Raw genomic sequence first — 117754 nt, forward strand, 5'->3', positions numbered from 1 at the left:
ACCGTGACCATAGTACAGAATTAGCTCTCCATGATTATTTACGTAACAACAGACTTCAATTTGTTGGCAGATACATTGGATTTGATTGCTATGGAAATTAATTGAATATACTATTAATTTCAGAATGAAGATTTGAACATTGTTAAAGTTATTCTTTGAAAAAACGTTTGCCAATGTTAAAGAAATGAATCAAATTTGGTATTGTCTTTATCCCGCGTAAGAAATATGTGTATACACCTAGGAGATGAAAGTGTCCATTTCAATTTGTATCACACTGTAACAGATAATGAGCCCTGATTAGGGTCTAGTTTTATTACAGTCAAAGCGAAGTTTAAAAGATAAAAATGAGAAGATGAAAGGTTGGATTTAAAGTTTTGAAATCAATACACAAACATAGTTGACTTTCTTCGACTCCGAAACTCCCGTAAATAAAGTGAAAGGAAATTCTGCGTAATTGCGTGATTTTGTTATCAGCGAGCGCAATTTAAAATTTACAAACACACTCTGCCAAGGTAAATAATGGAGAAACGAAACAATTGTATACCTCGATTTGTATCGTCAGCTCTAGAAATGAAAATCTCCTAGTTTGTCGTTTTGGTAAATGAGATTGCAATGAAGCCTTTTCTTCCATCTGCCACCCAATCACTGATCCACTAGTATCAGATAAGCGTTCGTGTCCAGCTGAAAAAAAGGTCTATTGACTCTTTAATCGCTACGTGTGAATTTTGATGCCACGGTTTGCTACGGGATGACCGCATCGAAAAATTCTCCAAACGTTGGTACTATTTTGATACCGTGGTGAGTTTATTGTTAGCTGTCAATTTCATTTTTTTTATTCAATGTGAAGAGAAAAATCACTCATTTTGTTGGAAAGAAAATTAATGTTGGATAAATTATCAACATTGTTTGTAAGACGGGTGTGCAGGTACATATTTGATCAAATATTATTCATACAGATAATGAAACAGCTTTGTTGAAAATGTTTAAAAGCAAAAAGTTAAAAGACTACTCTAAATGACTTTTTTTTAATTTAAAGGGTTAGAACACAATGTTAAATGTAGGTGTAAATGCATTGTCACTTTTTGCACTGGGGGAAAAAAGCTTTTAAATCAAGCCTGTTGAAAAATATGACCAATCGTATTGACATTTTTGATTTGTCCAGGTATATTTAAAATATTTCAAACATATAATTTGCCTATAAGACGATATGAAGAGGAAAATATGGCATGGAATATTTACTTTGAAACTATCAAATCTAATATTGCTAGTAATTTATAACGGAAACCTCATAACTTGCCCCAATAAACTTACTTTCTTGTACTTGAAAGAAATGAAGTTAACCTTTTCCCGAAGTAATTTGACTTTCGAGGACAAAAATCAGAAGCCCTTAAGGCGTCCCAGAATTCGGACGTCGCTGCCTGGTTATCTTGAATGACTTTAGTCGTAAATAATAAATGTGAGTATTTTTGTGGACATTTTGTAGAACTTTTGTTTTAATTGTCTGTCATATTGAAATAGTGTTAAAATTTTAAATCTTAATGTATGTATTGCTTAAACAGTATACCCGGTTAATGTAATATCTATGCATTTAAGTTTGAATGTTTAAAAATTATTATTTAAAAAATAAAATCACGATATGGTACACGGATTGTACGATTGGTTTTATTCCGGTTTATGACAGTTTTTCACTTTACATTTGTTCTAAATAATTTCACGATCGTCATAAAAATGGATGTCCTCCTAAAAACCCAACCAGTGAAAACTTACGATTTTATTCATACTTCATTCATTTACGTCACAAATATGCAGGTGCTTTTTTCCTCGTGTATTTATTTAAAGCTCTGTGATTCATGCTGATTAAGACACAAAAGAAACAAAAAATCATGGAAACACAGTTCAGTTTTATTTGATAACCCAAGGTCTTAAACCTGATTACATACAGCGCTGAACTAAAAAACGAAATTTTTTGTAATTGTCTACCTATATTTCACTTTTGTAAGGTGTATAAATATTCAATCCTACAATTCAACAGATGGATTGAATGGCAGACTTGGAAACACGGTACATGTATTATAAAACTGTATGTACGTTGTAACTTGCACTTTTCACTAATATTAGGGTATCTATCAGTTTTCTTTTGATTTGATTTTACAGAAATCAGATTGCAATAGTGTTAGAGACAACATTAAAAAATGTCGAACCCAGTCAAGAAAAAGAAGAGACCTCCCAAGTACCTTGAGAAGATGCTGCTCGTGAATCACAAAGAGGACCAACTACTGCAGGAGAGGCTGGACCATATCCACATCCGGTCGCGCACGCGTGAAATGGAATTAGAGCGAGAACGTATCAAAGTTAGAGATGAGTGGAAAGAAAGTAGAAGGAGACAAATTCCCAAAGACTCTTTACCAGCACTTTCGCCTTCACAAAATTCCCCGTTATCATTTCTACCACAAAGGAAATTAGGGACTGTAGAAAAACCGAAATTTAACCGAGCGACATCATTACCGGATGGACGAGATTCGGACAATGTGAATTCGTATTTGTTGGGGGAATATCGACGCATGTCGGAGGTTATTCCATCTATCCTCTTAGCATTATCAAAGAAAGACGAGAAAAAGACAAAACTGGCACCGCCATTTCCATTACGGAAAATAGAGGAGATTGAACACAGGGAACAGGAGCCCGATCTTCATAGAATCACGAAGCTAGCACGTTCTGTGAAGAAAATGAGGGAGAACATGTCTTTCCAGAAGAAAATTGACATGAATAGACCCAGGTTGTCCTTGTCAAAAATGTTTAAAGATATGCATGATCATCGTAATGAAATTGACCAATATACTGATGGGACTTGTGTTTTATTGAAAAGAAAACTGGAAAAACGCCGGAGAGAGTCAATGCCGGAACTGGACGTTAATGTTTTACCCATGCGCAAACTGTCAGACACAGGGGAAGCTTCCGCTTTTCACAAATCACAGTCTGCTCCCGTGTTTAGCGTCTCCAGCGATTCGACCGATCCCACAACTAATGAAGAAGCCGAGGAAACGGATGTCTTTGAAACCAACCTGCTAGAAAACTTGCCATCTCAGTGTGAACGGTCCAAGAGTCTGCAGTTTACTCCCTCCCTTCACAGACACCACACTAGTCTGGAAAAAAGAGGTACCTCAAGTGTAAGACCTCACGGCTACGTAGATAAACGGAGTTCCATCTCCGCTGGACTTACCCGGGCTCCTAGCTCGCAGATGCATCCTAAAAGACACTCCATTCCCGCAGATTTCAATCCAATACCTACACGACTTCCTAGGTTTAACCCACAGAACCCCATACACCGTCCAAGTGTATCCCAGAGGCGATTCGATTCTCATACAAACACCGAATTCATTGACGAGGACGAACTCCGATCTAAACAGAGAGTGGCCATCGAACTTAAAAAATTTGAAAGGATTCAGCGAAAAGTAGATCGCTTTTTGATATTTGATAAAACTGAAAAACTTGGCTTAAAACGAGGATATACACTTTTAACGTAGTTTCCCCCCTGAAGAATGATTAAGACAATTAATCGTGAACATTTTATGAATTTTCTGTAACCTGTAAACGACTGAAAGAATTTTCATGATAAGGCCTTCCATCTGTCACGTCGATGTAGTGTCAGTCCAGGATCACCGTGGTGACTCACCGAAGTTCAAGGCCGACAGAATGTGTCACAAAAGCCGCCACATAATTTTAAAATATTTCGTCATACTTCCAAACAACAGTGCACAAACATAAGAAATTAGTACATTTCAACACTTGGTTAATTTTAATGACGCGGCGGTAATTGTTGCATTTTTTTTTGCCAACTGTGGAATTTAGCAAGACACCAGTAACCCTGGAATGGTTCTATTTGTATGAATATATTTTTGATACATTACATGTACTGTAAATACTTAATCAATAAAATGAGGGTCACGAGATCTTGCTAGTGGTGATTAATTTATAGATCATGCAGGTGTATGGAATCGATTGATTGATTGATCAGTCGATGATTTTGAAAAATATGACTAAATTCCTAAACTACTGGAAATTCATCTAAAATAAACTATTTCACAGAAATTGAAATAACTATTTTACTTCTTACATGTGTGTAATTTTTCATATTTCCTTCATGCTACATACACGTACATGTACATGTACTTTGACATATCCAGAACACTCTTCTGTTCTTTTGTGGTTTTCTTTTTTCATTATACTAAATTAACAATTTGTTGAAAAATCTTTTATTTCAAAACTAGAGTAACAGACTTGTTGTCGTACTTATAAGATTAGTTTTATAACACCCCCCCCAACAATTTTTTTTTTATAGATTGACGAAATTTACCATATACCACCATTATACTTAAACAATAAAATGCTTTTTAAAACAACAAAGGCATACATTTTTATTGTTTATATTTGTATTTTATGTATTGTTTTTATAATCATAAGGGACCGATCAATATCTATTGGGGAGTTGTGACCGGTGCACATATTTCATTTTACCAGTTTTAAAAAACCCAATGTCCTGTATTCTAAGATTACAAAAAAAAATGTTGTTGTCCTGTATCACATGTATAATAAAACGTGTGTGTCCTATAAATAAATATATAATGTATGATTAAACAACTTTTACTTCATTATCCCTGTTACAGATCACATGTGATAGTCCTTCAATTTGTCTAGAACCTTTAATCTTCACCTCCTTGAAGATGGTATATAAATAATGAACTCTATAGAAATTTTAAAAATGATAATAAAAGTCATCATTTGAAAAATCTCTGGAGTTCTTCATAATCATCACTTAAAATTTGACTCCATTGTTATATCAACTGAGGGATTCAAGCTCCTGAAAAAAAACCCCAAACCAACTTAAGTTTACTTTGTCATGTTTGTTGGCATAAGCTAATTAAGAGTGGGATTTATGGGAAGTGTTTCAATTACATTAAAAATATGTATATAGGAATCAAATATATTATATGCTTAAACGGTACAACTACAGATTATTTTAACTGTAATGTCAGGGTACGCCAAGGTGAAAAGTTATCACCCTTTTTATTTTCTTTATACATTAATGACCTAGAGGAGTTTCTACTGGATAGAAATATCATTGGTTTACAAAGTATAACAGATGCTAAAGAAGATGAATTGTACATGTATTTAAAGCTTTTTATGCTGTTATATGCAGACGACACTGTTATCAGGTCTGAGACAGATGTTGATTTCCAAAATGCCTTGAATGCTTTTTATTTGTATTGTTCAGAATGAAAACTTAATGTAAATATTAGATCGGTAAAGTTGGCTACTAGTAACCAGCTACTAGTAACTGGCTACTTAAAAAGAGAAAAGTTGGCTACTAGTAGCCAGCTACTTGAACCAGGAAAAGTTAGCTACTAGTAGCCAGTTACTAGTAGCCAGCTACTAAAAGTATGAAAAGTTAGCTACTCGTAGCCAGCTACTACAAAATATAAAAGTTATAATTACTGATAGCTCGCTACCAGATAAAAGTTAATGAGTTTGAAAATTATTATCTATCAGATTTATTTCTAAAAAGGACGAGGAGTCGTATGAAATTTCATGCTCAATTATCCCCAATTACATAGCATTGCAATGCAAAATACGAATAAACTTTTTCAACTGAGTGTTTACTTTAAAAGTGATACGGATTGAATTCAGACCTTCAATCATTTGATATACCATCCATTTTGAGATATCTGCTACTTTTACAATTTGATTCGAGTTACCCTGAAATTTCAACATAAGTGTGAATACCGTAAGAAACTTTATGTTTGACTTTATGTTTGTATTAGATATCTGACGAATTTACGACTATACATATGGCAAGAAGTGATAGATGGTGTTTTGGTACTCCACGAATTTTCAGATATCGCTCTTTAGGAAATCAGTTACTTATACATTTTGATTATCGGTACAATGAAATTTCAAGATCCGTGTGAATACCTTAAGGAACTCCGTGTTTATATCATAAATTTAACTAACTTACAACGATACGTATGGCAAGTAGTGATATTGGGTATCGTGATATGTCATCAATTTTCAGATATCACGCTTAAGGAAGTCAGCTACTTATACCTTTTGATGGCAGGTAAACTGAAATTTCAAGTTTTTCGCAAATATCTTAAGGAACTCTGAGTTTGTATTAGATATCTGACGAATTTACAATTATCAAAGTGAAGAAGAGTGATATTAGGTATCTTGACATGCCATAAATTTCCAGATATCACGCTTAAGGAAGTCAGCTACTTATACCTTTTGATTCCTGGTATCCTGAAATTTCACGTTTTTCATAAATATCTTAAAGAACCCTGTGCTTGTATTAGATATCTGACGAGTTTACAACTATCCATGTGAAGTGGAGTGGTACTAGGTATCTTGATATGCCATTAATTTTGAGATACCACGCTTAAGGAAGTCAACTACTTATACCTTTTGATTGCAGGTAACCTGAAAATTAAAGTTTTTAGAAAATATATTAAGGAACTCCGTCTTTGTTTGAAATATCTGATTAATTTACCAATGCACATATGACAAAATCTGATACTAGGTATCTTGATATGCCATCATTTTTCAGATATCACTCTTAAGGAAGTCAGCTACATATACCTTTTGATGGCAGGTAAACTGAAATTTCAAGTTTTTCGCAAATATCTTAAGGAACTCTGTATTTGTATTAGATATCTGACTAATTTACAACTACCCACGTGAAGTGGTGTGATATTAGATATCTTGATATGCCAACAATTTTCGGATATCATACTTAACGAAGTCAGCTACTTATACCTTTTGATTCCTGGTAACCTGAAATTTCAAGTTTTCCGTAGATATCTTAAAGAACGCCTTGTTTGTATTAGATATCTGACTAATTTACAACTATCCATGTTAAGTGGAAGGGTATTAGGTATCTTGATATGCCAACAATTTTCAGATATCACTCTTAAGGAAGTCAGCTACTTATACCTTTTGATTGCAGGTAACATGAAATTTCAAGTTTTCTATCAATATTTTAAGGAACTCTGAGTTTGTATTAGATATCTGACGAATTTACAATTATCAAAGTGAAGAAGAATGATATTAGGTATCTTGACATGCCATAAATTTCCAGATATCACGCTTAAGGAAGTCAGCTACTTATACCTTTTGATTCCTGGTATCCTGAAATTTCACGTTTTTCATAAATATCTTAAAGAACTCTGTGTTTGTTTTAGATATCTGACTAGTTTACAACTGTCCATGTGAAGTGGAGTGGTACTAGGTATCTTGATATGCCATCAATTTCTAGATATCACGCTTAAGGAAGTCAGCTACTTATACCTTTTGATTCCTGGTAACCTGAAATTTCAAGTTTTTCATAAATATCTTAAAGAACTCCTTGTTTGTATTAGATATCTGACAAATTTACAACTATCCATGTGAAGTGGAAGGATATTAGATATCTTGATATGCCATCAATTTTCAGATATCACCCTTAAGGAAGTCAGCTACTTATACCTTTTGATTCCTGGTATCCTGAAATTTCAAGTTTTTCATAAATATCTTAAAGAACCCTGTGCTTGTATTAGATATCTGACGAGTTTACAACTATCCATGTGAAGTGGAGTGGTACTAGGTATCTTGATATGCCATCAATTTTCAGATATCACTCTTAAGGAAGTCAACTACATATACCTTTTGATGGCAGGTAAACTGAAATTTCAAGTTTTCGCAAATATCTGAAGGAACTCTGTATTTGTATTAGATATCTGACTAATTTACAACTACCCAAGTGAAGTGGTGTGATATTAGATATCTTGATATGCCAACAATTTTCGGATATCATACTTAACGAAGTCAGCTACTTATACCTTTTGATTACAGGTAACCTGAAATTTCAAGTTTTCTACCAATATTTTAATGAACTCTGAGTTTGTATTAGATATCTGACGAATTTACAATTATCAAAGTGAAGAAGAGTGATATTAGGTATCTTGACATGCCATAAATTTCCAGATATCACGCTTAAGGAAGTCAGCTACTTATACCTTTTGATTCCTGGTATCCTGAAATTTCACGTTTTTCATAAATATCTTATAGAACTATGTGCTTGTATTAGATATCTGACGAGTTTACAACTATCCATGTGAAGTGGAGTGATATTTAGTATCTTAATATGCCATCAAATTTTAGATATCACGCTTAAGGAAGTCAGCTACTTATACCTTTTGATTGCAGGTAAACTCAAATTTAAAGTTGTTAGAAGATAGTTTAAGGAGCTCCTTGTTTGTTTTAGATATCTGATTAATTTACCAATGCACACATGACAAGATGTGATATTAGGTATCTTGATATGCCATCAATTTTCAGATATCAGGTTTAACGAAGTCAGCTACTTATACCTTTTGACTCTAGGTAGCCTGAAATTTCAAGTTTTTCATAAATATCTTAAAGAACTCTGTGCTTGTATTAGATATCTGACTAGTTTACAACTATCCATGTGAAGTGGAGTGGTACTAGGTATCTTGATATGCCATCAATTTTCAAATATCACCCTTAAGGAAGTGGGCTACTTATACCTTTTGATTGCAGGTAACCTGAAATTTCAAGTTTTTCATAAATTTCTCAAGGAACTCTGTGTTTGTACTAGAAATCTGACTAATTTACAATTAACCACGTGAAGAAGACTGATATTAGGTGTCTTGATATACCATCAATTTTTAGATATCACGCTTAAGGAAGTCAGCTACTTATACCTTTTGATTGCAGGTAAACTCAAATTTCAAGTTTTTCATAAATATCTTAAAGAACTCTGTATTTGTATTAGATATCTGACTAATTTACAACTATACACGTGAAGAGGTGTGATATTAGGTATCTTCATATGCCAACAATTTTGAGATATCACGCTTAATGAAGTCAGCTACTTGTACATTTTGATTGCAGGTAACCTGAAATTTCAAGTTTTTAGAAAATATTTTAAGGAGCTCCGTGTTTGTTTTAGATATTTGATTAATTTACCAATGCACACATGACAAGATGTGATATTAGGTATTTTGATATGCCATCAATTTTCTAATATCACGTTTAAGGAAGTCAGCTACTTATACCATTTGATTCTAGGTAGACTGAAATTTCAAGTTTTCCGTACATATCTTAAGGAACTCTGCGTTTGTATTAGATATATCACTAATTTACCATCTCACATATGACAAGGAGTGATATTAAGTATCTTATTATGATATCAATTTTCAGATATCACGCTTAAGGAAGTTAGCTACTTAGACCTTTTGATTCCTGGTTACCTGAAATTTCAAACGTTTTGTAGATATCTTTTAAGGAACTGTGTGTTTGTATTAGATATCAGACTAATTATCTACTTTCAACCTGAAGAGGAGTGGTATTAGGTATCTTGAAATGCCATCAATTGTCAGATAGATATGTTAGATACTTGACTAATTTATCTTTGCCGATATTACAGAGCTTTATATGAACTGTCTTGATATGCAATCAATTTTGAGATATCACGTTCGACGAAGTCAGCTACTTATACCTTTTGATTCCAGACATCTTGAAATTTAAAGTGTTTTGTATATAGCTTAAGGAACTGTTAGATATCCGACTGTAAACTACTATCCACGTGAAGAGGTATGATAATAGGTATCAAGATACCTAATATCACTCTTCTTCACGTGGGTGGTTGTAAGTTAGTCAGATATCTAATACAAACGAAGAGATCCTCAAGATATTTACGGAAAACTTCAAATTTCAGGTTACTTAGAATCAAAAAGTATAAGTAGCTAACTTCCTCAAGGGTGATATTTGAAAATTGATGACATATCAAGATACCTAATACCACTCCACTTCATATGGATAGTTGTAAATTAGTCAGATATCTAATACAAACTCAGAGTTCCTTAAATTATTGTTGAAAACTTGAAATTTCAGGTTACCTGTAATCAAAAGGTATAAGTAGCTGACTTCCTTAAGGGTGATATCTGAAAATTGATGGCATATCAAGATATCTAATACCATTCCACTTTACATGGATAGTTGTAAATTAGTCAGATATCTAATACAAACAAGGCGTTCTTTAAGATATCTACGGAAAACTTGAAATTTCAGGTTACCAGGAATCAAAAGGTATAAGTAGCTGACTTCCTTAAGCGTGATATCTAGAAATTGATGGCATATCAAGATACCTAGTACCACTCCACTTCACATGGATAGTTGTAAACTCGTCAGATATCTAATACAAGCACAGGGTTCTTTAAAATATTTATGAAAAACGTGAAATTTCAGGATACCAGGAATCAAAAGGTATAAGTAGCTGACTTCCTTAAGCGTGATATCTGGAAATTTATGGCATGTCAAGATACCTAATATCACTCTTCTTCACTTTGATAATTGTAAATTCGTCAGATATCTAATACAAACTCAGAGTTCCTTAAAATATTGGTAGAAAACTTGAAATTTCATGTTACCTGCAATCAAAAGGTATAAGTAGCTGACTTCCTTAAGGGTGATATCTGAAAATTGATGGCATATCAAGATACCTAATACCATTCCACTTCACATGGATAGTTATAAATTAGTCAGATATCTAATACAAACAAGGCGTTCTTTAAGATAGCTACGGAAAACTCGAAATTTCAGGTTACCTGGAATCAAAAGGTATAAGTAGCTGACTTCGTTAAGTATGATATCCGAAAATTGTTGGCATATCAAGATATCTAATATCACACCACTTCACGTTGGTAGTTGTAAATTAGTCAGATATCTAATACAAATACAGAGTTCCTTAAGATATTTGCGAAAAACTTGAAATTTCAGTTTACCTGCCATCAAAAGGTATATGTAGCTGACTTCCTTAAGAGTGATATCTGAAAATTGATGGCATATCAAGATACCTAATATCACATCTTGTCATGTGTGCATTGGTAAATTAATCAGATATCTAAAACAAAAAAGGAGCTCCTTAAACTATCTTCTAACAACTTTAAATTTGAGTTTACCTGCAATCAAAAGGTATAAGTAGCTGACTTCCTTAAGCGTGATATCTAAAATTTGATGGCATATTAAGATACTAAATATCACTCCACTTCACATGGATAGTTGTAAACTCGTCAGATATCTAAAACAAACACAGAGTTCTTTAAGATATTTATGAAAAACGTGAAATTTCAGGTTACCAGGAATCAAAAGGTATAAGTAGCTGACTTCCTTAAGCGTGATATCTGGAAATTTATGGCATGTCAAGATACCTAATATCATTCTTCTTCACTTTGATAATTGTAAATTCGTCAGATATCTAATACAAACTCAGAGTTCCTTAAAATATTGATAGAAAACTTGAAATTTCATGTTACCTGCAATCAAAAGGTATAAGTAGCTGACTTCCTTAAGGGTGATATCTGAAAATTGATGGCATATCAAGATATCTAATACCCTTCCACTTAACATGGATAGTTGTAAATTAGTCAGATATCTAATACAAACAAGGCGTTCTTTAAGATATCTACGGAAAACTTGAAATTTCAGGTTACCAGGAATCAAAAGGTATAAGTAGCTGACTTCGTTAAGTATGATATCCGAAAATTGTTGGCATATCAAGATATCTAATATCACACCACTTCACGTGGGTAGTTGTAAATTAGTCAGATATCTAATACAAATACAGAGTTCCTTAAGATATTTGCGAAAAACTTGAAATTTCAGTTTACCTGCCATCAAAAGGTATATGTAGCTGACTTCCTTAAGAGTGACATCTGAAAATTGATGGCATATCAAGATACCTAGTACCACTCCACTTCACATGGATAGTTGTAAACTAGTCAGATATCTAATACAAGCACAGAGTTCTTTAAGATATTTATGAAAAACTTGAAATTTCAGGCTACCTAGAGTCAAAAGGTATAAGTAGCTGACTTCGTTAAACCTGATATCTGAAAATTGATGGCATATCAAGATACCTAATATCACATCTTGTCATGTGTGCATTGGTAAATTAATCAGATATCTAAAACAAACAAGGAGCTCCTTAAACTATCTTCTAACAACTTTAAATTTGAGTTTACCTGCAATCAAAAGGTATAAGTAGCTGACTTCCTTAAGCGTGATATCTAAAATTTGATGGCATATTAAGATACTAAATATCACTCCACTTCACATGGATAGTTGTAAACTCGTCAGATATCTAAAACAAACACAGAGTTCTTTAAGATATTTATGAAAAACGTGAAATTTCAGGTTACCAGGAATCAAAAGGTATAAGTAGCTGACTTCCTTAAGCGTGATATCTGGAAATTTATGGCATGTCAAGATACCTAATATCATTCTTCTTCACTTTGATAATTGTAAATTCGTCAGATATCTAATACAAACTCAGAGTTCCTTAAAATATTGATAGAAAACTTGAAATTTCATGTTACCTGCAATCAAAAGGTATAAGTAGCTGACTTCCTTAAGGGTGATATCTGAAAATTGATGGCATATCAAGATATCTAATACCCTTCCACTTAACATGGATAGTTGTAAATTAGTCAGATATCTAATACAAACAAGGCGTTCTTTAAGATATCTACGGAAAACTTGAAATTTCAGGTTACCAGGAATCAAAAGGTATAAGTAGCTGACTTCGTTAAGTATGATATCCGAAAATTGTTGGCATATCAAGATATCTAATATCACACCACTTCACGTGGGTAGTTGTAAATTAGTCAGATATCTAATACAAATACAGAGTTCCTTAAGATATTTGCGAAAAACTTGAAATTTCAGTTTACCTGCCATCAAAAGGTATATGTAGCTGACTTCCTTAAGAGTGATATCTGAAAAATGATGGCATATCAAGATACCTAGTATCAGATTTTGTCATATGTGCATTGGTAAATTAATCAGATATTTCAAACAAAGACGGAGTTCCTTAATATATTTTCTAAAAACTTTAATTTTCAGGTTACCTGCAATCAAAAGGTATAAGTAGTTGACTTCCTTAAGCGTGGTATCTCAAAATTAATGGCATATCAAGATACCTAGTACCACTCCACTTCACATGGATAGTTGTAAACTCGTCAGATATCTAATACAAGCACAGGGTTCTTTAAGATATTTATGAAAAACGTGAAATTTCAGGATACCAGGAATCAAAAGGTATAAGTAGCTGACTTCCTTAAGCGTGATATCTGGAAATTTATGGCATGTCAAGATACCTAATATCACTCTTCTTCACTTTGATAATTGTAAATTCGTCAGATATCTAATACAAACTCAGAGTTCCTTAAGATATTTGCGAAAAACTTGAAATTTCAGTTTACCTGCCATCAAAAGGTATATGTAGCTGACTTCCTTAAGCGTGATATCTGAAAATTGATGACATATCACGATACCCAATATCACTACTTGCCATACGTATCGTTGTAAGTTAGTTAAATTTATGATATAAACACGGAGTTCCTTAAGGTATTCACACGGATCTTGAAATTTCATTGTACCGATAATCAAAATGTATAAGTAACTGATTTCCTAAAGAGCGATATCTGAAAATTCGTGGAGTACCAAAACACCATCTATCACTTCTTGCCATATGTATAGTCGTAAATTCGTCAGATATCTAATACAAACATAAAGTCAAACATAAAGTTTCTTACGGTATTCACACTTATGTTGAAATTTCAGGGTAACTCGAATCAAATTGTAAAAGTAGCAGATATCTCAAAATGGATGGTATATCAAATGATTGAAGGTCTGAATTCAATCCGTATCACTTTTAAAGTAAACACTCAGTTGAAAAAGTTTATTCATATTTTGCATTGCAATGTTATGTAATTGGGGATAATTGAGCATGAAATTTCATACGACTCCTCGTCCTCTTTAGAAATAAATCTGATAGATAATAATTTTCAAACTCATTAACTTTTATCTGGTAGCGAGCTATCAGTAATTATAACTTTTATATTTTGTAGTAGCTGGCTACGAGTAGCTAACTTTTCATACTTTTAGTAGCTGGCTACTAGTAACTGGCTACTAGTAGCTAACTTTTCCTGGTTCAAGTAGCTGGCTACTAGTAGCCAACTTTTCTCTTTTTAAGTAGCCAGTTACTAGTAGCTGGTTACTAGTAGCCAACTTTACCGATCTGTAAATATTAGTAAGACAAAGATTTTAGTTTTTTCTAAAGACCCTCTGCCAAAAAAGGTGTTTTATTATAACAGTGTTGTTGAAAATGTGAAAGAGTTTAAATACTTAGGGATAATATTTTCCCGTTCCGGTTCTTTTTGTAAGGCTAAAAAAAAACCCAAACAAACCAAAAACACTTATGTGAACAGGCAGAAAAGGCAATGTATGGAGTAATAAGGAAGATAAGACAATTTAATCTACCAATAGTCTCAGCTGGATCTTTTTGATAAAGTCGTTGTACCAATTTTGACATATGATTATTTATACTACTACCCGGTAGTAAAAATAAACAATATATTTACTACAATTATAAGAATGAATGAGTGGCCATTCTACCCACAATTATCTATTTATATACTACCAGTAAAAATAAAACACTGGCCAAAGCTACCCACAATTAATTATTTATACCAGTAGTAAAAATGATTTTACTCGTAGTACAATTAATTCTACTGGTAGTATAATTATTTATACTACTAGTAAAAATGAATGATATTTTTACTACAACTATAAGAATTTATGAGTGGCCATTCTACCCACAATTATTTATTTATACTACCAGTTAAATTAATTTTACTACCAGTAAAACTAAAACACTGGTCAAAGCTACCCACAATTAAATATTTATACCAGTAGTAAAAACAATTTCACTGCAGTACAAAATCGCCTAATCACAGATAATGTAAGAAAAAGTGGAAATGGTATGTTAGTATTAATTAATTTTTAAATATCAAGACATATACTCGACATCACCAAGAGACAGAAAATGCCAAAGAAAAATTTCTTAGACGAACCAAAAACGGCATTAACGAAAGTCAAAAATTAAATTTATTTCTTTAATGCATATATTTACCAAGTATAAACTTCAACAGATTGTGTCAACCATTTATAGAATTCTAGCAAAAAATAACGGAGTGTTGAAAAAAAGAAGAAGCATGCACTAGGCAAATTGTTTGCAAACCAATTAAAATTGTGAATAAACGATAACCTTGAGGTGAGCGCCAACTAGAATATTTGAAGAAGAAATATTTCATATTGATAATTAATTGATTAATCGATTATCTCTGTTGACCCAAACCACATGTGGCGTTAGTCAATACGCATACATGTAGATGACACATGGTTGCAAAGATGAAACATTTTGACGCCATTGAATCAGAGACATATATTACAATCAAACCAAAATAAATCTAAACGAGAATTTACATATCAATAAATCCAAAAACACTTTATACATATGCGCCTGAAAACAAATAACATAATGTGGGGAAACTATTCAAATTTTTGAAATTGATAATACAGGGAACGAATTGGAATTTTAAGAATCAAACATTCTTTTTGAAGAATTATCGATGCGTAAACTCTGGACATTTTACTCATTTTGTGAGTAAAATGTCCAAAGTAATTATGTCTATGATTGAATCCAATCTTGAAATGTTAATTCACAAACGAATTGTATCTATGCTAGTTCAGTCGGATTGAGAACAACACAAGACTACGTATTTGCATCCTTACTTTCAGATGAATATTTCAATCCATTCGTATTACGGTAATACGATACGCACTCACAATAAGCATTATAAGCTCTAACTGGGTAAATTCAGATTAGCCTGTACCAGAAATCTCCAGATAGCTGTACGTATTTCTAATGTATGGAAACTGAATATCAAAGTGGATGTCCGTTTAATGTTAACCCAGTAGTGTTCCCGGTTTTATTTTCGTCTCTATTCGTTTCAACCACTAGATCCACGCATGATAAATAGAGTTATCTTTCTTTCCTTTCATATAGCAAACGGGAATCCCCTTTTCTATTTTTAACAGCTATAACGAAAAAGACGCCGCATAATGTTATTATGATAAAATAATTACGACTGATTCAATGGCACACGGTCAGCATACGTCAAGAGTTAAACACATAGCATATGCTAGTGTTAAAACTCGAATTTTATCGTTTGACAGTGCACCCGAGGGACTGAAAATACTAAAAGACAAGTTAGCTTCTGCAGGATATTTCTATCAAGGTAAGGAATTGACGTTATCATACCAAATTCATTTACCATATTTTCCTTGAATGCAAATGCTATACAAAACAACTATAGGCCTTCTTGAATTATCCCAAGTGCATGCACTTCGTTTTAAAACATACGTGACAATATTTAATAATGCTGCCAAAATGATTATAGAAATAAAAAAAAATTAAAGATTGAAAATATTGTTTTAACGGGTGCATATTTCATGACAGTGCATGCATATATATAACCTACTTGTAAGAAAGATGCATTGTGCAGCTAGTATATAGACACTCAGATTTATACGATTATTCATTTACATGTACTAAAGATATAAACTTTTCCAGGAACCAACACTCGGTTTGTCTTACAGTGATTTTCCTTTTCAGATAATCCCGTGGAGATCCGGGTTAGAATAGGTCCTTACTGTCCTTTGTTTGTCGTAAGAGGCGACTAAATGGGGCGCTCCTTCGGATGAGACCGCAAAATCCGAGGCCCCGTGTCACAGCAAGTGTGACACGACAAAGATCCCTCCCTGATCAAAGGCAATAAGCGCCGAGCATGTACAAACCGATGGCTATAGTATATATCACGGTCATCAAAAAAATGACAGCTGACCTCATCGGTAAGAATTTTATAATCACGATTTCAAACGATTGATTGTTCACTTGCATCATTTTACGATAATTATCAGTATCCAGTGGAGTTAATGTTAGTCACTGTGGTTTTCTCCGAAGCAAGCTTATTTATTGATAAAAACGACCTCCAAGTTTTGTACTATGATGACCGTAACAATGTTCATCGTTTATCGTTTTACGGGACGTAAATTATGAATTTGATGACCGTATACTATATGTCGAATTTACTTGTTGTGTATCAAATCAATTTAAATGCATTTTGAAGAGGTCAAAATAGCCTTGGTTTTGCGTCATGACTACCCCGCGAAGTAACCCAGCAACGACACCTTTGTCGTACGGGTTATCACGACAGCTGCTTTCACTTCTTGAATCCTAAGGTAACAGGGGACAGTTTCACACTATAGGCAACTTTTTCAAAAAATGGAATTACCCCGTATTTGAAGTGATATTACATGTGTAAAAATGTATACAATAATTTTAGGATGCATGTCAAATGTAGCTGAGTGCTTAGTAAAAATGTTGATATACAACATGTAGGTGTCACCATGATTCCTAGCATATAGATGGGTACAAATACGAAACTAAGACACGTGGTCAGTTGCTGAAGAAATTCCGGTGAAAACATGCAGGGTCTAGCAAAAGGTCTGTAGCTGTGAGGGAAGGTGGATGGCCCCATATGAGAGGTAGATTTTTGAGAAGGGCAGATAGGGTTCTTGATTGTGCACAGTGTCTAAATCCCCATGTTTGGTACTGTGATGGTGTGGGGGTGGTGCGGATTAGCCCAAATGAGGGAAAATCAAAGCAAAAAAGGGGAACCTGCTCAGAGCATGTTTTGTGCACCAGCACCAGTATTTATAGATTACATGTAATTTAGGGTCATAATTTATTAACTACACTAATATGAAATACAAGTATTGACATAAAAGGGAAATATGATTTTTCATTAGTCTGTCATAATTTGACTTTGGTGTATACCCCCTATCCACATGTTTCAAAACCAAAGAAACTGTCCCCTGCCACCTAATTCATAATCGCAGTATACGGTCATCATACTCCAAATCTTGTAAGTCGTTGATAAATATGCTTGCTTTGGAGAAAACCACAGTGACTAACATTAACTCCACTGGATACTGATAATTATCGTAAATTGATGCAAATGAACAATCAATCGTTTGAAATCGTGATTATAAAATTCTTGCCGATGAGGTCAGTTGCCATTTTTTGATGACCGTAATATATACTACGCGGCCGTCGGCTTGTACACAGTGCATATGTAGAGTGAAAAATCCTCGAGCAATATACAACCAATCAACTATATTTTTAGATTCTTTTATTCTGTAAGACATAAGATGTAGCTGCAATAATATAGCCCTCTACGATATTTTTGAGGGGAGAGGGCTACAACTCCTTAGGATCTCCGTAATGGTGCAAATGCGGGAGTGATTCACTCCCGCAACATTTTCGGTCATTCTTAACATTTGCTGACTTTATTTACGTAAATTAAATGGTATTCTATGTTTCTTGGTCATTATATACATCCTGCAACTTTGCGATATGCGAGACTCTATTTTACCGTGTTTAACAATTTCGATATATTCCAATTTCTCGATTCATATTTGTGCTTCATGTTTGATGTACAATCTCTACCCAGAGTTATCGTTCCCGCTACGCTCCACTAATATTGTTGTAGCGCAGCGTAATACACCCTCTGGTGAGAGATTGGTTTGATGTACTGAAGTTTCAACTTCCGATTGCATGTCAAGTTATTTGCATATGTCCATATAAGGTAGTGTTTACATCAATGGACGAGTACAGGAGAGAAAACGATTTCGTCGGTATTGAAAAGGTTTAAATTTGATATCAAGTTAAAAAACTAACAGCAAGATGTAAATTTTTATGCCTCAATATGATTTTCCTTTCTTTGTCGGAATCACAGGGGCTAAGCCCTGTGGTCGAAATGGCGCGAGTAACTACATTTTTGCGCTGATTGTCAATGTTTAGGTTTTTCAGTAGATCTACCTACGAGATCTCGCGATAACAAGCATGGCGGAGCAGACGAAGAATTTTTCATCATGTTGTACATGATATATCAATATATTTAATGAATAACACCTTTATTAGACATGCCCAGGCACAAAGTTGGTACTCGTTTTGGTGTAAACAGAATTGGAGACAAATACACAGAGTTTATTACGGGTTATTCATAAAAATATTTTGCACCATTTAGCCCAGAAGGAATAGAGAAATTTTCTATAAAATGGGAACTAATTGCAACAACAGTTTCTTTTTATTCTTTAGTACTTTGATATGTCCCTAAGTACATGTACAAAGGTTAAGAAAATAATGAGGGTAAAGTTGTTTTTTTTAAAGGCTGAAACACAATTTATTGATGAAAAATCGTTGGAAATTTTGCTTAAAATCTGTGTTTCAATTGAAACCCGTTGATTTGTATCATATTTGAAAATAAATAATGTATCCTTTAACAAATATGACAAGTTTAGAAAAAATATACTAGTATTGAAAGGAAAGCTGTTTTTATAGGCTGAAACACAATTCATTGTGTCAAGAAATATCGATGACAAACCATGTTTCAATGGAAACCCGTTGATATGTATCATATTTGAATACATTAATGTAATTTGTTATAGATATGCCAAGTTTAGAGGACAATATTGAAGGGGAAGCTTTATGATGAGTCCAAAACATCCTTTATTTGATGAAAAATTGGAAATCCCAATTAAAATCCGTTTCACTTAAAGCTCTTTGATAATTCACCATGTCTTGTAACAAAGATAAAAGAAGAAGAAGAAAGATTAGTGAAAATAGGAATACTTGTTTGAAAGCTATAACTTGGAGTCCAAAATGTCACTCTTTTGTGAAAAACCTACAGAACATGTGAACCTCCATTCAAAATCCTTTTTTGCATATTTTTCAAAATATTGTGATGGTTAGGTTAACCTCTACTTTGATAAATCGGATGTGTTTAGAGGGTGGGGGTGGGGGGCTTGTATGTCCATCGAACAACTGGTGCCTTTTGCAAGTTTTCTTATTTATGCAGAACATTTCAACGTGTATACCAGGGTATAAATATTGTCAGGATTTTTATTTCTAAAAAAGTTGTAGGTTTTGAACTTTTAGTTTCATTTTTTCGTATCCTTTCATGTATGTAGAACTCCTCTAACATACGTATGTATCATTCAAAAGTGGAACCTACTTATTTTACGAATATAATAGTATATATCTACACTTGAAAGTGAATGACCACTCAGTGTCTACATACAGTACACGACACGAATTTTATACACCCCACCGTGGAAAGACCACAGTGGAAAATCCACGGAGATACACCGTGTCCTCCGTGTTCCACGGTGTGTGTTATTTGCGAATACACACAGCTGCTAAAAGCTTTGTTCTGGCCACGGACGCCTTGCGGGAGATGTGAAAATGTGCCGCAGGCCAAATAATCAAGATAAGGGTGGAATTTTAAGAAAAGAAAAAATGTCAATATTCCCCCCCCCCCCCCCCCCTGATACTTATATTGTTTTTCAGCATATTGAGCCGATTCCAACGATACCAAACACTATATATTATGTTTTTAAGAAAACCTGGTTTTGACTTTTTTTCTTTTAGTCTTCTTTCTTCATTAAAAAATTCTTAAATTCTATGTTTAAATAATGCGTACTTGCAGGCAATTCCTGTTTTTCATGTACAACATGTGATAGGGATATTTAATAATTACCGATGTGCTCTCTCTCTCTCTCTCTCTCTCTCTCTCTCTGTGTGTGTGTGTGTGTGACAAATGCGCTGTTTAACATAATTACCTCCATCATATTGTGTTGATATGCATCTTGACAAATATAACTTGATCCAATATAGAAATTAGAGCATTGTCGATGATTAACAAATTGGAATTAATTTATTACGTAATTAATAGAAGCAAAAATACAAACCATCGAATGATTTATTTTTAAAATCCCGAGTTAATTACATTTGACCGAGACTTATGTTCGATGTACTTTGATAGAGGTTTACATAAAAAAAATGTTCATCGGGAGTGTCTGGATAATGCAATGATTTTTGTATAATAAGTATATACCATGCAAATTCCTAGGGTCTTTCTCACAGTATAACTAAATTACGGTTAGCTAGTTTGTGTTTTGACTTCTCATGAAAAGTGTGAAATATATTGGATCGGTGAGATATCAGATCTAGTCTAAGATCACGGGTATCTTACGCCGACCCAATATATTTCACACTTTCCGCAAGAAGCTAAGCACTTCTGTTGATTTCAAATACACGGATTAGCTGACCCCCATTGTTCTACTGAGGCGAAAACCCCTTCGAATTTGCATGGAATGTACAAGTTATACACAGGTCATTGTTATAGTCATACATCATAGTACCGCTAATCCGACAAACATTTTTTTTTTATTTTGAATAAGTTATTGAATGACGACGTATGACCAAACTGCAGGTTGAACTTTATAGAGCCCCGTGCTAACATTACTTATATTTTTCAATGTATCAGAAGGGGTATGTTGCCGGTTAAGTTGTATAAATTTCTTGACAAGCAATAAAATAACAACAAAAATGGTGCTTAAATTTTCCGATTACGAAAACCTTTCAAGTTTTCAAAGTACACCCTCTCCGATTCTACGTGCTTGTAATCAATATTTAAGGATGTAAATCCTCGGTGTCAAATGCAACTAGTTCATGAAAAAAAACTAATATAAATATAAACAGAAATGACTTAATGATTATTTGCTTTTATTCATATACGCTATCGATTATTAAAATCTTTAATTTAATCTTTAGATGCATTAGATAATGAAAGCAAGAGAGAGAGAGAGAGAGAGAGAGAGAGAGAGAGAATTGGTAATCATTGATTATAATATTCATGAATGTATGCAGATAGGGAAGTTTAATACGTTCAGTATAAATCTTGAAAGTACAATTTCTTTCTGATTAATTATCCATCCCCTTTCATTCTGATATTTTTTTTAATTTCCCATTTTGTTTTCTTTACATGTTAATTTTTTCGGCTGGTCCGGGTTAGGACTAATGAATGAGCCCCCCCCCCTAAAACGATGTTACGTGCTTAGCTGTCCATCTCCCTCTCAGTCAAAAATAAAATAAATACATGCTATATATACTGCAACATCATTGGATTTACTGGATAATTCTTCGATTGCACCTTCATAATACATGTTAATGCAAGCGGACTATCTAGACTTCTTTTTTTTCATCTTCGTTAGCCGAGATTATTCGTGCACGAAGGCACAGCTGACTCAAAACCCATTGCTAGCGGATATTAGATGAATTTTACCCCCGTATTATGTTATAACTGACCAAAACCTAGTACGTTTGTTTTACAATTTTCATTCAGAAGACGCGCAAGTTATTGAGTTACTGAATAAACGAGAAAACGTCTGCATTTTTATTTCAATCGTTGTCAACTCTTTACTTTGTGATATTTCAAGACTACATGTATTCAATTCAATTTATTGGATCTCATCACCATTATGCAATGGTATACAAAAATATAAAGACAAAAAGCTGTTATATATACATTTAGTAAATAATACATGCGTGTAATAAAGTATTTATCAAGTTAGAAAAAACCCTTAAAAAACCGTGTTATTATTAATGTGAAGTATGGGCATTCTAATGAAATTTTCTTAATGAAAGTACGGAGTTTTCTAAAGGTTTGTTTAAAAGTAAAGATAGTTTTAATATTTATTTGTTTAAGTGATAAAAATTTGATTCTTTGCTCACATTGCTTCACAGTTGAGTACATAATGAAATTCATATCCAATGTAAACATGTACATGTATATAGCTGACCTTAATCACATATTCCTAATTACAATGAAAACTTTACGTAAAAATAAACTATTGCTTATGGTACACATTTCTTTGAACTGCTGTTTATCAAATTGAAATTACTGGCATGTGATTGTCGTTGTTCATGACCCTTCTTTTATTTGGTGAAATTGTGCTGTACGTGCCGTGAAACAATGTACCGACGAGTGGTAGGAATAACACAGGTGTTTATATACAGGATGTCGAGAATTTGGGTGTTTCATAAAAAGGTGTGAACGTCTGCAGGGAAGTCTACATACGGATATGAACCGAAAACACCAACGTATCATTAAACAACAATTACTGTACAAGAATTGAATGATTTATAGCTAATTTCTAAATAAGTAATGGGGTGAGGGCATGTATGCTGGCCAAACGAAGAGGTTTTTTGGGTGAATCATTTCGGAAATTATTTCTTTGTTTTATCACACGGAGGTACACGGTGGCATCGACGGAGGTACAGGTGACATCCACGGAGATGCACGGTGGCATCCACGGAGATCCTCCGTGGACTTCAATGTCTAGCTCGCGCGGAAAAATAGGACTTCAAAGGTGCCGACAATTTTAACGGTCCACCGTGTTTGGGGCAAATTTGTTCCACCGCGTTGCGTGGAACACGCATAAAACTCGTGTCGTGTACTGTATGCATGTGATACTCTAAAGTGTAATGGTCGCTCCAAAGTGCAATGGTTTGTTAACGTTACGGACGCCAAGATGCGATAGTCACGCCAAAGTGTAATGATCTGCACCAAAATACGATAGTCACGCCAAAGTGCGGCGGCTCCTCTCCTAAAGGCACGCTACACCAAAGTGTGATGTTGAGGATTGTGAGAACAGCAAAGTATATTTGTTGTCGAAATATCTACTTAGCCCAAACGTGCTTTAATTCATGATCATCTATTATCATTTTGCATTGATATTTTGGTGAAACAACACACGGTTGGTACAGTCTGTACCAAAACAAGTTTTGAAAACCAACGGACTTCGGCGTGTCACTCCATCGCACTTTGATGCATTCGTCTTGCACCATCAAACTTTGGCGTGTCACACCATCGCACTTTGGCGCATGAGTGTGGATCCTCGCACTTTGGCGTGTCACACCATCGCGGTTTGGTGCAGGCCATCGCAAGTTGGAGCCCCATTGCACTTTGATGTCACGGTTGTTAACTAGTATGCACAAAGGTCTAGAGTGTGATGGGACATTATATCATGATTCATTTTAAATCAACTTCTATCAATTTTCCATGATATTTTTGAATTTTTGCGGTAGTTATATACCACTGAAAATTCTAAAATTTTAGTTTATATTCTTACTAAAAAATGCTGACTACGAAAGAGAAAACAATAAATGAAGTAGGAGTTTATTTCAAAACGGACTTGACATATACATGTATGTGTTTGGCAGACATCATAATTCTTGGCAATACATGTAACACATGTACCATAAAAAAGTTACAGTCACCAAGATAACCCCACTTAGAATCAGAGCTAATCCATTCATACATTTTCGATAATTTGACCAAAGTTCGATGACTCGATGTCAAAGCCATCAACAGTGGCACCGTGGGTTGGTTAATTGTAAATTGTTAAACGTCCCACTCGAGAATCTTTCACTCCATAGAAACGTCACCATTGCCTGTGAAGGGCTACAAAATTTAGGCCTATGATCGGCGCTTACGGCATATCCTGCTACACCTGCTGTGACACGGGGCCTCGGGTTTTGCGGTTTCCTCCGAAGAACCGCCCCATTTAGTCCCCCCTTACGACAAGTAAGTGGTACTGAGGACCTATTCTAATCCGGTTCCCCATGGGAAGGTACCGTTGGAGAGGCCTAATGTCAAGGTTATAATATCGTCAAATGTGGCACTGCTGGAGTGATTTAATGTTACAAGAATTACACAAAACAAATATCAAGAAGACAGAGACATCAATGGTGATGCTGTTGGGAATGATTGTACTTAGATAGATAAACAAAATTTGTTAACATCATCCCATAAACACTGGGACCATCCATGTCACGAAAACTGTCAAATCTGCCCATTTGACAAGAACATCCAATTACTTTCACAAGGATTGGTCTCGTGATCCATTCTCGTGGTGTGTTGGTGCTCTTTTTATTTCTTTAAGTTGATAACTTTGATCGAAACTTTACTGTTGTCCACTCGTGAGAATATTCTTCAATTCTAATGTTAAGACGTTGGTTTTCAGTTTTGACTTTGTTTTGATTTAAAACTAATCAGAAATAATAATTTTAGATCTAGAATAAACGAAGAAACAGAATTACTCAAATGAAATAAAAGCGATTTATAATTACTTTTAAGATACATCAAATGAAAATAGAACAATTAAAATGAAATGAATTCAAAATGGTTTATGTCTCTTGCCGTAGAGAGTACATATCTTCAGATAGAAAAATAATACAAACAGAAGAAAAGCTTATCTGACTGAAAATTATTCTCCTGTGTGGTCCTCGTCTCTGTGGAAATTCAAAATAAAATGTCCACCCATATTTGAAAATAAACTGATCAAACAAAATGAAAAAGACCATTATACAGTTTATTAAATTTTACTCCATATGAAAAATTTAATGTGAAGTGTATTACAACGTAAGCGTGAAATATTAACTGATATCGGCATATATGAATAAGATAAAGTAACATGTATGTTCGTGACATAGATATAGACCTATCTGTCATTTTTGGGTGATATACATGTAGGTGAATTTTATGGTGAAATCTACCCCGTAAAGCATGATTTAAGACAGTGGAAAATAATGTTCAACTTTATATATCTACATTTGTCAATGTATTTATGACAATACTAATGAAATTGACGTTCAATTTCCTATAACATGAAATTGGTCACGTGGTCAGTCTTTTCTTGCGTATGAATACAACTACCGGTTCAACAGACCGGTACTTTCATCTGGCTTCTTGCTTATGTAATGAGACCCTCCCCCTTTAACGTCCAGATTGGCACCCAAATTGCCCGAGTATTTTGGCCAATATTCTAATTTCACATGCTCTTTCCCCTCTCGGAAATCCTGGATCCACCACTGCAATGACATCATAACAGAAACAAAACTTTTAAAAACGCCTCAGAATATTTATACAGAGTTTATTTTGTAAACAGACAAGAATTTCATCAATTGATAAAACAGAAACTTTAAACAAACCGTTCACTTGTTTCATTTTAAATACTGTCTTCAGGGACAAATCCAGGAATTGTGGTTACGTAGGGCGCCACTTTATGAGGCAGGAGGTCTGGGGAAGCTCCTGGATTTTACAGATTTTATAGGGCTTGAAATACGTCTCCTATTTAGTCATTTGTACTATTTTCTATCATTTATAATAAAGGGAAATTAATAAAATGACGCAAATTTTAAGGGTGTTTGGAAAAAATTAAGTTCTCCCAATAAAAAGTAATTCAAGAAATCAAAAGATTTTGTCATTTGTTTCTCCGGAAGTGGAAGAAATTATTGCTTCTTTTATCGTTGAGAACATTTTTGTGAAAAAGATACCACGATGATTTACCTTAAATTTGAAAATCTTGAAAGGGGGGGGGGGGCAATATGGCAAATTCATACGATGACATTGATATTGGAAGCGAAGAAATGGAGTTTAATCTATGACTTTATGATGATAACTTGTTGTTTCCAGGCAACAACCGTTAAGGACCATGACTCGGCATGAGCGAGGCTGATTTTGAGGCTTAAAAATTATGTTTACTCGCATTTCAGGGCACCGCTGCGAGTCTTCATTAAAATCCTACAACAGAAATCTCTCAAGTGAACAGAAAATATCTGTCAGTTTGTATTTTCTAAATCTCTTACACACCCTGGAGGGAAATATAGCAACACACCTATATATACACTTCGTATAAATCTGTCCTACATGGCTATAACCACGAGTCCTAACCTGACCAAGAGCTTAACGTTAACTTGATCCAACTATCCTCCGTCAATTTTCTCAAATCCTCCGAATTTCTGTCGAAATCTATGTTCAACAATTGCGTTTTCAACGTGAAGTAGGTTAACGAAACGGTTTCTCCATCGCTGATCGCGACCAAATCACATCACGGATGTATTTTACTCCGCTCTTCTTATCTTCAATTCAGTTAACGTTACGCTCTAAATTACCTTTATTTTACACCTGTTTCGTGTTTTATAACCTTCTAAATTAAATATCTATATCTTATATTGTACAAATGTATATTCTCTTAGATATTGTTCCTAATTATTTATTCGTTAAAAATCTAACGAACTATTTTTCGTTGTACGATCGTTATTTCGTTCAGCTGCTACATAGGCATCTGTAAAATATAGGAGTTTTTGGGGACTTCGCCCACTGGGGGCCTCGAGGCGGCCCCCACCCCCTGCCTCATAAAGTGGCGCCCCCGTAACCGCAATTCCTGGATCCGCCCCTGATTCCAGTATGTTATTTCGGATGAGAACTATCAATGGAAAAATTTTGCATTGCATGGTAATAATTTAATTTTCATTTATTCAACACAAACGCGTATCGCCGAAGCTAAACATGAGGGTTTGACAACTTCGTGCAAACTATTTTCAAGATTTTTGACCTGAATGTTATATGCAAATTGTAAAGTATGGTATATATAGGTATAATCAAGTACCACAATGCAATCGATATTGTCATAAACACGACTCATTTGTTGATATAAAACAAAAAAACCAATGTACCTGATTTATACCGCTTCAAATCTCCGTCCCCGCTACAGCACATTTCCGTCCCAGCTACATCACATTTCCGACCCCGCTACAACACACCTCCGTCCCCACTACAACACATCTCCGTCCCCACTACAACACATCTCCGTCCCCGCTACATCACATCTCTGTCCCCGCTACAACACATCTCTGTCCCCGCTCCAACAAATCGCTAAAGCACATCTCCGTTCCCGCTATAACACATCTCCGTCCCCGCTACAACACATCTCCGTCCCCGCTACAACACATCTCTGTCCCCGCTACAACACATCTCTGTCCCCGCTCCAACAAATCGCTAAAGCACATCTCCGTTCCCGCTATAACACATCTCCGTCCCCGCTATAACACATCTCCGTCCCCGCTATAACACATCTCCGTCCCCACATGTTACTTGTAGATTGGACGCGGTGAACATGCCAAATTGTTATTATCTGAAAACACATTGGCGTTAAGCTGTAAAAAAGTATTCTATACTTATATTATTTTCTAAAATATTATTAAATGCGCCAATTTTCCCCAGAACCGTGCATGTGATCTTAATCTGCCTTTAACTTCATCAGAACATGAAATTTTATTCTGATATTGATCAAGTACACTTTACCTACTCATCTTTCACAAACTCTAATCCCTCAGACTGTACTTTGCTTTGTGTCTTGTTGTCCATCACCAAGACGAAAGGGAATTGTCCCCAACTCTGTAGCAAATGTTACCGAGGCACAGGACGAACAGGATAGGAACCCCCAGGCACATGTGTAACGAAGTCTGATAACGGAGTTGATGTGGTGGACGAAGACTTGCTTTTTCCATTTTCTCGGTTATTCTTTTCCGTTCTTTTCGATATCTTCCGCTTCTTTATTCTCTGCTTTTTGCTCTCACCTTCAGAATGACAAGCTATAGGATTAGAAACGGATTCACCGTCTCCCGCCCTCCTGTTCTCACCTTCAGAATGACAAGCTATAGGATTAGAAACGTACTGAATCACCATCCCCCACCCTCCTGAGTCTGCTATTCTAATATATTTATCTCTGTCCTTAACTTAAACACTTATCTCCTGGATTAACTCTTTCGCGTAATCTACTTTCCCGTTGTCAATAGACCAGTTGATAGAACCCAAAGCCTCCTGGACCGCCGCATTAAAGTTGTACGGGATTATGTCCCTTTTGGACTTCCAAGTTATCTCACTTTCGCTCTTGAATTGCTTCTGACGTGTTTCATACCGATTGTTAGACCGTTCTTGGCAGAATGATTTTGACTTCGGACAAGTCCGTTTACCTGATCAAGATATAGGGTTCACGGCGAGTGTGACCGGTCGACAAGGGATGCTTACTTTTCCTAGGCACCTTATCCCACCTCTGATATATGCCCAACTCTCTATTTTGTCTTGCTTATATGAGTTATGAGATTGATCACTGTTCGTTATCTTCACCTTTCATTAAACTCTTAAAAGTTCTCACATGTTCATATAATTTTTATCTATCTTAATAATTAAAATGTTTATCATATTCATAAATTTGTAAATAATTTTCAGATGTTCAAATATTTCTCAAATTGTTTTAATTTGTTCAATAATTTTCATTGCAAAGTCCCTTGTTATAGAGAAACCCCAAAACTGCTAAAAATCGAATAATCTTAAACATAAAGGTAATGGAATGTTCAAGTTCTCAAGATATTTCGACTCTAAGTATATTGTATTGTAATCGTGCATGTTCCTGGCTTCCTGCATTTTTAAATCTTAATTTCTCTCGTTTCTAAATCATTTGCTATTCTTACCTTTCAATAGTATACAATTAATCTTAAAATTTATCAATCAGATTCTTAAACATGTGTTTAAACTACTTTAATATATTGCGTTTTTCATTAATTTTCCGAAGTCTTATAATTTTCACTAATTCTCAAAATAATAGAATGTTGGGAGTTACCAAAAAGATATCTAGAGTTAACTCGATCAAAATCAAAACGAATTTACAAAATTAGAGAAAAAAAATCTACTAACTGCAGGAAGAACAGTTACAGGATGAACTTTTTTAGCATCGAGAGAATCTACGTGTATCTATTTGGAAACAAGTCAGGAACCGGCTCACATTAGGCGAAAAACAACTCGAATAAAAAACAATTCGAATAAAAACAATTCAATAAAAACAATTCGAATAAAAACAATTCGAATAAAAACGATGCACAAATAGAGTGAACAAGAATTAGACTCCAAACTATTTTTAATGACATTTTTCTGGTAAAAGTGCAACACAAGAAACACTCTACCTATATTAAACGTCAAATCTATAAAAATTCATGTGTACTGGCAACTGTTATAAATGAGTGGAATTTCCCTCCTGTTGAAATCAAATGAAGTGAATCTTTGGAGATCTGTATGAATAAAAGAAAGAACTTCCCACGTGGCAACCAGCTGAAATTTGATGCCAGCACAAAGCAATTGTCTTTATGTCGTTAACCGATTGATTCCCTTTTGATTTGAACTATCCACGCACGATTTATAAATATGTTTTGCTGACGGAAACTCGTCGCGTTGCGTAATGTGTACAATGAAGCTGAAATTCACTAGGTGAAGGAATAATCGTTATAAAATAAGCCACATAATATTAATATTCTCAAATAAACAAACCAATAAACAAATCAGGACTATCGTACTAAGACTGACGACAATTAATATCAAAATGAATTACTCCACCAATTAGAAAGAACTTGAATATTAACAATAGTTGGAACACGAACTCTGACACCTCATTCAAACAATTTAAAATGTCCAAGGAAAATAGATCTTTGTAATTTAGATAATCAATCTTTTAATAGTATTTTGCAAGAAAATGTACGGTACATTATATTCAGAGAATACAATTTTATACTCCGAATAACTTGGAGGGCTTTCAAAGGCCAACGCTGAAACCGCAACGGCGCCTACTACTAGTATTATGTAGGCCTATGATTGGAATTTCGGTCCACGTGTCCCGTGTTTTTAAGGAAATACCTGTGGCCCATACTTTATCTTGATATGAATAAGCGCTCAAATGTAAATGTTATTTTCGTCAGCTCTAAAAACCTTTCTTGATTACATTAAGAAACATCTTCATATTTCACTCTTACAGTTTCCCCCCTATAATCAAATCCTCTATGTACAATCATTTTAATACTTTTATTCTAAGTATTCTTGATTACTTACTCAGTTTCACTAACGAAATCATGTTGAATATCGCATTCATAATCGGCAGAAAAAATGCTAAATGTAACTGTTACATCAATCTGGATGAATCATCCAATGCATGTGCGGTATTCTTATTGATGACAACGCCGTTATCTTATGAATATGTACATTGTATGAGTCGAGGAATGTAACTTATCAGTAATTGGGGATTATCTTCGCGCATATAGCACAAAATGTTATTGAAAAGGCTTAACAATCTGTTTACAATCATACACATTTAATTTTGATAATAAAAACAACTCAAATTTCTTGATTTTCTGCCTGCAAATATACAAGAACGCCCATTGAAGCAGCAGCACAAGACACAATGGCTAGAAATAGCCACCGTCTAAAAAAGTATTTTATACAGTTATTTACTGACACTGTTTTTAAAAACTTCAAGCGTATGCGGCAAGCTTTGTTGAAAAAGCTATACTTCTTGCTTGCCTTAAATGGACTGATTCACGATCCCCGGAATTTTGTTTTACACTTTTTAATTATTGAAATGTACTTTCTGATGTGTTCAAAGTGTTTCACAAAAATAAATCAAGGTTATACATCATAAGACACGCTCACTCTGGAGAGTTGATTATCTGTTTTGTAAACAAAGGCTGAGGATCGATATCACAAAGTTTTGAAAAAGTATACAGCGATCTAAGTTTACCATAGGGGTAGCTTTGGTTCGAATATTACCGCAGCCCCCCAGAAGCTATCGACATTTTAACAACGTAAAAGGTGTTTTTTTTTTTTTTTTTTTACCGAGGCAGCTGCCTCGGTTGCCTCAATGGAAACTACGCCACTGTTTACGATATATTTCACATTTCAAGTATTTAGGTAAAATGTGCCAATCAAATATATTGAAGTTGTGTCTGTACAAAATTAGGATGCTTTGAATTACAAAATTGTTTAGTAAGTTATATTCTTAATGTTTAACATTAACATCAGTCCCTTTAAATAGGAAAATTGAAAATTTTCAGTATTCTAAATATAGATTTGTAAATTTACATCAGAATATAAACAAAAAAGTACGTACATAGCAAGCATGCATCTTAATGGTGGCGTCAGTTTGGATATTTCTATAAAATATTCCCCAGGAACAGGGCCCCCATCAGGTGCCCGGTACCCCGCGTACAAGAATGTTAAAACTCGGATTATGTCATACGATGATGCGCCTAAGAGCTTACAGAAAATGGCGAAACCGTTGTCCGACGTGGGTTATTTTTATGAAGGTTTGTGCTGTATAGAAATTTTTTTTCTTTCGAAAGCCAATTTTGGGATTGATTATGAAGGCATGTTTAAAATATGAAATTGTGTTAAACAATTACAAAACGAAAGTACATTGATTCAGTAATACCTTGGGCCTTTGTCAATACGTAAGAATATCACGAGTTAAATGGATATACCACGAAAACAGTGCTGTCTTAATGTTCCTTGTTGGTTTTGAATTATTCGTATTTGTAAATTTATTTTTCTGATCTCATATATCTTGTTTGACATCATCCATTTTTATTTACAGATCATGCGATTGTATGACCTATATCGATACAATATAATTTGAGCCCACCCTTATCTTCTCAGAAGTAATAATCATTCGGTTTGTACAGGAAGGATATAAACTGGAGAATATATTGTCTTACAGTGAAAATGTGTTAGGCATATGAAGCGTATTTGCTTGATCAGATCTGCCAGAACAATGCTAGACCAGGGTCATAATTTTGAATTGCTGGTCCATAGTCATATCATGACATTTTTACTATATACTTATTCTGCGATGTCGGAATGATTGGGTAAGACTACTGACTGTGTTTCCGATACATGCATATTGTACTACATACTTTTTTCTTTCTCTCAAAATCCATGAAATGACAGATTCATATGTTCTTACCCGTACTTTACCATCAGTTACATCGATCTTTACACACTAGTTTTGACTACGGATTATTCCTTTTACCTCATCAAGATATAGGGTTCACGGCGGATGTGACCGGTCGACAGGGGATGCTTACTCCTCATAGACACCCGATCCCACATCTGGTATATCCAAGGATCCGTGCTTGCCCAACTCTTACTTTTGTATTCTTCATAGGAGTTATAGCATTGATCACTGTTCGTTATCTTCACATTTCTTTTACTTTCAGGATACAACACTAAAACATCCTGCTTCGCTTGTGGAGCTGATCATGAGAACTGGTCAGAGTCGGACGATCCAGTTCAAGAACATTTCAAGGATAACCCTAATTGTAGCCATGTTTTAATGATGAAACATAAATCTGAATTACGAAACCGATCTCAGGAACCTAATTATACACCTCCAAAAACAGTATCAACAGCAAGGTACCCGGAGTTTTCATCTCTTTCAATACGTACGGCGTCCTTTAACGAAGCGGATGGTCATCTCAAGCTAAATGCGTCACGAATTGCATTATGTGGACTGTACTATAAAGGTATGTTAATGAGGAATGAAAAGGAGATGCATCATTGCAATGATAGAAAAGGCAGATTGAATATATATATATATATATATATATATATATATATATATATATAGATACATTTGTGTATGTGTGTAGTCAAAGAAAAAAATGACTGTAGAATACAAGATAAGCAGTTTGAAGATGTTTAGTATTCATGTACAATGTATATATATATATAAATATGTAACTGATTAAAACCAAACAACTTGTATAAATGTGATGTTCCCCGTCCCTCTTTTATCAGGTTTGGTGTTTTCCGTTAAGTCGGGGACATGATTCCTTGATACGTTTTCTGTTCTATGCACATTCTTTACGATGCGTGTATTTAATAGAGGATAAGGAAGACTTTTCAGAGACAACGGTTGCAGTTTGTTTAAATATTTCGCCGAATTTCCTCGGTTTTAAGGCATGCTATAATGACATTTTCCGTTTCCTATATTGTTCACAATGCGGTACTTCGCTGTGATTGTTTTATGCCTGTGTTTTAGGGTACGAAGACAGAGTGCAATGCTATCACTGTGGAACTGAGATGTCTATTACATCCCACGATGATCCGACTGAAAAACACGCTCGCTTGTCGCGAGACTGCGAGCTTCTTCGCCACGAAATACAAACTCTCAATGAAGATGTTGATAGAATAAGAAATCAGTTACAATGTAAAGTGTGCCTTAACGCTCAGGTGATGATGACTTTTCGACCGTGTGGTCACCTGGCAACTTGCCAGGCCTGTGCCGATCAATTGTCAGTTTGTCCTATTTGTAGGAGTGATATTTCTGATAGAGTGAAGACATATTTCTAGACACCTCTATGTGAAAGACGTTTAAAAGATAAAACAAAAATAAATACTTTTATATATATACTGCTTGTTTGCTTTTAAATCCCTTCGAGAATATTTCACTCAAATTTAGAAATCACCAAATGTAGGTGACATATCACAAATCTAGACCCATGCCTAGCACCCAGGGCTGTGTTAGTGATGGGTCTTTAACGTACCAACGCCTGCCGCGACAGGAAACTTTCATTTGCAAGATCTCATCAGAAAGACCAGCAAATCTACTTCAAGTTAATGGAGAAGGACAAACTCTAGTCTTGAGTTTGAAGCAACCAAGACGCAAACAGGGCTCTAATGCCGATAATGAAATGGAAGTTTTAACCGCTATGTCACTGTGACCGGTGGTTAGGTATATACAACTGAGAAACCTTTCGAAAACGGTAGCAATGTGATTAAATCAATTGGTGTCTAAAATAGTAAGTGCATTTCATCATTGTAAGCGATCAGGTGCTGTCATCTCTTTTACCTATGCTATTATGATACTGATGGTCCACACTCTGTTCCATTTTGTACTTGTAGACAAAATACTAAATTACATGTATGTATGATTTTGAGACTACATTAGACAATCATTTACCTTTCTATTGGGGTAGACGTCTCCGTATGAGTGAAATATTCTTGAGAGGGACGTTAAACTATATACATTCAATTAATCAATTCTATCAGAGTCTGTGTTTCTCCCAGCCGTTACAGCACCTCGTAATGGTAGCTATGCGAAGTGAGAGCGGCTAGGTTCGTGACAAAAACTACAACACCAACCGTAGTGTCACAGCGGTGATAAGCAGGCTAGAGTGGGAGGGCTTAAGAGCCTGAACAATGGCCATCATAATGTACCGGGTCGTCCATTCCCTTGTTGCCAAGGAACTGTCTCCCCAATTCAGCCAAACAGGAGCAGCCACAAGGGGACACCAACACCGATACAGGACCCCATTCCACCGTACCATATAATCAAGGAATCATTCTATCCTACTACCATCACGATATGGAAGCAGCTGCCACAAGATACATGTATCATCATGGTCACGACCCTGGAGTCCTTCAAAACCAGGATCCAGGGATTTGAGACACAATAAAGTAGCAGTGCATGATTGTACGAGCTTTTAAACTTGCACATACTTTTTAACTTAAGTGAGACAATGCCATAGCAGCGGTCTATCAATTAATGGAAGAAGACTCGGAAAAAGATCATGTGAGAAGAATTTTGAATGCCACAATTTTGGCTATGCCTTTAGAACTGTGAAGCTTTGAATATATTGTGTTATATAATGTTAAAAATGTAAAGATGAATTTAGAGCTGTGGTGTGTTTCTCTCTCTCTCTCTCTCTCTCTCTCTCTCTCTCTCTCTCTCAGAAACTAGGTATATTCTAAATGGGATGAGAGTACAGACATACTAACGTAGATTAAGTTTGGGACCGATTGAATGTCGGGCAGGATCAGTTGCGACCTGCTGTAATTTCAAACGTCTCCGTCATTCAGAACTGACAGTGTGGTTCGAAACTGACCAATGATCTCAGTTATGAAAAACGCAAAGACCGATGATATTTACAACGATTTTCAGATAATTGGATTACTCTTCGTTAGAGTAACTTAGAACTGATCTTCTCACAAGAAGATTGAACTCTAAATTATCTTCGTGGAATATACCGTCAGTAATCGTTAATGAAAATGTGATCCGGAACTGGGCCAAAGACTGTATATACATGTGTATATAATATGTATATGTGTTCGTCCTTGTAGTGTCTGTATGTCTTTAACTCACTATTATAACGCTATAAACGTATTGAAAATATTTATAAATGGATGAATGTATACACAAGGCTCATTGTAAAACACTTTTGTTCACAAGTATTTAGAATTAGATTTTTTAAATTACTTTAAACTCCACTAATTCTATAATTACATTAGTTTTTTTTTCTCTCAAACAAGCCAATTTTTAACTTCCAGTAAATCCCGACATTTACGTAACAAAACGATTAAATTGACAAACACAGATTTGGCAACAGTTTTAAGTGCTTTACCTCGTGACCAGCTGCAGTAACCTATGGTGCTTTCACCGACGTCCGTAACTTGGGTAAAAAATGTCGTTTACAGATTTTCTCGTCGTATTGCCGCAATGCAGCTAGTCGGATTACGTCTCTTCGAATTATTTCTTGGATTTAATTTTTTAGTCTCTTAAAATGTTTAAACATATTGAAAAAGTTCAAGGTTAATAACCTTTTTTCTTAGAAACAATGCGATTTTTTTTTTTAATACATATTCATCATCTACTTGCCAACTCCCTAAGCTTTCTTAAAATGCTAACTTGTCATTCATTTATGTCTGTGGTTATGACAGAAATCTTTGAATGCGGCCTCACAAAATATCAGCGACCCGCTTTCCAACGTTGCATAAAACACAGGCAAATGTATCTCGCGTGAAATTCACATGAGAAAAAAAAACCACCTCATTAAATTTACATGCTACCGTATCTTCAATGTGAAATACAAGTAATCCAATTATTAGGCAATTTATATATAATGTTTTGAATTTAGCTGTAGAGAAATTGATATGATATAGGGCTCACGGCGGGTGTGACCGGTCGACAGGGGATGCTTACTCCTCCTAGACACCTGGTCATACCTCTGTTGTTTCCAGTGATCCATGTTTTCCCAACTCCCTCTTTTGTATCCCTTATGTTAGTTATGAGATTGGTCACTATTCTTCACCTTTCATGAATGTCAGCCAATTTATGAATTTACCCAATATATAGTTCTCGGTACTCACTTGTGTCTGTATTTTTATTTAATTTTCATTTTATTCAGGTATAAAGTATCACAGGATGTCATGATTATAAATCTAAAATAACAAATTGAAACCTGGCATAATCTATATCACTATGCAGTTATAACAGTTAAAAAATGAGTAACTGCATGTATAACATGACAAATGATTATATCTTAACCTAAGGATAACCCATAAAAGCTTAAATTAACTTATTTCCAATGGGGTCCTTACATTTATATAATAGATATGATCAACAGAGATTTTTTTTTTTTAAAATTACATGATTAATATTTGGAATTTGGCAGGTTTTAATCAATAATTGTATAATGCGTTGACAAATGACAAGCTCCAGACATATTTTATAATAGAATACTAAAGTGTTAAAAAATACTAGTAAGTATTAAACAAAATTTGACATGTTATCTGGTTATGCCCCTTGCCTTGCTGGCTAATAAGGACTTCACAGTTTTTTAAAAACTAGGCTTAGTTGCCAACTCTTTTGTATCTAAACGTAAATTATTTCAATCCTTGACAGCATTGTAAAAACAAAAAACCAAATTAAAAAAAAAACCAAAAAAAAAAAAACCAAAAAAAAAAAAAAAAACCCAAGAAGGTTCTTTGCCTTTTATCTTGCGTATACCGTATGATAAAATTGTTGTTGGTAGCACTTCTAGTATTATTATTGTTTAGAACAAACTGATCACAGAGATAATGTGGGACTTTACCATGAAAAATATTAAATACATGGTTCAATCTTAGTTGAGTAGCACTGTCATCCACTCTTAACATGCCCAAAGAATCTAGAAAGTCACAAAAATGCTGGCTCTAGGACCTAGATTTAAAATAAATCTGACAACTTTGTTTTGGGTAACTTGCAATTTTTTAAAAGTTGTTTGCCAATACCGCAATACCAAGAAGAACATGCATAATCAAAATAGCTTAAAGCAGAACATAAGGTCTTTCTTGATTGTAAAATAGGCAAGATGCATTTCTGTGCAAACAAATGAAGTCTAGCTATTACCTTTTATATGATGCTTGTAACAATATTTTCATATGAGGAAAACTTATCTATTAATACATTTACCTAGATATTTAACACTATCAGATCCTTTGATTTGATGACCATTACATAGAATTTTAAAACTTGTAACATTTTTAAAAGTTTTTGTGGAATTGTTTTGTTTTGTTTACCCTCATGGAATAAAGACCCAGTCCCCCCACCTCTTCAACGTCGCAGATCCTGTGCACTCTTTTCCAGCTTCCTGCAGGTGTTGCCGATCTACTGTCAGCCTTCAGGTTCCTTCCCCGGGAGTACTTTGATCTTCTGGCTTTTCTTTTCCCCATGGGATTTCAGGGCAGGGCCTGGCCAGTGACATTGTTGGGTGATTTTCGCAGCGTGTGCCTGATTCACCTCCATCATCTTCAGATCTCCACTATTGCGATGGGAGTTGGTTGTCTGTCACAGATCTGTGTTGCTGATGACATCTGGTCAGTGAATCTGGAGGCCTTTCTTGAAACTGAATGTCTGGATTTATATTTTTCTTCCCGTCACAGGCACGTAGCATAGTTTTTCTAAGTTGGGGTTGGAGGGCGGCCAGATCAAACAAACAAAAATCCCCTCGTATTCTTGTCAGCGTGCCACAACCCTGGTTTTGTGATCTCTCGCCCATTGTATTATTTTACAAGGAAGTACACATATCATAGGGAAAGATAGGTTAACACCCTCTAGTTTTACATGACTCTTTTATGAACTAGCTACCACTATCTTTCATTTTTAGATCAACACTGCTTACAATTCTATTCTTCCTTGTTTGTGTGAATTATTAGTAACAGGAATTTGCAATAAAAACCCAGCCTTGGAAAATATATTACCTGGTTGTCAATTCGTAGTGCTTAAATATTCGTTGAGCTAATGAGTATATTTGAGTTACTAAGCATTTAAACTTACACCTCAAAGTCGATAAAACAGCAGAGGGATCTCCCATGTGTGCACTGGTAAGACTTGAATATTTGTTATATCGTATGTAAACTTTCACGAAATGCACTAATGCCTCAGATGATCTTTCCGTTTATCATAGCTGCAAGTAAATAAATATGTAGTCTTTGATGTAAGTTTCGTTTTCAGTGGCGTAGCTTCCATTGAGGCAACCGAGGCAGCTGCCTCGGTAAAAAAAAACAACAAAAAAACAACAACCAAAAACACCTTTTACGTTGTTAAAATGTCGATAGCCCCCTGCCTTGATAATATTCGAACCCAAGCTACGCCTATGGTTTTGTTTATATTTCTACTTCCTTAGTTTATCGGGCTATGTTATCTCTTCTACATGTAACAGTAGATATTTGTTGATACATGCTTTAAACCCAGTAGAAGGACTTAATTTTATACATATTACATGTACAACTACATTCTAATTTAATGATTACTTACATGCGCTATGCGCATTCTGCATTATGGATTTGGTATAGTAAGATAAAATGGTTAGAAATTACAAATGTAGACGTGTATCGGATGTGTATGATTGTGATTTATATATAGCTGAAAATTTCCAGTTCCACTTTACTCGATGGTGAAGTAGGCGCTTTAAATGAAATATAAATATACAGTACAAACCTGATATAGCGAATTTCTGCGGACATTCTATAAAAATTCGCTATAAACGTAAATTGCGATACGTTTATAGCGAATTCGTGATTCAATTATAACGGATTCGTTAAAAAACGTGATTTGTTCTACATGAGAATTCGATATGCATGCGTTGGTATTATCTCTAAGAGAAATTAAAGCCTCTAGTTTTGAGAAAAAAAAATTTCATACAAGAAATATACACACTAATTTATTTTGATGGATTATGAACCCCTGGACATACCAGCGGTGAGATCAGGCGCCTAGGATGTGTACGCATCCCCTGTCGATCGGTCACATCCACCATGAGCCTTATATCTTGATCAAGTAAACTGAGTTATCCGTATGACCATTGTTGAGAATAAAGATAGGTACAATCCATTTACACTTTGATTATTTGTTTTTATCGTAATAAGTAAAGATGTCAATTGTACTCGGATAGCCTAGTCGAATACTCGGAGGCTTTAGTGGAGCGATAGTTGAGTATTCGGTAAAAAAGAACCGCAAAAAACAAACAAACAAAAAACAAAAAAAACAAAAGAAAAAAATACCCCCCCCCCCCCAAATGTTTGCTTGTTTCTTATCACGCCTAAATTGCATGTAGGCGTGATAAGAAACAAGTAAACATTTCTTAAAGGTCTGTACAATGTATGTACACAATATACGATGTACAACATTGTCGTCCTTCTACAGAATGTAAGTTCAGTTTCACGTGAGGTACATTTCACGTAATATACTGTGATATCATTGCACGTAAACGAGTTAAAGCCAGCCTTTGACTTTACCCTTACATAATTTTTACAAACAAAAATACTGAAGCGTTTAGAATTTATGCACATTACTAAAACAGCTATTTTTAACGAGTAATCTACTATGAAATATTTAGTCGATGATCGGTATGACCGAGCGATAGTCGAGTACTTGACTGCTCGTTCAGATCCCTAGTACATGTAATAAGGTCGGCATGCACGCTGAGGCGTTGGAAACACTACTACCTGTACCGGTGCCATGTTGTTTTACCGAGGTATGTTTTTCACACCTTGTAGTAGAAGTATAGAACTTTTTCATCCCAGCTAGATCTTTTCCCCTATATTTTGATTGAAATACAAAATTTATATATGCCTCAAAATCCTTGGTCCATAGGTGGGTTTTTATTGGTTTACCGAATGAAAATATGATGAACAGATTACGAAATATCGGCGTCTATTCAATTCGGACTCCTTATATCTTAAGGAGGTACTCTACATCGTCACAATGGCCGACTTCGTTTTAAAAGATGGATGAAAATATAAATGTCAGCAATATTTGTCTATTCGTTTCCAAAAAGAACTGCGTAGCCGAGTAGCTCAGTAGGTTAGCACGTCGACAGCTGAACTGTAGATCGCGGGTTCAAGACCAGCAGGGGGTTTTAAAATTGTTTTCCCCCAGATTGTTTTCTACTAAAAGTGCATTTTTTGACTAAATAAAGTTTTGAAAGGTTTCAATTTCAAGATATTAAATTTTATAACTTTGTTCATATTTCATCAATTTTTTTTTCATTTTTAACATTGGCTTATAAAAAAGAATTTAAAGAAAATGTTTGTCACCCGAAATTTGATCCGGGATCGCTCGGGCGAAAATCAGACGAACATACCACACAACTATCCCAGACGATTTTAACCGAGCGTTTTAAATAAGTACCAATAAAGAGCGTACGATAAGATAAATACAATCAACATTCAAATTTAATCATCAAGAATAGTAAACAATACAATATATTTCCTAAACAGAATATAATTATAAGCATAAGGAATTTGGAGGGGAAATCGGTTTCACTTCGCTATAATCGTAAATTTGCTGTTTCTGTATTCGTTATATTCGAGTTTTACTGTGCATGTACTCGTTCCATAGGATATATTTTATTTTAGTTTCACGAAACAAAACTACTTTTGTTTTAGATATCTATGGTGAGATTGGATTATTTTTAGTAACCAATTATTGAACAATTCTAGGAAACTGAAAAGATTGGATCTGTAATGTATCATTCAGAAAATTCGTCGAGGAAAAAAATACCAACAGCATAGTTTATGTCGTTTTACAAATTCTCATGAATCAAGATGTTGGATACTTATAGAATCAAGATAACATAGAAGAGGAATGGCAATTCTCAAAGTATATGGAAAATGGATGGAATTTACTTCGCTCACGCGTGAATTCTGTGAAGATGGGTCAAGCGGAAAATTAGTAGCGAAATTCCTGTTACCGAGCTATTGTGAAATGTTTTATTATGTGTGGATCATTGTCCGTACACATCATTCATCCACAGGAGGAAAAGGAAACTATATCAATAAAGCTAGATTTCAGAATGACGTTGATAGGAATCTTACTTGTGGTTCAAAATCAGTGATCCATAGTATTAATAGAAACAAAGACCAAACACGAAAAACAAAATCCAACGAATATAGAACTATGGAAGAAGTGAAAATCTATATACGTCGGAAAATCTGTGTGAAAATAGGTGTTCTCGATTCATCATTTACTTCATCAAGTTTCCCTAATCCGTGTTCATTATTTCTTCCATCAAATTTCCCTAATCTATCATTTCTTCTATCAAGTTTCCATACAACACTTTCATGTAATCCAGTTCATGGAGAAGTGCATATTGAATGTATGTGTGAATTCTCATCACTGAATGCGATATTAATCTGCAGGACAATGTGGAGTAGTAAACCCTCAAAACTGTCACTACAACACAGGACGCTAAGACAACTATCAGTAATCTTGTTACCTTTAGCCAGTTGGACGCTATTTCTAGAGTTTATTTTGAAATTCCACCCGTCACGAGAAGATCACAGAACACAACTGAGGAGACAAATCATGAAACTTACATATCATGAAATCATAATCAAAAACACTTGTAGACCTCAAGTTTCAGAAAATAGCCTGGAATCTAATATGAAAACACGTAAAGATGAAAATGGAAAGCTTTACCTACCAATAGGTGCGACATTGAAAGCTTCAATTATGACGAAAACTACAGAGTTCTTTCGTGATGAATATAGGAGTGTTTACGATATGAAAACAGCGCATGACGGGAAGAACAAAGAATGGCATTTTCCCTGCAATTTTTATAAGTTTTCAGAAATGTTCGTATTCCCCGTGTTTCGGAGAAACGATCTCGAATATTCATTTATGCAAATGTTAGAAGGAGTTCCACAATTTTCCAGTGATATAATGAGGTTTGAACACCATCGCTTGAGTTCTTTTGCTAATTATAGCAATGACAATGCACCCAGTTCACTGTTGATGGCAAAGTCAGGGTGGTATGCAACCGGAAATGGAAACGAAACCAAAACGTTTTGTTGCTTGATTGTATATTCCGTTTGGAATGGTCGAGATAATCCTTATAATGTTCACAGAGATCTGAACCCTGACTGTGCGTTTTTCATTGGATCAAGGGATTTAGGTCAAGTGACCATTCAGGAAAACATGGAGGGTCGCAGCTATTCTCCTGATGGTACCTATGCGTCTAATGTGTCTGAAATATCAACAAACTTACGGAACACGCATACTACAACATCAAATTTAGAAAATACTTCTACACAACCGAGAATGAGTGTCTTTGATTCTATGGTAATTCAATCTAAAGTCGACGAACTCGCACAGTTGTCGTCAAAAGCTGATCGGAATGCATGCTCTTCGTGGAGCATCGATTGTCCTTCTCGTTCACTAATAGAAACGAGCCGACCGCAGACTGTTCCGATACACACACATAGTTCAAATATCAATAACATGTCTCCCGAAACGAATACAAATCAAACGAAACCAAATCTGGAGAAAGAAAGTTCTACCAAGAATGAGTGTGACAACACTGCGCAGGCGTCTGAGCAGAACTTCCGGGAATTCTTTCTACCGCCCTTGATGTCAGTGGAACCAAAACATAGAGAATATTCCACTGTGAGTGTAAGAACTTCTTCGTTCAGTGGGTTTCCCACTGCTAGTAGAAAAACACCGAAAGAATTTGCTATCGGGGGATTCTACTACAGAGGTTTTGGGGATCGAACTACTTGCTTCCACTGTGGAATCAGCCTCCAGGGATGGAGTACTGAAGATGATGTGTTCGTGGAACATGTCCGTAACAACCCCTTGTGTCAATACATGCGCGGATTGAAGGGGGATGACTTTGTGAAACTGGTCATGTCCGTTACCCCAAATCAGCAGGTACACACCCTGTACAATACATACGATGATTTAAATGGTTCTGTACATTGTTTTAAAAATAAAAAAATATGAAATTTGACATGCGAATCAAACATATACATGTACACTGTCTTTTCTTTAGATGACACCCCTCCGTTCCGAAGATCAAACAGGTATTCGTTTATTTTCTATAGGTTCATAAAGAAATGTGCTTTATACGGATTTGTGTTTTAAATCTTAAATTGCGAATTTGTATGTTTTGAAGGTGGGAATCTGGGTATTTATGTATCAAAGAAATCTTCTAAAGATGTAGCTAACAAACTTGAAGAAATGGGCTTTGGTGAAAATGCGATATCTGCAGCAATAGGAAGACTTACAAGAAATAACGGTATATATATGCTCGAGTGAATATAATCGGATCAACATAATTATTTTCTTCTCAGTTTTTGCGCACAATAAACGTATATTTTACCATATTAAAACAAAGTTGGCATATCTTTAAGACACGCTACAGCTCATTTTCCGCTCAAATCATGAAATGGCAATTTTAATTCAATTTTCTCCATGGTCAGTTCAAGGTAACAAAAGAAAACACCTATAGGGGAGAACAATTTTCCGGGAAAAGTCACATTGTTATATCAAGTTTCTTTTGGTATTTTCTGTCGTTCATATTTTTAAGTTTCATATTTTCATTTCGAACCTGTAATTTATTATCTAAAACCTTCAAGGCACCTTTTTTCATACTTTGATAGGTTACAATCTTTTGAACAATTTACCCTCATAAAATAGCATTAATTTTTTTTAAAGGACACCTCCGCCTTGGGTTCAAAAGTCACCAAAATCCACAAAAAAAACCCAAAAAACAAAAAAACAAAAAAACAAAAATTAGGAGAGTTAGCTGTTTTTGAAATCCTGGTTCTATTTACACCAGTATTACTTGTGATTAGAATAGCTCAGTCAACTGCACCGTTGCTAGTGAATGCTACTATTGATTTTTGCCGTGGTTCGAATCCGCCTCGCGCCTAAATCTATGCGTTTTCAACACCTTTTCCCTATCTTATATAATTATGTGTAAATTTTACTTCAATCATCTAGTTTCAATGCATATCCCTTCTTTGTATAAATAGCATCGAAAGGGATTAAACAAACGCAGTTAAAAAGTCGAAGCCGTGGTCGATTTTATTCCAAAAGTAACCTCTGGTCGGCGCGGGTTCGAATCCTGCTCGCGCCGGTAAGTGAGAAAGTTTCCCATTTTACTTTCGGAAGGTCGGTGGTCTCTTCCCAGGTACATTGTATTTGGGTTCTCTCTTCCACCAATAAAATCTGGGCGCCACCAGATTGCTGAAAATTTGTTGAGTGTGGCGGAAAACAGCAAAACAATCAATCAATATTCCAAAAGTCAATAATAATTCATTTTTGAAGCACAAGTGCGCCGAAAACAAAACACGTCATACAGAAATATTTCACATTCTTGCTGAGCGTTGACATTTGCAATTCTTATAGGGATGTAGGTCTGGCGTCCCTATAGGCTGTACTTATCGTTCTGTTCGTTTTTAATTTCATAATGGCAACGTCGAAACGACCCAACTACACTATGACTAGAAACGCAATAGAAATGAAAATAAGATTAACAACACTTTAAGAGTTTATCACCGGTATTATTCATGACAAATATACACTCTTAAAGCCAAGGATTCAGCCTTCAACTACACTGTATAATGAAAATTCTTCCAATTCAAATATGATATAATTTAGTAATTAAAAAACAAAATAAATGGACAAAACAGACGAACAAAACGTAACTCCAGTACAGGAATGAGAAGTGTAGCTAGCACGGACAGCTGTCTCGCTTCGACGAATTGTTCACTGCAACTGGAACGAAAGAATATTGGCCGAAAGATAATGTGGGCGTGGTCAAATACAACGGGTGAATAATTTACAATGAAATTTAGAAATAAAAGTAGAAGTTCAACCGAAACTAGCACATCCCTCTTTAAAGACGAATGTTATACATTTGACTAAATTTCCTATGAAAACAATGATATACATTGAACAAAATATATAAATTTTCAGTATACATGTGCGTAACGCGTAATATGCAAAAGAGATAGTTTATTTGATGAAAAGTTCATTACAAAGGCGGGTAACGTAGCAGTTCATCTCGGACAATATTGACGCATTGACTTCACCAGGAACGTGAAAACATGAATAGTCTACAACACTGTCCCATCAAGTTCATGTCACTTCGGTTCTAATGTACTCTGAAGATCAGGAATTAATGAAATCCCACAGAGTTGAAAACCACGCGCTCCGTAACTGTCATCCACATCCAACCAGAAACTAAAAAACGAAACTAAAAACTCATCTGAAAAGTGATTGCTCGTTTGTTTTACGTCCTGTCGAGAAATTTTCACTCATACTGATACGTCACCAGCTTTATGTGAAGTACCACATATTAAACCTATGCTTAGCGTTCAGGACCATAGCAGTTACTGGTAAATGAAAAAACTTAATGATAAAATATGTTTATCAACGCCTACCGCGACACGGGACTTCCGTTTTAAGGTAATATCCAAAAGACCCGTGATTCTCACTTCTAAATACCGAGTGTTTGGGCGAAGGAACAATCACAACCAATGTTAACATCTTAGGTTTGACGCGGTTTTGGCACGATCGGAGCTCAAACTCATGACCTCCAGGTTTTGAAGCGAACGCTCTACTACTAAGCTACCGCGAATGGTTTCATCTGAAATCATCTTTCGCAAAAGTACTAGGTCTATCAAGAAGGCTTTATGAAAACGTAAACATAAGCAATGCCATTATTACTGGTAAATGAAAAACGTTATGATAAAATACGTTTATCAACACTTTCACACACAAGTTTTCATCAAATTATACAAAATCTGTTTAATAGACTAATTTTACTCGGTTGATAGCAATTGCATATTCCGGACTTATCACACAGAAATTATTGGCCTAGTCTTGCCAAGTTTACATGTTTTCAAAACTTAGATAATTTGTTTAAACAAAAAGAATACTCAAACTGTATGTACAAACACAAATTACACATAACGTATTAAGTATGATTAACCAGGTCACCGACAGACACTACTCATGACTACTACAATCCGTTAAATCCGTAGGGATCCCGGATTATAATAGGTCCTTAGTATCTCTTGCTTGCCGTAAGAGGCAACTAAATGGGGCGGTCCTTCGAATGAGACTACAAAAACCGATGCCCCGTGTCATAGCAGGTGTGGAACGATAAAGATCCCTCCCTGGACAAAGACCGTAAGCGGAAAGCATAGGACGAAATTTTGCAGCCCTTCACCGGCAATGCTGACATCTCCATATGTGAAAAGTTCTCGTACTAATCGTAAAACAATATACAACCAACCAACCCTTTGGAAATTCCGGTCTATGGTAAGGATACAACACCAGCGACTCCACTGCATAACCGACCGACTGAGTGCTTGTGCACTGGTTCGTTAACAAGGAAAAAACTTGACTAGGGGGAATAATCATCCCATAAGTTTAAATTCCAAAACAGGACGCATGAACAACTGGAGGTTCTAAACAAAATTCCAATCTAGGAATTCAATGAAATCTTTTACCTCAGGATTTAAAGAAATCGCATCGCTTGACTTTAACTTATATGACTTGAACACTGACTTGCAAACATTGATAAATTTATGAATATCATTGGAGTTACTAATATCAACTTCAGATCAGAATGTAATGGTTCTTTATTTATAGAGTTTCCGGAGAGTTCGTTTTGTGCGTTACTCGTTGAAATTTCTGGTGGCCTACTCTGTTCGGTAATGTTCAAACGGTCTAGATCTGATGCCACCGCCTCAACATCAGACCTTGTGAGTTAAGCAATATCTTGGTTTGTTTTGACGCACAATCAGGGTCATTCTTAGTTTGAGATATAACTTTAGATTCAGTGCTTTGTTTTATTCATCGACAGTTTACAACTGGTATATTGGAACTGCATGTAATGTTCTTCTGAGCGTGCAAATTTAGTTCAACAAAATCTTCGAACCCGACAGCAGATGCAATCGCTTTATCTAAAGATGCAGGACGACTAAAGTAAACATGTTTCATAAAGTCGGCATCTCTTAAGCCAAATACAAACTGGTCAACAACGTGAGTTTCTATCGAGCTATAAGAACAAGAATACGCTTTAAATGAATTCTGTAAACATCCTACGTCTCCAGTTAGGTGAAAAATCCTCGAGCGAGACGTTAAGCTAGATACAATCAAACAATCTGATGAACAAAAACCATTTCTTAAATTTTTTTTCAACGTATGAAAATCGTGGGATACGGCTAAAGGAATTTTAGGCAGAATGTGTCTTGCCGAGCCATGTAAAGACATAAGAAGCTGACTTGCACAAACTCTCTCACTCACACCATTTCACATAGCAGCATGGTCAAACTGAATGAAAATTTATCGAATTTCATAATTTCTATCAAACAATAATGGATTCAATTCTTTTACAATTATGACTGATTCATGCAAGAACCTTTTCTCTTGAAAACGATTCCCAGTCTGTTATAACTTATTTCTAAGTTTGATTTGTCTTTCTAAAAAATATCTTTTGCCTTTAACAAATCTAATCTACTGTCTAAATCTGATAAACTTGATTTGAAACCCCTTTTCATAACTGCATGGTGAGTTACTGTTGGATATATAAACAAAATATATAAAGACAAATGTAAATAAAATAAGCTTTTACTAAATTATTGATATAATTCAGCAAAGTCCGTATCGCTGAATAGGACTCACTCATGAAGCACGTGTCGATAACAGTCACTGCCTCATGACTGAAAATCCTATCCTAGGTCTGGTGTTCGTATATTCTGTACTTTGCGTTTAGTTTTTCCCCTTCATTTTATAGTGGCGACTTCGATACGACTAATTAACAATCCCCGTGGAATTCCAGGTTAGAATAGGTCCTCAGTACCCCTTGCTTGTCGTAAGAGGCGACTAAATGGGTCGTTATTTGCCGAAAAATAAAGTGGGCGTGGTCAAGTACAACGGGTGAATAATTTATATTGAAATCGAAATTCAGAAATATATCATAACCGAAACCACGAAAGGGAAATAAACCCAAGCTTTTATACCATTATTCATCCTTATTATCGCAATAAACACAAGCTTTTATACCATTCATCCTTATTATTGCAATAAACACATAATTCTCATTAGTGCTCTATTGATTACCAACAGGAAATGAAATCCAGAAATTGTACGTTCCTGCTTCAGGCTTATTGTTTCCGGGAACAAATCTGATTCCTTAACACGTGACACCTACTGCAACACGACACTCTATGATGATGGTCATATCCGAATTAAAGATGCGTGACTTTCACATTTAAGGTGGAATGATGCACCTGGTGATTTTTTCTGTACCAATTCCTCATATATTTATAGAAACATTTGTAATAACCCAAGATCACAAGCATTTGTCGTTCATGTTTAAAGAAGATTGAATTTCATAAATTTTCAATTTTATACCCCAAAACTTCTCATTTTGTCTTTTGAGATATTCCTGTTTACGATATCTGAATTAAAACACCTTGTCAAACATAAGATGTAATCTTTTGGTAGTTAGATATTACTCCTTCACCAAATACCCCGCATTTAGAAGAGAGGGTCACGGGTCTTTTGGATATGAACGTAGGTCTCGTTTTACGACAGACATTGGCACGATAAAGAAACTTAGCACTATATAGCACTTCACGTTTTCCCTGTTCTTCTAACGTCATCGCTTTGTTTATGAACATGTTATTTAGCGCTCGTATCTCCGCTGGATATTTCCCATTCAATAAAGCGTTGAAAAGAACTTCAACTAAATTTACCTTCATGAAACGAAGAGTCCTGTTTGCGGGTTCCTAAGCTATTTAATACATGAGTAAATAAGTTTCTTTTACCGGAAGACAATGGAGTTTTGCCGGAATTACCGCCATAAGGGTTGCCGTGGAAGTAATAATGAATCATTACTTAATTATTAAAAACAGGAAATTATCCCATAATTGAAAAAGTGAATATTCTAACATCCCCCCTAAAGGGTATTCAAATAATTTTCTTTAAGGACCTAAGCCACGTTTCTGACAATTTCTGAAATCATTTTTTACCATCCTCCTGAAGCTCTTGCATGATTTCCGCAAATAGTTTCAACGTTTATATTGTAGTAATATTACAGTACTTTGTAAATCTGCCTGGATAGTTCAGTGGTTAGATCACCTAGATAGTAATGCAAATGTCCTGAGATCGATATCCGACTGTTCCAAAAAATATTTCTCTCGTTTTGTGCTGTAGTAAGTTTTATTCATACAACTTACTGTAATGCGTACGAGCTGTCTCAATGTATTTACTTGCCACAACCAAGAACTATTACATGTAAGATAATAGATATGGTGATATACTCTAAGATTGTTTATAAGAAAGGAGAAAGAAAGTGAATAATACCTGAAATAAATCTCTCTCTCTCTCTCTCTCTCTCTCTCTCTCTCTCTCTCGTCACAACGAAGACACTTAACATTTGAATATCGGATGACCTTCAAAGAGCAGATAATAGAAAATTATTGCAGTTGACATTGTTCAACGTTGATATGATTCCTACCATTTCTACGATAAGTGATTAAAAAGACCACAAATTAGGTTGTGGAGAATGAACTGTAGTGTTTCATTAAAATGCTATGCCCCAGAATACATTTGATTCAAAACCAATAGTACGAAGAATGATAAAATACAAATCAATGAAAGTACGCAAACATAGTTCTTTATTTACAGGGCCATTAACTGTCCAGAGTGTGCTGGATGAAATATTTGAAGATGCATCAAATGAACCAATCAATTCCGGTGTAATGAACGCGACATGGAATAGTACATGTACGTCAGAAGGAAGTGCACAAAACATAGACTCCGTGACACGCCTGCAGACCGCGAATCAGCGTGGCGGTGTTGCGCGTGGTATTGATCATGGGCCGTCAAATTATCCTTCCACGAATACGTTGGAATCGAAAGATCAATTCATTTGTAAAATTTGTATGGAAGAGAAGGTTGCAATAGTGTTTACACCTTGTGGACATATCGTCACGTGTTCAGAATGTTGCAGGTCTTTACGGAAATGCCCCATATGTCGAGAATTCATCAGAGATAAGATACCTACAGTTATAACAGACTGAATATTCTACTTCCGGTTCCCTTGTACTAAGAAACACAAGTCATTAACAAACTTCGCAAATCTGTAATATGAACTGGTAAGCCATCGTGTTGGTACAGTATAACATGGTCATAGCGAACCTTCAGGACCAGCGAAAACAGTTCGTTATAACCTAACTTCATTATACAGTAAAATATGGTTATAGCGAACCTCCAGAACCAGCAAAAACAGTTCGTTATTTCCAAAATTCGTTAAGTCCAATAAAATTTTCCGTTATCTCCCTCTCACAAGGGAATGAATATCACGTGTTTGCTGTAAGTGTGATTTACTGTAGTCTGTGTGTAAAAAGATTGAAATGTATGAGTAATTTAATCAACGCTACTAACGTTACGTTCATGATGAATTTTGAAAGGTTTTCTCAGTCTTTTGTATATGATCATCAAATAATCTATCGAATGAAGTCCGAGAAAACGTACCTTCAGATATCCATAACATTGATTTCAATTTGCATTTGTATTTGTATAATGTAGGTCACACGGAAGTCTTAAGTCAGGTTGTACATGTACGTTTCATTTCGAATTCATATGATACATTGTTCAAATTAGAAAAACGTAATGATGTATTTCCACGGCGTTTATACACTTGCACAGTAACATTCAACAGCGATTCCTCTGAGGAGTAAATTCAGACTAAATGCTATAGACAAGACATTCTGGATTTTTGTATTTTCTTAAATAAAATTCTCTTAAGCATTGATGTTTTTATATGCAGTCAGAAGAGTTGAAGTTTCAATCACCTTTTATAAAAGTAGATATTTCATTTTTCAAGGTAGATATGTCAATGAATGTCTATTTACAATGTAAGAGGCTTCTCCTAGAACATTGGATTATTGAAAACCAATATTGGTATTTGTTTACCTGGAAAAAACGTAGAAACATGTCTGCATGTAACAGAAACAGAAATGCACTTGACGAGTCTATCATGTGTGTTGAAAATGTCAAGAACCAATCACAATGTCCCGAATCAATTCCGTAATACAGAACAAATTTTTGTAAATGTTTATAAAGTTATATATATGTTAAAATATTTACTTTATGAACTTTAAAAGTGCATGGTGCCATGCTACTAAAATGTAGTGTTGTCCGCGCTGCAAATATTGTTAATTACTGACATTCAACATGACAGTAACATGTTCTGGAAAACAAATACCTATGTTTGTGATCATATTTACGTTTCAGTTCAAACCCTAACATATTTTAAAATTAAAATATATTTCAATTTTGTCTGAATTACCGGCTCCTAAAATAGACGTACTACTATATTTTGTAAATTTGTTTTTATACGGCATTGTTTACAACTGCAACGCGTTCACGAAGAAATACCCATCATTACAATCCCCCTCTCTCTATCAATCTAATATCTATCTATCTATCTATCTATCTATCGTCTCTCTCTCTCTCTCTCTCTCTCTCTCTCTCTCTCTCTCTCTCTCTCTCTCTCTCTCTCTAATAGATAGATAGATAGAGATAGATAGGTAGATAGAACATACATGTATACGAAATAAACCACAACAATGCATGTATCGAGATGAATTGTCGTGTCATACAAGAGTATAGGACTATCCTTATTCCAAATGTGTGGTATATGCAGTTTGAACACATAGTCTACTGCCTTTACCAATTATCTTGGGTCTTTACGAAAGAATAATGAAATATGCAGATCAAGATATGTTTTGAAGCATGCAGAACTATTTCGGTATACCCACTGAAATTATTGCACGTATTTCGGTCTATTTTAGCCTTGAAATAAGGAAAAAACATTCTGGTAATTCCTTTAAATCCTCTACTTCTCAGTGCGGAAGGAAACATACCACGATTTATGTTATCACTAAATATCAATCTCTCAAGGGTAAGTCAAGCATTGGTCATTGAATAAATCGTGTTTTCAATTTAGAGAGTGAAACCCCTTCCCCGCAAAAAGAAGAGAGTCGATAAATTGTTTCATTTCTTGTGTCACTTTACAGGATTGGCACATAGCTGGTTGGGGGATACTATTCAAGTTCTTATAGAAAATAATAAAGCTTAAAAAAGTACATTTCAAATCTGGTACATTCCAGATTATTTTTCGTAATGAAAACGTAAATATAGTGATCAATGTCATTCCCATATAGAATACAAAATTAATGAATAAAGGAATTCCTCTGAAGAATACAAAATGAAGAGTAGGGTAAACACGGACCCTGGACATACCAGCGGTGGTATCCAGCACGCAGTCAAAATCAGTTTGTAAAGAACGGCTTAACACGTCAAACACGATTTAACCCAATGGCAGGCTCTAAATGTAAATCAATCGTTACAACGACCATGCAATTTGCGAAATGTTGACTTTAGACGAAACCATTAAATCCCCTGTAACATCAATTTATTTGTCAGCAGCCTATATTGTACATCGATTTAACAATTGATCATGAAAAGGTGAAAATAACAAACAGTGATCAATCTCATTATTCCTATTAAGAATTCAAAATTCAGGAAGGCAAACACATACCTCTGGACACACCAGAGGTGTGATCAGTTGTCTAGAAGGAGTAAGCATTCCCTGTTGACCCGTTACACTCGTCATAAGCCTTGTATCCTGATCAGGTAAGCGGAGTAATACACAGTCAAAACCAGTGTGTAAAGAGCGGGGTAACAATGAACATGAATCACGTCAGAAAGCGTTTAACCAATGGACATATTGTATTGGTAAATACGATCGTTATTAAGACCAAACAATTTTCGAAATGCTGACTTTAAACGAGACTGTTGAGACCCTTGTAACATCAATTTATTTATCAGTAGTCTATTTCGATTGAAATACGGATCAAACACAGAATATGATCGTTGTCGATATATCTAAATGTTGAGGTGAAGGCCACGGCAAGATAGCTTTTCTTCTCTTGTAGAAACTCTAAATAATTCTGCCTCTTAAGAAAATAAAAACATCTAATAAAGGAGCACAATTCGTTCTCATAAGGATCCCAGCAGACTATTGAAAAACCTGATCATCAAAGACTATGTCGATACTGTCAATGAGGAACTCCAACATGTTTTTAATATGAGCTTTAGAGTACTCGTGTTTAGAATCAGTGGTGTTTAAATTTTTAAATGACTGATCGCAAAATATGAATATTTCCAAGTTCCATTTTAAGCAGCTGTCTTTTATTTATTGTGTGGAATGGTCGTGTAAAGCATCGAAACTTTGAATGTTTTGATGTTGATTCTGGAAAAGTTTTGTGATTTCAAAGTTACTAAAAGTTCTTTGACATTTTTAGATTCTACGTTTGATGTAAACCAGTTCCGTCATGTGTTGTGTCAGAATACATATGTAGTTTCTCTTTCAACTCAGTTAATATTCTAGAGAGGAGCATAGATAAAGGAACGGCAGAACATTTACTGGATCCAACACTGTATCTGTTTGTAAGGGGTTACATGAGTTTTGGAATCCAATATAGTTACAGTAACTCAATATTCATTCGTCCCATTGACTGGGGTATTAAGTGTGTTTAAAACGAAAGCATGATTTGAAGAATTTCATCTATTAAAAGGGAATTTTATGTACAAGTTGATTGAACAAATGTTGAATTGAGGCCAAGTTCATTTAGTGGTGAGATCAAAAGATCGATGTCGGATAAAAATCTTAATTCAAATAGTTAGGGGGAGAGGGGTAAATCTTCCGTAAGATTTTGTCATCCAAGATCGATTACACTTTCGTGGAAAAAGAAAAAAAGACAAGCGACTGTTAAAAACCAGATAGTAATATTAAATTTTAATGAGCATTTAATAGTTTTAATGTACCCTTTCATTTGTGAATAAACAGCAGAAAAGGTATGCAGTGTTATTCATAATCGTATGTTTTTACTTGTTAATCAATTAAGTTCAACATTAATCATATCCGCTTTTAAAGGGGAAGGGGGTCTTGATGAAAGCTATGTGAATTTAGTTTTTTGTCAGACATTGAGCTTTTGATCTCGCCCCTTAAAATATAGTCGTGATAATGAACCTTACAAAGATGATGTTACAAATTCTCAATGGTGCGGTTAGAGAAAGGCGTATTGGTGTCTGCGAGTTATATCTAGTGATCCAGTCTGTCATCTGTCTGTTATAATCCCTATATACACGAATTGTGATCCTTCGTTAGACGACTTGTTTTTATATTTTTAGACAGAATTTATAAGAAAAACGTGGCAACAAAAATCTTTTGTAGTGGTCATTAACTCAACATTTAGATATATCGACAACATATCATCTATTAACAATATTCATTTTCATTCATATATCAATTCGAAATATATCGTGAACTCGATATAAAAGTTACCATATAGCCTTCCATATCTGCTTCGTATTTCATATTTAATTCAACATACAGTCTACTCCGGATATAAGGAAATTCAGAGGACCGACCTGAATTGTTCATTATATCCAAAGTTCAATATAACCAATGCTGAACTACACAAATATTGCTACTGGGGGATTTATTTTACCTTCAATATAACAGATAGTTCAATATAACAGATTTCAATATACGTGGAGTGGACTGTAGATGTAAACGGCAAAATGATACCTCAACTTTATGACAAACGGGATGAGTTCAGGTTCTCCATTTTCAACTTCCCATATTTATGCAGCAATGATCATTTATCACCTGCATATGGTGTTTATATTTCTCAACTGATTCGATACGCAAGAGCATGTTCCGTGTATGATATATTCTTAATGGAGGCGAGCTACATTGGGTTTCAACAGTCTCGTCTGGAGTCCGCAGTTCGGAAATGTGATGGTATTTTAATGATCTTATTTGCAAATGCAATTTGAATGCTCGCTGACGGTTTCGCACCAGTTGTTAGCTCTTTTTTTTTTACATACTGATTTTGAATATGGAATACAGTGCTCACGGCTGGTGTGGCCGGTCAACACGGGATGCTGACTCCTCCTAGGCACCTTATCACACCCCTGAAGTGTTCAGGGTCCGTGCTTAGCCAACTGTAAATTTTGAATTCTTTATGGGATTTATGAGATTGATTATTGCTCGTTATCTTCACTTATCATATGTACATGATACATGTATATATACTTTTTCTTTTTGGTCTTCAAATATATTTGTTTTTTATAGCATCACTTTTATGTATTTTGAAAGAAAATTCGAAGGACTGATGATAGGGTTATATTTAGATGGAAACGTGCAAAATACACAAAGCAAATACGCAATGTGCTGAGTCATTTACTTTAAAATTCGCCTTTATGGAGACCACGCATTGACGGAAACGATTACTATGACCTTTCATAGTGTTCAAATTAAATTTTATTATTAGTTACTTGATGAATCTAAAATAATTCGGACACTTAAGAAAAACGGGACAATTTGTCACTAGAGGAATATTTAGAATCATGGTATTCTCCACTTATAATATCATACATGAAACACTTATGTTAAGGAAACACAAATCACGTCTTGAGATGAATTTGATTTAAAAAAGAAAAACAGGGAATACAAATATCGGAGCACCTGCTTTTCCTCCTCTTAACCTAAGTACGATAGTTAATTTCATACTATCAGACGAATTAGTTTTCATGTTTGACTTAGCATTAATACATGTAGCATCACTTGATATCTAGAAACGTCAAGACACCATCAGTTGATATGTTTACTGTCATTCTCTTTTCAAAGATATAACGATGTGATATTTTGAGGAAACTTTACAGTAAATATATATGCCTCTATGTATTGGTTTAAATGTGTATCATAAAGTGGTCGCGGGGGCTCAGTGGTGCAGCGTTCGCGTCGTAACCGAAAAATCTAGAGTTCGAGTTCCCCTATTATCATAGACGCGTCAAACCTAAGACGTAAATATAGGTAGTGATTCCCCCTTCTTCAAATGCTCGGCATTTAGAACTGAGAATCATGAGTCTTTCAAATACGACCTCTGAAACGGAGGTCCCCTGTCGTGGCAGGCTTTGACATGTTTACCGTAAGAACCTTTACTGCTCCGGCCCTTGGCACTAAGCATGGCTCTAAATATTGTGGTATTTCACCGACGTGTGATGACGTCTCTATGTTAGTAAAACATTCTCAAAGTAAAACAAACCAACAAACACAGTGTCTATTATGATTTCTGTTCGCCACATGACAAGGGATATATTGCTACATGTATGTAACTGGGATCTATCGCTTACAGCTATACACATGCCGTATTCTTTGGATATCAACGTAGGAATGCAAGGTGAAGATAACGAACAGTGATCAATCTCATAACTCCTACAAGCAATACAAAATAGATAGTTGGGCAAACACGGACCCCTGGATACACCAGAGGTGGGATCAGGTGCCTAGGAGGAGTAAACATCCCCTGTTGACCGGTCACATCCGCCGTGAGCCCCATATCCTGATCAGGTAAACGGAGTTATCCGCAGTCAAATCAGTGTGCCAACAACGGCTTAACAATCGGTATGAAACACGTCAGACAGCATTTGACGCAATGCGAGGTTGTATTGACGAACTAGATCGTTATAACGACCATAGAATTTACGAAATGCTGACTTCAATCGAGACTGTTGAAATCCCTGCACCATCAACTTGTTTGTCAGTAGCTTACCTCGATTTAAAAACTGACTATACCCAGAACAAGCTCTTGCATATCGAATCAGTTGAGATATATAAACACCATATGCCGGTGATAATGGAATATTGCTACATAAATGTGGGAAGTTGACGATGGAGAAGCTGAAATCATCCCGTTTGTCATACAGTTGAGTTGTCAATTTGCCGTTAATGATGTCTACTTTCAATAAAATATCTAAGTATGAAGCAGAAGTGGACGACTCTGTGGTGTCCTTTATTTCGAGCTCACAGGGATATATCAAATCGACATATGAATGAAAGCTATCATTGTTAATAGACAAAACGTCATCGATAGATCTAAAAGTCGAATTGAAGGTCACAGCGAGAGATTTTTTCTTCTCACGTAGAAGTTTTTGAATAAATTCTGCTTCATATGAATATAAAAATAGGTCAGCTAACAAAGGAGCACAATTCGTGCCCATGGGAATTCCAACAGACTGTTGGAAGACCTGATCACCAAAGACCACGAAGATATTGTCAATGAGGAACTCTAGCATATTTATAATTTCAATTTCAGAGTACTTGTGCGTGGAATCAGAGTGGTGTTTAACAAAGTAAGTTTTTGAATGACTGATCACTAGGTATGAATATTTCCGTTTTCCGTTTTTGTTGAAGAAGCAACTGTCTATGATGTCAAAAAGTCTAGTCTTTAATTTATCGTGAGGAATGGTCGTGTATAGTGTTGAAAAGTCATAGGTTTTAATGCTATTGATTTGGGAAAAATTCTGTGATTTCAAGTTTACTAAAAGTTCTTTAGAATTTTTTAGAATCCACATTTGATTAACACCACTTCTGGCATATGTAGTCGCACAGTAAGTTTGAAGTTTCTCCTTCACAGCTGTTAACATTTTCGTGAGGAGCAAAGATAGGGGCTTGGTAGAGCACTTACTGGATCCAGCAATGTATCTTTGTTTGTAAGGGTTTTTATGTAGTTTAGGAATCCAGTATAGGTACGGTAACTCATATTCATTCGACCCATAGACTGGAATATTAAATGTGTCTAAAATTGAAGCATGGTTTTGAAGAATTTCGTCTTTTGAAAGGTCAGTTGGACTAAAAGTATGATTACCAAAAGTGGAATTAATGCCAAGTTCGTTTAAAATACAGTTGTAATAATGAGCCTTACAAACAAAGACAATGTTGTTACTAGCTTTGTCAGCTGGAACCAAAGCATATTCCTCATGTAACCTATCTAATTCTTTTATCACTTCTGGTTTACTAAACATGTTTTATATCGTGTTTTATATCAAACAATAAATGTTGTATACTTTATGCAAACTATGCAATTTAACTCAATCGGATTAAAAATGAATCAAACTAATTTTCTATTTAATGATAAATATAAATAGTTAACACTTTATGATCATATGACATAGTACGCGGAATTTCGAAAGTAAAAAATTTTGATCTCGTTTTTAACGTACAAAAATTCTGTTTAGTTTGGCACATAGAGAAACTATATGTCGGTGAAATATAATAGATATACTATGTCCATTGGCCTAGATACGTGCTGTTCCCAACATTTTGTAAATGAACCGGTTAAAATGACACCTCTTGTATCTTGGCAGGATCCTAAATATGACGTATATATAGGAGGTGATTTCTCCTAACCAATGTTCAGAACTAAAAAAGCGTGAACGCGTGTTGTGGCAGGCATTTGTACGAAATGGAACTATCACTGCTTCGGCTCCGAGTCTCACGAATATTAGATGAAACTTTGTGGCACGTCGGTATTTGCCGGTGGAATCTCAACATGTATGAAGCAATTTCAAAGATTTTTACTATAGATAAACACATTTTTGGAATGATGAAAAAAAAAATCGTCACCAGTTTTAAGAATTCAAAATATATATGCTAATCTGGACATCGCAGAATTGCATATACAGTAACACTTTTCTAATGGATGTATTTTTAGACGGAAAAATAGTCATTATATTTTCCTATTGTCGAGGAAAATGTCAAACGTGCCAAATTCTGTAACGTCATAGGCGATAAGAATCTACTTAACGTAATTTCAATTTGTTTTTCGTTTCACATTACTTCAACATAAAAATTAGTAAAGTTTTGACACCCAGTAATTTAGGTTATAAAGAAAACGTGTTACTAATTATATGTAATAATCAAATCTTTGTCTCACTTTCAAGATCCTATATAAACAATGCGTTGCACGATACGTATACATATTTAAATTTGTGATGCCTAAATACCATGCACAGAAGCAACATGTCTGTTTGCATGAAGAACCATGTGGAAATAGCACTCGAGAATTTGTCATACCTCTCAATGATTTGTCTAACGTTTCAATAAGCAATCTAGATATGTATGCTATTCGTTCAATATAATTGGTCACTAAGAACAAAAGAAAACGAGTTTCATTGAAATCTACCAGAAGCCTCGTCCAAAACTTTACACGCTCTGGCGATCAAATGAGATAACATGCTGCTATTGAAGTGATGGTGTTCATGAATACCAATTTATATCCAAACAAGAATTGCTTTACTATTCAAAAAATGATATCCTACGTGGAATGTTACTTTTGTCTTGTGAAAGGCATTAGTAACACATGCATGTACCGCATTGCAAACTGACAATATGGGTGTTTGGTCTCCTGAATCATGGTTCTATAGAAATAAGAAATTTTAATGTATATGAACATTTCGTTCCCATTTTTTTTTTTTTTACAAAATCTCGTCTTCCGTCTCATAACAGAAAGTAAAAAATTATATCTAATTACACTACAAAACATAATATCATAATATCAGCTTTCATGTTGAAACGGATGCAAGGAAAAAGTGAAGATAACGAACTGTGATCTATTTCATAAAGAATAAAAAATATAGGAGTAGGGCAAACACGGACCCCTAGACACACCAGAGGTGGGATCAGGTGTCTAGAAACCTTTGAACCAGTATTACCAGCCTTAAACCCTTTATCTTGATTAAGTAAGCGAAGTAATCCATAGTCAAAATCAGTGCGTAAATAAAGGTCTAACAATTGGTACGAAACATTTCAGACACCATTCAACCTAGCGACAAGTTATACCTGTAGATATGATCATTATAGCGACCATAGAATTTGCAAAATGCTGACTTTAAACGAGACAGTTGAAACCCCTGTAACATTAACTTATTTGACACAAGCTTGCCTCGGTTGAAAAAATTGATGATACACATAACATGCTCTCATATATGACTATATCTGCGTATAGTCAGTTTTTAAATCGAGGTAAGTTACTGACAAACAAGTTGATGGTACAGGGATTTCAGCAGTCTCGATTGAAGTCAGCATTTCGTAAATTCTATGGTCGTTATAACGATCTAGCTCGTCAATACAACCTTGCATTGGGTTAAATGCTGTCTGACGTGTTTCATACCGATTGTTAAGCCGTTGTTGGCACACTGATTTTGACTGCGGATAACTCCGTTTACTTGATCAGGATATAGGGCTCACGGCGGGTGTGACCGGTCAATAGGGGGTGCTTACTCCTCCCAGGCACCTGATCCCACCTCTGGTGTGTCCAGGGGTCCGTGTTTGCCCAACTATCTACTTTGTATTGCTTATAGGAGTTATGAGATTGATCACTGTTTGTTATCTTCACCTTGCATATGCATCACATTTGCAATATCATCATAGTCGCCTTCATGTGGAGGTAATGACGATTTCCAAGAACCACCTGAAGAGTCACAATCATTATGATGTGGAATGTCATAAATACGAATATCATTAAGATTCTCATATACAGGCATTTCTGTCGTATCCATGTAGTTATTACCATACTCCAAACGGTTCTCTGCGACTTCTACCTTTGATTTACAGGAATAGAATATTTTGGCTCGAATATAGCAACATAGCAGACCAAACACCAATACAAGGAATGAAATAGCGAAACTAGGTATCAATTTGTTTGATATGATATTCTTTTCTGTTTTTGATAAACTTGTAGTGCCCTCCAGTGTCGTTAGCTCTGCAGTATTTTCAAGTTCCTCTGTTGCATTTGTCATTGTTGTTGATTTCCTTGTCGTTTTTGCTGTTGTTGTCTTTGTTCTTGTTATCGACATTTCACTCGGCTTGGTTTCTTTGATCTTCTTATCTTCAACAAAACATTATAAATCTAAAAATTCAAAACGAAGTAAATCGATGATAATAAATGTGTGCAATAATAGTTGAATAGGAAGTGAAATAGCAAATTAAGACATTTTGATGATATTGTCATATAAAACCCACATCCGTGTAAAGACTGTAGAGACAATTTTGCTTCCCCTATCCCCTTTAATACTTCCTACCTTTCACGTTTGAACAGGCGCTTGATATATTGCAGCTAATTCTATTGCAAGAACATTTTCCTGTAGAACAACGATATCCATAATATGGAATGTCACATTCTAGACTGCAGTTTTCTCCGTACCAACCCCGAGGGCACTCTAAATTAGAAATTATATCATTATTCAGCAAGTAAAATGATTTAAAGTGTGACAAAGGAGCATTTCCAAACCATTCTTCATATAGGTATATGTAGAAATGTACTTTATTATATCGTTATATGCTGTAATTCAATATTACGCTAACATATAAAACTATATGATTAAAAGATAATGCATTAACAATAATGATATAATAATACAAATGATATATGTAATGGCGATAAGATTTGGTTGATAAAAATTTCTCTCTCTCTCTCTCTCTCTCTCTCTCTCTCTCTCTCTGGCATCAATATAATTTGTGATCAACATCAATGTCATAATCGCTATCATCATCGATCATCATCATTCATTAGCAACAGCGTCAACATCATGATTGATTTTTTAATTCTTATCTAAACATCTGTATTGTAAAACTTATACGGTACCAATTTTGATGCACCAGATGCGCATTTCGACAAATAATGTCTCTTCAGTGATGCTCAAGCCGAAATTTTGTAAATTCGAAATAATGATTATTGTAAGAGCTAAAGACGGAAAACTAAAATGCCAGAAACTGGAGTCAAATTCGTCCAAGGATAGAGCTATGCATGAGGGAGATAATCCTTAATTTTGAAATTAATTTCTAAATTTTATCTCAGCAATTAAATATACATCGGTATTTTCAAGCTGGTAACGAAGTACTTAGTTACTGGGCTGTAGAGACCCTCGGGGACTAACAATTCACCAGCAGAGACCTCGACCCAGGGGTCATAATGTAAAACTTATACGGTACCAATGTTGATGCACCAGATGCGCATTTCGACAAAAATTGTCTCTTCAGTGATGCTCAACCGAAATTGGGGAAATTCGAAATAATGATAAGAAAATCATAATGACACTTGATCCAAAAGTTATGAACCTAACTTTGTTTCAATATATTTGATAAAGGATTTCGTGGACCATTTTCATCCCAAAAGTTTTAGTACTTATTGTAGACACATTAAATTATCGAGACAGATCAGCGTATCGAGACTCTCAATAATTGTCTCATTTAGACAATTGACCTACTGTTGTTGATATACATATTAGAGAGTGTATGTTTATCAATATTCATTACATTCAGGGAATGAATTCAAATGATGATGTAACTTACTCGCACATCGTTGAAGAGATTCGTCCCACTTTTCCCCAACGCAGCACGGCTTGAAGCTGTAGATCCTGTAATCATAAGCATACACTGTTTTAAAATAAAGTTATCTCGCATGACGATTTGAAGATATCTACAAGATTATCATGATGCAAATTATCAAAGAGGCCGCTAAAATTTTAAGTATTCTAAGATAATTGCATGTATACTAATGAAGTAAACATGGGTATTCTTAGATTTTGAGTTCCAATAGATTGCAAAACATACCAAACATTCTCCGGAAATGAGGTAAATCTATCTTATAGTTTTTATAGAATAGATTGACTAGAAAATAGATAAGTGTATATTGTGCTGATAGCCCGGGTCGATGTCACTTGATCATGCCAATTAGAGTTGTATTTGCTAGATGTCTGCAATTCTGATTTGCATGTAAACCAAAGTATAGTTGGAAATATTAGCGACTGTATCATATTCAACCACAAACGGTAAACTCATAACCTGTTGCTGATATATCTTACAGATTGCTACTCCGAAGAGTTCTAGCATACAATTTGTATGAAATCGTGAATTAATAATATATTATAAATTATAGATGCAAAGTGAAGTTATCTACCGCGACACCAATCGAGTGGAACTTACTTCGTAAAAATATATGCAACTTTTTCATCGTAAAACGTTGACATAAGGTAAAACATATGTATCAATCTGCAAGTTGTTTATTTGAATTTGGATGGATGACTCGTATGATCTCTCTCCCCTAGTTCTAAAACTGGGAAGAAGAGTGTAATATTATTTTAAAACAAGCTTACCCATCACATTCCGAGCATACAAATGGACATTTCTTAATGAAAGCATCCCAGCATATAAGAATGATAATCATGTTAATCGCAGTCATTTTAAAAAAAAATGTTCCTTTCAGAAGGCCATTCATTATCATTATCGTTACTTCCTTTATAAAAAACAGAACTAAAAATGTGTAATTGTAAAAGCATGGACACAATAATTTCCTTGATACAAGTATGTTTGTATGTAACTCAGAAATAGCAGATCAATGCACGATATTTCTCAACAAAGCGTTTACAAATAAAGTAACATGCATATCTACATGTATAAATATTTAGATGCATCTGGTGCATCAAAATTGGTACCGTATAAGTTTTACATTATGACTCCTGGGTCGAGGCCTCTGCTGGTGGACTGTTAGACCCCGAGGGTCTCTACAGCCCAGTAGCTAAGTACTTCGTAACTAGCTCGAAAATACGGATGTATATTTAATTGCTGTTATAAAATTTAGAAAATCATTTCAAAATTAAGGATTATCTCCCGCACGCATATCTCTTATCCTTAGACGAATTTGACTCCACTTATTTGGCACACTGTTTTCCCCTATGATAGCTCTAAAACTTTGTTATTTCGGATTTCAAACATTTCGGTCGAGCATTACTGAAGAGACATAATTTGTCGAAATGCGCATTTGGTGCATCAAAACTGGTACCGTATAAGATTTACATTATGACCCCTGGGTCGAGGCCTCTGCTGGTGGACTGTTAGTCTCCGAGGGTCTCTACAGCCCAGTAGCGAAGTACTTCGTAACTAGCTCGACGTCTCCAGGATGAATTCGGGCTAATCGTTTAATAGATTATGAGTCTTATCTACGCCTTCTCGTTTGATCATCTCTCTAACATTAGTACTATAGCCATATTTTTCAATTTATTGCTAGGTTAGATCTAAGTTTACAAAATCTCCCCCACCTTTTTGACACTGACCGTTATCTGACATATCCAGCTGACTATGTGTAAAACCCATTTATAATTTTCGTTGATTCTATGTTCATTTTTTTTTATTTGTTTATTTTTGCACATCTAGATAAGACATGAACAATAACGGGGATGTCTGATATTGATTTAATTCTCTGTTGTTGTTTTTTTGAGTTGGTCCACATTGTTTATGTATTCATTTATGTTTTTGTTCTTTGTAAAATGTTGCTTTACTATTTATTAGATAATTCATGTGTATATATGTGTGCACATGTGAATATATTTGTATGTGGGACGTGCATATATGTGTGTATGTGTATATATATGTATATGTAATTATGTATACATGAGTGTATATATATATATATATATATATATATATATATATATATATGTATATATATATATGATTATATATCTTTGAAATATATATTTCTTTTATTATTTATATAATATTTTAAATTATTTATAAATTATCTATCAATTCTTAATGCATAATAACTATTGAATCTCACAGGGTACGATAGTACGAGTTCACTTTACTACTTATTTACTTCAGGTATCACACCGGTAATTGTCCAATCAAAATGAACTTAATCAATTGTAGTTTTATATATTTAAAGAAATATTCTTTTTCCTTGCGCAATTTTTCTCAATTCCTCTTCTTCTTTTCTCTTAATTTTTGTATACCCCTCATTAGGAAATTTTGTGTAATTTGTAGAAATAACCAAGTGTATACAAAGGAAGTATTTGCTGTTGGTAGCTGAGGCTACTTCCTGAGGTGCACTCCGGCTGTTTACACACATATGAAAAACAGGTGGATTTGAGGGTAGTCTTGTTTGCGGGCAATTTTTTTTCGAAAATGCCTCGTAAGGTGTAATTTTTCTGGTGTCGAACATAGCATAACATAGAACGTTTTCGACTGCGTTATTCAGTATCAATTCTGTAAACTGATTTTGATTTTTTCCTCTATAGTAATATATAGTGAAAATAATTGTTTGGCAAGCCTAAAAACCACAGGGGCTAAGCCCGTTTTGGGCCCGAACTCTGTGATACCATAAATATAGAAAGGGGTCTAACTCTGACACAGATAAAAAACTAACCACTCGCTTCAAATGCCTACAAAATCTTAAACTAGGTAAGCTATGCGTAATTTGTCGTTTTCCTTGAGTAGATTAATGTTTTAACTACTTGCATGCCAAATTTCAAGTCACTGGTTCTTAAAATAACAAAGATATACGTCATCGTTCTCTCGATTTCACTTGTTTATTTTTACTAGGACATTTACCGGTCCAGGTCACGGAATCGTTTCTCGCTTATGACAGCAGCGAAATTCAGACTTGTATGGAAGATTTCGGACCTGTCAATTAAAATTTCACATCAATTATACGCTACTTACTTCCTCATATTTTAATAATGTTCTTCGTGTAGACGTTACACGACTTATTTTTCCTCAGCAGCATCAACTGTTGACAAGAGCTGCTTTTATGCTTTTAGCTGAAATGTTTGAAATCCGAAATAACAATGAGGTTTTAGAGCTATTATAGCGAAAAACAGCGTTCCAAAAAAGTAAAGTCTGACATGATTTATAAAGACAAATATTGTTTTATAATGTATGTTACTCATTGTTCCAATGATCTTTTATTTCACATTATATAAAAGTGTGAAATCAATTGTTGTAAAAATGGAGTCCTAGTTGTGTTTGTGAAATAAAGTGAATGCTTTGATCATAATAATATTTCTGTGTCAACACCTCTGCGCATTAAATTTTATTTTCAATTCTTTTATTTCTTTTTAAAAGTGCAATGTAACAAACAAGGGGCAAAACATCACCAAGCGTGGTATTTGTCCTTACAAGAGTTATCTCTCTCTCACCATCTATAAAACACTCTACTGCATTTAAAGGTAAAGTCTAATGTCACATGACTTTGTTGTGTAGTAAATGTATCTACTCAACGATGAAATGTTCCCACAGTGTACATTTAAAGGCACCATCTCGCTTTGTAAATTCAATGGTTTATTCACCATAGTTTACGTACACACTCGTATGAACAAATCAATCTATATTTCTGTAGAAAGGATATATCATCTAATGACAATCTTAATCTTGGTTTCCTGCACATTTGTACAAAACATCTCAAATAGAATTTCGATTGCGTCTTTCCGTTAGATCTTGTGAAGTAATTATTCAAAGCCAAATATCACTGCATATATTTTGTATTAGAAGGCAATGTACAGTTTAAAACAAACAGATAACTCTATATTGTACACAGACAAGTTACATATTCGTCCAACATATTATCATTTCCGCAGTTAAAATTAAAAACAGAAAGTCCTTACCAACCCTCAGTACAAGGTTGTAAACTGTGAACACTTCAGACAATATTAACCCTCAGAGTCGCGTGTCCCTGTAATAACCGCCCCTTCCGATAGCGCACATCCCTAATTAGAATTACAAAAAAAAATTAATATCAGGGATTCTCCATGATCGTGTGTAGCTTATAATCACCATGTATGGAAATAACGGAAAAATATAATTATTTACCACATAAATCAATAATTGTATTTTTCCGGTTCATTTACAGACAGATACGAGTATACATTGTTCTGGGATGTGAGAATACTGATTGTCCATTTGTTGATGAAATTCTTCCGCGAGGAAGTTCCTATTTGTAATGTGTAGTTGAAGTGAATGAGGGGAAAGTTATTATATATAATCAAGAGACATGATTCTGAAATCATACGTGTGGTTTATTGCTTCCTCAGTTTTATTGTTGAGAACGTAATCATGCACACGGCCTCGATAAAGTTTGCCGGGAAAATCACAATTTCATACAGAGTAGAATCTCGGTGTAGTTTTCACTTAATGACTTTACAATAAAAAGGACAACGAATTGCATATAGGAAACACACATGAACGCACAGACTATGTAATAGTTGAATGCATTACAATCACACCTCAGACACGTGGAACACACTGTCCGTTTTATAAGATTATGTCTTTCAGGTAAATTTATTTATATTCATATTTCAATAGTAGTTAAAACAAATCCATTCTAAATAAAATCTATTTGATATATTCAGATGTAGTTGCCTATCTATTAATTCAAACAAACATTATTCTGTGAAACTGAAATTTCTAAGAATGACTTTTCTTGATCTACGCAGTCCGCTTTAGCACCTGTTGAGGAAATGCCAACGGTTTAATCCTCGCGGAAGAACTGCTTCTTTAAGCCACATTTCTCAAGTCTGTAGTGCTTTAAACTGTTCTTTTTAATATTTTTTTTCGCATAATACCTGGAATTATATGACATAATTACAATTAAACTTCTCAATCATGTAAACAATGTAAATGCTCTGAATTAACATCTATATCAATGATAACAGAATTTAAGACATAAAAACGAATTTAAAATAAATAGGCACGTGGATGCATATTTCATATGAAACACCAATGAGTAATAGAGCTGATCATAAATATGATATTTCTATTACAAGTAAAACTTCTTAAACGTTTTTACGATCAAACAAGTGCAGAACCTCAAGTGTATTCCTTAATTTTCAGTCACTTTGAGCTATTATGGACATCAATTTAAGAATTGCGTCAAAATATTCAATCTAAAAAATCATATCAGTTACTGCATTTGCTATGTAATTGATTATTGCGATTCACAAACATTATAATTAGTGGTACAGTGCCAGTTAGGGCTTTTATATATATCGAGTAAAACGTAATAAACATTTTTCTGAATTGTTTTCTGCATATCTTGAGAAGTATACAGAATTTCGTTATGAAGTGTGGTCGATACGATAAGAACATTTACAGAGAGAGAGAGAGAGAGAGAGAGAGAGAGAGAGGCCTTGGGAGTTTGTTATATTTTTGTCCTTGTTTAAAATTGTGCAGATATTATTTTGATTATTCAAGATTTCATTGTTTCCTATCTGCTAAAAAATTACAACGTAACTAACAAGGGTCAAAACATCATCAATCTTGACAAATACGTAACTCACAAGGGACAGAACATTGCCAAGCTCGGTGATTTGTCCTTACTAGAGTTATCTCGCTATCACCATGTGAAACACAAAACTTGGGTAACACCCTGCTAAACTATCAATGACTCATTTAAAGGTAATGTAGTAAATATAGCTACTCAACTGTGAAGTGTTCCCTCAGTGTAATCTCTCACTGCATGCGTCATTGTTTACATACACACTGATGTAAACAAATCGATATTTCTCTAGAATCTTAATTTCCTGCACAAAATTGTTAATTTTACTTAGTATTCATTTCTTTTCATGGACAGTAACACCATCGGATGGGTAGTTGTTTTTCTAATGCTTATTTATAAATACTATTACAGAAACATGAACGTTTTGAAATATTGACAGGTACTAGTAAACGGAATAATTATGTAGAATTTTAAATATTGCCTAACGTTGATGATTTAATCTGACTAGTGTATTTAGGGTGTTTAGAAAACAAGCCTGTTTGATTCAATAAAGTGTAATTTCATTAGCTTCTCTTGCAACAGATGTATTAAAATAATCATAGCATTGCATATATTTTGTTTGAGAAGACAAATGTGCAGTATAAAACAAAGAGATAACGGTGTTAAATACACAAAAAAGCTAGATAGATTTAGATATTTGTCCAACATGTAATTATTCCCGCAGATAAATGTCCTTAATGACCCCCCCCCCCCCATTACGCAGGGTGTAAACTGAAGACTACCGACTCAGCGTCGCGGGTCCCTGTTATAATCGCCACTTTGTTTCCATAGCGCACATCCCCAATTAAAGTTACACAAAATTAGTATGTAGCTTATAATCACCATATATGGAAATAATGGAAGAATATACTGGTTTCCCAAATGAATTGATAATTGTATTTTCCTGTTCGTTTATAGACAGATACATAATGTCACGGAATATGAGAAGACTGGTCGTCCATTTGTTTATAAAATTTATCCGTGAGAAAGCTCCTATTTGGAATATGTTGTTCAAATCAAAGAGGGGAAGTCATTATATATGTATAATCAAGATTCAACATAATTCTAATTCATACGGGAATTTTACTGCTTCCTCAGTTGGAATGTTGATGACGTAACATTGATGGATAAGATTCCATGAGAAAAAATAAAAATTCCATACAGAGTACAACCTCAGTGTACTTCTCACTACATGAGTTTGCAATGAAAAGGATAAAAAACATAATTACATATAAGAAACACACACGTACGCAAGCACGAACCAATTGTACAAAAATGAGAAAACAACTATATGATTGTTTATGCATTTAGAGGTCGAACATCAAAGAACATATTTATGCTCTCCATTTTTATAAGAATATACAATACTATTCGAAGAAATCGGTTTTCTCATGTCCCACAACTTTGTTAATTTTCTTGGCAATTAACAACAGAATACATATTGTTGGTTAAGAATTGTCATTTATTAATGACGATTAAAGAAGTTGACAACTTATTTACGACCCCTATAATAGGGAGATCCCCGAATATCAAAACTACACCTCAGACAACCTAAACAAGAATGACTTTGAGATATCTCTAATTTTTATAAATCTTGTTAAATACAAACATAATAAAATAGAAAAATAAGATGGCAGCTTAAAATTTTGCCACACAACACAAATATAGTTGCAGGTACGAAACAATCCGTCAATCCTGGTAAACAGTAAGATGAAATGGCACACATTACATTTAAATTAAGGTGGTAAGATTGGGGTGGTGGAGGGAAATATTTCCTCAATAATCAATTAAAAAACAATGCTGCCTTTTACTTGGAATGCTACAAAACAATGACATGATCACGTGATACTCAATTATTATTTCATTGGATGCTGATGAGGGTGGATGAAAATATTTCTTCGAATAATCTAAAATACTAATGACATAACGTATAAAATAGCTACATGTCCACTTGTGATCAAGAAACTAAACAAGATGATTACATAACACAGACTACATAACATGATACACGTATGTATAACATATAGTAATGACTAGACAAAGTAGCCGAGTGTTAAAAATGATCACATAAAACATATTATTTGAATAACAATGTTTCATTATCCTCTCCATTTTTATGAGAATCTACACTACTATTCGAAGAAACCACTATACTTAATTTGTCCGACTGATTTGTCGTGTATTATGAAGGTGTGATAAAAAGAAATACAAGTAGCTCATGCAGTTTATTGTACATAGTAGTTTTCGTTACTTAGTTTGGAATTAGTCCTTTTGGATTGTTTTGTTGCGATCTTATTACATGGACTAAAGTTCTAGAGAAAACACTGATAGGTTGGGTTATCAATTCCTTTATAACATTTGAAGGCAAACAGCCGAACAACTCTTGATAGATTGATAGCGATTACACAATGGGTACTTGATTAGAATTCATGGGTGTAAATATGACATTAACTCCACATTTACATAACTTAGCAGAGGAAACAGTGTGTGAGTGGATGTTGTCTGGCTCCCGTTTACACTCCAATATTCTAATTTGGCAGGATTACCGAAATGTGTCATGAATATTCATGATACCTTATTCAATCGACCTTCTTAAAACGAAAGTAGTTTAAAGATTTTCCAATTCTTAAAAATGGCGTCGTTGGAAGAGGATATGGACACTGGTGAATTTTATGGTGTACAAGCAGAACCAAGAGACATGGACAGTCAAAGCATAAAGATATCGCCATTCCAAGTTCCAAATAAGGCTGGAGGATATGTGTACAAGACAACTCTAGAATCCCAGCTTTGTAGTTTCATTTGTACTGGCTCCCCAAATCATAACTATAGGGCAGGGAATTGTGAGCTGACTTTAGAAGATGTGCCTTTTGTAATTCAGTAAGTACATTGCATATCATGAATATGGACCCTGTTCCATTTACATAAAACATCGAAAATTGAGCTGGACAAAAGTACCAAATAATTGATATTCGGTTACCTGAATAACATGCACGATTCCTTTTTGTCGTAGATACTTTATACTTATTAGTGTTTAGTTTAAAAAAAATTCAGGTATGTCTAATTTTGTCCAATATATAGAATTAGGTACGGAATCTTGCGTGTGATGGGTAAATCTGTTGACCTTGCAATTTTTTGTTGTCTTGAAAATGATAGCAATTTCACATGGTTTGTTTGCATTCATGAACAAGAGCGAGATGAGGCGAATTCATGTGAAACTTACATACAAAAATTACACTTAAGCGTCTCAACTATCCCATGACTATTTCACTTACAAGGACAGTTAGACATTAGCTACAGGTAAGAGAGTGATTGTCAAATACACGTTAGTAAAGTGATTATCTGAATATAGAAATGTTATGTTAGACGTATGATAAAAGAGTGTACAGACAAATTTTCTTAATCATTTAAACCTTAAATAATATACATAAAAACAAATTTCATAACAATAAGTACAGTCAGAGCTCTCAGAATTACAATAATTTAAAACTATCTGTTAATGATTGGCTGAATTTGGTCCATTGAATTTTGGATCGTTTTTGTTCGGATTGGCTAAATTCTGTCCATTGAATTTTGGATCGTTTTTGTTCGATGTTTGTATCGTTTATGTTCTTTGCGTGCTGACTAATTCTACATAGGCGTCGTGTACGGTACTCAAGACTTAGAATAGTCAGTAATAACTTTCGTACAACATGAATTCCGTCCAGCAATGGAAGGGTCAACCAATATTTGCTACATCGCATGCTATAGTAAAGATGTTAATTTAAGAATTTATTCTACATTTCATGAGGCCCACATGACTTACCGGTCACATAGGTATTATCCAAAAGTATCACTAGCCCTAATTTAAGGGCTATGGAATCTAAAAAACATTCTCGTGAAATTCTAATTTTCAGCAATAGTATGAAACAAGATGTATTCTTAAAACTTAATTTCCCCTGAAACTGTTTATGTTGATTAAAAACTTTACACAATGCAATAAGAAGTCAGACATGTTTAATTGTTAATACATTTATTTACTGATAATTTTAGTCCCATCCATCTTAACTGATCTGGTCATTAAGGCCATGGATATCGTCACAATCTATATGCACGATAATAATTGTCACAATACATAGAATAAAGGAGGTTTTCTCTGCGGAAGTAGAGAAAAGATTTTCTATAAGATTTAATATATTTTCACTATATAGCCACATATGTCCTGTCTGAACCCCTGACCAGGCCAGCGACAATGTATTTCACAATTTAAGCACATGTACAGTACACGACACGAGTTTTATGCGTGTTCCACGCAACGCGGTGGAACAAATTTGCCCCAAACACGGTGGACCTTTAAAATTGTCGGCACCTTTGAAGTCCTATTTTTCCGCGCGAGCTAGACATTGAAGTCCACGGAGGATCTCCGTGGATGCCACCGTGCATCTCCGTGGATGTCACCTGTACCTCCGTCGATGCCACCGTGTACCTCCGTGTGATAAAACAAAGAAATAATTTCCGAAATGATTCACCCAAAAAACCTTTTCGGTTGGCCAGCATACATGCCCTCACCCCATTACTTATTTAGAAATTAGCTATAAATCATTCAATTCTTGTAATTGTTGTTTAATGATACGTTGGTGTTTTCGGTTCATATCCGTATGTAGACTTCCCTGCAGACGTTCACACCTTTTTATGAAACGCCCAAATTCTCGACATCCTGTATATAAACACCTGTGTTATTCCTACCACTCGTCGGTACATTGTTTCACGGCACGTGCAGCACAATTTCACCAAATAAAAAAAGGGTCATGAACAACGACAATCACATGCCAGTAATTTCAATTTGATAAACAGCAGTTCAAAGAAATGTGTACCATAAGCAATAGTTTATTTTTACGTAAGGTTTTCATTGTAATTAGGAATATGTGATTAAGGTCAGCTATATACATGTACATGTTTACATTGAATATGAATTTCATTATGTACTCAACTGTGAAGCAATGTGAGCAAAGAATCAAATTTTTATCACTTAAACAAATAAATATTAAAACTATCTTTACTTTTAAACAAACCTTTAGAAAACTCCGTACTTTCATTAGGAAAATTTCATTAGAATGCCCATACTTCACATTAATAATAACACGTTGTTTTTTTTTTTTTAGGTTTTTTTCTAACTTGATAAATACTTTATTACACGCATGTATTATTTACTAAATGTATATATAACAGCTTTTTGTCTTTATATTTTTATATACCATTGCATAATGGTGATGAGATCCAATAAATTGAATTGAGTACATGTAGTCTTGAAATATCACAAAGTAAAGAGTTGACAACGATTGAAATAAAAATGCAGACGTTTTCTCGTTTATTCAGTAACTCAATAACTTGCGCGTCTTCTGAATGAAAGTTGTAAAACAAACGTACTAGGTTTTGGTCAGTTATAATACGGGGGTAAAATTCATCTAATCTCCGCTAGCAATGGGTTTTGAGTCAACTGTGCCTTCATGCACGAATAATCTCGGCTAACGAAGATGGAAAAAAAACACCTATTTTTTATGATTACCAATGCTCTCTCTCTCTCTCTCTCTCTTGCTTTCATTATCTAATGCATCTAAAGATTAAATTAAAGATTTTAATAATCGATAGCGTATATGAATAAAAGCAAATAACCGTTAAGTCATTTCTGTTTATATTTATATATATATATTTTTTTTTTCATGAACTAGTTGCATTTGACACTGAGGATTTACATCCTTAAATATTGATTACAAGCACGTAGAATCGGAGAGGGTGTACTTTGAAAACTTGAAAGGTTTTCGTAATCGGACAATTTAAGCACCATTTTTGTTGTTATTTTATTGCTTGTCAAGGAATTTACACAACTTAACCGGCAACATACCCCTTCTGATACATTGAAAAATATAAGTAATGTTAGCACGGGACTCTATAAAGTTCAATCTGCAGTTTGGTCACACTTCGTCATTCAATAACTTATTCAAAATTAAAAAAAATTGTTTGTCGGGTTAGAGGTACTATGATGTATGACTATAACAATGACCTGTGTATAACTTGTACATTCCATGCAAATTCGAAGGGGTTTTCGCCTCAGTAGAACAATGGGAGTCAGCTAATCCGTGTATTTGAAATCAACAGAAGTGCTTAGCTTCTTGCGGAAAGTGTGAAATATATTGGGTCGGCGTAAGATACCCGTGATCTTAGACTAGATCTGATATCGCGCCGACCCAATATATTTCACACTTTTCAGGAGAAGTCAAAACCCAAACTAGCTAACCGTAATTTAGTTATACTGTGAGAAAGACCCTAGGAATTTGCATGGTATATACTTATTATACAAAAATCATTGCATTATCCAGACACTCCCGATGAACATTTTTTTTATGAAAACCTCTATCAAAGTACATCGAACATAAGTCTCGGTCAAATGTAATTAACTCGGAATTTTAAAAATAAATCATTCGATGGTTTGTATTTTTGCTTCTATTAATTACGTAATAAATTAATTCCAATTTGTTAATCATCGACAATGCTCTAATTTCTATATTGGATAAAGTTATATTTGTCAAGATGCATATCAACACAATATGATGGAGGTAATTATGTTAAACAGCGCATTTGTCACACACACACACACACACACACACAGAGAGAGAGCACATCGGTAATTATTAAATATCCCTATCACATGTTGTACATGTATGTTTTTCATTTACTGAATATACTAATTCGCATTCAAAACAGGAATTACCTGCAAGTACGCATTATTTAAACATAGAATTTAAGAATATTTTAATGAAGAAAGAAGACTAAAAGAAAAAAGTCAAAACCAGGTTTTCTTAAAAACATAATATATAGTGTTTGGTATCGTTGGAATCGGCTCAATATGCTGAAAAACAATATAAGTATCAGGGGGGAAAATATTGACATTTTTTCTTTTCTTAAAATTCCACCCTTATCTTGATTATTTGGCCTGCGGCACATTTTCACATCTCCCGCAAGGCGCCCGTGGCCAGAACAAAGCTCTTAGCAGCTGTGTGTATTCGCAAATAACACACACCGTGGAACACGGAGGACACGGTGTATCTCCGTGGATTTTCCTCCGTGGTCTTTCCACGGTGGGGTGTATAAAACTCGTGTCGTGTACTGTAGATTAAGGCTTCGTGGACATCACAACCACTGTGAAAGTAAAGAATAGGATTCCTTCTAACATGTAATTAATTTCAACTGTATATGGCCTATTGGTCCCACCCTATGGGGTAAACCTGTAATACAAGTGCCATGATTTTCACAACTTAGGTTAAGGGCCACGTGGACATGATAACTATGCATTTAATTTTTCTCATACATATGTGAAAAGAGAGAAGATTCTATAAGATTTAAGACATCTCACTATATGGCTACATTGGCTCCACCCTAGGACGTGAATTCCTGACACGGAGGTCATAAATTTCTAAATTCAGATAGAGAGCTTCATGGAATTCATAAGCATGCAATTACTTTTTCCTCACACATTTCTGAAATGGCTGAAATATTGCCAAAAATTGCGAAAAACCGTAAACAATTAATCACATTTCTGAGAGTAAGGAAGATTTTCTAAAATTTGATTTGATATATTTTCTCTAGAGAGCCACGTTGACCCCACCCTGGGGCCAAAACCCCTAACCTAACCCATGGACCATTCAATTTCGCAATGTGTGAATTTGCTGTCTTCAAATATCAAAGAAATAGTATTTTCTAATCTATGTCGTAAACAGATGTCGATTATGTAGTGGTTATATGTACAATCTTATAACTTGTATAATACGATCTGCTTTGAACAGGTTATGGTTTGTACATAAATTGTAAAAAAGATAAATTCAAGACATTCTTCAAATATTCAGATTTTATTCAATGTATTATAATATTCTGTACATGTTTTTAACTTGTCTAAATTATATAAATGAGCACCCTGTGTCATGCAAGATATACATATACCATATACAAATTATGATCAAATTACAATTAAAGTGATTTGGTTTTGCTAGTACACTATGTAAACATTCTTTAATGTATATATCAATTTCTTCAAAATTTTAACCTTTCAAATTTCATTATTCTTCTCGAGACGTTTAGCAACACTAGCGCAGAACACAAGTTTTTAAGGATGTGAGCTATAGTTTTGTTATGCTATTTTGTATTTCTACATTGTAATCTTAAAAATAAATAATTCATCCACTTTTTTGGCTGGCTGTCTAGATGCAATTAACACTGGGTCTACAAACATTAAATTCTCAATTTTCAGATTAATTCAGGACGGATCAGGAAAGACAGTGGTCGACATACTCATTCGCTTCTCAACAACGTCCCGCGCGTTCAAACAAGACCCACTGATCTTTATTTTGGCGATTTGCTGCCGATCTAATGATAAGGCAACAAAAAATGCTGCATACAGTGCACTCCCATCCATTTGTAGAATTCCTACACAACTATTCAGATTTTTAAACTTTTGTAAAATGATAAGCAGTCATCAGTCCAGGAGTAAAGGCTGGGGCAGAGCTCACCGAAAGGCAATATGCGATTGGTATCGTAGCTATGGGGCAACAGAACACAAACTGAAATTATTGGCCCTTCACATAACCAAATATTCCAAAAGATATGGATGGAAGCATAAAGATGTGATTCGTTTATCACATCTCAAAGTTAATGACGAAGATCCAGCATTAAAATATCTAGTCATCGTTGCAGTAAAAGGAAAACAATTCGCAGATTCAACCAATTTCATGCAGAATCTACAACAACAGGATAATTACGAAACTTCACATTTAAAACAGATCGTCGATCTCCTTACTGCGATTGAAACTGCCAAGACGACAAAGGATGTTACGCAGATGATCAGACTTATTTTGCAGCATAGATTAGTAAGAGAACATGTGCCAGCTTGCTTTTTGAATGACAGAAATGTATGGTTAGCTCTAGCTAGACACATGCCAATGATAGCCCTGATACGCAATCTGGGAAAGATGTCAAAATTAGAGCTTTTCCAACTAGAAGCTCCATCTGGAGAGAGATCTTTTGAAGAACACTTAGCCTTGGAGAAATTGAAAAACAAAGAACTTATTTCGAAGGACAAAATCCACCCATTTACTTATATGTTGGCGATCAATCAATATAAAAAAGGCGAGAACGGATCTAAAACGTTACAGTGGCCAGTTTTTCCACAGATATGTGCTGGCCTTGAAGAAGGTCTGTATTTCTCCTTTCAAAATATCAGACCCACTGGAAAGCGGTTTTTAGTGGCAATTGACATCAGTAAATCAATGACAGAAAAAGTGAACGTCATAGGTGCACCCTCCCTCCAGCCACTGGACGTGACTGCCTTCATGTAAACTCTAACTGTCAGAACAGAAAACTGTGACGCAATCGTTTTCTCTGATAAAATAACCGATGAGTTGCATTGCCTTCCCTCCGATAGTATAGGGATTGTTTCTGGAAAAATTGCTGATCTTCTCACAGATCAGAGGTCGGGATCAACATCGAATTGCTCTCTGCCAATTAAGTACGCAATGGAAAAGAAACAAAATTACGACGTGATTGTAATTTACACGGATTCCAATATATCCCTTGGATATCCTCATCCGTCTGAAGCAATAAAGAGGTACAGAAAATTCTTCCGAAAACCCGACGTGAAACTGGTAGTCTGTAATCTGGCTTGTTCGGACGTCTCTATTGGAGACACAGAAGATCCTTTGACCTTGACGGTTTGTGGATTCGATTCCTATGTTCCGCAGACTATAACAAACTTCATAAAGGGTGATTGTTGATTTCACATGCATTGATATATATTAGTTAAATGTTCATTATTTGATATCATGTACGAAATCATTGAGGATTTGAAAAGTAAAACAAAACGCTTTTGTACCCCGTTTCTTTGGAAATAGATTACAAGAATAGATATTGACACATCTGAAAACTTTTTCGTTTTCTTTCCGAGTGAAGAGTGTTCAACCATGAAAACGATTCGATTAAAGTCCCATTGCATCAAGGGGTAATATGATTTGTAGTTTTAGCATAATGCACACTTTATGATCACTTATTTAAAGATACACCACATCTTGTTTTCCATATCTTCATTGTGTGCACTTTGAACACTTATCGATAAATCATAGAAATCATATCAATACTGAAAGTTTAAACAATTGCAATGTATTGATTTGCTCTCAACTACATTTTGTAGATAATCAGCAATTCAAAGGTTTCTTCATGCTGACTTTTAAATGTATATTTTACATCACGTGAAGTTGAATGATCGCAAATATGTTGTTATTTTTTAAAAGAAAAGTATTTGAGTTCCCGTTAGAGAGCTCCGTTTGAATACTCCCCTTTTCAATTATGGGATTAGTCGCTGTTACTTATAATTAGATAATCATCAATCATAATTTTGAGGGTAACCTCATTAAGTCTCTATTGACAAAACTGTGTTTAAAACTAATTCAGACTTGTTAAGATTTGACACCTAATTATACATCAGTATCGTCCCTAGTCCCGTAGGTGTCTCGCCTAGCTCTTTTTTATCTAACTGTCGTACTGATCCCCAGGTAAATGTTAGCCCGCACCTGAGTTTTATCTCACTTTGTTTTACCAGCTTCTCTGGCAGAATCTGTCAAAATTCTGGGTCTACCTTAACAGTACGCTTTCTGTAACTGAACGTCATTCTGTATTGTTTACCTTTTGCGTGCTTGCGTCTGAATACCGAAAGGAGGATAATTACAAGGATTTTTGTGGATTACAAAGAAGTCTGAAGTTTTGTGATACAGAGAACATTTTCAATTTTGAAATTTGCGAAGTTCGTACATTCAAGTTCGTACTAACAATTGGGAAAATGTGGTAAAATTCCCATTTCTTGATTTTTTGCGCAAAATGAGCTGTAGTTTCCTTTTAAACTTAACAAAGCTAGCATTAATGATAATTTCACAGATTGTTGTAGAATAATAAAAACTACCAAAATAAATGAATACATGTAAAATTGAATTGCATCAATGGAAATAATTTCATAATCTAAAATTAACTATACTTCCCTCACTATAATACACAATATGAGAATGTTCGTATGTTTCATACGACATAGAATATTCGTAAAAAGTCACAATGAGATAAGCAATAAGTACAGACATCAGTAGTAATGAAAAAACTATCATTAACTTATGTTCAATACCCAATCTGATCACGGGTTCTTTTCCAATGTTTTCCATCTTTTGACTAGAAATATTGTGGTCTACAGTTGTCGCCTTGTTGCTGGTTACCGCCTCTAAACTTGTCGTCAATACAGAATCATTCACCAGTAATTCCATGTCTGAAGCATCTATGATAATGAAAATAATACAGGTAATGATTCTGTAACAATGATATAATATATTTATTGCAGTGCCTCTTTTGAAATAAAGAAAAACCCGATACATGTATATTGATAAAATAATCAGGTATGCTAAATATCGTAATTAGAAAACTACTTTTGTTACTGGATGTAGAAGTTTCTAAGGACTGGCATCCCGTCAAATAATGGCACATGGAGCGATTGCACGAACACATCTCTTTACAATTCCACCCATGGTATGGATACTCGCAGGACTCATTGCAGAACTCTCCTATGTATCCAGGTTCACAGGCTTTAACGAAAACAATGAAAATGAATCAAGAAATAATAATTCATGATATACACTTTACAATAAAATTGATAATAAAAAAGATAGAAATATTGATGTATAAAGCATTTTGGATATGAATGCAGTAATTACTCCTTGGAAATCGAATTTTCTAGCTTGTCAGCAACTGTGCACAAAAATAACAGAAATATATATTCATCTAGGAAGGGACCAGACTGTAATTTTCCAAGTAGAAGAAAATTTGATCAGAGTATTAATTGTATTCTGTACATGGGTGAACTAAGAAACAATGTAAATCTAAATTATTCCATTCGTATATACCAAATACAGTGACATGTGATGAAATGTGATTGTCTGTTTTCTATAGGTGTCAAAAAGTCAAGCGGTTTATTGTATGTTATGTGGTGCCCGTGTCTGCCCAACTTTATATTTTATATTTCCTATAGGAGTTATGAGATTGATCACTGTTCATTATCTTTACCTTTCATTATAACATATACTTTCATAAATTCATGCCGTTGCCACTACTCGAGGGTAATCAGAAACGCGAACTGCAGACAAATTGCGTGTTCTGGAGAGCTCTTGGGAATCACTTTAAAAATCACGTGAAATAAATGAAGAATATAATCATAGTGTCTCTTACCAGTACATCTCCCCAGAGTTTCGTTCCATACAGTCTCAGGGCAGCAACCATGTGGACTGAAATTAGAATATGTTGTAAAGATTTTCGAAAACTATTTTCCAACGATACAGAAATCCGTACATGAAGAATTGTATATGTGAGGAGTATTATTATTATCATTTTCATCATTAGGAGTTATTATTCCTAATGGTTTTTGAGGTACACATGAAAAGCGGTGCATAGACCATTTTCATATTAATTATGAATATACAACCTCGCATTGGGTCAAATGCTGTCTGACGTGTTTCATACCGATTGTTAAGCCGTTCTTGGCACACTGATTTTTACTACGGATAACTCCGTTTACCTGATCAGGATATAGGGTTCACTGCGGGTGTGACCGGTCAACAGGGGATACTTACTCATCCTAGGCACCTGATCCCACCTCTGGTATGTCCAGGGGTCCGTGTTTGCCCAACTATCTATTTTGTATTGCTTATAGGAGTTATGAGATTGATCACTGTTCGTTATCTTCACTTTGCATATGAACTATTATATACAATTGATAAAACTGGAAATATCCTGAGTACTATAAACGTAGTCCCTAAATGAATTTCTTATACATTGATTTTGTCTTCATGCATAACCCCCTAAACATTTTGGTCGAAATAAAGTCATTTTCGTCTAAACAAGAAAACGTTCCCCATCTGGATGAGTGAAATGACTAGAATACGTTTAAAAGTAGTAATGATTTCTAGTGAAAAGAAACTCGTTTAGGTTTTTGTATCATTATCAGCCGCAGGAGGGACCGATGCATTTGAAGCTGTATTAGAAAGTACGCATAATTCTGTCAGTAGAATATTTCCTTATCTATACCATGTATAACATTCTGAATAAAAGACTTTAAAATATATATAAATCTAAGTCTTAAATACTGTAATCAATAACTTTCATTTTTATTCATTATTACAGAAATACTGTGAATTTACTTTTTTTATTTAGGACTTTATACGAAGGTTTTACAAGTACTTCCGGAATGACAGTGTATAAATTATGCATGTAGAAACAACTCAAGATAAATTCAGTAAATAAGTTCATGAAGAGAAATGTTATTTTGGTTTGAATATGCATCATCTGCATATATTTAAGGAAGTTAGCTCCTGAGCTTTTGAGCACAACTACGCAGGATGTTACAACTAAGTATTTACTGGTTCAATATTGATCCCATTGGTGCAAACATATTACACAGCTATTACTAAACTCTATCCAGTTTAAAAATTTAATGTCAATTCAAATTTTAGAAGGGGTTGGCAGGAACTATATTTTCAATAATCAAAAAGTTCTAAATCTGTATGACACTACAGTTTCTGTTTCATCCAATGTATCGTCTATTTTTAAACTCCTATACGTGTATTTCAGTTTTTTGATTTATGATTACATGTATTTAAAACTTAGAACTACATTTTGTAGTTCAAATGTTGTAATTTATTAACTTGGTTGATATAGTATCCCAAACAGAACACCGATTCTTCAAAACGTTCTAATTAATTTACTCGAAATTTTGTTTAGAAATTCAGCATTTTCGCCAATAATTAAAAAAAAAATGATCTCCGACCCCCACCTTTTCAGTTCCATTTTACATTTTAAGACCAGACTTTGAATACTATGTAAAATTTTTGAAATTGACATTACTACTAATATGTCCTTTTAAACTATCAATTTTGATATCATGAAATTTTTCGTATATCAGGTGGAAAAAGGTCATTATTTATTTCCATTACTAGTATCAAATGTTTATTTTATCTGTAGTGTTAGAAGACATGATTATGTATCTATCTTATGTAATGATTGATTTGTGTTGATTATGTTGTGTTGACCCCAACAGACAAATCATATGTAATTGAATAAATTTTAGGTGCAAAAAAGTCATGTTTAGAACATTGTAGCTGAATAAGAAGCTTTGAGACCCCAGTTTTTCTTTTTAATTTTTTAATTCTCCTTTAATGTAGAAATCAAACATACACTTCCCAAAAAATTGACATTACTCCAAACCTCGAGTGCGAAGCTCTTTAATATTAAGCAAAAAAAAAAAAAACAATCTTGCTTTCGATAACGATGGTTCATTGCTATTTCCATGCTTGATATAAAATATTTCATATGTAATATGTAACTTGAATAATCCTCTTGAATATACGTTAAATAACTGTATCCCATTCCATTTTCAATGACCGTGTATCGTGCCGAGAATTTCATCGTCATCGACAGCAAGTTTTGTTTAGACTTGCCTAGATGACCCAGCGGTTCTAAAGTGCTTGTTACATGCTGCTAGGAGATTTGGTTCCATAGGTCATGCGTTCAACCCCGGGTAGTGGCGGAAGGGATACCCAAATAAAAATAAAGTGAAATTTTATGTGCTTTATATTAAATCTTTCTTCACTTAGGGAAATTATGCTTATTTCAAAGTTCATTTCTATTTCTGTGCTTTATATGAAATATTTCTTAATCAATATATGTATCTTGTATGATCCCCTTATAAATGTACGTTAGATAATTGTATCCCATTTACATTCTCAATGACCTTGGGTATCCAAAAAAGGCAATGCGAAAGTTTCTATCTACACCGTATATATCTATTTATCTATCTATCTGTCTGTCTGTCTGTCTGTCTGTCTGTCTATCTATCTATCTATCTATCTATCTATCTATCTATCTATCTATCTATCTATCTATCTATCTATCTAATTATCTATCTATCTGTCTATCTATCTATCTATCTATCTATCTATCTATCTATCTATCTATCTATCTATCTATCTTGCTTTGTTTAAAATCTGCGACGTGATAATGAGAGTTGCGGACATGCTGAACACTATAAACACTATAGTTAGTACAGCAAGTAATATCGCCATCATCGCGTGACATAAATCTCATCATGTCTTACCATTACATTCTATTCATAAAAGCACATTTGCGAAGCATGTTTGGTTTCTATCGATATTCAAAATCTAAAACTATTCATGCTAACTACATTTTTATTCCATCATGATGATACGTCAATATTTCATGAATCAATTTCGCTTCTTCAATGCAATTGCCTTTTTAGTATGGGCCGGTTAAGGATTTCTCTGTAATTAGGGCTCAGGGGGCGAAGCCCTAAGAACATCCCGTGTTTAACTCTATTTTGATAATGAAGCTAATAGAAGTTTGAAGCCGACATGATGCAATCTAATTGGTAATAAATAATGTTTCAGTATTTAAATTTTACCTTCATCCAAACATCTTTTATAGAGCTTTTGGCTCCCGACGCTCAGCAGCTTTTTTACTAGACAAAACTAGGTGACGTCCTTATATTTTTTTGTGTTTTCGTTAAACTTCATACCCGGTAGATATACATGTTGCAGGACATGTCAGTATACGATTTTTTGAGGTATACCTGCTAATTTTGAAACGATTTATTTTAGATTCTGTTGTAATTTCAACCGAACATACCTAATATTGAAACCTAAAATATGAATATTTCCCACAATTATATTATTTGGAAAGTCTTAAATGTTCTTATATAAATAACAGTACATGTATTGATATTTTTAAAGTAAGTATTGCAATTAGTTTGTTTCTTATTTTTGTTTCCTTTTTTAATAAAAAGATTTCGAATTACAATTTCCGTGTATTGTTTTGGACCTAGGTCACAATATTTGAAATTTTAGTGACAGATTTGATACTTTGCATCAAAATTATCATGTTATCATTTAGAGACTGCCTACAAGATTTCAGACGAAGGATGCACGTTGAATATTTAGATTCTCCAAATTTCAGACTAATTTCGAATTGCTCTACTTTTCCACATATATATATATGAAGAATTTCATATTTCCAATTCATCTTCAAAATACTACTATATAAACCAATGTGGATTTAAAACTATAACAAAACAGACACATGCACAAAATACAATGGGGTCTTTACCAAGGATATGATGTTTTCTGTTATAACCGATGTATTTCGCGACGGATGAAAATTAAAACTATTTTTATCAAACCTATGAGAAAAAAAATCATGTGAATCCTGATATAGACAAAGTATGATTTTCTAACAGCATTCTCCTGACTCTGCGTCTTACGGATAATCATAAAATCTTACTGTTCGTCGATGCAGGGCCCATTTTGTGAGTTGATACATGTAATATGTAGTCCAACGCAGAAAAATAAAATTACATGTAAACAATCATGAGACATAGTGGAAATTGACTTTCAAACAATAAAAGTTGCATTGAGTGTATTGCAGCTGCGCATTGTTTTTTCAAATTAATTGTCTTGATGTACACATAATTGAACTTGTCTGATGTTGATTATTTCCTGTTGATTACGGAAATATTCCAATTATCAAATCATGTTTCCCTAATTATAATGGCGACTATCGAATGTAGAATGGTAAATATAGATCACAGATTTTTGCCAAGCTTTTGTTGATGAAATCCTTTGCCAACGAAAACAAACCCAATACCTATTATCTATTTTATGTAAAGGAAGATTCATGTGTCATTGTTTTGTTTTCTATTAAACTAAAACACAAATGTTTTAGTTAATTTAAATGATTTTGTGCCTAAGAATGGAAATATCTCGTCAAGATCGTAATGAAGACGTAAAGCTAGAATAACTGATATTATGATTTGGATATGAAAAATGTGTAACGACACCAGAAAAGCGTGAAAATGAATAAAACAAAATTATCATTATCAACATACAGTCAACTCTCGATAATCCGTCACCTTTTGTTTTTTTTAATTTATGGCGTTATAATGAATTTGGCGATGAATTGAATTTCCGCCATCTTGGGGAGAAAGAGTTACTTGTCTTGTAAGAGTTATCTTTCCTTTATGTACAAACTTTATGTAAAAATATCTCTTTTTAAAAAATTTCTCCAAATTTCTCTAACATGATTAAAATAGTTTTATCAATAATAAAGCTTCATTTCAAAACAATACACAAACAAGACACATATACACAGTGTGTTTCAAGTTATTTAAGTAAACCTTATATCATATACCTAGTAATGTATCAGCCCTGATAAACCTATCTTGGCTAGGGTGAGACAGCTGCATGGAGTCAATGCAATTGCAACCCTCACCCCATGCCATACCTCTTTGTTTCAGGTTCAAGCACTGTTTCTTTATTTCTTCGATCCCACCTCTTCAACTGGTTTCAGATTTTCTACATTATACATATCATTTCAAGGTGAAATACGAAGAAATGCTCTTTTAAATATATAGACTGTTAATCTTATGGATCATTTTAGTATTCAATATCATATCATATATTTTTTTTACTAGAATGCAATCAAAATTTACATAGAATGAAAAGAGCAAATGATAAACCCTATAAAGGTACGAGTACACATTTATCTGTGAAATATCCTGAAAATCATAATTCATTGGGAAATCATTTGATTAATTTGCATGATACACAGGAGAGTTCAAAATGCATTTTAAAGAATGAAAGGTGAAGATAACGAACAGTGATCAATCTCATAACTTCTATAAATAGGAGTTATGCGATTGATCACTGTTCGTTATCTTCATCTTTCATAAATAATACAAAATAGATAGTTGGGCAAACACGGACCCCTGGGCACACTAAAGGTGGAATCAGGTGCCTAGGAGGAGTATGCATCCCCAGTCGACCGGTCACACCAGCCGTGAGCTCTATATTCTGATCAGGTAAACGGAGTTGTCGGTAGTCAAAATCAGTGTGTCAAGAACGGCAAAACAATCGGTATGAAACATTTCAGACAGCATTTAACCCAATAATACGTTGTATTGACGAACTAAATCGTTATAACGACCATAGAATTTGCGAAATGCTGACTTCATTCGAGACTGTTGAAACCCATGTACCATCAATTTGTTTGTTAGTAGCTTTGCTCTTTTAAAATATATATAGCATTGATATAAATGCTAGATATTTCGTAAATCATTAAAAACATTCAGTGTTAAAAGATCCAATATTTTTAGTATGACTTGGTATTTTTCAGATGCATGTAGGAATTTATAAATGCACATTAAATTACACTTTTGTAAAACAAAAATCAATTCTAACAGAGACATATATGAATGGTATATATGTCTGTGATTCAAGTAACTATATTGTGCTTTATTTGCAAATATACATGGAGTGTTTGTGAAGATATATTTGGTTTGTCAAGGGCCCGTGTTTGCCCTACTCTCTATTCGCTAGTGCGATTAACAAAATCCAAATCCGTTCATACTGACCATGAACAGCTCAGAAGTGTTGTTTATTTCTTAAATGTATGTGTGTGTGTGTGTGTGTACACACAGTAGATGTTCATTAAGACTGGGTATATATACCATAGGAACCAGTAATTCATACTATGCCACCTCCTAAGTAATAAAAAACCCATTTTATCATGGGGTGGTATAGTATAGACTCCTACTATTATCATTACAGACGAAATTGTCGGTTCATGTGTATATACACAAGCACTTATATCATACACGTCGCAAGCTGTGATTTATAATAACACGTGTTAATCTCTAACATAGCTTGTAAAGTTTGTGACACAAGCATCTGTGGTATAATATTACGACTGATTACTCAGTTAATCAAATCTGGAACTGTTCAAATTCGGAACTGGTAGATGTAGTTCAGGTGATAACGTGTATGTCTAAAACACGCCCATCTACGTAATAGTGAGATAATAATTTGTTTCTGATTTAAAACAAATCGAGTTTTTATGGCAATGAAAATATACTCCCGTTGCAATCGAAACAAGAGTCTTCAATGTGTTGTAGATTCGGTGTAACATCCAATAAAATCCTAAATTCATATGATACGGTGTTCCCGCTTCCGGTAAATAAAATGAGCAGATCAGGACCAATACTATTCATCTCATTTATCAACAAACACTCGACTTCGAGATATATGGATGTCAAAAATGCTTAGGAAATTTTAGATTTTGAGTAAGATTAATTTTATCCTATTAAATTATTTGTTTAGCTAAAACATAGTGCAATGTTCAGGGTATGTACTTTTGAATTATCAAATTAAAGACACTGAATTTGTTGATAGTGAAAACTTATTTTGCTTACACAATCACAATCTGGGTGACTTCCTCCTACGCTGATTCCTTTAAACGAGATTTCTTCGCCCACCCTCCCCTTCATTTTACCGAAAAGGCGGTCTTCTCTGCATCGGACCGCCTCTAGCAGTATCAGACGTTTTCTTTCCGTCCAATTCGGTTTCCGGGAAAGTCGGCGGACAGCACCATCTTAACGTTATACGCGTTATTTACCAGCAGAATACAAGCAAACAATTTGTTTACAAAATATACAGCTGTAAGGAAGTTACGTTTTTTTGACAGACGGGCCGCTTAGTGTCGTAAGGAATAAGCTCAGCTGAGCAATAAGATTAACTCAGCTGAGATTTAACTAATATCGTTTTGAGCAAAATCTCAACTGTAATTAAAACTCATACTTAAGGTGGCTCATTGCACTAAATTTTTATTTAATGGCTCGTTAAAACACCTCATATGAAGTATAATTTCACCATCAAAAAGTGATACAAGCTCTCTGAATTTTTCATGATTCATCCCGGAATGATAAAAAAGTACTTTGCTTTGAAATAAGATACTGATAATAAGAGTCCAAATTTCGCAGTGATTTAATGCATAATGCAAGGTGAAGATAACGAACAGTGATCAATCTCATAACTCCTACAAGCAATACAAAATAGATAGTTGGGCAAACACGGACCCCTGGACACACCAGAGGTGGGATCAGGTGCCTAGGAGGAGTAAGCATCCGCTGTTGACCGGTCACACCCGCCGTGAGCGCTATATCCTGATCAGGTAAACGGAGTTATCCACAGTCAAAATCAGTGTGCCAAGAACGGCTTAACAATCGGTATGAAACACGTCAGACAGCATTTGACCCAATGCGAGGTTGTATTGACGAACTAGATCGTTATAACGACCATAGAATTTGCGAAATGCCGACTTCAATCGAGACTGTTGAAATCCTTGTACCATCAACTTGTTTGTCAGTAGCTTACCTCAATTTAAAAATATGAATATCTAAAAAAACAAAAACAAAAAAACAAACCAAAAACATGCATAAACGGCTCAGATAGACGTTTTAGTTTTTTAAATAAAAATATTTATGAAAATTGAAAACGCTAGTTGCCAATATTTTTTAAATCTACGGATAAAATCGTCACAAAATATGTCAATTGGAAAAAAAAATCAGATCAACGTATTTTAAAAAGAAATTGAAGCGAAATGGTCAAAATTCTGAAATATTGCGATTTTTCTATTTTGAACCAAGCCCTATCGGAATTATAAAAAAGTAGTCATAGAGAACATTGTAATCAGAAAACCACATTCTCTTGATGTAAAATGACTTACAAATTAAATGACTTTATAAAGGAAACTAATTTATTGATTAACAGTGCATACAATTGGCAACAATATGATTATCTTAGTAATTTCTCTCAATTTTGATCGGGATTGGTACTTTTTTCTCCAGTTTGGATATAGCGGAGTGATTATATAAAAAAATATGGTCATTTGGTTTCAAATTCTTTTATAAGATATTTCTTCGATATATCTCTTTTCTAACTGACATGTTTTTGAAGATTTTATCCGTAGATTTAGAAAATATTAACAAATTACATTTTCAATTTTCATTAATAGTTTTTTTCTAAATAATTAGAACGTTTATATCGGAATTTTTAGGCATGTTTTATTAGATATTCATATCATGCACCAAATCACTGAGAAATTTTGACTTAAGAATCTCTCATTTGCAAGCCATACACCTGTTGTTATCATTCCGGGGAAAATCACGAAAAATCCATATAAAATAATTGAGAGCTTGTATCACTCTTACGATGATGAAATCATACTTCATAAGAGGTGTTTTAACGAGCCAATAAATAAGATTTTAGTGTAATGAGCTACATAAAGTTGAAACTGAGTTTAAGATTTGACATTTTTTGAGGAACCTGGGCCTGTCTTTTTCGTTGTTCTTTGACACTTATTCTCTCTTTAATGGTAGGGGCAAACTGACATATGCTTTGCTGAAATAGTGAAACAAATAATATATGGTCATCCATCCTTAGCTATACTATGTATACATTTAGACATAATTTGTTATTTCAATCCGATTAAAAACAAAACGCAAACAAAGCAAATACAAACGAAATTTTTTAAAATGATGATCGTCATGTCTACACATGCTATTTCCGCATGTATTGGGTTCGGAGGCCATCCCATTTCTGCAATTCTACATTTGAAAAGTGCTAATGATGTATTTATCATCATGGGTTTCATCATTAACTTGTCTTAGAAGGATATTCGTGTGACCACTGTATATCAATACGATGAAACAATGTAATTAATATGGATATGTTCGATGTTTAGTGGAAAAAGTAGAAAATGGTTCGTTTACCTACAATTGTAGTTTTGTGTTGTCCACCATTGTGTCCGTGTAATCTCAACATGGCTAACCACTTATTTCGTTGTTGAAAGTGACACGAATTACATGATTTAATAGACATGTTTACACCATAGACACGTTTAAAATAATCTAAACATATATCAATGGGGAATGTGTTGTTTGTAACAATTACCTAAATAGTTTGCATTATTTCTCGTTACCACTTCTAACTTTGTCGTCAATACTGTAACATTCAAAAGCAATTCCATGTCTGGTGCATCTATAATAGGGATAATAATACATGCAATGATAATGAAATAATATAACTATTATGATAATCTATTAAAAATGCACATTTATTGTTTCTGTTGACCTAGAAAAGTGATATATGCGGATTGATAAAGTAATCAGGTATGTTAGATATCGTGTTCAGAAAACTACTTTTGTTGCTCGCTGTAGAAATTTCTAAGGACTGGCATCCCGTCAAATAATGACACATGGAGCGATTGCACGAACACATCTTTCTACAATTCCACCCATGGTATGGATACTCGCAGGACTCATTGCAGTATCCTCCTATGTATCCAGGTTCACAGGCTTTAACGATAGCAATGAAATGAATTAACAAATAAATATTTATCCCAAGTACTTTACAATAAAATTGATAATAACGAAAGATGAATTGATTGATATATAAAGCATTCCATCTGAATTTAGCGTCGAAGAGACCAAACTGCAGTACAACACTCAGAAATCAGAATATTGGTTTTATTCTGTACATGGGTGAACTAAGACATGAGATAAATGTAAACTTCATTCGAATATGCCAAGTACAAGGGCCTTACCATGTTAAGAGATAGCTGATTGATTTATATACGTGTCTCAAAGTCACGCTGTCTACGGTACAGTTAATATCTGATGTAGTATCATGTGGTAATGTCGTTATATGATGTGGTATGCCTTTTATCTGATGTGGTAAATTCAAACTATATGTGATACCTTCATCCCATTAAATCTTGTCTGAGTTGTTTCATACTGATTGTTAGGTCGTTCTTGGCACTCTGATTTTGACTACGGATAACTCCGTTTACCCGATCAAGATATAGGGCTAAAGGCGGTTGTTACCGTTTGACAGGGTATGCTTAGTCCTTCTAAGCACCTGGCCCCACCTCTGGTGTATCCAGGGGTCTCCATTTGCCCAACTCTCTATATCTTATAGGAGGTTATGAGATTGATTACAGTTCGTTATCTTTTCATGATGGGGTAAATTGAATATACGATGTGGTACATTCATTATATAATGGGAAAACTTCATTAAATGATGGAATAACTTCGTTTTATGGTGGAGAAGTTCAATATATGAATCATGGCATCATTAAATGATGTGGTGACACTTGTTATTTGCAATCTTCTAATCTTTATGTTTAACGTCAGGCCTAGATGTTATAAGAGTATTTGAGCACGTTGTCATATTAAAACCTGATATCCGTGCTCAATCAAAAGTGAAGGTTATAAACTTTTATAGGATTGTTCTCATACTCAAATCGAATACATGATCAAGGTGTTTTGAGTATGCTTTAGAGCTTGCTCAGAGTTGTACTCAAAACAAACATGGTTGAGTGAGAGTATGAGGACGGTAAAAGATTTTTAACTTCCAAGCCAGATATCAAGCAATGTTGTCTCTATCATATTCGAAATAAAGGAAATAAAGGACACCACAGAGTCGTCCACTTCTGCTTCATACTTAGATATTTTATTGAAAGTAGACATTAACGGCAAACTGACAACTCAACTGTATGACAAACGGGATGATTTCAGCTTCTCCATCGTCAACTTCCCACATTTATGTAGCAATATTCCATTATCACCTGCATATGGTGTTTATATATCTCAACTGATTCGATATGCAAGAGCTTGTTCTGGGTATAGTCAGTTTTTAAATCGAGGTAAGCTACTGACAAACAACTTGATGGTACAGGGATTTCAACAGTCTCGATTGAAGTCAGCATTTCGCAAATTCTATGGTCGTTATAACGATCTAGTTCGTCAATACAACCTCGCATTGGGTCAAATGCTGTCTGACGTGTTTCATACCGATTGTTAAGCCGTTCTTGGCACACTGATTTGACTGCGGATAACTCCGTTTACCTGATCAGGATATAGGGCTCACGGCGGGTGTGACCGATCAACAGGGGATGCTTACTCCTCCTAGGCACCTGATCCCACCTCTGGTGTGTCCAGGGGTCCGTGTTTGCCCAACTATCTATTTTGTATTGCTTGTAGGAGTTATGAGATTGATCACTGTTCGTTATCTTCACCTTGCATTCAATAATTATATGACATAACGAAACATAGAATTGATGTGTTATTCTTGTTTGGGGTTTGATAATTTGACGAAGCACATCAAAAGTTGACAGGTCAGATATATGATTGTACTGTAGACTTTAAGAATTCCGACCGTTGCCACTACTCGGGGGTCATCACAAACGCGAGACGCAGGAGACTCACGTGTTCTGGAGAGCTCTTGGGAATCACTTTAAAATCATGCGAAGTAAATGAAGAACATAATCATTGTCTCTCGTACCAGCACATATCCCCAGAGTTTCATTCCATACAGTCTGTGGGCAGCAACCGTGTGGACTGAAATTAGAATATGTTGTAAACATTTTCGAAAACTATCTTCTAACAATACAGACATGCTTATGTGCAGAATTGTATATGTGAGAAGCATCAATATTGTTGATATTATTAATGCTATTGCTATTCATAATCACTTCGTGAGGAGCACACGAAAAGATGTACAATAATCCAGTATTTTATTATTAATCCAATGAATAAAACTGGAGATATCGTGGGTACAATAAGTGTAGTCAATAAAATGTGTTGACAATAAAAATGAATTTATTCGACATTGCTTTAGTTGACATGTATAAGCTCATACAAATCTTGCCCGAAATTAAGTATTGTTCGTCTAAACATGAAAATGTTCCTCTTAGAACATTCAAACTGGATGACCGAACAGACTAGAATAAGTTTAAAAGTAAGTACGGTTTGTAGTGTAAAGTCAAACTCGTATACGTTTTGGCATCATTATCAGTCTCACGAGTGGCCGCTATATCTGTGGTTGTGTTAGATAGTGTGCATGATTCTGTTAGTACCATGTATAGAAGTTCTGAATTTTATGGTTTATGGTCGTTATAACGATCTAGCTCGTCAATACAACCTATCATTGGGTCAAATGCTGTCTAAGGTGTTTCATACCGAATGTTAGGCCGTTCTTGGGCACACTGATTTTGACTACGGATAACTCCGTTGACCTGATCAGGATATAGGGCCCACGGTGGGTGTGACCGGTCGACAGGGGATGCTTACTGCTTCTAGGCACCTGATCCCACCTCTGGTGTGTCCAGGGGTCCGTGTTTGCCCAAATATTTATTTGTATTGCTTATAGGAGTTATGAGATCGATCACTGTTCGTTATATTCACCTTTCATGCATGTACATTTTGGGATATTGTGTCGAATAAAATCTGCAATGTGAAAATCAGAGTAGCAGACATAAACAGTACATCCAGTCCGACAGATAATATTACCATCATCATGTGACATAGATCCCGCATATGCCTTGGCATTATATTCTATCCAAAACTACATGTCACATTTAAGCACATTTCTGAAGCATGTTCGGTTTCTGCAGTCTATTGAAACTCAAAATCTAATGATATTCATAACTACATTTGCATTCCATCGTGACGGTACTTAAATCTTTTATTAATCAATTTATATTCAATGCAAGTTCCCTTATAAGCATGGGCGGATTAAAGATTTCAAATCAGAGGGGCATGGAAAAGATCTGAGAGAGAAGGAGTCTTTTGGTTGCTTTTAGGTCCCAAGTTCGTCCTGATTTGAACTCAGGGGAAAGCCGCAGGAATGTTCTGTATTGAACAATATTTTGACAATTAAACTACGATAAGTTTGAAGTACACATGCTGCAATCTATTTGGGAATAAATAATGCTTAAGTTTTGAAATTTTAAACTTCATCCAAATATGTTTGAGAACGCTGCTCCCTGTTTCTATAATCTTTTAATAGAAAGACCTGGTCTTTATATTCTTTTTCTGTACTTCCTCGATATACATGTTGTAGCACGTGAAAGTTTAAGATCTTTTGAAATGCACCTGTTGATTTTTAAATGATTTATTTGAAGTTCTGCTGCAATTTGAACATGGCACATCCAATATTGAAAAACAAAATATGGATATTTCATAAAATAATGTTTCTAAAATTCGTTTGTACTCTTATATAATATTACTGCTTTCCTAAAAGGGAGCACTGGATTTGAATAGTTTCTTAACTTTGTTTCAATTTTTAAACAAAATATTTTATATTACAATCTCCGTGTATTTTTCGTTGGAACTCGTTTAGACTATTTAATATTTTAGCAGTGGATTTGATGCTTAACATGGACATTATACTGTTACCATGTAGAGACATGTCTGTACGATTTAAGACGGAGGATGCACATCGACCTTTTAGATTCTCCAAAATTGCAACTAATTTGGAAGTGATCTACTTTTACACAATTGTATTTAAAGGATTTTGTATTTCTATATTATCTTCATAATATAACAATATAAACCAATGTGGATTTAAAAAAGTAAAGACCAGAATGATTTACATTTAAGATATCAAGGATATAGGTAACCGATATTTTTCGCGACGGATTGGATTTGCAACTATTTTTATCAAGCTTATAAGATGAAATTTCACGTGATTCCTAATATAGACAAAGAATGGGTTTCTACCGACATTCTCTTGACTGTGTGCCGTATGCATAATTATAAAAGCTTACTGTTCGTTGATGCAAGGCCCTTTCTGTGAATTGATAATATTTACTCCAACACACAAAAAGAAAATTATATGTAAACAAGCAGGAGACATATTGGAAATTAACTTTCAAAAAATAAATGTAGCCCTGAAAGTATTGCAGTTACGCATTGTTTTTAAAATCAACTGTTTAGATGTACATATAATTAATTTTGTATTGCTGGTGTTAATGTGTTGATTATTTCCTGTTGATTACGGAAGTTTCCAATTGTCAAATCGTGTTACCCTAATTATATCGGTGAATATCGAATGCAGCAAAGTGAATATGGATTACAGCTGTTCAGCTGTTTGTAGATGAAAGTTTTATGCCGACGAAAACAAATCTATTACATGGTATCTTCTTGACGTAAAGCAAGATTCATGTATTATTTTTTTGTTATCTATTAAAGTAAAACACAAAACCTTTATTATAATTTGAATGGTTTTGTGATTAAGAATGGAAATATCTCGTCCATATCGCAATTAAGACGTAGAACTAGAATAGATAATTATGATTTGGATATAAAAAACGTGTATGGATACAAGGAATGAGTGATAATGGATAAAACAAAAATAGCATATGATGAGATATGATTAATGCCGAACCACTGTAAGAAAGGTTAAGATTATCAGTCTCATAACTACTATAAGGAATACAAAGTAGAGATGGGTACACAATGACCCCTGGATATACTAAGTAGATAAGTACTTCGTTACTAGCTTGAAAATACGGATGTATATTTAATTGCTGTTATAAAATTTAGAAATTCATTTCAAAATTAAGGATTATCTCCCTCATGCATAGCTCTTATCCTTAGACGAATTTGACTCCACTTTTTTTGGCACGCTGTTTTTGGCTTTAATAGCTCTAAAACTTCATTGTTATTTCGGATTTCAAACATTTCGGTTGAGCATCACTGAAGAAACATTATTTGTCGAAATGCGCATCTGGTGCATCAGAATTGGTACCATATAAGTTTTACATACCAGAGGTGAGATCAGATTTCTAGGAGGAATAAGCATCCCAGGTTGACTGGTCACACACACCGTGAGCCCTATAACAGATTAGGTAAACGGAGTAATCTGTAGTCAAAATCAATGTTTCAAGAACGGCCTAACAATCGGTATGAAACACGTCAGACAGCATTTGACCTAGTCACAGGTTGATTTGTCAAACTAGATCATTATAGCGACTAAGGTCATATAATTTGCGAAATGCTGACTATAAACGAGACTGTTGAAACCCCTGTAATATCAATTTGTTTGTCACTAGCCTGTCTCGATATAAAATCTGATCACACGCAGGGCAAGCTTTGGGTATCGATTTCAACTACGGAATACTCCGTTTACATGATCGAGATATAGGGCGGATGTGACCGACGACAGAGGACGTTTGCTCTTCCTAAATAATGATCCTACCTCTGGAATATCCAGGATTTCGTGCTTGCCCAACTCTCTATTTTGTTTTTTGATGCATACTCAGACTTTTAAACACATATTTACATCGCAAATGTGTTGTTTTTATTTTTAATTCAAACACTATTTTATTCACTTATAAGTGAACGGGATTGGGCAGCAGGCATAGCTGTGTTGTTTTCAATCATGGATGATTCGTTTTTGTTATAATTAAGTAGTTATCAATCATTATTTAAGAGTAACCATATTGACCAAACAATATCTTTAAAACTTATTTACGTGAGTTGAGATTTTTGCACTTACTTATTTAACAGCATCTTTGCTAGTTCCGCTTGTATTTAGGAAAACAAAATGAGAACGTTGTGATTAAATTACTATTTCACATTTTCTCTTTTTAAACTTAACAGCGCCAGCATTTGTAAGATTTCAAAGATTGCTTTAAAATAGCAGAAACTACCGGAAGTATTCAACTGTATTATCTATGTATATACGGAGAGAATTCTGTAGTTAAAAATGTACTCTACTTCCTTGACTAGAATACAGAATGTAAGGTTGTTCGAGTTTCATACGGCATAGAATATAGTCACAATGAAATAAGCATTAGAATAGCAAAACCTATCATTAACTTATTGTCAATATGCAGCCTGGTCATGGTTTTCCCCGATGATATGCATCACATGACTAAAAAAACTTATGACCCACACCATGTAAAATATGCTTAAGTCAAGAACACTTTCTATTACATTTTTGTGAAACACAGTTTTCTGCTCGTTTTCACCTCCGTATGTTTCCATGCTAAACATATTTACGAAGATATTCTACTTCTACACAAACAATACGTAAACAAGATTATGTTCCCTAGCTCAAATCAACTTGCCAAGTGGACTGAGTTAGTTTTTTTTGCAGGAAAATAAAGCAAATTTGAGAATAGAGAATGCCATTTATTTAGTAAATGACGAAAAGTATATACAGAAAAGGGGTAATTAAAACCCAAGTAAAATAAGGTCATATACTGCAAATGACTAGATGACCCCTTTTTACATACATGTATACAAAAAATAAAAAAAAAATCTGATAAGGGGTTTAACAAGAAGGAAGTTGTATCGTAGGTTGACTCCTATTGCATACACATATGTAAAAAAAAAACTACTAAGCATAAAAATATTGCCTGCCCACAAAATAAGGTAGGAAGTAAACGCATACCTCTCTTCATTTTAAAGTTCTAAACACAATGAAATTTTTTTTGAATTGCAATTGATTTAAGCGGTTAATAAAAAGCGTAAATCGTCCCAAACCAAGGAGAAGGTACGCTTAGTATATACATTTCGCCTAGTAAAATCAATAAAAATAAAGTAGAAGATGACACACTTTTACCTATCGAAGTCATTTGGGGGCAACACAAATATACGTGTTAAACGAAATACTTCGATTAATAATAGAAAGGGCCCTTCATCAATCGCCTTCCCTGTGCACATGGTGAAATTATGAAATCTGACATTTCCGGAAAAAATTACGTATCACACATATTTAATACTAAGATTACATATATGCGCGACAAATAATAAATTAATGCGTATGTTACCTTTTTGTGTAGTACAGATATGATATAAAGAAATATAATAACATTTTTATCAATTTATGTGATCATTATACATGTAATTCGGATTTTTAATTTCATTCGGTGACGATAGTGAGATAGTCGACTGTAAAACTATCGTTTGTTACATGAACTACACTCATTTGAAATTGTTTGTAATACGACAAGGATAATAATTATCGACGAACAAAAGTTATATTTATATCAAAAGCACGTAAACAGTCTTCTAGATAAGTAACTAAGTGGGTGAACAGTCTCAATGACATACACAGTGTATGGAATGGCAGTTCAATCGATTGCGGTCGTGGACAGGCTGGGATGAATTCGAACCAATAAAAATCGATCATATTTCAATAGATAATCTTAAAATGAAGTTTGATAAATTGACATGAACAGCATTGTTTTGGTGTATTCCCATACTAATGTTTACATGCTACACGTGATCGTTTACATGTGATCTTTACGTTACGAAAGGGGGTATATACTGGGAAAAGGCATACAAATATCGTACTGTAAAAAAATCAACAAAATCAATCCCTATCTTTCATACCTAGTTTTAGACATCTTAAAATATTCGAAGTTGTAATATAGCATACATGTACATGTATGCTACTAATATTCTACATAGGCCTAATAAAATTGATACTTTCTTAATAAGATTTAACAAATATGTATAAAATAAAAGATTGCTTTTCCAAATGATTTATAATTACATGTATAAATGCAATCATTATTTTGTATTCAAATCAATTTTATCTTATCTTATTAAGTTTTACTAACAAGGGGTGTTATTGTACCAAAACTAATAGAAACTATTATTAACAGTCGCAAGATGGGAACTAAATCGTTGTAAAATTGTAAAAACAAAATTACGTCACAAATCTGGCTAGATTGTGATTTGAATCGCTGCCAAGTTGTTTTTTACGTCACAATGCACTGTGCTTTTGGCACTATTTACATTTTCGGCTGAGAGTGCTAAAAAGTCAGCTAAAATGTTTTTCAAAAAAAAAAGTGTACACACTATATTCATTGCACACACTATTCATCCACACAGGTATTAATTCAACATATATCATTAAAATAGAAACTGTCAAAACACGGCCAGAAATCAATTTCGTCTTAGCTCTTGATTAATAAAAAAGTCAATTCAAAAGAAAACCTAACCCGTAGAAAGGATAAAGGAATAAATCAATTTCAGGAAAAACAACTATAATGATAATAACTTAGTAAAGATGACAGGTTCGGTTAACCCATCATCTAGGGAATTAAAAATAATAATTCATAAATGATTAAGAGAAAAAAAAGGGTACCATCCGAAACCTTCATCTTAAAGCTTTTAAGGTAAGGGAGAAATATTTTTAGAAATCATACCACAGGTCTTCGGATTTACGCGATGCTGTTCCGGAATTCCTCAACTTGAAGCTTACCTTTTATTTCGCTGAGCATGGCAAATTTCATCGTTATCAACCATAACAAAACTATATTTTAGACTCGAAAATCTTCTAACACGGACCCCAGGATATACCAGAGGTTAAGGATTCACGCCAAACTAATGTGGGAGTGCAATTTTTATCCCGCCTGAATTATGTGAATTGTTCAATTCATGTATACAATCAGTTTGAAATAAATTCTGGATTTTTCAAAAGGGCTTTTACTCTCACATGTTTCTTTAAATTACTAAATAGCATCACACCATAGTTATATTGTTATTTCGTAATATCTTCTAAATGCAAGACATACATTTCTTTCACAATGTATACCAATTAAATCCAATGGAAAATGTCAATTCATTGTGAAAGAGATAAGTAACTACCAAATATAGGAATGGTTAGTAGCGATGTGACGTCGGATGACTCATCGTTTATGAATAGGACTGTACTTCCTACATTTAAATTTCAATGGGCATGACGTAATTGCTTTAAATCGCCCGTATCTAAAAATAAAGACCAATAAATAGATATAAATGTACATGTGTGACGATAAAGTAGTTTATTTTTGGACGGGGACGTTTATGTCTAGTAAGTACGACTGTTAATCTAAGTCTTGTTGTTATACCCGTTGTTTACTTATCAAACTATCTACATAGCAATAGCATACCTATACGACGTTTTGATTCGTTATATAAATACTTGTTATTGGTGGTTTTCGATCTGCTTTGCAATATACATGTACAAATCACTAGTTAAAACGATAAAATATAAGTAAAACAAATCTGCAAGGATTTCCCTCTATGAATATTTAAAAATAAAACCCAATGAGTCAAAAAAGATAATTCTGCTAATTCATATGAAGAAAAGAAGAATGGAAGTGATTTCTACCGCAGAATAACCGGGGTTTTCTCACATTTTATTTCTCGTTACCAGTTTTGAATTTTTAGGTTTAAGGAAAATTATTAATATGAATGTTTATTGAAGTTCGCTTTGTGTTTGGTTAAAAGTTCGATTCTCAGAGAAACATGCTACATGTAAATATCATGACAATCCAAATCAATTAATAAGAATGTATCATACTGGTTCAAGTCTCATGTATATCAACTGTACCGAATACTATATAAAGGATATAAAACGCCAAGATTCATTAAAAGGATTATTTGGTCAAAATTGCGAACCAGGAGTACAAGTGGCAAGACACGAAAACACGACGATGTTTATTAGATTGCTGTGCTGCTCTTTTGTAGTGCTGGGTATTTCATTCAAGCAAATAATTTTCGTATACATGTATATTGTGTTACAAAGTAACATTTCCTCTGATACGCTTAAAGAATTACGTGTATGAAATAGGTATGAATTGGTTTTTAGGTTCATAAATTAAGTTTACTATATCTCAAGGAATCTGGAATGTTATTTACCGAACATTTCTATTGATCCTAAAATATGAGAACATAATTACTCGACTTTTCCCCAAGTTTTCATATTTTGGACAAACATTTCACATGAGTACAGAACAGACATCTGTAATCAAAATTAGTCATCTGGAACGTTCAAGTTACAAAAGAAAATGAATATACTCAAGAGTATCATCATGTTTTGTCATAAAGAATTAAAGTTTGACAATATACAAAATATCATTTATTGAGGATTTCACATGAATTTTGATAAGCATTTGTCAAATACAACTGTTTATGGTGAGATAATTCTTTTTTAGATACGAGAATCAAGGATTACATAATGGAGTGGCGACCTACGTATACACGTGTGCACATCATATTGGTAATATCAGCAACAATGTCAACAATGTCAGTTTCTCTGATTGAGAACGGAAGTCATGGTCTTCCAAAAGAAAATGTATTGTATAATATTTATTTGATATGCATGTGAAGACTACGGTAGGATATGGGTCATATATTTAAAATGAAACTTGAAGATAACGAAACGAACAGTGATCAATCTCAAAAGTCCTATATATAAGCAATACAAAATAGAGAGTTGGGCAAACACAGTCACTGGAGATATCAGAGGTAGGGTCAGGTACCTTGGAGGAGTAAGCATCCCCTGTCGACCGTCACGCCCGCCATGAGCCCTGTATCTTGATCAGGTAAACGGTGTTATCCGTAACCAAAATCAGTGTAGCATGAACGGCCCAACAATCGGTATGACAGCATTAGACCAAATGATAGGTTATATTGTCAAACAAAATTTTTATAGCGAACATATAATTTGTGAAATGCTTATTTTAAACGGGACTGTTGAAACCTCTGCACCATCAACTTGTTTGTCAGTAACCTACCTCGATTTAAAAACTGATCATATGCAGAACAAACTATTGCGTATTAAATCAATTGAGAGAAAGAAACATCATATGCAGGTGATAATGGAATACTGCTATATAATCCCATTCATCATGAACACTACTGTAGATCACAAAAAGTACTTCGTTACTAACTTGAAAACACGGATGTATATTTAATTGCTGTGATAAAATTTAGAAATTCGTTTCAAAATTAAGGATTATCTCCCTCATGCAAGGTGATAATAACGAACAATGATCAATCTCATAACTCCTATAAGCAATACAAAATAGATAGATGGTCAAACCCGGACCCCTGAACACACCAGAGGCTCTTATCCTTAGACGAATTTGACTCCACATTTTGGCACTCTCTTTTTCCCTAAAATAGTTCTGGCAAGTTTATTGTTATTTCGGATTTCAAACATTTCAGTTGAGCATCACTGAAGAGAAATTTGTCGAAATGCGCATCTGGTGCATCAAAATTGATACCGTACAAGTTTTACATCATTAGTTACAGTGTAATCGCCCATATCATGGTTTTAATTAATATATCGCATATTTCAATTTACATACATGTATGTAAAAGCAAGGTCAAACCATTAATGAAAATTGTGATTTTCCTCATTTTCCAAAGTTGACAAATATGAGCATACATTGCTTTAGAAAATACCTTTGCAAACCATGGTCACAATGTACGAACTTCTCCATTTCGAGATATATGCATGCGAACTCCGGACCGTGGTTTGAGAGGATGGCAAATATAAACCACACATTTATTTACATCTCAAATTTGCATATTCTGTCGACATGTATTACTTACAACTTTGGTAGAAAAATAGTACATAGGTAAACATGTGCTCCACCAAAAGGTGATTCAGAATATAACGAAATGATAACGAAAGATAAATTTTATAATTCATATAAAGGATACAACTTAAAAGTTAGATAAATACGAATCCCTGGATATACAAAAGGAGCAAGCATCACCTGTCGACCGGTCACAACCACCATGGGCCATATATCGCGAACACGCAAACTCATTAATCCGTATTAATAGTATGTAAAGAATTAATAAACAATTTGTATGTTACATGTCAGACAGTATTCAACCTAGCGATATGTTGTATTAGTGAATTAGATCATAATAACGACTAAACAATCTGTATGTTACATGTCAGACAGTATTCAACCTAGCGATATGTTGTATTAGTGAATTAGATCATAATAACGACTAAACAATTTGTATGTTACATGTCAGACAGTATTCAACCTAGCGATATGTTGTATTAGTGAATTAGATCATAATAACGACTAAACAATTTGTATGTTACATGTCAGACAGTATTCAACCTAGTGATATGTTGTATTAGTAAATTAGATCATAATAACGACGATAGAATTTGTGAAAGGTTACATTTAATTGAGATTGTTAAAACCCGTGAAAAATAATTTTTTATACTGAAAAATAATCTGTCTCGATTAAAAAACTTATCATATCCAGAACACGGTTTGCAAATTGGTGTTTTTCAAAACAAATTGTATGCATCATTTCAAAGAGAAAATCACGAATATCTATTTTACATTTTTATTTTGAAATACAATTATCTAAAAAAGAATTCAATTTCTATTTATGCTTGTAAGTTGATTGGAGCAAAAACAGACAGAAGGATTGTATAAAAGTGTCAAAACTTTGATTATCCCCTCCCGTATGCATGTATAAAATACGTGGTGGGTTGTTGATTATTTAAAATAAAATATTCAAAATCGAATAATCAAGAACAAGTAATGTTAAAGATTTATATTGAATAAAAACCATTGATAGATCCCATGCTCACCATCCCGACAGACGGTTCGAGAAACTATGTCATGTCCAAGAAATAAAGAAGAGTGGACAATGAGAGCTAAAAAAATGAAATGCCACGATCATCCCCAAAATTGCACGTCTACAGACAACTTTAAATACCACTGCGTTCTTAACGTATGGGGAAATGCAACGATTGAACTTTGTGCAGAAGAAAGGGTCATCGTAGGTAACGTCGAGTTGGGATCAATTAAATGAACAATAATGTAGAGATAAAAGATGCTATTCATTGAAAATGGTGAAAAATGTACAAAACATGATAGGGGATCAGACCAACAGATGGTCACGAAATGAAAATGATATTTCAATAGGCTGATCCCGTAAGATGAAAGATATCTAATAATTATGAAAATCTAAATCCATTTGGGTATAATTGTAATGGGACCGCATTAGCGAATGTCTGAATTATCTCGTTTTATGACGCTAAATAATTATACCATTTCAGAATCAAAATGCATATCTGATTTGCTTCGAATCTAACTTTTAATGACTTTCATTTTTTGTTTACTTTTCAGGGAGGAAATGCACTGAATTTTCCTACGGTGGAGCGTTTTTACAAGAGCATTATGAGAACAAGTGTACAGCATGTCCATATCTGTATAACTCCAGCGACATATATCTATGTAAGGTCATACAATTTACAACTCCAGCGATATATATCTATGTAATGTCATACAATCTACAACCATTCACATCTATAAACACTTTTGCTACCTTTTATTCATGGTCAATAATAACAGTTTGTTGTAAATGACAAGTCTCTAAGATGCCATATGTATACATACATGTACATATCTACATAAATACATACATACATGCATGCATACATGGATACATACATTTACATGGTTGTAAATAATGTATACGTTCAATTTTTGTCAGCTTTATTTAAACTAAAAATCAGAAAACAACAAGCCATATGAGAAATATGAATTGATGAACCGCGTCGCGGTATGATTGAAATTGTCAACAAAAGTTTGATTTTTAAAGGTCGCGTTTATTGCATACTTGTGAAATTTGCTGGTTAATGCAATGCCATGGCATCCAAATTATTCTATTTCACTTTATAAAGCAATGCATTTGATACAAACCTCAAATTTGTGTGTAGTATCTGAAATTGGAATATTCAGTTTTAAATCAATCATGCATCCGTGCTATTTTTGACTTTTAGGCTAACAGATCTGCTTTCCTATTCTATTTTGCTTTAGATCAAGAATGCTTTCAATTCCATTCTGTGCTATCTACCAAAGGGAACGATGATAATTCGACTGATGAAAACAATGATGTTAAAAAGGAACAGCCCTTGAATATGTATGTAATGTTCTCATATATAGATTAAAGTCAATTCTGTGTGTCTACACATATGTTAATTGTCTTCCATATTAACACACTTGTTTAAATTTGCCAAATACAGGATATCTTCAAGATTGCTTTCATTCTGATATTGATAATTTCGAATTTGGTTTCAGATATCAATACCATTTCTTTAATTTGAATAAAAATGAAATCAAGATTTATGTATGCATGAGAACCATTGAAGGCTAAATGTCATGAAAAGTTGACCATGTACATTTGATTTTTCTTTCACCACTTCACAATAAACAAAAGATAATTCTAACAATTATAGATAGGTGATAGAAAATAATATTACAAAAGAAATAAATAAGAATACTTATAACTGAATCATATGACACATACGAGTATATTGATTTATATTTTTATTGGCTGTTTCTATTCTTATTGCAGTCTTTCACTTTGGATTGGCGTTCCCGCGTTTCTCGTCGTCACGTTTGTCGTAGGATGTGTTAGCTGCTGGATCTGTAGAAGTCGCTGTCAAAATGGTAATATCATACATCTGAAAGAAAAACTTTATTAAATAACTTCATGTCTATAATCCAACTGTTTACACTGGGATGTTCTTACATGCTTATCTATCTATCTATCTATCTATCTATCTATCTATCTATCTACCTATCTATCTATCTATCCATCTATAATGGTAAATAGTGTTACCTCGACTATTCGCGAAGAAACGGAGTTCAAAATTTCATTTTTATTATGCTTCATAAAAATGAGTGACCCACATGACACTTGAAAATCTGTATGATGATATATTATTATTAATTACTAATCGTGATTCAATATTCTTAAAACGATTAAATGGAGGAAGAATGGATTTATTAGAGTGACGTGGGCAAACGTTTGACATGAAACGATTGATCGTGGTATTATGCTTTTTGAAATTGGAGCTCAATGATTTACATGTAATTTAGATTCTCGGTTCTCTGCGGAAAAAAAGAACATAAGAAAATTAATTGTGGTACAAGATAACTCGAAGACACTAATTTTTCATTTGATATCATTCAATGTTCTGTAAAGTTAAACAGTATAGGGAGACCAAGCGAAGATATGTAAATGTAAACTAGTGATTGTCGAAACATTTTCTGTGCTATTTTTGACATGCTATTTTGAAAAATAAGTTATGTGGATACAAAAGTGGTAAACTGCAAATTGTTGCAAACGTATGTTTGAAACTGTTGATTTCATATCCTTTAGTGCAGAAAATTCAAATATTATTAGAAGTCATATCATTAATTAAGAACCACCCAGATCCCGCTTTTGTAATTCATTATGTATACATTTGGAAATAATAGATATGGACCTTACATTCTTATGACTTTAATATTCAGAAGCTAACTTTCTTAAAGTTGATAATTTCCTTTCTAGAGGATACAACACTGGGGGCGAATGGAGTGCTTCTAGAAATGGACAGAAAAGAGTTCAGAAGTATAGAAACAAAAGAACGAGCACAGGGGAATATATCACACGCTATGTTAGGGTCTGGAAGGTGCTATGTGCGGCAACTATCAACATAATCACGTGTAAAATCTAAAGATATGTTAAGGGGTTCTTTATACATCATGGAAATATCCCCCGCTGGCATAAAATGTTTCAGTGGAAAATGATTCAACTGATACCCTTTTCATTCATTATACATCTAATGATGTAATGGATGCATTATATGAAATGTTTTACGGGTTTACAAAAAAGATATTAGATAAAACATTTATAACGCCCCGTTTTATTTCCATTCATTTAATAATGTCACCTGAGTACTTTGTGAAACCTTTCTGTACGTCATCGTGCATTAAAAAAATGACAAAGTTCTAACTTCAATGTAGAGGATACTCCCATGTAGCGTTAGTTGGGTATTAAGGACTGGAGGATGGAACCAGAAGCTCAAAAGAAGATATAACCCTTAAAACAATTTTCTTTATAGCGGGATGTCTGACAAATAAACTATTAGTATTGTCCCAGTCCCTGACAGGCATTGATTACTCGTTGTGGGGTCAGGTAACCGCCAACACCATTACAATATGGCGTCCTGAAACGTCGTCTATATGCAGGATTTTCGCGAAAGAAAACGTAAATCAATTTTGTTTGTTTATATAACGCAGTAAGTAAAACTTATGGATAAAAAATGTCCATGGAAGATATTCTACGTTGGTGTTACATGTAGCAGTTTAAAATGATATTATTGGACTTGATGTATTTTTTGTCGAGTTTTTAATCTTTGTTCACATATATCCATTTTATAAATGTTATTTGGCCATAAAAGAAAACTAAGTAAATGACTTCTCTATTGTCTTAAAAGAGCATGTTATCAAAGTTTCAAATCAAATACAATATCTTGGTTTGCACATTGATGTTAAATTGAAAGTTGAAAATATTGTAAACATTAAATTTATCCCCTAAGCATTCCGTTAATTTCTGTGTGTTTGATACTTTGGATATGCTGAAAGTTGACAGGAGAGTGAAACAAATGAGACTGAACCATATTTTTAATATTGTACAAATGAAAGCCCCTGTTTATCTGATGAGAATGTTTACAAATATATATGATGAATACTGTAACACCAAATTGGCAGATCGTCTCAATATTAGATTAGCATCACTCAAACTATGTCAAGATCAAAGCTATTGTTACAATTGCCATTAAAGATTGAAACTATTTGTCAGCTTACATTAAACTAATGAGAAATAATTTTTTTTTATTTTAAACACCCAATGGCTGATTTAATATGTTATGAAGAGAGTTCTTTTGTCTACCATTATAACTGTGATATATTGTTTTTTTTTAAAAAAATACGTTGTTAGTTTACTTTTCAAACTTGATGCGGTTTATTTTAATACGTGCAATATCTGTAAAAGGTGCTGTGATTGTAAGTATTTGCCAAAATCGTGTATACATCCTTTTATTTTTCTATTATCCTATTTTTGCTGTTAATTTTTGTTACATTAAGGATCCCATTGGAAATAAGCACTTTTGCTGCCATGAATTGTCTTTAGGTGCAAATCAATGCAACGATACTGTTATAACCATGATATGTTTAATTAGTTCGAATTTCTTGTCTTATTGAAAGTACATACTTGAAATGGATACATGTATTTATGTTACACTGTTCCTGTCATTTAATATGCTATTTGTATCATTATGTGTCACACATTGATTTTTAAGCTGAATAAACTATATATTTATGAGTCTCTAGATCGTAAATTATGAGAGGATCAAATAAACAATCATGATTTGACCTCGTATTTACAATTAAATACTTTGGATGTTGATTGTTGATAGACTTTAGTGTTTATCTGATCAGGATATAGGGCTCACGGTGGGTGTGACTGGTCGACAGGGAATGCTTACTCTTCCTAGGCACATACTATAGGATTTATGAGATTGATCACTGTTCGTATCTTCACCTTTCATATATATATATATATATATATATATATATATATATACATAAAGCACTAAATAATCACAACTAGGTACTGAAAATTTTCACCCCAGCCCGGGGTCGAACCAGCGACCTACGGCACCCACCGCCTAGCAAGACTGTCAAACCAGTGCATAAGTCCACTCGGCTACAACGACTTCCCTTAAAAGGAAGTTTTGTTATGTTCCTAAAGCGCTACTTATACACACACTGATGCAATCTCACACAGTCGCTGTGTCATTCAGTGTTTAAGATATTTTTATAAGGAGAGTGGATCTTGCGATGCAATTGTATAGAATATTTAATAGAAAGCACAAACAAACAATTATAACACCCAACCTTACATTAACCCCTAGGATCTAAACGATACATGTGCTAATCAATCAATTAATATATAAAGCACTAAATAATCACAACTAGGTACTGAAAATTTTCACCCCAGCCCGGGGTCGAACCAGCGACCTACGGCACCCACCGCCTAGCAAGACTGTCAAAACCAGTGCGTAAGTCCACTCGGCCAATAACAATATATATATATATATATATATATATATATATATATATATATATGTATGTATGTATGTATGTATGTAGATAGATAGATAGATAGATAGATACATACATAGATAGATATATAGATATAGATATATATAGGCAGATCATATAGGCAAATCTAAGAACTTGTTTTCAATGACGATGAAATTCTTGCCACGCTGTCACACGATACACGGTCATTTAGAATGGAAATGAGATACAGTTCATTTCAAAGGATCATACAAGATTAATACAAGATTGCGTTTGAAATATTTCATATAAAGCAGGGGGATATCAATGGACTTTTAAATAAACATGACTGCCCTAAGTGAAGAAATATTCAATATAAAGGACAGAGAAGTTCACTTTATTTATTTGGATACCCACTTCCACTCCTACCTAGGGTTGAACGCACACACTGCGGAACAAATCACCTAGCAGCATTTAACCAGTGCGCTAGACCACTCGACTCTCTAGGCAAGTGTATAAAACTTGCTTTCAATTACGATGGAATTCTCGCCACGCTGTCACACGCTACACGGTCAATGAGAATGGAAATGAGATACAGTTATTTAATGTACACTCAAGATGACCATACAGGATACACATTGAATTTGAAATATTTTATATAAAGCACGGAAATAGGAGTTCAATCCCGAGTAAGAGAGGAAGCGGATATCCAAATAAAATATGGTGAAATATTCGGTGCTTTATATCAAGTATTTCTTCACTGATGACAGTTATGCTTTTTAAGAGTTCATTGCTATTTCCGTGTTTTATATAAAATATTTCATATATAATATACGTTTTGTATGATCCTTTTTGAATTGTTGAAGTATATATGGTGTAGTTTTGTTTGTGAAATGAAGTGAATACTTTCATCATAATGCTTTTCCTGTGATATTCATTCCTAGCATTATATTTTAATTGCAATTAATATTCCTTTATTCTCTCTTTATAAAGTGCAATGTAACTAACAAGGGACAAAACATCACCAAGCTTGGTATTTGTCCTGATAAGAGTTATCTCTCTATCTCCAGTATAGAAATATAGACCTAGGTAAAACCACAACTGTATTATCGATGACTCATTTAAATACAAGGCTAGTGTTAAGTGTCATTGTCATGGAGTGAATATAACTACTCGACTATGAAGTGTTCCCGTAGTGCAAAATTAAAGTCACTCTCTCACAATGAAAATTGGATGTTTTATACTCCATTCTTTACATACTTACTCGTATAAGCAAATCTATATTTTTTCTGAAAAAGATATGACATTTTATTAACATTTCCCGGACCACATTTATTATATTTACTTTTTTCATTTCTTTCCAAACACCAAATTCTGGGTATTTCTTATTCTTTTGCTCATTTATAAACGCTATTACAGAAACATCAAGGTTTTTGAAATTTTGACAAATAAAAGGAATAGAAATATAGGATTCTAAATATCATGTAGTGTTGATAATTTAATCTGAGGAGTAAAACGAAAAGTGTGTACTGCCTTTGCAACAGATGTATGGAACAATCAATCAAGTCGAAATAAAAAAAACCCGATATTTTTGTTTATTTTTTAAAGTGCAGTTTAAAGCATTACAAGCTGTAACTAACAGTAAATAAATTGTAAAATAAAAGAACAAATATTTAAAATAATTGTAGTGCATATAACGCTATAGAATCAGAGTGAACCTGAAGCAATAAACCCTTCAAATCAGCAGAATAATATCGATTCATGAATCATTGTCATAATGTCATGTCGTCCTGCTCGCAATTTCCGATGTGCATTGACATCGGTGAACAGGTAGGAAAAATGTGAAAGAGAGGCACTGAGCACGGGTCAGATTTGTAAACAATTTGTGCCAATTTTATGGAAAATTCACTATAAAAGTTTCATTTGAGTGGCACACTTCTGTAATTACCACTTCCTTACACTTATAGTACTTATTGTCATTTATGAAACGATGTAATATCTGAAAACAAACGAAACGAGCAGTTACTCACGTCAATTTCCGTCTATGTGTATGACCACTGTCTCAGCAACCCGATTGTGTTCGGCAATCATCGTTCTCATGTCCGTGTATACGATGCAATGACGGTTTTTATGAAACGCTCATTGTGTTGATATGCTTTCAAACAATATTCCCTTGTTTATTATGCTGAGTTTTTCTTTAGATCTTGGGTATTTTATCTGTTATACCGATAGGTGTTATTTGATGCATAATTTGATAGTTGAGAAAATACCGTCAGTTACAGCTTGTATTGCTTTAAATCAAACAGATAACCCATATTGTACCAGAAAATTTACATATTTGTACAACATGTAATTGTTTCCGCAAATAAAGCTCCAACACGGAAATGCTCCAGCAGCTCTATTTACACCGGTTGTTTTACAGCTTTATAGATTGTGAACACCACAAACTATATTAACCTTCAGAGCTTTTCACGGGTCCTTGTAATAATCGCCTCTTTGCTCCAATAGCTCACATCATTGTTTAATGTTACACAAAATTAGTATCTAGGATTCTTCATGTTTATGTGTATATTATAATTACCATGTATAGAAATATTAGAAAAATATTTTGACTTTCCAAATGAATTAATGATTGTATTTTTCCGGTTCGTTTACAGACAGATACATCTTGTCACGGGATATGAGAATATATTCCTTCTACCTATAAAATTTATCCACGAGGAAGTTCCTATTTCTGATGTGTTGTTGAATTTCTGATGTGTTGTTGAATTCAACAAGGGCAAATTCAGTATATCTAGTCGGGAGACATTATGGGCCTAAACACATACGGCTATTTTACTGTCTTTGAATGTTATCAATTGGAATGCTAAGAGGGTAACAATATCCGCAGCCTAGATAAAGTTCCCCGAGAAAAATCAACAATATCATACAGATTAGAATCTCAGTGTACTTCGCACTACATGACTTTACAATAAAAAAGGACAAAGACGGTAATTAGTGATAGGAAACACACACACACACACACACACACACACACACACACAGAGAGAGAGAGAGAGAGAGAGAGAGAGAGAGAGAGAGAGAGCTGCATTTCTACACTTAACTAACTAAAGATTTTGTTTACAAAAAGAAAAGAAAAAACCCAACTGTATGATCGTTAATGGATTTTGAGCTTAAACTTCGTACACCACCTTTGATTACACTGCAAGTACTGATTGCATGTGTCTTATGAAGTTCAATAAAAAAGAAATGTATGTAGTTTTTGTAGTTTATTATACATGCCGTAGTTTTCGTTACCTTGGTGCGGAATGAGTGTTTTTGCAATGTTTTTTGCGATCATATTCCACTTTTAATACTAGCTATATTGCTATTCCTGTTCGTTATCTTCACCTAACTTGGACTAAGTACGAACTAGAAAACACTGATGATTGGAATTATCATTTAAAGGCACATATCAAAATAACTTTATATTAATGGTTACTTAAAATTCATGGGTGTAAATTTGACATTAACTCCACATTTACGTAACTTAGTCGATGAAACAGTGTATATGAATGAATTGGACTGAATTATCTTTGCCTCATTACTTTACACTCCAAAATCTACACTAAGCCATTACTGCAGTGCGTTATGAATAATTCAATCGACCTTCTTAAACAAAACGAAAGTAGGGATTTTCCGATCCTCAACATGGCGGCGTTGGAAGAGGATATGGACACTGTTGAATTTTATGGTCTACAAGCAGAACCCACAGACTTTGACAGTCAAAATATAAAGATATCGCCATTCCAAGTTCCAAATAAGGTCGGGGGATATGTGTATGAGACTACTCTTGAATTCCGGCTTTGTAGTTTCATTTGTACTGGCTCTCCAAATCATAACTATAGGGCAGGGAATTGTGAGCTGACTTTGGAAGATGCACCTTTTGTATTTCAGTAAGTATATTGTATATGACATAATCTGCTGAACAAAATCACCAAATGCAATACATGTAATTGTTTACTTGAATGGCATGCACGTTTCCTTTAATGCGCATGCTGTGTTACTGCTTAATTTGTGAATTTATTTGGATACATGCATGTTTATCTTTGACTCCATTATTTAGGATTTACACAGTCTTGGGTAAACAACTGCTTTGATCTTATATTATTTCTAGTCAAGTAATATTTTTTTTCACATGATGTTGTTTATATTCAATAACAAAATTGAGATAAGGTAATACACATGAAACTACCATACAATTTATCCTTGAGAATCACGTGGCAGTCTCACGAGAACTGACAGTTACATAGTATGTACCCTTAAAACGCATGCTATTAAGATGATTAGAGAAATACAGAAATGTTATTCTATAATTGTATTAAAGGAGATCACAGACTTTTCATAATCATTTAATCCTTAAATAATAAATATGAGGACAAACTTTGATTTCCTGTTTCTGATAGATTGACATCCCCCCCCCCCCCCCCAGAAGATTTTATCGTGTTTGTTTGTTGCATACAAAACGATTTTGCGTAATACAATGTAGATGTGTACCTATGTTGAAAGAACGATGGCATTAAGTTATAATGACTTTAAGATCAGCCCGTTTACCAATGAATGTGTCAACCAATCAGTGCAATGTCGCATTCTTATAGTTCACGAGTTTTCAAAATTTATTTCAAATAAATCACAATATTTTTCTGATTTGATGTAAATCGTATAACTTATGTATTCTACTTTGTACATAAATTGATCAAAAATAAGTTTCAAAGAATTCTTCAAGTGACGTTATTTTTTAAGGCAATACAGAAGTTGTACACGATATAAGTTATGAAATGTATAAATTTGTATACCTTATAACTTAAGTGCATTTATATGCAAATTATGCATATACTAGTTATACATCATATCCAAGTTATAATTAATAGTACTTCCGAACGTTCTATGTATACCAGATACATAATCTTTACATGCAATAACTTGCTCACAATTTCAACCTGTTTACACCAACATGTTCATTATCACATGGGCGTCGGCAAAATGTTGGTGGGTAGACTATCGCGGCCCAAATAATTGTACCCAAAAAAAAAAAAAACCCAAGACACACAATTAAAAAGTTTGTAACGGCGATATATGCACATTGGAGCGGCGAGAATAACCCCGATCTGTGATCAATGGAGCGACAAACTGGGAAAACTATCGTTTACACAGACGCAAATTGGGTTTGCAAGTATACCTGTGCCTGGCGTGTGTATACAATAACAGTTTGCGGTTATCAATAAAATATCTAAGTACGAAGCAGATGTGGAGGCATCTTACCTCGCACTAACCCTTGACATCAGTGACTATCAAGAAGTTGGACTCGTTCTGATTGTTTCTACATAAGAGTGGGAACCAATGAGAATGCGGTTCTATTTATAACAATGCGAAGTGAGAGATTCAAATGAAAACACGTGTATTGATGCCTACAGTTATGGCTATTTCAAGAGTTTAAGTAATATTAAATTGTCTTAAGCAAAAAGGTTTCCAAACTTCATCTACTATCAATAAACGTAATTAGTGGCGTAAATATTACAATTGAGCGTGTTTATCAATACAGTACTATGATATTGCGTCATTGTTTTTCCATGTACACCATAACAAGACGCAGTTATTTCATTGGATGTTTTATCTCTAGTGGATTGCGTAATGGTCTAATGAGCCCAACTTTTATATAGCGACTGATATCAAGAGTTATTGCGAGGTAACGATTAAATAACCCTTGGCTTGTGAAGATGATGTGGAGTACTCTGGGTGTCTTTTATTTCAAGTTCACAGGGATATATCGAATCAACATTTGAATGACTGATGAGTCTGAACGAATGCTTAATGCAAGAAAATTTACAGTGTATTTATACTAAAATGAAGTTTCCCGAGTTTTTCATTTTCATGACTCAAATAAACAGGATTATGCATTTTTTACAAACATAGTTCTACGATTAGAACGTCTCTCATAACGTCTCGAATCTTGTGTTGGTCACAGGTGTCATTCAAGTACATTGATTGATTGATTGTATCTTACTTAACGTCTCGCTCGAGAATATTTCACTCATATGGAGACGTCACCAAGACCGGTGAAGGGCTTCAAATTTAGGCCTATTCTCGGCGCTCATGGCCATTGAGCAGTGGGGGTTCTTTAGCGTGCCACACCTACTGTGACACGGGTCATCCGTTTTTAAGGTCATCTCCGAGGACCCGTGATATTCACAACTGATACCGAGCGTTTGACGATGGAACTGTCACTACCTGTTTTAACGCAGCTGGGATTCGAACCCCGGCCTTCCGCATGTGGGGTGCACGCTCTAACCTCTCAGCCACCGCGGCGGTCAAGTACAAATGTAATGCAAAACACACACGCTTGATTGGATACCTGTAAATATCTTCTGAATGAGAAAAATGGAATCATATTGACATCATAGAGATATACAGCAAAAATCTTATAATGTAAGGTGATTGGTGGTGCTGGAGCACAACTGTGCCACTTTCTAAATGAGGGGTGTTATAGGGGATATCCATCACGGTCATATTACCATTTGAGTTAGCTGATATTTGTGTTGTAGTATCTCAAATGGTTGCATTTGTAACTGCTATAATAGCAATAATAAATGATGATTCATTTACGGACTAGATAGATATAGTTGCTACTACCTTAACAATCACATTTTCTATTTTCAGATTGATCCAGGAGGGATCAGGGAAAAGGGTTGTTGAGCTACTGGTTCATTTCTCAACAAATTTCCGCTCATTAAAACAAGACCCACTGCTCTTTATTTTGGCGATTTGCTGCCGATCCAATAATAAGGCTACAAAAAATGCTGCATACAGTGCACTCCCATCCATCTGTAGAATTCCAACACAACTATTCAGATTTTTAGACTTCTGTAAAATGATAAGCAATCATCAGTCTGGAAGTAAAGGCTGGGGCAGAGCTCACCGAAAGGCAATCGGCGAATGGTATCGTAGCTATGGTGCAACAGAACGCAAACTGAAATTATTGGCGCTTCACATAACAAAATATTCCAAAAGATATGGATGGAAACATAAAGATGTGATTCGCTTATCCCATCTCAAAGTTAATGAAGAGAATCCAACATTAAAATATCTAGTCATAGTTGCAGTAAAAGGAAAACAATTTGCAGATTCAACCAATTTCATACAGAATCTACAACAACAAGATAACTACAAAACCTCACATTTAAAACAAATCGTTGATCTCCTTACTGCGATTGAAAATGCCAAGAATACAGAGGACATGTCTCAGATGAGGAGACTCATCTTGGAGCATAAATTAGTAAGAGAACATGTGCCTCCCTGCTTCTTAAACGACAGAACAGTATGGCTAGCTCTAGCTAGACACATGCCAATGATAGCCCTGATACGAAATCTGGGGAAAATGTCAAAATTGAAGCTTTTCAATCAAGTAACTTCAACTGAAGTCAATAAATCCTTTGAGGAACACTTAGTCGTAGAGAAATTGAAAAATAATAGCCTCATTTGCAAGGAAAAAATCCACCCATTTACATATATGTTGGCGATCCATCAATATAAGAAAGGAGAAAATGGACTTAAAACGTTACAGTGGCCAGTTTCTCCAGATATATGTACTAGTCTTGAAGAAGGTCTGTATTTCTCCTTTGAAAACATCAGACCCACTGGAAAGCGGTTTTTAGTGGCAATTGACATCAGTAAATCAATGACAGAAAAAGTGAACGTCATAGGTGCACCCTCCCTCCAGGCAATAGACGTGGCTGCCTTCATGTTAACTCTAACAATCAGAATAGAAAAATCTTGTGACGCAATCATTTTTTCTGATGACGAAACCAAAGAGTTGCGATGTCTACCCTATGATCGTATAAATATTGTTTCTGGAAAGATCACGGATCTTCTTGCAAATCCGATGTCAGGATCAACATCTAATTGTTCTATGCCATTTAAGCACGCAATGGAAAAGAAAAAAATATACGACGTGATTGTAATTTACACAGACAGTAACATATCTTTGGGTTATCCCCATCCAGCTCAGGCATTAAAGAGTTATAGAGAGGCTATCAACAAGCCCGACGTGAAACTGGTCGTCTGCAATCTGGCTTGTTCGGACGTCTCTATTGGAGACATAGAAGATCCTTTCACCCTGACGGTTTGTGGATTCGATTCCTATGTTCCCCAAACTATATCAAATTTCATAAATGGTGATTATTGATTTTTGTTATGCATTGATGTAGATGCGTATCATTCAAATTCTATATTTACTCATTGGGGATTTAGACAGTTGAAGAAATATGCATACAGAATATTTCTGTGTAAATAAATTATAAGAATATATGATTGATCCATCTTTAGCACTTTTACTTCTTTTTTTGCGAATAAGGGGTGTTGAACTATCAAAACGACTTGACGAAATACTTATTACATGCAAGAGTAGTACAATGTATATATCTAGCATAGGCGCACTTAAAGTTTGCTATTCAAACATAACAGCGTCAGCATTTGTGAGAATTCCGCAGAATATTTTATACTTTAATGCTGTTAAAAGATAGAACCGACCGGAAATATCAAATATTTGTATAAATGAATTGTCTCAACAGCGAATAATTGTAATGTGAAATTAAATTTTCTTCTTTGACAGAAAACACAGTGTGAACATGCTCGGGAGTTTCACTTCGCATAGAACG

General features: G+C 34.4%; 7 protein-coding genes and 1 long non-coding RNA gene across 34 annotated transcripts; 5 read left to right on the plus strand and 3 right to left on the minus strand.

Moving 5' to 3' along the window:
• Window positions 1–616: 616 nt before the first annotated feature.
• Window positions 617–3950, plus strand: LOC125675452 (uncharacterized). 3 transcript variants are annotated; one of them, XM_048913101.2, is made up of 2 exons: window positions 617–798; window positions 2155–3950. In XM_048913101.2, exon 2 carries the CDS (start codon window positions 2193–2195, stop codon window positions 3522–3524), a length of 1332 nt encoding a protein of 443 aa, XP_048769058.2. In that variant the 5' UTR covers window positions 617–798; window positions 2155–2192; the 3' UTR covers window positions 3525–3950. The 3 variants fall into 3 exon arrangements, with proteins under 3 accessions (XP_048769058.2, XP_056014782.1, XP_048769059.2); XM_056158807.1 differs by lacking the exon at window positions 617–798 and adding an exon at window positions 1320–1456; XM_048913102.2 differs by lacking the exon at window positions 617–798 and adding an exon at window positions 1986–2061.
• A 12019-nt stretch (window positions 3951–15969) lies between these two features.
• LOC125674917 (baculoviral IAP repeat-containing protein 2-like) lies at window positions 15970–51407 on the plus strand. Of its 13 annotated transcripts, XM_056158814.1 has the most exons (8): window positions 15970–16196; window positions 16574–16809; window positions 17360–17505; window positions 32747–33052; window positions 33571–43500; window positions 43622–43652; window positions 43745–43867; window positions 50281–51407. In XM_056158814.1, exons 5-8 carry the CDS (start codon window positions 41437–41439, stop codon window positions 50673–50675), a joined length of 2613 nt encoding a protein of 870 aa, XP_056014789.1. In that variant the 5' UTR covers window positions 15970–16196; window positions 16574–16809; window positions 17360–17505; window positions 32747–33052; window positions 33571–41436; the 3' UTR covers window positions 50676–51407. The 13 variants fall into 13 exon arrangements, with proteins under 13 accessions (XP_056014789.1, XP_056014786.1, XP_048768495.1 ...); XM_056158817.1 differs by lacking the exons at window positions 15970–16196; window positions 16574–16809; window positions 17360–17505 and adding an exon at window positions 29984–31837 and having other exon boundaries at window positions 33571–38672; window positions 41238–43500; XM_056158811.1 differs by lacking the exons at window positions 16574–16809; window positions 17360–17505.
• LOC125675060 (uncharacterized) lies at window positions 25077–28312 on the minus strand. Its single transcript, XR_007370324.2, has 3 exons — window positions 28014–28312; window positions 27386–27843; window positions 25077–25738 (listed from the first exon to the last, which is right to left on the minus strand). It is a non-coding gene; the product is annotated as an uncharacterized LOC125675060 (long non-coding RNA).
• A 7896-nt stretch (window positions 51408–59303) lies between the features above and the next one.
• On the minus strand, window positions 59304–63841 carry LOC125676268 (uncharacterized). The gene is made up of 4 exons (XM_048914158.2): window positions 63667–63841; window positions 62864–62928; window positions 61594–61731; window positions 59304–61400 (listed from the first exon to the last, which is right to left on the minus strand). Exons 1-4 carry the CDS (start codon window positions 63792–63794, stop codon window positions 60889–60891), a joined length of 843 nt encoding a protein of 280 aa, XP_048770115.2. The 5' UTR covers window positions 63795–63841; the 3' UTR covers window positions 59304–60888.
• Window positions 63842–71013: 7172 nt separating this feature from the next.
• LOC125675830 (RNA-binding protein RO60-like) lies at window positions 71014–78549 on the plus strand. Its single transcript, XM_048913639.2, has 2 exons — window positions 71014–71480; window positions 76882–78549. Exons 1-2 carry the CDS (start codon window positions 71236–71238, stop codon window positions 77963–77965), a joined length of 1329 nt encoding a protein of 442 aa, XP_048769596.1. The 5' UTR covers window positions 71014–71235; the 3' UTR covers window positions 77966–78549.
• On the minus strand, window positions 76468–99856 carry LOC125675835 (multiple epidermal growth factor-like domains protein 10). Of its 8 annotated transcripts, XR_007370672.2 has the most exons (8): window positions 99617–99856; window positions 96164–96231; window positions 92897–92952; window positions 90754–90909; window positions 90506–90592; window positions 80883–80938; window positions 80087–80242; window positions 76468–79938 (listed from the first exon to the last, which is right to left on the minus strand). XR_007370672.2 is itself a non-coding variant. In XM_048913656.2 (7 exons), the coding sequence occupies exons 1-6, from the start codon at window positions 99658–99660 to the stop codon at window positions 80222–80224; spliced, it is 420 nt and encodes a 139-aa protein (XP_048769613.1). In that variant the 5' UTR covers window positions 99661–99856; the 3' UTR covers window positions 76468–79938; window positions 80087–80221. The 8 variants fall into 8 exon arrangements, 1 of the variants encoding a protein (XP_048769613.1); XR_007370667.2 differs by lacking the exon at window positions 96164–96231 and having other exon boundaries at window positions 92821–92952; XR_008801195.1 differs by having other exon boundaries at window positions 90506–90909; window positions 92821–92952.
• A 312-nt stretch (window positions 99857–100168) lies between these two features.
• Window positions 100169–111857, plus strand: LOC125675832 (uncharacterized). Of its 6 annotated transcripts, none has more exons than XM_048913646.2 (7): window positions 100169–100207; window positions 101334–101473; window positions 103741–103944; window positions 104295–104402; window positions 104951–105090; window positions 105526–105620; window positions 111719–111857. In XM_048913646.2, exons 1-7 carry the CDS (start codon window positions 100201–100203, stop codon window positions 111766–111768), a joined length of 744 nt encoding a protein of 247 aa, XP_048769603.2. In that variant the 5' UTR covers window positions 100169–100200; the 3' UTR covers window positions 111769–111857. The 6 variants fall into 6 exon arrangements, with proteins under 6 accessions (XP_048769603.2, XP_056014794.1, XP_048769601.2 ...); XM_056158819.1 differs by lacking the exon at window positions 111719–111857 and adding an exon at window positions 106507–108322 and having other exon boundaries at window positions 103741–103948; window positions 104988–105090; XM_048913644.2 differs by lacking the exon at window positions 111719–111857 and adding an exon at window positions 106507–108322.
• Window positions 111858–112691: 834 nt separating this feature from the next.
• LOC125675829 (RNA-binding protein RO60-like) lies at window positions 112692–117417 on the plus strand. Its single transcript, XM_048913638.2, has 2 exons — window positions 112692–112996; window positions 115758–117417. Exons 1-2 carry the CDS (start codon window positions 112692–112694, stop codon window positions 117280–117282), a joined length of 1830 nt encoding a protein of 609 aa, XP_048769595.2. The 3' UTR covers window positions 117283–117417.
• The last annotated feature ends 337 nt before the right edge of the window (window positions 117418–117754 follow it).

The sequence above is a fragment of the Ostrea edulis genome, chromosome 3, assembly GCF_947568905.1.
Source record: "Ostrea edulis chromosome 3, xbOstEdul1.1, whole genome shotgun sequence".
Lineage (NCBI taxonomy): Eukaryota > Metazoa > Mollusca > Bivalvia > Ostreida > Ostreidae > Ostrea > Ostrea edulis.

Excerpts from the sequence above, each read along its gene's own strand:
- LOC125674917 (XM_056158814.1), top strand. The coding sequence starts at position 41,437 with ATGGCAATTCTCAAAGTATATGGAAAATGGATGGAATTTACTTCGCTC. Across the intron at positions 43,501-43,621 it reads CCGTTACCCCAAATCAGCAG|ATGACACCCCTCCGTTCCGA; the intron begins GTACACACCCTG and ends TCTTTTCTTTAG. Across the intron at positions 43,653-43,744 it reads CCGTTCCGAAGATCAAACAG|GTGGGAATCTGGGTATTTAT; the intron begins GTATTCGTTTAT and ends TATGTTTTGAAG.
- LOC125675452 (XM_048913101.2), top strand. The coding sequence starts at position 2,193 with ATGTCGAACCCAGTCAAGAAAAAGAAGAGACCTCCCAAGTACCTTGAG.
- LOC125676268 (XM_048914158.2), bottom strand. The coding sequence starts at position 63,794 with ATGATAATGAATGGCCTTCTGAAAGGAACATTTTTTTTTAAAATGACT. Across the intron at positions 62,929-63,666 it reads GTATGCTCGGAATGTGATGG|GATCTACAGCTTCAAGCCGT; the intron begins GTAAGCTTGTTT and ends TTATGATTACAG. Across the intron at positions 61,401-61,593 it reads CGCCTGTTCAAACGTGAAAG|ATAAGAAGATCAAAGAAACC; the intron begins GTAGGAAGTATT and ends GTTTTGTTGAAG.
- LOC125675832 (XM_048913644.2), top strand. Across the intron at positions 101,474-103,740 it reads ATGGTCTTCCAAAAGAAAAT|ATCCCATGCTCACCATCCCG; the intron begins GTATTGTATAAT and ends AACCATTGATAG. Across the intron at positions 105,091-105,525 it reads AAGGAACAGCCCTTGAATAT|TCTTTCACTTTGGATTGGCG; the intron begins GTATGTAATGTT and ends TTCTTATTGCAG.
- LOC125675835 (XM_048913656.2), bottom strand. The coding sequence starts at position 99,660 with ATGGTTGATAACGATGAAATTTGCCATGCTCAGCGAAATAAAAG. Across the intron at positions 90,593-90,753 it reads TTCTACAGCGAGCAACAAAA|ATGCACCAGACATGGAATTG; the intron begins GTAGTTTTCTGA and ends TCCCTATTATAG. Across the intron at positions 80,939-90,505 it reads AAATAATGCAAACTATTTAG|TCCACATGGTTGCTGCCCTG; the intron begins GTAATTGTTACA and ends TTCTAATTTCAG.
- LOC125675829 (XM_048913638.2), top strand. The coding sequence starts at position 112,692 with ATGAATAATTCAATCGACCTTCTTAAACAAAACGAAAGTAGGGATTTT. Across the intron at positions 112,997-115,757 it reads GATGCACCTTTTGTATTTCA|ATTGATCCAGGAGGGATCAG; the intron begins GTAAGTATATTG and ends TTCTATTTTCAG.
- LOC125675830 (XM_048913639.2), top strand. The coding sequence starts at position 71,236 with ATGGCGTCGTTGGAAGAGGATATGGACACTGGTGAATTTTATGGTGTA. Across the intron at positions 71,481-76,881 it reads GATGTGCCTTTTGTAATTCA|ATTAATTCAGGACGGATCAG; the intron begins GTAAGTACATTG and ends CTCAATTTTCAG.